This window comes from Bidens hawaiensis, unplaced genomic scaffold (assembly GCF_021521415.1).
Source record: "Bidens hawaiensis isolate Kalapana, Puna unplaced genomic scaffold, B.hawaiensis_p1.1 tig00013016_1, whole genome shotgun sequence".
Lineage (NCBI taxonomy): Eukaryota > Viridiplantae > Streptophyta > Magnoliopsida > Asterales > Asteraceae > Bidens > Bidens hawaiensis.
In genome coordinates, this window is record NW_027492095.1 from 32366 (window position 1) to 173417 (window position 141052).

General features: G+C 37.0%; 15 protein-coding genes, 3 non-coding genes and 4 pseudogenes across 25 annotated transcripts; 10 read left to right on the forward strand and 12 right to left on the reverse strand.

The window, feature by feature from the left end:
- Positions 1 to 9462: 9462 nt before the first annotated feature.
- Positions 9463 to 12892, forward strand: LOC143543037 (protein LONGIFOLIA 2-like). The gene is made up of 3 exons (XM_077035471.1): positions 9463 to 10231; positions 10551 to 11957; positions 12048 to 12892. The coding sequence occupies exons 1-3, from the start codon at positions 10099 to 10101 to the stop codon at positions 12797 to 12799; spliced, it is 2292 nt and encodes a 763-aa protein (XP_076891586.1). The 5' UTR covers positions 9463 to 10098; the 3' UTR covers positions 12800 to 12892.
- Positions 12893 to 12955: 63 nt separating this feature from the next.
- LOC143543040 (uncharacterized) lies at positions 12956 to 14500 on the reverse strand. Its single transcript, XM_077035473.1, has 3 exons — positions 13775 to 14500; positions 13277 to 13690; positions 12956 to 13181 (listed from the first exon to the last, which is right to left on the reverse strand). Exons 1-3 carry the CDS (start codon positions 14332 to 14334, stop codon positions 13166 to 13168), a joined length of 990 nt encoding a protein of 329 aa, XP_076891588.1. The 5' UTR covers positions 14335 to 14500; the 3' UTR covers positions 12956 to 13165.
- Positions 14501 to 15710: 1210 nt separating this feature from the next.
- Positions 15711 to 15782, forward strand: TRNAT-CGU (transfer RNA threonine (anticodon CGU)). Its single transcript has one exon. It is a non-coding gene; the product is annotated as a tRNA-Thr (tRNA).
- Positions 15783 to 17619: 1837 nt separating this feature from the next.
- On the forward strand, positions 17620 to 19478 carry LOC143543038 (transmembrane emp24 domain-containing protein p24delta9-like). The gene is made up of 4 exons (XM_077035472.1): positions 17620 to 17829; positions 18890 to 19099; positions 19176 to 19252; positions 19334 to 19478. The coding sequence occupies exons 1-4, from the start codon at positions 17620 to 17622 to the stop codon at positions 19476 to 19478; spliced, it is 642 nt and encodes a 213-aa protein (XP_076891587.1).
- An 861-nt stretch (positions 19479 to 20339) lies between these two features.
- On the reverse strand, positions 20340 to 23544 carry LOC143543041 (uncharacterized). 2 transcript variants are annotated; one of them, XM_077035474.1, is made up of 4 exons: positions 23166 to 23544; positions 22423 to 23078; positions 21386 to 22367; positions 20340 to 21100 (listed from the first exon to the last, which is right to left on the reverse strand). In XM_077035474.1, exons 3-4 carry the CDS (start codon positions 21997 to 21999, stop codon positions 20899 to 20901), a joined length of 816 nt encoding a protein of 271 aa, XP_076891589.1. In that variant the 5' UTR covers positions 22000 to 22367; positions 22423 to 23078; positions 23166 to 23544; the 3' UTR covers positions 20340 to 20898. The 2 variants fall into 2 exon arrangements, with proteins under 2 accessions (XP_076891589.1, XP_076891590.1); XM_077035475.1 differs by lacking the exons at positions 22423 to 23078; positions 23166 to 23544 and having other exon boundaries at positions 21386 to 22223; positions 22342 to 22396.
- Positions 23545 to 23711: 167 nt separating this feature from the next.
- On the forward strand, positions 23712 to 25587 carry LOC143543008 (protein CHLORORESPIRATORY REDUCTION 7, chloroplastic-like). The gene is made up of 3 exons (XM_077035445.1): positions 23712 to 23781; positions 24982 to 25124; positions 25213 to 25587. The coding sequence occupies exons 1-3, from the start codon at positions 23736 to 23738 to the stop codon at positions 25480 to 25482; spliced, it is 459 nt and encodes a 152-aa protein (XP_076891560.1). The 5' UTR covers positions 23712 to 23735; the 3' UTR covers positions 25483 to 25587.
- Positions 25588 to 26045: 458 nt separating this feature from the next.
- On the reverse strand, positions 26046 to 27331 carry LOC143543009 (uncharacterized). The gene is made up of 2 exons (XM_077035446.1): positions 26963 to 27331; positions 26046 to 26232 (listed from the first exon to the last, which is right to left on the reverse strand). The coding sequence occupies exons 1-2, from the start codon at positions 27106 to 27108 to the stop codon at positions 26067 to 26069; spliced, it is 312 nt and encodes a 103-aa protein (XP_076891561.1). The 5' UTR covers positions 27109 to 27331; the 3' UTR covers positions 26046 to 26066.
- Positions 27332 to 28947: 1616 nt separating this feature from the next.
- Positions 28948 to 29020, reverse strand: TRNAA-UGC (transfer RNA alanine (anticodon UGC)). Its single transcript has one exon. It is a non-coding gene; the product is annotated as a tRNA-Ala (tRNA).
- Positions 29021 to 36658: 7638 nt separating this feature from the next.
- LOC143543010 (uncharacterized) lies at positions 36659 to 39537 on the forward strand. Of its 2 annotated transcripts, XM_077035448.1 has the most exons (6): positions 36659 to 37071; positions 37151 to 37532; positions 37608 to 37655; positions 37742 to 37944; positions 38025 to 38132; positions 39032 to 39537. In XM_077035448.1, the coding sequence occupies exons 3-6, from the start codon at positions 37635 to 37637 to the stop codon at positions 39252 to 39254; spliced, it is 555 nt and encodes a 184-aa protein (XP_076891563.1). In that variant the 5' UTR covers positions 36659 to 37071; positions 37151 to 37532; positions 37608 to 37634; the 3' UTR covers positions 39255 to 39537. The 2 variants fall into 2 exon arrangements, with proteins under 2 accessions (XP_076891563.1, XP_076891562.1); XM_077035447.1 differs by having other exon boundaries at positions 37151 to 37655.
- Positions 39538 to 47536: 7999 nt separating this feature from the next.
- Positions 47537 to 52689, reverse strand: LOC143543042 (heterogeneous nuclear ribonucleoprotein Q-like). Of its 2 annotated transcripts, XM_077035476.1 has the most exons (16): positions 52247 to 52686; positions 51946 to 52011; positions 51767 to 51838; positions 51588 to 51660; positions 51464 to 51501; positions 51277 to 51387; positions 51082 to 51201; positions 50929 to 51009; positions 50760 to 50828; positions 50617 to 50694; positions 50380 to 50514; positions 50190 to 50297; positions 50023 to 50091; positions 49859 to 49921; positions 48809 to 48966; positions 47537 to 48057 (listed from the first exon to the last, which is right to left on the reverse strand). In XM_077035476.1, the coding sequence occupies exons 3-16, from the start codon at positions 51767 to 51769 to the stop codon at positions 47631 to 47633; spliced, it is 1533 nt and encodes a 510-aa protein (XP_076891591.1). In that variant the 5' UTR covers positions 51770 to 51838; positions 51946 to 52011; positions 52247 to 52686; the 3' UTR covers positions 47537 to 47630. The 2 variants fall into 2 exon arrangements, with proteins under 2 accessions (XP_076891591.1, XP_076891592.1); XM_077035477.1 differs by lacking the exon at positions 48809 to 48966 and having other exon boundaries at positions 47771 to 48057; positions 52247 to 52689.
- A 3609-nt stretch (positions 52690 to 56298) lies between these two features.
- On the forward strand, positions 56299 to 58345 carry LOC143543011 (H/ACA ribonucleoprotein complex subunit 4 pseudogene; annotated as a pseudogene).
- A 2185-nt stretch (positions 58346 to 60530) lies between these two features.
- Positions 60531 to 62516, forward strand: LOC143543013 (UDP-glucose 6-dehydrogenase 3-like). Its single transcript, XM_077035449.1, has one exon. The coding sequence runs from the start codon at positions 60780 to 60782 to the stop codon at positions 62277 to 62279; it is 1500 nt and encodes a 499-aa protein (XP_076891564.1). The 5' UTR covers positions 60531 to 60779; the 3' UTR covers positions 62280 to 62516.
- A 10576-nt stretch (positions 62517 to 73092) lies between these two features.
- Positions 73093 to 77659, forward strand: LOC143543043 (putative galacturonosyltransferase 13). The gene is made up of 6 exons (XM_077035478.1): positions 73093 to 73598; positions 75018 to 75073; positions 75156 to 75311; positions 75424 to 76017; positions 76110 to 76412; positions 76840 to 77659. Exons 1-6 carry the CDS (start codon positions 73388 to 73390, stop codon positions 77119 to 77121), a joined length of 1602 nt encoding a protein of 533 aa, XP_076891593.1. The 5' UTR covers positions 73093 to 73387; the 3' UTR covers positions 77122 to 77659.
- Positions 77660 to 78515: 856 nt separating this feature from the next.
- Positions 78516 to 78660, reverse strand: LOC143543072 (U4 spliceosomal RNA; annotated as a pseudogene).
- Positions 78661 to 79379: 719 nt separating this feature from the next.
- Positions 79380 to 79536, reverse strand: LOC143543073 (U4 spliceosomal RNA). Its single transcript, XR_013137013.1, has one exon. It is a non-coding gene; the product is annotated as a U4 spliceosomal RNA (small nuclear RNA).
- Positions 79537 to 79615: 79 nt separating this feature from the next.
- Positions 79616 to 82222, reverse strand: LOC143543067 (uncharacterized). Its single transcript, XM_077035491.1, has 6 exons — positions 82192 to 82222; positions 81861 to 82034; positions 80594 to 80667; positions 80437 to 80516; positions 79922 to 80073; positions 79616 to 79845 (listed from the first exon to the last, which is right to left on the reverse strand). Exons 1-6 carry the CDS (start codon positions 82220 to 82222, stop codon positions 79775 to 79777), a joined length of 582 nt encoding a protein of 193 aa, XP_076891606.1. The 3' UTR covers positions 79616 to 79774.
- Positions 82223 to 83716: 1494 nt separating this feature from the next.
- On the forward strand, positions 83717 to 85491 carry LOC143543046 (pentatricopeptide repeat-containing protein At3g29290-like; annotated as a pseudogene). Its single transcript, XR_013137002.1, has 2 exons — positions 83717 to 85182; positions 85285 to 85491. The product of XR_013137002.1 is annotated as a pentatricopeptide repeat-containing protein At3g29290-like (transcript).
- A 159-nt stretch (positions 85492 to 85650) lies between these two features.
- On the reverse strand, positions 85651 to 90208 carry LOC143543044 (chaperone protein ClpB3, chloroplastic-like). Its single transcript, XM_077035479.1, has 10 exons — positions 89852 to 90208; positions 88806 to 89024; positions 88490 to 88727; positions 88217 to 88412; positions 88069 to 88123; positions 87839 to 87989; positions 87449 to 87757; positions 87080 to 87345; positions 86078 to 87004; positions 85651 to 85979 (listed from the first exon to the last, which is right to left on the reverse strand). The coding sequence occupies exons 1-10, from the start codon at positions 90110 to 90112 to the stop codon at positions 85653 to 85655; spliced, it is 2949 nt and encodes a 982-aa protein (XP_076891594.1). The 5' UTR covers positions 90113 to 90208; the 3' UTR covers positions 85651 to 85652.
- A 1929-nt stretch (positions 90209 to 92137) lies between these two features.
- Positions 92138 to 93073, reverse strand: LOC143543014 (uncharacterized). The gene has a single exon (XM_077035450.1). The coding sequence runs from the start codon at positions 93070 to 93072 to the stop codon at positions 92359 to 92361; it is 714 nt and encodes a 237-aa protein (XP_076891565.1). The 5' UTR covers position 93073; the 3' UTR covers positions 92138 to 92358.
- A 3417-nt stretch (positions 93074 to 96490) lies between these two features.
- On the reverse strand, positions 96491 to 100242 carry LOC143543047 (uncharacterized). 3 transcript variants are annotated; one of them, XM_077035481.1, is made up of 3 exons: positions 100056 to 100242; positions 98370 to 98592; positions 96491 to 98282 (listed from the first exon to the last, which is right to left on the reverse strand). In XM_077035481.1, the coding sequence occupies exons 1-3, from the start codon at positions 100058 to 100060 to the stop codon at positions 96762 to 96764; spliced, it is 1749 nt and encodes a 582-aa protein (XP_076891596.1). In that variant the 5' UTR covers positions 100061 to 100242; the 3' UTR covers positions 96491 to 96761. The 3 variants fall into 3 exon arrangements, with proteins under 3 accessions (XP_076891596.1, XP_076891595.1, XP_076891597.1); XM_077035482.1 differs by having other exon boundaries at positions 96492 to 98282; positions 98370 to 98587; XM_077035480.1 differs by lacking the exon at positions 100056 to 100242 and having other exon boundaries at positions 98370 to 99044.
- A 33355-nt stretch (positions 100243 to 133597) lies between these two features.
- On the reverse strand, positions 133598 to 135433 carry LOC143543015 (pentatricopeptide repeat-containing protein At3g29230-like). Its single transcript, XM_077035451.1, has one exon. The coding sequence runs from the start codon at positions 135431 to 135433 to the stop codon at positions 133643 to 133645; it is 1791 nt and encodes a 596-aa protein (XP_076891566.1). The 3' UTR covers positions 133598 to 133642.
- A 1285-nt stretch (positions 135434 to 136718) lies between these two features.
- Positions 136719 to 140008, forward strand: LOC143543048 (chorismate mutase 1, chloroplastic-like; annotated as a pseudogene). Its single transcript, XR_013137004.1, has 6 exons — positions 136719 to 136948; positions 138650 to 138868; positions 138950 to 139036; positions 139122 to 139265; positions 139361 to 139453; positions 139534 to 140008. The product of XR_013137004.1 is annotated as a chorismate mutase 1, chloroplastic-like (transcript).
- Positions 140009 to 141052: the final 1044 nt, after the last annotated feature.

Below are 141052 nucleotides of genomic sequence, written 5' to 3' on the forward strand. Positions count from 1 at the left end.
CTCTTGTCGCCGTCCCGCCCTTACGCCTTGTTTCCCTCTTTCAACTCTTTGCTTGTCCTTTGGTTCTTCCCGCCTAAGGATGTCTGCAGCTCCACGCGCCAGACTCCTTACATGGAAGCCTGCGTGAAGACATCTTGTTCCTGCGATGCGTGAAGAGAACTCTTCTCGCAGCGCGCTAAGAATGCATGTTCTTCCCGCAATGCGCTAAGAATGTATGTTCTTCCCGCGAGGCGCTTAGAATTCCAGGTTCTTCACGCAGCGCGCTAAGGATTTGTGATTCTTCCCGCAGCACGCTAAGGTTTGTTGTGCCAGCCTTCGCGCTCGCGCACTCAGCCTTCTCGCGCTTGACCCTTTAGTCTAGTCTTCTGTTTATTCTAGCCGTTTGCTTTTGTAATGTCTTTTCTTCTGAGCTGTTGACCTAACCTATCTAATGTCTGAATAGTTACTTTCGGCGCAGCATGCGTACCAACCCCATTGGTTGGTAGAAAAAGTGACTGACATTATCTTTTGAGATCTGCTTTTGCCATGCTTGACCAGTACCTTTATCTGAACCGCCCATGCCTTTTTTACTGTTCCCTGACAGCTTTATCTTGCCCCCTGCAGCTGCCATATCTTTTGATATCTTTTGTTATCTTTTGTTTTGTCTTGTTCTGTTTGTCTTGGAATCTTTTCCCCTTTTTCTGGATTTATGTCTCCTAGGGTTTCTCTATAAATAATAGTATTATTTTTTCCTAACACTACACACACAAAACACTTACTCTCTCCTGACCTCCTCCTTGCTCTCTCTGCCGCCTCCCTCTCTGCCTCCGTTTTCTCCTCTCCTCTGCCCTGTTTTCCGGTAATATATTATATATAATAACTTATTAATTATGCTAACTTGTAATCAAGACTTAAAACCGATCGTTAAAACAATAATCTTATTTATAGGTTAACTTGTGCTTGTTTAAAGTTGGTTCTTGCTTTATCTTACACCGCATCGTTTATCAAGTGAGTAATCTCGTACCTAATCCCTTTTTGCTTTTAATGTTTTGGGATGTTCATGTGTTCATACAAACTTAGAGTCTTAAACTTGTTTATGAACTTTAGTCGCGCAGTATCCCATGTGTTGAGGACGTAGACTTGGCTGTTTATTTGTATGTGTGGATCATTAACCGTCTTGTCGGTCTATTCCGCAGTTTTCATGGTACCATTAGATGAACACGGGAGAACTATCGTTTATGATTTTCTCTTTTGTTACACTTGCACAGTTAGTCTTGTTTGTGAGCTCAATTGTGAGCACTGGCAGTCTTGTCTCTTAGAGTTGGTCCCGATCAGATTACACCCTTGTTGAAAACCAGACATACACATGTTGCGCGCAGATTTATTGTTATCTATGTATTGTATTAAACTTGATTTCTCACCAACACGCAAGTGTTTGACGTTTATTTTAACACATGTTCAGGTTTGCAGTAGCTGTTTTGGAGCTTGTGGACACATAGGAAGTTTTCTTTATTTTGGACCTAGATTAAAATGTATCAAGACAAGTTTTTGCTGTTCGAATATTATGATTTATAATATATTGATTTATGATGATTTATGTTATCTTGTGTTTACTCTGCGCGTGCGCGAATGAATGTATTTATTAAATATTGACACCCAATAGTGTCACGAGTAATGAAACAATATGTGGCGCCCCGATGTATAATCCGCCTTTGGTCGGGGTGTTACAGATTGGTATCAGAGCTCGTTGACTTTAGGATATGTGGTTAGACGTAACGGCCTAGAATACCTAAGAGTCCCTTCTCGCGCATGAGAGAAATCTCATGTTTGCACGCTTATTGTTAATTACTCGTTATTTATGAATATGCTCGCACTTACGCAGTATATGATTTTATGTTTTATTTCGCGATATTTCGATTTTTGCTGAATTTCGATTTTTATTGATTTTTCTTGCCTATTCGTTTGTTGGAATTTGAAGATCCGAAAAGTCATGGTGATACATGAATAGTTGATTTTCAATTTCCATTTACGATTATGTTCTGAGGTTGGAGACTTGAAAAGTCATGGTGATACATGAATTGTCAACCTCCAATACTCATTTTCTTGTATGTTTTATATTGAGGATTGAAAAGTCATGGTGATACATGAATCGTCAATCTCCAATACTCGTTTGCTCGTACATTTTAAATTGGGAATTCGGAAAGTCATGGTGATACATGAATTGTCGATTCTTGATTCGAATTTGTTACCTTTATTAAGTCTGCATTTAGGATCATTTATTTTACTTTAACTCTTGACTGTAACTGACTCCGTGAAACCAAGCTTTATAAGATTATACTTTGCGCTAAGACATTAACCAAAATTAAAACTTTTATAGAATGCCTCCGCTATCTCGCCGATTTCAGAGAAGAGAAGCCTCGCGCATGCGTAGACAGCAACGTTCCCAGGAAATGGCCGCCGCGATAGCCCAAGCCTTGAGCCAAAACAACACCTCGAGTTATAACATTAAGTCCTTTAACGCGGGTAACCCTCCAAAGTTCACAGGTCTGGAAGGAGCCACCGTGATGCTCCAGTGGCTTGAGAAAATAGAAAACACTTTCCTTCACACCCAATGCCCCTCAGACAGACGAACCCTATATGCTTCCAGTGTCCTGGAATCCAGAGCGCTTACGTGGTGGAATGGAGTAGCTCATGCGCGTGGCGCAGAAGCTGCTTCCAGCATGCTCTGGGAGGAATTTAAGGAAATTCTTACGCGAGAATTCTGCCCTCCCAACGAAGTTAAGCGCCTGGAGGAGGAATTTTGGAATCTTAAGCAATACAGCGGTGAAGCGCGCGAGTACGCGACGCGCTTCCATGAACTAAGCCTGCTTGTCCCTCACCTTGTTACCCCTTCCCGCCGAGCCATAGAGAAATTCCTTGGGGGTCTCCCCATGGAAATTCAAGATTCTGTGTGGGCCAGAAACCCAGTTACCCTCTCTGACGCCATCGAATTGGCCGCTGTGCTCAGCGACAACCATGTCAGAGCAGGAACCCTGTTCCTGCGGGGAACAGAAAAGACCAAACTCACCAAGACTGTCCCTGAACCAACAGAAACCAAACCTGAACCCTCAAACCGTAACAACCTCAAGCGCAGGCGCAAGGCCTATGCGCTTACCAACCCGCCCATTGTCCAGCAACCCGCATACCAACCCCCAGTTTACGCGCCTAACCCTCTGTCAGCTTACCCAACTCCCCCTGTAGTTCACAACTATGCCCTAACCAATCCAGCACTCCCTGCCCCGCCAACTAAGAAACCTTACACAGGAAACCATCCCTTTTGCCCAACCTGTAGATTTCACCACCCAACCCAAACCCCGTGTCGACTTTGTAACCGATGTGGCCGTACTGGTCACACTGCTGAGAACTGTAGAGTCCTTCCCGCCAATCCAATTGCGCCAACACCACCAGTCTACCCGCAGAACCCACAATCAATCTACCAAAACCCACGACCCAGATCGTGCTTTAACTGCGGTGATCCCAGTCATTTCCGGAACGCGTGCCCGAGACTACAAGTGCAAATCACACAAGCGAATCCGGTGAACCAGATTTCAAACCAAGTGACGCGTGGACGAGCTTTTAACATAACCGCGCACCAAGCGCAAGCGAATAATGACGTAGTTAATGGTACATTTTTGCTTAACGGATTTTATGCCTCTATACTTTTTGATACTGGCGCCGATCGAAGTTTTATCTCTCGCGCCTTCGAGCAGAAGCTTGCGCGACCGCGCAACGATTTAAAAGAAGATTTTTCAGTTGAATTGGCTAACGGTGAAACTGTTTTAATTAACTCGGTGATTAAAGATTGCACGCTTAACCTTAACGAAAACGATTTTCTGATTGACCTCATCCCCATGCCTCTTGGAAGCTTTGATGTTATTATTGGTATGGACTGGCTCTCAAAGAATCGCGCCGAAGTTATTTGCGCCAAGAAGTTGATTCGCATTCCTCGAGAAAATGGTGATCTTCACATTTACGGCGAAAAACCCTCCCGCGGTCTTAAACTTATGTCTTGCGCCGAAGCCCAAAGACTCATGCGGAAGAAGTGTATTGCATTTCTAGCCCATGTGGTTAAACCTGTCGAAGAGAAGAAGCTTCGCGATATCCCTGTTGTGCGTGATTTCCCTGAAGTTTTTCCTGATGATCTTCCTGGTATCCCTCCCGCTCGTGAAGTTGAGTTCCGTATTGATCTTGTCCCTGGTGCTTCCCCGTTGCTAAATCTCCTTACCGTCTTGCACCCGCTGAGATGCAAGAATTGGCAAGCCAACTTCAAGAGTTGACTGCTAAAGGATTCATTCGCCCTAGCTCTTCGCCCTGGGGTGCTCCGGTGTTCGTTAAAAAGAAAGATGGATCGTTTCGCATGTGTATTGATTACCGCGAGTTGAACAAACTCACCATTAAAAACCGGTATCCCTTACCGCGTATTGACGACCTCTTTGATCAACTCCAAGGTGCCTCTTGTTTCTCGAAGATTGATCTCCGCTCTGGCTATCACCAGTTGCGCATCCGCGATGAAGATGTTCCGAAGACTGCTTTTCGAACTCGTTATGGCCATTTTGAATTCTTGGTCATGTCCTTCGGTTTAACCAACGCACCCGCCGTTTTCATGGATCTAATGAATCGGGTGTGTAGGCCTTTCTTGGATAAATTCGTGATTGTGTTTATCGATGATGTTCTGGTGTATTCTAAGACCAAGGCCGAGCATGAGCAACATCTCCGATTGGTATTGCAAAAGCTCCGAACCGAGCAGCTCTATGCTAAGCTTTCCAAGTGTGAATTCTGGTCTGATGAAGTACAGTTTCTTGGTCACGTTGTAAACAAGATGGGTATTCATGTCGACCCATCCAAGATTGAAGCAATCAAGAACTGGATTACGCCATCCTCTCCTTCTGAGATCCGTTCCTTTCTGGGCTTAGCTGGTTACTACCGGCGATTCATTTCGAACTTCTCGAAGATCGCTTTGCCTTTAACAGCTCTAACGCACAAAGGTAAACCGTATATTTGGGGCTCGAAGCAAGAAGAAGCCTTTCTAACGCTCAAGCGTTTGTTGTGTGAAGCTCCTGTTCTTGCGCTACCTGAGGGTAATGATGATTTTGTCGTGTATTGCGATGCATCCAACCAAGGTCTCGGTTGTGTTCTTATGCAACGAGGCAAGGTTATCGCTTACGCATCAAGGCAACTCAAGGTTCATGAAAAGAATTATACAACTCACGACCTCGAACTAGGTGCAGTTGTTTTTGCCTTGAAGATCTGGAGACACTACCTTTATGGTACTAAGTGTATCCTCTACACTGACCATAAAAGCCTTCAGCATATCTTTGATCAAAAGGAACTTAACATGAGGCAACGCCGATGGAACGAACTCATCAGCGATTACGATTGTGAGATCCGGTATCATCCTGGTAAGGCTAATGTGGTAGCCGATGCGCTCAGCCGAAAACCCTGTCAGCTTAACTGTATCTTGCCGCGCACCCAGCTTCACTTCGCGCCGATTCAAAGCAACCTTGAATCGCGTATTCGTGACGCGCAGCGCGCATCCATCAGTAATGGTAACCTTCGCGCCGAGTTAGCGTGTGGCGCGGAAGCGCACTTTGTCCCTAATCTGAGTGGAATTCTCTGTTATCTTAATCGCATCTGGATTCCCTTTGATGAGAATCTTCGCGCAGATATCCTGAGTGAAGCGCACAAATCTCGGTATTCTATTCATCCTGGCGCTGATAAGATGTACAAGGATTTGCGCATTACTTATTGGTGGCCCGGTATGAAAAAGGATATTGCTGTGTTCGTAGCTAGATGTCTGACTTGTTCTAAAGTGAAAGCTGAACACCAACGCCCATCTGGTTTGCTCGAACAACCAGAAATTCCTACGTGGAAATGGGAATGTGTAGCGATGGACTTTATTACCAAGTTACCTTTGACAGCAAGCAAACATGATAGCATTTGGGTAATAGTGGATCGTTTGACTAAGTCTGCTCATTTTCTGCCCATTCGTGAAAACTACCGTGTTGAGCAACTCGCGCAGCTTTATGTCAAGGAAATTGTCTGCCGCCATGGTACTCCTTTGAGCATCATATCCGATCGCGATGGCCGTTTTATATCTCGCTTTTGGAAATCTCTCCAATCTGCGCTAGGAACTCGCTTGGACATGAGTACGGCATATCATCCTCAGACTGACGGTCAGTCTGAGCGAACTATTCAAACTCTTGAGGATATGCTCCGATCTTGTGTTCTTGATTTTGGAGGTAATTGGGATTCACACCTGCCTTTGATCGAGTTCTCTTATAATAACAGCTATCATTCCAGTATTGGTATGGCCCCATTTGAAGCACTTTACGGTCGTAAGTGCCGCTCCCCGATTTGTTGGAGCGAAGTGGGAGAAGCTCAAATCACAGGACCCGAACTTGTTCAAGAGACAACTGATAAAATCGCCAAGATCCGTGATCATCTGCTGACTGCCAGGAGCCGACAGAAGAGTTACGCAGATCGTAGGCGAAAGCCTCTCGAATTTCAAGTTGGTGATCTTGTTCTCCTCAAAGTGTCGCCTTGGAAAGGTGTTGTCCGCTTTGGGAAGAAAGGTAAGCTTGCTCCTCGTTATGTTGGTCCATTCAAGATTCTCGCGCGTGTGGGAAAAGTTGCCTACAGACTTGACCTGCCGCCCGCGCTCAGTAATGTGCATCCAACGTTCCATGTATCCAATCTCAAGAAGTGTTTAGCTGACGAGAACCTTCACATTCCACTTGATGAAGTTCAAGTTGATGAAGCTATGCATTTCGTTGAGAAGCCTGTTGAGATTATGGATCGCGAGGTAAAGCAAACCAAGCGCAGTCGTATCCCTATCGTGAAAGTTCGTTGGGAGTCCAAGCGCGGAGCCGAGTTTACATGGGAAAGGGAAGATCAAATGAAGATCAAGTACCCGCACCTGTTCTCTGCGCAACCTACTTCGAGATAAATTTCGGGACGAAATTTCTTAAAGTAGGGGAGACTGTGACATCTGACCCGATCCGACCCGACCCAGGTACCCGTTTCTCTTATCCGATCTCTTTCTTTTGTGATTTAATATTTATTTATACTTATATTTTATTTTTAATAATAATAATACATATTTCCTTCCCGCCTCTCTCTCTCTTTCTTTCCGCCGTCCCCTCCCTCTTCCTTCTCTCTTTCCGCCTTCTTTTCCCTCTTGTCGCCGTCCCGCCCTTACGCCTTGTTTCCCTCTTTCAACTCTTTGCTTGTCCTTTGGTTCTTCCCGCCTAAGGATGTCTGCAGCTCCACGCGCCAGACTCCTTACATGGAAGCCTGCGTGAAGACATCTTGTTCCTGCGATGCGTGAAGAGAACTCTTCTCGCAGCGCGCTAAGAATGCATGTTCTTCCCGCAATGCGCTAAGAATGTATGTTCTTCCCGCGAGGCGCTTAGAATTCCAGGTTCTTCACGCAGCGCGCTAAGGATTTGTGATTCTTCCCGCAGCACGCTAAGGTTTGTTGTGCCAGCCTTCGCGCTCGCGCACTCAGCCTTCTCGCGCTTGACCCTTTAGTCTAGTCTTCTGTTTATTCTAGCCGTTTGCTTTTGTAATGTCTTTTCTTCTGAGCTGTTGACCTAACCTATCTAATGTCTGAATAGTTACTTTCGGCGCAGCATGCGTACCAACCCCATTGGTTGGTAGAAAAAGTGACTGACATTATCTTTTGAGATCTGCTTTTGCCATGCTTGACCAGTACCTTTATCTGAACCGCCCATGCCTTTTTTACTGTTCCCTGACAGCTTTATCTTGCCCCCTGCAGCTGCCATATCTTTTGATATCTTTTGTTATCTTTTGTTTTGTCTTGTTCTGTTTGTCTTGGAATCTTTTCCCCTTTTTCTGGATTTATGTCTCCTAGGGTTTCTCTATAAATAATAGTATTATTTTTTCCTAACACTACACACACAAAACACTTACTCTCTCCTGACCTCCTCCTTGCTCTCTCTGCCGCCTCCCTCTCTGCCTCCGTTTTCTCCTCTCCTCTGCCCTGTTTTCCGGTAATATATTATATATAATAACTTATTAATTATGCTAACTTGTAATCAAGACTTAAAACCGATCGTTAAAACAATAATCTTATTTATAGGTTAACTTGTGCTTGTTTAAAGTTGGTTCTTGCTTTATCTTACACCGCATCGTTTATCAAGTGAGTAATCTCGTACCTAATCCCTTTTTGCTTTTAATGTTTTGGGATGTTCATGTGTTCATACAAACTTAGAGTCTTAAACTTGTTTATGAACTTTAGTCGCGCAGTATCCCATGTGTTGAGGACGTAGACTTGGCTGTTTATTTGTATGTGTGGATCATTAACCGTCTTGTCGGTCTATTCCGCAGTTTTCATGGTACCATTAGATGAACACGGGAGAACTATCGTTTATGATTTTCTCTTTTGTTACACTTGCACAGTTAGTCTTGTTTGTGAGCTCAATTGTGAGCACTGGCAGTCTTGTCTCTTAGAGTTGGTCCCGATCAGATTACACCCTTGTTGAAAACCAGACATACACATGTTGCGCGCAGATTTATTGTTATCTATGTATTGTATTAAACTTGATTTCTCACCAACACGCAAGTGTTTGACGTTTATTTTAACACATGTTCAGGTTTGCAGTAGCTGTTTTGGAGCTTGTGGACACATAGGAAGTTTTCTTTATTTTGGACCTAGATTAAAATGTATCAAGACAAGTTTTTGCTGTTCGAATATTATGATTTATAATATATTGATTTATGATGATTTATGTTATCTTGTGTTTACTCTGCGCGTGCGCGAATGAATGTATTTATTAAATATTGACACCCAATAGTGTCACGAGTAATGAAACAATATGTGGCGCCCCGATGTATAATCCGCCTTTGGTCGGGGTGTTACAGTCTTCTTTTTCATAAAATCTCTACTTTCCTACGTTTATTTCGACTTTTTTTATCCCCGTATTTTTATTGTTTAATTTCGTGATTTTCCCTTTATTTTGAGGGTACGTTTAGTAAATATAATGCGTCTAGCTAGATGTCTTGTGAGGGGAAAACGTCTACCTAGACGTTGATGTTTTCCCTCATAAAACGTTACATTTGAAAAACTCCACATATCAGCATATTATTGGTCCAACTGCGGGTGGGTCCCATTAACAAGGGAAACTTCTACAGAGTTGTCTTTTCAGGCACGTGTGCCTTCTACATAGTCTTGTTTTTCATGAAAACTCTATAGTCGAACGTTTCCTATGTTTATTTTGACTTGTTTCCCCATATTTTCATCGGTTAAGTTTCTGATTTTCCCTTGATGTAATAGAGGGTACGGTTAGCAAATATAATATAGAGTGAGGTACGTTTAGCACAACCCAGAAACAAAAGGATGCGATACGTTTAACGACACAATAACATAAAAAAAAGGAACTGAAACTAGAGTTACATTACATGTAATAAATACATGATTAAATGAGCAAACATTTAACTTCAAAAGATGAATGCAACCCTTCACAACTTTACTGCATAAAGCACAAGTCTTTGTTGCAGGATAACTTGATGAAGACTCACAAATCGGTGAAGCCATGTTAAATTACCAACTCACCCCGCCAAAGTAACACACAGAGAACAAACAATATGATGAATCCAAGAGGGCAATTTGGTCATTTTGGCAAAAAGATAAGTTTACAAACAGGCTTTAGAACATGAAGTTTCCATACATTTTACTAAACACCTGACAAACACCACATGAAAATAAAGCCAGCCTGCAGTCCCACCCTCATTATTTTGTCCACATGCAAAAGTGGAAGACTAGTGCATATATTGATATATATCTCACACATATTAATATCATATGTGTTATAAATAAATATATATTTTCCCTCTCATTCTCAAAATTTGACACACAATTCAATTCCCACAAAAAATATTCAACATTGTCTCCTTATATTCCATCATATCCTCTTCTGCAACCCTTAACAGTTTTGTCTTCAAGAATCAAAAAAGCTACAATCTTGGAGTGTTTTAATGCACACCAAATATTATAAAACATCTTATGATTGTATATGAGTATAACCCTGTAATCTTTTTATAAGTCTTGATTGATTAAACATGTCAGATAAGGAGGTTGTGCATAAGTTTAGAGGTGACAAACAGAAGCAATCAGGTTGCTTGAATGGTATTTTCCAGATCTTTGACCACCGGTATCGCCGAAATGATCATAACCACAAGAGGCTACCTCCAGGTATGAATGTTTTGGTTTAGTTTGGTCTTGTTTTGCTCATAAATGTTCAAATAAACAGCTTATTGCTAAACACGAGAAAACGTGTTTAGAGAAAACGTATTTTCGGCCCCTGAGACCCAAAGCTTTGTTTTTAGTAGGATCAGTTTTGTGTGTTCAACGGTCGTACATAGTACTTATTCAACCCCTTAGACTCAAAGCTTTGTTTTTAGTAGGATCGGTTTTGTGGGCCTGCTTGTTGTCTGTTTACCTGCCACTTTATTGTAATTGTTTGAATCGATGAATTAACGAGTAAACTCTTTTATTGAAACATAATAAGCAGGTAAAGAGAAAAACAAAATTACTCCAAGAAACTCGGCTTCTTCGTATAGCTCGTCTACCGCCACGTCATCATTAGATTGTAGCAAACGAGTTCAGACAGAAGCATCGTATTCTTCTCAAAGTGCGGTGTCTGAATCGTGTTCGTCTCCATTTTTACACAGAAAACAAACAGATTCGTTTAGGCAGTCACCTGATATCAGAGATGTTGTAAAGGATTTAATGACAAGAGAACCGCGGGCGGTATCGGTTAAAACTGTGGCGAAAGATGAACGGGTAGGGCCCATGATGAAGCATGTTGACTCTCCGAGGCCATTCCCGCACCAAACACATGCTCAATATGAGAGGAAACGGTTCTCGTGTGATGAACGGGAATCACGGTACCGGATGAAATCTGATATGAAGATCAAAGAGCTTCCGAGGTTGTCACTGGACAGTAGGCAAGGGTATTTCGGTAATTCTGCTAGTGACCCGATAAGTAATAAGCAGGCATCGTCGAGTGTTGTGGCTAGATTGATGGGTTTGGAAGCTTTAACACCCTCGATTGATAGAAGTAAAACCTTGAAAACAAACAGTTGTTTAAACGAAGAATTGGTCTCGAACGCAAAGTCATCGAGAAAAGAGGAAGAAATAAAGGGAATCAAAGTCAGTCATGTATTGACAAAAGTACCCCTGGAAACGGCTCCATGGAAGCAAGAAGGCGGTGGTCGAGGCCCACGGAATCCACCTTTCAAGAGTAAAGAAGGTCTGCCAAGAGCCGAACGCGTTTCTCGGGCAATCTATGATGAGATAGAAAAACGGTTGACCGAACACGAGTTTGAAACAGCTGGAGAGGATCTCAGAGCTCTTAAGAAGATAATAGAAGCGATACAAAAGCCAAAAAAGAGGTTAGAGAACAAAGAACATGCATTGAATCAGAGAGTTGACCAATCAGTCAAACATGCAGAAGCTAGACAAGATACGGTTGCTAGGAAGCGATTGAAAGATCCACTCGTAAGAGATAGGCGGGTAAATGGTAACTTTCCGAAGTCTTCTGGAACCATGAGCCCAAAAATGCAGAGATCAAAGAATAGTATAAGTGGGCCAACATACGATTCGAGCGGGCCCAAGAAGCAGCCCGGTAAGCAACGATCTATATTGGGCTCAACGAGCAGACATTCAAAGACAAAATCCATGGATCCACTGCAAGACAGTAGCGAGACAAAATCAAATGATTTAGAAGTAACGGGTACTGGGTGGGCCCAAGAGGTCAATAGCCCGTTTCAACCGAAAGAATGTTTGACTGAACAGAAGTCAACAGTTGACCATGCCAAGCATACTATTGAACAGCCCAGCCCTGTTTCTGTTCTTGATGCAGTCTACACGGAAGAGACACCGTCTCCTATAAAGAAGAAAGTTACTGCTCTTAATGGTACATAATATCGTAAATTCGTAATCTACTAAACTGCATTCGTCATTTCTGATATCATTTATTAACTTTTTCTTCGCGTTACTGTTTCAGATGAGGAAAACTTACGGTTTAAAGAGGAACAAGATCAGTATTCTGAGTTCAGTAAGATGAAACTAGAGAAAATAAAGAGCCTAGTTCATCAAATTAAACTATTGAATACAAACACTGATGATGCTGTTAATCACACAGTAACATCTCCATGTGAGGGTGAAACTGGAGATCAAAGATATGTAGAAGAGATAATATTAGCTTCAGGATGCTTAAGAGATCTGGACTGTACCACCATAATAGCTCAGCTACATCCAACCATCGGTTTCATCAACCCTGAGTTGTTCAACGCTTTGGAGAAAACCAAAGCATGCACCGAGATTACAGATGATGGAAACAACAAAAAGTTTATGCGATCAAGACTAAGAAGAAAGTTGGTATTTGATACTGTGAATGATGTTCTCGGTCATAAATTTGTCATGTACGATCCTTTAGGGCCACATAAAGGGAGGATTTTGAATGCAGACAAGTTACTGAAAGAATTATGGTCAGAAATTGACGGTCTACAATATAAATCAGAAACAAGTGTATCGAATGAAGATGATGAAGTGAGTCAAGTGACACATATCATAAATGCAGATGTGAATAAAAGGTCACAAGAATGGGATGAGTATTGTTCTCATGTTCCATATCTAGTGTTGGATATAGAACGGTTAATTTTTAAAGATTTGATATGTGAAGTTGTGAATGGTCAAATAACCAGTCTGCAGGATTGGCCAAGGAGGCCACATTGCAGGCGATTGTTTCCCGTGTAGAACCCGAATCTTGCTCGGCTTCTGTTTTCTAGCTTAAGTTTTAGTGAAAGCATGTATCTGCAAATCAAAAGTGTGTTTGAAGTTTGAACACATATATATATATATATATTATAATACAAAAGAAACTGCATTATGTATATCTTCTTTGCATCAAACCATTTCCCAAAATACAGATGTTCGAGACATTGAGCGTGCATGCGTATTATTACAATGTTTGACCATTAGTGTATTGTATAAGTATCAACTACCAAGTACCAAACACAAAAAAGAGCTAAAAGGCCATCAAAAGTGAAGAATCTTGACTTTAAAAGAATCATAACCGTCTTAAACTCATTACCGAAACTAAAAACATACCTCTAAAACATGTTAATGGGAGTGATTTCTTGCAATAGACATGCATCCCACAATGACTACATTAACGTTTCTAGTCTTCCTCAATCTTCTCTTTGGTCGTTTTCTCGTCATAATCAGGAATACATTCGACTTATATTTTCGAACGAGTCTTTCTCAATCTTCTCTTTGGTCGTTTTCTCGTCATAATCATCAACCGCAAACCAAGACATGGATTGTGTGTTTCCAATTGTCCTATGTTTATTCCCGGTAGCTGAAGATTTCTTGCGCGTGTTAAACTTTAACCGCACTGCAGGTCTTCCTTCTAAACCAATCTCTTTGCTACCTTCATAAGTATCAAGATCACAGCTTTCAAACTCTTTAACTACTCGACCAAATGTCGACAATGAAGACACGTGTTCGGCCCATAAGCTATGATTCCGGGCCACGTCTTCTTCCACAAATCTAGCAGGAAGAGAAACCAAAGAAACCTTCTTGTTACCATATTCGAAAGCCGATACAAGAAAAGGATTATTCACTTGCTCCTTTCCATTATTACGTCTCGGGTCGATAACAAACGGTAGTTTAAGTTTAAACCCGTAGCAAGCCAAACGTTGTTCTGCTCTCGACAATGACAAGTCAAACTTCGGATCTTGGTCAACTTTAGCCTCTTTTGTTTCAGTTTGTTCTATACTACCTGAAGATAAACTAGTATACGTTTCGGGATAAGGGAAACAAGGCAACCAAGGTGGATTATTATTATCAACCGGAGGCGACTCTGCAGAATGAAAGAAGCTCGGTTTTGCTTCCCGTTCTTTAACTACTGGAAAAGGAACAGTATACGCGAATCCTACTTCTTCTGACTCACCAATATACCTAGTTATCTCTTTAATAATCCCGGACTCTGACAAACAATGATCTAAATCTGAACCACCTATGAACCCTTGTGAGAGTCCCAAATCTTCCAGCCCGTGAACTATATCAAACACGCTGCTCTCGGTTCTACCAGCTAAACTCGCATAAAAGTTTGATAACCTGCCTATATCCTGAATGTATTTGCAGGCTATATCGGATAGTGCTTCAAGCGCAGACTGCTGAAATCCTTGTAATCCTACGGTTTCACATATTTGGGCCACTGCTATCCTTACAAGTGCCTGCGCAAATTCGGTTCCTCTTGAACTATCTCCACCTCCTCCATTATTCATGTTATTAACTTCATATCACTTCATTTCAACATATATAAAAATGAATAATAATGAAATCTAATTCAATCTATTGAATCAAGTAATCAACTAAGGGGTGTGCATGAAACAGAAAAAACTGATCCGAAACCGAAAAAGTCAAACCGAAACAAAAACGACGGTTTGGTTTTATGTTTCGTGAAAACTGAAGGTTCAGTTTTGTCTGTAACTAAAACCAAAAATAATAATTAAAAAAAATAAGAAAACGAACTGAACTGAACTTATAGAATTTTATTTACTTTCGGTATGTAATTTATAATAGATTGACATATAGTTTAATCCAAATATGTTAGCCCAAATGTGTAATAATCAATTAACTGTTAACTAACAAAAAATATTTAAGATCAAATTCAATTTTTTGACAAACTTTTTTTCAGCCCAAAATTTTCAAGCCCAAATGATAAAACCAAAAAAAAAACTGAAACCGAACCGAAACTAAAAACCGCAAAATCCCGTAACCGACGGTTCTAAAAAAACTCAAAATCCGGCATTTTGGTTTTTGGTTAAGTTTTAGCCCAAAACCGAAAAAACCAAAAACAAACGGTTTTCAAAAACTAAAAACGACATTTCGGCTTTTGGCTTGGTTCCAGCCCAAAACCAAAACCGAAAAAACCGAAACCGTACAGTTTTCAAAAACTCAAAAGGTGACGTTACGGTTTTAGCCCAAAACCAAAACCAAAACCAAAAGGTTTCCAAAAACTCAAGAACTGAAATTTTTTAGCCCAAAACTGAACCGAAACCAACGGTTATCAAAAACTCAAAAATTGACACTTCGGTTTTTGAATTTTTGGTTCTGTTTTAGCCCAAAACCGAACCGACCCATGCACATTCCTAGTAAGAAACTAACAAAAGCCCTAATCTGTAAACAGCAAGGCATTAATAATCACTTGATCATCCAAACACTCAAAATGAATTTAATTGTATATGAAGCTCAATTATGATGAACATAACAGATGTAAATAATAATAATAATTAATAATTAATAAGCATTCGATATAACTAACCTAGGGTTGAACTTACTTACCAGCTGTCCACATACGTTAATGACCCCGGATCCGAATCCAAGACCCGAGTTTGATTTCTTTTTATAAGTGAACTCGATAAAGTATAACCGGAGATCTAATATTTAACTGAAAAAACTTCTATACTAACCAAACTTAAAACGAGCATATTTTACCTTTGAAACTTTGTAATTGAGCTTCCGACATTAGAAACAAATATAAAAAATGCATTGGACAGTTAACCGAACTTAATGGAAACGTGTATATGATCGACCGAGTGTTTTGAGACCTTGTGGATAGTTTTATTGAATAAATAAGAAAAGAATAATAAAGCAAGTTGCTTCCGTAGCATAGTGGTAGTGCGTCCGCTTCGTAAGCGAAAGGTCGCGAGTTCGATCCTCGTTGGGAGCTATTATGCTTTTTAATTCAAGAGCTATTATTTTTGTGCTACTATTATATATTTATATTGAACTAAATGACTCCCACATGCATTTCTTGGAAATGTAGAATAAAAAAAGAGGGAACAAACTCCTGAAACCCAGTCACCAACACTTTTTTATTACTTTAGTTTTTTAGTTTATGTTTATGGCATTTGTATTCTATTTTTTACAAATCACCGCCGATCAAATGTTCTGTTTGATCAATAGAAAACATTATTATAAAGAGAAAGAGGGATAAAGGTCGACACAAATTGACTAGGGATGTGAAAATTATGCATTCTTTGCTAGATATATGCCTCTCCGAGAACATGATCAATAAAATGAATTTTTGAAGACGTAAAATTAAGATTAAAGACTTTTAAGATGAATGTAGAGTTTTTGTTTAAAATTATGTTTTAAGAATTCTTCTTTACCTTATTTTCGGTGCTAAATAATACATTATTTTTATTATTATTAATTATTAAGAGCACTGTTTTATCTATCTATTTATTATTATTATTATTTATTATTATTCTATTTGTTTTTCTCTATTGTTTGCAGGTTTAGTGTTGAACTTCGTATTTCTTTTATTCGGTCTCACACATGTATTTTCGGAGTCGGGGTCTCTCTGCAAACAACTTCTATTTTCTTTGGGATAGATGTATGATTTGCTTACATCTCACCCTTCATTGACCTGATAATAATGCTATTAGTGGGATTTTTACTGGATACGGTTGTGCTATGAGATAGCTTCCTTTAATCCTTATCAACCGTGGGACTTGAACCCAAAGCATCCCCCTCCCAAACCCGGGTGTTTAAAGACTTTGTCTTTGTCAATCGACCACCATCCCGTTAGTTGTTTTCTTTAATAATATTAACGTGATCAAACTTAATATTTCGATACATTCTTCTGATTTACTTATAAAATAACCATTATCCAAAGTAAAACTATTATTTCCTGTATGTATACTTGAAGAAACACGAATCCACCCCTCAAGGTCTAACACGTTAGTCCGAGGGTAATGGGTAAAGTATTCTACACGATGGGTTATAAAACCTCCTTGACGCAGACAAGTGTAACCTGCAAAACAGAACACCGTGAGCTCGTTACGAGGAATGGGGGGATTCTCTCGTAACCACCATCCGGCGTGAGAATCAGTACTTGATAGTATGAGAGAGTATAATTTGATAGTGATAGTAGGAGAAAGTATATCATTTACCATTTGGAGGTTCATTGGTATTTATAGCTGAAGGAGAGAGAGTGAGTCCAACCGCCTTGTCAGGTTTCCACCAATAATATTCCCCACTCGTGTGGTCGTGGTGGTTGGTGGAAGTTGGTGGACATCATGGCATTTTGACAGGAACGTGGTTGTACTGTTTGTACCGTCCTTTATGTGTTTTCTAATCCCCATTGGTTTGGTGTTTATCCCTATGTGGGTTACCATCCTTTTGTCCCATGCTGGTGGGGCCTTTGCATTACCATTCCCGAGGTGTCAGGAAAAGTTATATTTGGCTACACTCTTCGCGCCATGCACTACGCCCGGGGTTAGTGACTTCCTGGCGCCTAGTGTTCCACCCAGCGTATGCATTTATTGTTATACTTTGTCGAATGGTGGGTTTCATACCCTACCTCTACAATACTAAACAATGATGTAGAAAATGAGAAAAATATGATCACACGTGTTTGGTGACAAAAGAAGAAGTTAGTATAAAGGATGATGAAATTTGTGGCTGAGATTTGATTATTTGATGAATAGTTGATTCCCTGAGAGAAGAAAAACTTGGTTTTTAATATATATATATATAATATCCCCCAAAAGAAACAAACGATGTGGAGATCTCTATATATAATTCAATATATGTTTGTGACATTAGGGTTAATTAGTATTGTGAACGTGAATGGAATGAGATTCGACATCAAAACCGGAGCGACAAAATGCATAATGGATGATCTTAAAGCGATTTCGTTATCTGTGGGGTCGTACAACATCATCAGTAATGACTTGCCTCTGCCTGAATCCCATCGCATCACTCTCAGGGTGCGTACATATATCATCGTCACTAATATATATCTTATATATAAGTCTTAGGGTGCATGTAGATGCATGATTACCATTAGGTCATTTCACTCAGTTTTGGATTTGCGTTTATTATTGTACACGGTGTTTTAAAAACCGGTTCAAACCGGCCGGTTGAACCGGTTAAACCGGATTTCGTGCAGCAGGGCTGTATTTTGAGCCCGGTATTTTTGACCGGTTTGCTAGAACATCGTACCGGCGGTTTTTTTGACCTATTGCCCTTATTACTCCAAGAGATTCAAAACGGCTTTAGATTAGTAGATTAGACAATTCCTACTGCTGTGCTAAAGGCTAGAGAGGCAAGAAGAACATCTTACTCAACAAGAGTATCGGAAGAGATGCGCCTTCGGGACTTCCCTTTTAGCGTGGGAGTAGAGAAGGAAAAGGCGAAGCTGAGTCATATAATAAGTTAAGGGGAACTATAAGACGATTGAATTCATTTCAGTTTAGTCGATATGAAAGCTAGCAGAGCTAATATCGCATTTGAAAGTGACCGGCAAACCGGTTTTAAGTATGAGAAATTTTTTATATTTGCGGCCCATATTTTTCCAAAATTATTTTTAACCCGACAAATCGACAATTAACATTCAAACATGTAAACTTTAGGACTATTTTTTTAAAATTGAGTGTTTTTGTATTATTAATCTAATATAAATTAACTTTTGAATTATTTTTTGTTATGGAATCATTTACTTTGGGTTACTTTTGGAGTTGAAGTTGAATTTATAGAAAATTATAAGGTAAACTATTTAACCGGTTGAACCTAACGGTATAACCCAGTTCAACCGGGTGTACCGTTTTTTAGCTCAATCCGGCACAAGTAAAATACCGGTTTTTAAAACATTGATTGTACACGATTGATTAAGAATTAGAATACAGATGACTAGCATGATTAACGCTAGATAGTTATGTTAATTAGGGGCCTGTTATACGACCCATATGACCACTTTATCTATAATATGAGACATAGTCTCCACTCGGTTGCATATTAACTTGTTTTATATGATGTGTGCTTATATAGATAACATCGCCACTCGGGAACAACTGTCACTTTGCAGATCAAAAAGAATCTGGTACTTTTGCATTCACTGCACATGAGGATGGAGATTACATGGCATGTTTCTGGGTTGCTAAACACGATCCACCTACAACGTTGGCTGTCGACTTTGAATGGAGATCTGGTCTTGCAGCAAAAGATTGGTCTCAAGTAGCTAAAAGAGGCCAACTTGAGGTGAGTTTCAATTATTATTATTGTTATATATGTTACTTTTATATACTCTTATGGAACTTGTAATTTGTTTGGACAGATGATGGAACTTGACTTGAACAAACTGTTTGATACCATTTCCAATATCCACTTTGAAATGTATTATCTTCGCGAGAGGTAAGCATTATAAAGTCGATCAATCGGTGCATTTCGTCGCATCAACCGTTATACTTGGTTAACTAATATGGAATGTTGCAGGGAGGAATCAATGCAAATTCTAATTAGAGCAACCAATGCAAAGATGGCCACGTTTAGCTTCTTCTCGCTCATCGTTTGCTTAGCAGTGGTCTCTATGCAACTCTGGCATTTGAAGAGATTCTTCGAGAAGAAGAAGCTTATCTAGTTTTGTCGTTCCCTGATCGAGTTGATTACATTCAGATTTGCATTGGAACGAGTTGATTACATTCAGATTTGCTTTCTTTTTAACTTTATTATATCAATTCATATGTAACAACACGTCTACATTCATATCTTTTGTTTATTTAACTTTATATATGCGTTTATGTGTAACGTCTCTAAACGAATGTGAAAATGATCACATTATCTAAAAGTTAAGACAAATTCAATATATGTTTATGCAATTATACGTATATAAAACACGTACTAGGTTGTAAATTATTATTTTGACCTCTATGATTCTATCCATTTAAAACTTTCAGCTCGGCTGACTCGCGTGTTTGAATGGTTGTTAATTTATAGGTTCAAGAAATGGTTTTTCTAGAAATTACAGATTAATTATAGTTAACATATAAATCTTTAAAGTTATTTACACGAGCTAAATTATTAAAAAAACAATTTTTCTAAATCGAGAATTACTTCTTATAATTGGAGTGACGTATTATATAAAAAAGTTTAGAATTTGCAAATCCCTAAATAATTCCTTGCATATAATATTAGACCATTTAAATAAAAACATATTATTGATTTATTGTAGTCAACAAAATATTAGCTATCATAAAGTTTAATGTGCTTGTGCAACAAGTATATACTTGCTAAAGCTAACTTTGATTTCCTAAAGAGCTCACTTACATCACTAAATTAAGAATCCAAATAATTAAAAACTAGTACTTAGACCCGTCGTGTTGCGGGGGGTGGAGTAAAGTTAGAAAAAAGATATTGTTGCTGCTCATATTTCAATATCTCGGAATCATAGTACACTAAAGCGTCTAATTTTCAAAGCTGAGATCGAACAGGTAAAACCTAGCTCCAAAAACAAATTGAAACTAAGAATGAATTTCAAATACGAATGCTGACCGGTTAACAAATGAAAGCTGCAATCAAAAAAATCTGGCTTGTTACCCTGCCATTTGCAGTCGGACCCGTTAATCCAAAAAAAAACGCCACCTTGAATCGTGAATCTTACCCATGGCTCATATCACCACTATGGTTGCAACATAGAAATGTAAATCGAAAACACTACAAGTACAACTCACATAAATCTTTTTATCTTTTTATCTATATAAGTTCATGAATAATGCTTACATAACATCTATACGTTCGTTCGTATAACAAATCCAATCCATGAACCAATCTTTGTATCCACTTACTATCAGAATGTATATTGTTTGAATGGGTATGTATACATATGCCCACGTATGATTCCACCTCGTTTTCTTAGTACCGTTAAAAGAGCTATAGATAAACACCAGGACCAATTAATAGAATGAGCCATATCTGTACCTTAGCTTCTCACTGCACTAGCGGCCTGCAATCGGACCACTATCACTCTCCTCACTAATGGTGTAGTCATCATTGTTGAAGCATCAACAGCACATTGGAAAACATGAGAAGCAATGGAACCATTGGTTGCCACCAGCTTTAGGGACCGTGGAGGCAGCTTTAGGTGTAGTTTGTGCTGCCTCTGCTGGCGGTGTTGATGGTGCCGCCTCTGCTGGCGGTGCTGATGGTGCAGCCTCAGGTTTTTCAGCCTCCACCTTTGTTCGACTTGGACTGCCTTCTGCAAGACTGAAAGTACCAAACATGATTCATTATCTCATTGCATTAATATTACAGGGGTGGTATCCGATACAAATAAAATTAGCATACTAAACATACAAATAACTATAGTGATTACAGTTTTGAACCAAGTAATTATGTTATAAAAAATAAGATAGTGTAATAATAATTACTCTAGTTCAAATACACTACACTTCTCACGATAAAAGTCATTTGTATTTGATCCAAACCCAATATTATAATTTTTTAATTAATCAAAGTTGTAAATTTGTAATTAAGTAAAAGTTAGCTTACACAGGGAATGCAAATGAACTAGTGCTTTGGCAACTCGCATCAGAAAGACGAGAATTTTTCGCAGAGTTAGCAGAACCAATCGGCGACACGTTTTGGGTTTCGGTAACTTCTTCTTTCTCTCCCGATTCGTTCTCTGCTGACGTGTCGATCACTGTTGGTGGGGTAGGTGACATGCAGGACTTATTACCATCCGGTGTTGAACATGAATGATCATCAATCCAGTTAAATTCTCCTGATTTACTTATAAAATAACCATTATCCAAAGTGAAACTATAAATTCCTGTATGTATACTAAACAATGATTCACCGGACGATAGACTCCAGTCTGAATTACTTCTATGTTTTAAACCAAACAACGGTGATGGAGACCGATTAACATCATATCCCGCAGGCTGCCACATCACTTGAACCGGTGGAGATTGTTTTGGAGATCCATTTAATGTATTAAAATCATAAGTTTGAGGCAACGTAATCATCATGCTTGGTGATTCGTCAAGTTCAAGATTCGCGGCATCGTTTTCACGAATATCTACTTCAAAATGATTTGAACTTGACGATGAAGAAGAAGAGTCCTCGTCTATAATACTACTACCACCCCCGTTATTATGTTCCATTTCGTTCTGTTCAACCAATCGTTGCAATGTGAATATCAAACCGCAATTAAAGTGCACCAGTAAACAGTGATACAAGTCCAAGTATGACCTAAAACCGTAATCTAGGAAACTTTAGGGTTTCAAAATCAACAAATCACAGCAATAATTTACAGTTCTTAACATCGCAATTCTAACAAACCGTTATCGTAAACGCCATAAGTCGCTGCTAAAATCATTGACCTCTACTAATTTTTTTTTCTGTTCAATGAATCGTTGCCAAATGCGAATAAGCAACCACAATTTGTGTGCACCAATAAACAGTAATACAACCAGTTGCAGTATGACCTAAAACCGTGATCTCACAGCTTCAATATGCATCCGAATCGTCTCTCGGAAGCCTTAGGGTTTCAAAATCAACAATCGCACCGAAAACTAACAAACTACGTTTCCGCGCCAATAATTTACAGTTCTTAGCATCACAATGACGCAATTCTAACAAACCATTGTCGTAAACGCCATAAGCCTCTGCTAAAACCGTTGAATCCTACTAATTCTGTTCCACTCAACCGATCGTCACGAAATGTGTACACCAATTAACAGTGATCCAACCACCTCCAGTATGACCTAAAACCACAATCTCACAGCTTCAATATGCACCCGAGGCGTGTCTCGGAAGCCTTAGGGTTTCAAATTCGACGAATCACACCAAAAACAAACAAATAGTTGTCGTAAACGCCACAATTCGCTCAATTCGCTGCTAAAACTGTCGAATTCAGCTAAATTAACGCTTCGTTCGGTATGACCTAAAACTGCAATTTCACGGCTTCAATACGCACCCGAACCATGCCTCGGAAGCCTTAGGGTTTCAAAATCAACGAATCGCACCAAAGTTAAACAAATTGTTATCGTAAACGCCACAATTCGCTCAATTCGCTGCTAAAACCATCAGATTCAACCAAACTATTACGCTTAATCCACGAGACTCACCGGTACGACCTAAAACCATGATCTGAACACGAAACTGAAATCCAAACTATCGGAAACGTGTCTCGGAGCCTTAGGGTTTCAAAATCAACAAATCGCACCATAAACAAATCAACCTAGGGTTTCACGGCAATAATTAACAGTTAATAACATCTCAATTACGCGCCAATTCGATTGTTCAAATTAGAAGAAACTGAACTTACGTTATAAATCAAATCGTACGGATTCCGATCACCGGCGGGCCGAATGTCTGCCGGAATTTGACAATTAAACCTCGAGCCGTTGAATGAGGATAACGAATTTGAAGGAAACAGAGGATTAGGGTTAGGGTTTGATCGGTTGGTTTGATAATTGATTGATTGAATAATTATTAATAACTGAAGGTTAAGCGTGGTTATAGGTGTAACGCTTTATATATAGACGCGGGAACATTATTATTATTATTATTATTATTATTATTATTATTATTATTATTATTATTATTATTATTATTATTATGATTATGATTATGATGATGATGATGATGATGATGATGATGATGATGATGATGATGATGATGATGATGATGATGATGATGATTATTATTATTATTATTATTATTATTATTATTTGACGGGTAAGTTTGGGGTGGGTATGGGAGTATGGTGAAAGATGAGGGGGTGAAATCAAAAATATAGGAAGCAATGAAAAATGATGTGTATATATATATCTATTATTATATATATATAATATTAATAATGGTTGTTCACCATTCAAAGGGATTTTGCTTATCCATGGAAACAAAACAGCTTTTGAGACATGGGGCTCCATTTATTAAAGGTGAGTTTTAATAATGTAATCTTTACAACAAAAGCTTTGTTTTAGTTTTATAAAGGCACATGTATCAATCGGTGGTGTTTTGATAGTTGAGTGTTATGTGTCTTATGTTCTTAAGTCAGGAACATTTCTATTTTGACGGGTAGAGGTAAGGTTGTCTATATTTTATCATTCTCTGATTGTCCCGTGAAACGATTAATTGGATGATTAACTTTCATATAAAACAATTAACTTGGATTATTAGTGGATTAGATTATTTAACTTATTAGTTGATTACCGTGTGTGTCAATGCCGGGTTTGAAGAAGGGCAGGGTGGTTGACAATCCTCGGCCTGGTCACCCGGTAGGTCCGAGTTTTTTTTTTAATATGTATATATTTTTATGATTTTTAGAGAGAATTGAATACCTTAGGGCTTAGACTTAACTTATTTAGGTCGCATACCATAATGGTATTTCCCTTACATATATTATTATTATTATTATAATTATTATTAGCTTTTATATAGCTGTTAAACTGTGATCTTATTATTAATATTATTATAATTAGTAGTAGTTTGTATATAACTGTTAAACTTTGATTTCCTTTATTTTGCTTCATACACATGTACTTAGAGCCGAGGGTCTCTCTGGAAGCCACCTCTTCATTCCTTTGGATGGAGGTACGGTGTGCCTACATCCCACCCTCCCCAGACCCTACTTATAGCTTTGCTGTCGGTGGGATTTTACTGGGCATGATTGATTGATTTGATTGATATATATATATATTTTTATGAAAAAATTGTATTTTTTATGTTTAAACTCAATTACTCAACTCATTTGAGCTTGTTTTGATAAAAAAAAATAAAAAAATTATACAACCTAAATCATATCAAAGTAAGCTCATTTAAAATTAATTAGTTTGTTGAATTATGATCAATCTGAATTCAAATTAGTTTGTTGTTTTCAGTTTGGATTATGGGTTTGTGTTTTTTAGTTGATTACTTTAGAGCTTAACTGAACCTAATATATTAAAAAAATAATAATAAGCTTTCACTTAACCCTTGAAGTCCATCTACACAATGCAAGTTACATTTTACATAATCCTGTTGGTTAGCAAGGTATTCATGAATTTCTGTCAATTTATCAGTAACAGGTTCTCATTGTAATTAAAAATAAAAAGTTTGGCTATGGAACCTTTAACTAATTGGTAGCACTTCATTTTCAGAAAACAATACATCAAAAAACCACAATCAAACACCATCATATGTCCACCAGAAGTCAAGTTTTACAACTCAATGTTTAAGTTATTCAAGTTACTCATGCCCCAAGTTTACCATTGTGGAAAGACAACACAGGAATGCAACAAAGGCAAGGTTTTACACTTAAAATACAAAACTATGCACACGGTGCGCGGAAAAGGATAAGTTATTTACGAAATTTTATAGCATGTAAACAGATTTATGCAAGGAGAAGAAGATCAAACATGGAAACAGACACTTATGTACTAATGGAGCCCGGTAAAGCCGAAGAATTTGTGAATGAGGAAGAACTAAGAGATAGATTGAAGGGATGGCTCGAAAACTGGCCAGCCGGATCACTGCCTCCTGACCTTGCAAGATATGAGTCCATTGATGATGCTGTTTCGTTTCTTGTTAAGTCGGTTTGTGAACTCGAGATCGATGGAGATGTTGGCTCGGTTCAGTGGTATGAAATTAGTTTGGAATGAAAGTTATATCGATTTCCACTTCGGTTATGTTAATTTGTTATCGTCGGTGCGTGTAAGTGTGACCAGCAGGCGAATATTCGAACACAATGAGATTATAATGACCAAGATTTTAAGTATCATAAGCTTTACATCATCAAATGGTAAAAGATTCAATCAAACAAAACAAAATTCTAACTGGGCCCGTCTTGGATGGGGAGGCAGGGAGGTCGACTGCCTTAGGCCCGGAAATTTTAAAAATAAATTATATATATCTATATCAATAAAAAACCGTATTAGTTTCAATCAAAAGTTTTGTTTAAACAATACCCAATAAATCAGACCCAAAATCCAAATCATATACAATACTCATTACTCATTACTTAAGGCCCGAATTTATTCTCGTCTTCGGCCCAAAGTTTTTTTAGCGATTCTCGAAGACGGCCCTAATTCTAACTTTTTAATAATATGTAATAAAACCCATATAAGCAAATCAAGATTTCAACTTCATAAGCTTTTACATAATCTGAAAATGGTAAAAGATTCAATCAAACTCAATAACATTCTAAATTTTTAAAAACATATAATCAAACCCATATGAGCAATATTCAAGTTTTAAGAGCACCCAGATCTTGAAACCTGGAACCTTGCCCCTTATGTTCTTGCTTTGGAGCAGCCGATGGCGGTAACCGAGCCGATGACTTCATGGACTTACTTTTAGCAAGAAGTCCTTTGGAAACAGGGGACATGATTTGATCAGTTGGGCTTTTATACCTACACAAAAAAAAGTTAAAAATTTAAACTTTATTACCAAGAACTATTTATATTATCAAATCAAGAATAAACCACAAAAAGGTTAAGAATTCAAACTTGATTACCTGAAAAGATTTAATTTATCAAATCAAGAATTACCCAAAAAAGATTGTAAATTCAAACTCTATTACCAAGAAACATTTATATTTTCAAATCAAGAATTACCCACAAAAAGGTTAAAAATTCAAACTTTATTACCAAGAAGGCAAGAACTATTTAACTTATCAAATTAAGAATAACCCACAAAAAAGTTAAAAATTCAAATTTTATTACCAAGAAAGATTAAAATTATCAAATCAAGAATTAGTGAATTACCCACAAAAAAGGTTAAAAAATTTAAACTTTATTACCAAGAAAGATTTTATTTATCAAAACAAGAATTACCCAGAAAAAGGTTAAAAATTCAAACTTTATTACCAAGAAAGACTTAAATTATCAAATCAAGAATTACTTACAAGAAACTTAAAAATTCAAACTTCATTACCAAGGAAGATTTCTATATACAAACAAGGTTTAAAGTTTGTTACTTAACAGAGTCCAACAGGTTATGCATAGTAATAATATGACTCCAAGTTCTATCAATTGAGTTTTGCAATTAAAAAAGGCTTGCAACACAGCTTGTTGCTCTTTTATATTATATTTTATTAAGTGAAATATTTATAAAAAAAATTACCCACAAACATTGACTTACATTTCTGGATACTTGAATGCTTTCGGGACCGTAAGACGATTAGGGGTGCCAATTTTAGCCGAACCACTAGCCGGAGTCGAAGAATTCATCGTAAGAGGTTGAGGTGGTGTTGGTGGTGAGGGTGTTGATGGAGATCTTTGATCCATGAGTTTGTATAAGATTGTATGTGAGATTGAATATGGCAAAATGTGGGTTTTAAGGTTGAAGTTAGTGGGAATAAAATGCTTGGTTTTGATTTATTTGGAGGGGTTTTTTGTTGGTGTGTGTGTGGCAAAAGATAAAATAGGGGCATAAAAGTATTAATATATTTAAATGACCGTTGGTGGAATATTGTAGTGGGTAACGGTTCAATTTGGTGTGTTTTGACTATTGTTTGTTTGACTAACAAAGTCTTAAGTATGATCATAATTAGTTTACTTATTATTATCAAACTCCTTAACCATTATTCTAGTTTTACTTTTTTTTAACGACCAACAATGCCTCATGAAATGTAACACTAACATTTATTAAAATGGAAAAAGCTAACGGAAAGCTGGATATTACATCGGGACAACAAAAATGTACAAAAGCTTATCAATGAGATATGATATGATAAGACCCTGCCATACAAGAATAAGAAGTGGCGGAGCCAGAAAATTTATCCAATAGGTTTGGGATTTTTTTCGTGCTCAGTTTTTTACCGTGTCAAAGTTTTCGGGCCTGGATGGGTGAGTCGGTGGCTCGGCCAAATAAATAAAACATAATCACTATCATAACAAAAGTAAATCATCATTGTTTTCAGCCCGAACTAGCGAAGGAGGCGTAGTCCGGTTGATAGAAACAAAAATGGTCGATCGTTGTTTTTGGCTTTTTTTTTATTTAAATTTTATTTAGGTTTTATGTTTAGTGTTAATTGGTTGATTCTATTAAAATTTTGTCTGTTTTTTTTAATATATATATATATATATCATATATGGATTATTATTTTTTTCGAAACGTATATATGAGTTATTATTGACTCATTTATCATGTTTGTTACTAATTATTATAGTTTTTTTTTTACTTTTTATATTTTATAGAAAAATATTCATTACTAAAACATTTTTAACTCATTTTTTTCATAATCAATGGGTTCGGATATTTTCTTTTAAATGATACAGTGTTCACTCGTCGAAAAAGAATGAGCTCGCTCGTAAAATCATACCTATAAGTGATATATAAAACCGAAAAATGATCGGATTCTGCCAAGCATATGTGGCTCCGCCACTGCAAAAAGGGTAGCATAACACATAAGGAACTCAAAAACAAGATGACGGAAGGTAACACCATTTAAACTAGCAAATGTCTTGAGCTTGATCTTAGTTTTATCCACCAAAATGGTTGGGATATAATCTCTTATATGATCTTTGAAGTAAAGCAATTCTCCTTGTTGTACACCGCGTGTTTGTTAGCTTTTTATATGAACTATAAACGTAGTGTAAAAGATAGTCCCACTATGTTAACATTTTAGATTCATTTAGATTCATCTAAACCATTAGAGTATCCAAAAAGCGGAAACTCGTACATATACTCAAACCTTACGACGACATCCGTCCCTGAAGCTCATCCACAAGCATCTTCATTTAAGATGTTACTGATAAATTATGTATGGTGTTTGATTCATCCTTAAGATACCATTTGGATTTAATGTTAAATTCAAGGAACTTATATTTCAATCACTTTAATAACAAACACCAAGCCAAAAACCTTTTGATACACTTGGATTAATTGACTTTGATTTTTCTTAATAAAAGTTGTAATTTTCTATAGCTTAACTTATTTATTTTCAGATATAGACATGTGGGAATATAAATAATGATTAATGTCAGCCTTTTTAAACGTGTAATCTATGTTTGATTTCATTGTTTGACTTTGACTATGTACGTAGTCAAACTATAAGAACACTTTTACTATGTAATATGTATGGACTTGAAAGTAAACATTTTTAAAATAAAAATACAAGTAAATGGAGATGCGGGGGATCGAACCCCGTACCTCTCGCATGCAAAGCGAGCGCTCTACCATTTGAGCTACATCCCCAGCTTGATTACACTTTAACAAGCTAAAATATTAATAGTTATAGATACATTCATGTAGTATTTTTTTGAGTTATGCTGAAATTATTACCTACACCAATGATTTTTCATACTGTCAATAATAACTCACCGAATCAAATTATTCATTTGGATAGTTTGATCAAAGGCATTATCAGTAACGAGAAATAGTGGTGTCAATCGTATCGGGTTGATGGATTGATGGGTTATTGGGTTTTGGGTTGACGTGTTGAGATCTTTAAACCCTAGCCCAATCCATATATATATTTGTGTCGGGTCGTGTTTGGTTTGCGCATCGGGTCGCGTTCGGTTTGTGTATCGGGTCAACCCATTTTATGTTCGTTTACTAATATGAGTAATATCTAGGGACTAATATGAGTAATATCTAGGGACGTAGTAACAATTTAAACAACTAATTATTTTTATTTATATAAAACATTTTAGTAATTTATGATATATTTAATTGTATTTGTGTATTTATCTTTCATTTTCAACTACCAAACTTGGTTTACCTATTTAGCTCAAGACATAAACAACAGAATGATAATAGTTAGAGAATAGACATTTAGTTTTAATAAAATAAAAATGTTAGAGAATAAAAATTCTTAAACGGGTTAACTGGGTCAACCTGCATTTTACCGGGTCGGGTTGACTGGTTTTAAAGCGAGTTTGGTTTGGGTTGACCTGTTTAAGAAACGGGGCGTGTCAATCGACCCAAAACTTATATTTTTTGGTGTCGGGTTCGGGTCAGAAATTGTCACCCCTAACTATAAGGTTTTGGTTAATTTAGCATGACATTTGGAGTGATGATGGACGACTAAGCGACCTGTTATCGAGCATCTTACCATCTTCGATAAATACAACACGTGGAAGATGAAGCTAAACAACAACAACAACAACAACAACAATAATAATAATAATAATAATAATGCATGGACACCCTTTATCAAAAAAGATGACACTTTGATGGCAAAAATAGCTGAGCCAAAGCTCAAAGCTGAACAAAATAACCATGTGAATATTTCATACCACACACCATGCTCACGTGTAACAACACACTAATGCACTTCCATTTTCAAGTTATTACTTTCATGCTACAAAATTCATTGTTGAGTCCACAACCGGTTGGCTCAAAACACCACCAGATTAATTGTTGTATTTACAAAGCTAGGGGTTTTTAGTTATTTTTCTCTTAGTTTGAGTCTGACAAGAAATTGTATAGGCTAAAGTTTATAGGGTTATAAATAGGAGTTAGTTGTAATCCAGTTAAAACTAATAATAATTCAGTTTTCGGATTCGATTTCATAAAATCTTGTTTTAAGTTAAAACAAAATAACAAATAATAGCAATTTAGCGATTTGTCATTTAAAGAAATCTCATTTAGCCCCAATTCAATTACAGTTTTAGAGAAATCTCATTTAGCCTAACATCATGATAAAAAGTTATCAGGTTTAAATAGCCGTAACCAAAAAACAAACCGAACCCAAATCCAACATTCTTATTCGGTTTCACAAAAAAAAATGATTTAATTCGTGTCAAATAGGGGTGTAAACGAGCCGAGCCTTAGCCCGTTTAGGCTCGATCTTAGCTTTTCAAGCTAGAGCTTGGCTAAGGCTCGACTCATTTATTATTTATTAATGTACTAATATATATACCTAACTTTTCATAATTTTATATAGTAACATTATACATATTTGTTACTTATTTTATCATAAATATTGATATAAGTACACGCTTAACATATTAAATAAAAGTTAGATACATGATATTCTTATTTAGGCTTACGAGCCACAAGCGAAGCTAAGACTCGTTTATTAAACCAACTTATAAGCACGGGCTCATTTAAACTCGACCAGATTCAAGTTTTAATGAGTAGATCTCGAGTAGTTCACAAGCAGCTTGACTCATTTACACCCTAGTTTCGAACCAAACCAAACAAAACAAAATCGAAACCAATTGAATTTAACATTTAACATAATATAAAATAATATAAAGTTTTAAGTTTTCACTGTAAGTCTGTATCAAACTATTTGTGTCCCAAACATTTCTTATGATCCATCTTCCACAATTCAAGATTTTAAGACATCCAACACACTAACATTAATATCAACCGTTGGATCTCTCTCAATATCCACATCAATGGCTACAAGCAGCACGTGTACAGCATAAACAACAAACAACCGACATGTCTTTCCACCTAGCCTCAGCCTTGGAACCAAACCAAACTCAGAATAATAAATTTGTTACATGTTAAATGTTTAACAGCTTTTTATGAATTACATTGTATTGTACACTCAGTCACAGTGTGTATAAACAGGTGCATTCATCTTGTCCTGTTTGCATTTGCAAACAACTGTTGATCTTTGTCGGGGTATGGTACTAAGAACCCTAATTTATTGTGTTTTGGGCTTATTTTATTATATGGGCTAATACATTTGTTTTTGGGCTGAGGGGGTTTTGTGGAGGTAACCCTAACTGGGCTAGGCCCATTAGGGTACCATGATGGTGGCCATGAGGCTCCCTATATAAGGAGGTCTCCACCTCCTTATCAAGGGTTGGCAAATAGCTCAATAAGAGCCACCACCATATTTTTATGTCTGTGAACAAGAGATCCTCTGGATTTCTTAGCGGTCACCTCCACACCCCCAAAAGTCACAGCAGATCACAGCAGCGGTCGGAGAAGAAGCAAGCAAGTCGTGGTTCGTTCATCTCGAAGTCCGTGGAAACATCGTCATGGGTCAGGTCAGATTCATTTCACGTTTCTACATTTTGGCGCCATCCGTGGGACGGCAAGGAACCACACTTCGCTTCTCGTTTCGGCCCTCCGATCTGTCCATCAGCATCTCAGATCTACGGATCTGTTCATCAGATCTACGGATCTGTTCATCAAGATCTACAGATCTGTTCATCAAGATCTCAGATATACGGATCAATATTCCAGATCTGTTCATCAATATTCCAGATCTGTTCATCAATATCCTAGATCTGTTCATCAATATTCCAGATCTGTTCATCAATATCCTAGATCTGTTCATCAATATTCCAGATCTGTTCATCGATATCTCAGATCTACGATTTCTTCTCTCAGATATGTTCTTCCGTAGATCTAAAAAATATTTCCAGATCTGGAAATACTATCAGATCTGTTGGAAGAAATACACAGGAAGAAATACTATCGGATCTGAACAATGATCTGGAAATACACAGGAAGAAATACCCGATATTTTGGGGAAAACCCTCATATCTGCACTGAATCAGATCTGGGTTCGCTCACGCATCAAGCATGCTCAAACATTTGCATGCTCACGCATCAAGCATGCTCAAGCATCAAGCATGCTCAAACATTTGCATGCTCACGCATCGATGCTCACGCATCAAGCATGCTCAAGCATCAAGCATGCTCAAACATTTGCATGCTCACGCATCGATGCTCACGCATCAAGCATGCTCAAACATTTGCATGCTCACGCATCGATGCTCAAGCATCAAGCATGCTCTCGCATCGATGCTCAAACATCAAGCATGCTCAAACATTTGCATGCTCACGCATCGATGCTCAAGCATCAAGCATGCTCTCGCATCGATGCTCAAACATCAAGCATGCTCATGGCGCATAGCACATGCTCAAGCATGCTCAAGCATCAAGCATGCTCAAACATCAAGTGTGCTCACGCATCGATGCTCAAGCATCAAGCATGCTCTCGCATCGATGCTCAAACATCAAGCATGCTCAAACATGCGCGCAGGCACCGAGCGCGCGAAAGGTCAACCCACAGGATACAGACCGAGGCTTAAAATCAAGATGTCATGAAGACAGCCAAAACCTATGCTCATGGCGCATAGCACATGCTCAAGCATGCTCAAGCATCAAGCATGCTCAAACATTTGCATGCTCACGCATCGATGCTCATGCATCAAGCATGCTCAAGCATCAAGCATCCTCACGCATCGATGCTCAAGCATCAAGCATGCTCAAACATCAAGCATGCTCAAACATCAAGCATGCTCACGCATCACGCATGCTCACACATCATAGATGCTCACGCATTCAAAATCTCTAGATCATGCGCGCTACCGCTGATCAACTTCGGATTCCGCATGCGCGCTCCCGGCGATCACTCTTCGCCACAGCGGTTTGCATTCGCGCCACCGCATACATTTTTTTTGCATACATGTTTCACACTTCCTTTTATTAATTTGAGCAATATGACAACATTATATTGACATCAAACTAAAAATAAAACGAAGTAAAACATACATGCGCGAGCTTCAAGCTCAAACGCGTTGACGAGTCTTAACTCTAAAACGTCAGGGCCTTAGCCCAAATATATGAGCCTTAGCTCAAACTTAAAAGTTTGGAATACTCAGACCCACAGGCCTCGCGCCAAGGGTGGAATACTCATAAACCCACATGCCTCGCGCCAAGGGTGGAATACTCAGACCCACAGGCCTCGCGCCAAGGGTGGAATACTCATAAACCCACAGGCCTCGCGCCAAGGGTGGAATACTCATAAACCCATATGGCTACGCGCCATACTAAAAGGTTCGGCCACGAGTCGCGCAAGCACCTATGACATCATTATTATTATCTGGCTGTTTGTGCCTCCATTATTATTTTGAAGACAAGCCGGGATAGTCATCCGGCGCAGAAGAGGCCCTTGTCGGCCGGTCATTATCATCATATTAAAGCTCGTAAGTCACCATGCGCGCAGGCTCTCATTATTCTACAAGCTCGTAAGTCGCCTCACGCGCCAGCTTTATTATTCTTAGCTCGTAAGTCGCCTCACGCGCCAGCTTTATTATTCTTAGCTCGTAAGTCGCCTCACGCGCCAGCTTTATTATTTTACAGCTCGTAAGTCGCCGCGCGCCAAGCTTTATTATTCTTAGCTCGTAAGTCGCCTCACGCGCCAGCTTTATTATTTTACAGCTCGTAAGTCGCCGCGCGCGCCAAGCTTTATTATTCTTAGCTCGTAAGTCGCCTCACGCGCCAGCTTTATTATTTTACAGCTCGTAAGTCGCCACGCGCGCCAAGTTTTATTATTCTTAGCTCATAAGTCGCCGCGCGCACCAAGCTTTATTATTCTTAGCTCGTAAGTCGCCTCACGCGCCAGCTTTATTATTTTATAGCTCGTAAGTCGCCGCGCGCGCCAAGCTTTATTATTCCTAGCTCGTAAGTCGCCTCACGCGCCAGCTTTATTATTTTACAGCTCGTAAGTCGCCTTGCGCGCCAGCTTCATTATTCTACAAGCTCGTAAGTCGCCTCGCGCGCCAGCTTCTTTATTATTACAGCTCGTAAGTCGCCATGCGCGCAGGCTCTCATTATTCTACAAGCTCGTCAGTCGCCTCACGCGCCAGCTTTATTATTTTACAGCTCGTAAGTCGCCACGCGCGCCAAGCTTTATTATTCTTAGCTCGTAAGTCGCCTCACGCGCCAGCTTTATTATTCTCAGCTCGTAAGTCGCCTCGCGCGCAGGCTTTTATTATTCTCAGCTCGTAACTCGCTTCGCGCGCAGGCTTTTGTTATTATAGCTCATAAGTCGCCTCGCGCGCAAGCTTTATTATCAGGCCCCGCGCCACTATTATTATGATGCGTGCTATATCTTATTCATACTAGTGCACCATCATCATCATAAGGATCACAACATGTCATCATCATGGAGAAAACCTCCCAAAACTCAAAGACAAGGCCGAAGAAAAGGGAAGAAACCGCCTCACGATCTAACACACTTTATAAAGTCCAGTGCTCCACCTAAACGCTTGCACGCCTAGGAGCAACACTGGACTTGGGGGGCTCGGTATGGTACTAAGAACCCTGATTTATTGTGTTTTGGGCTTATTTTATTATATGGGCTAATACATTTGTTTTTGGGCTGAGGGGGTTTTGTGGAGGTAACCCTAACTGGGCTAGGCCCATTAGGGTACCATGATGGTGGCCATGAGGCTCCCTATATAAGGAGGTCTCCACCTCCTTATCAAGGGTTGGCAAATAGCTCAATAAGAGCCACCACCATATTTTTGTGTCTGTGAACAAGAGATCCTCTGGATTTCTTAGCGGTCACCTCCACACCCCCAAAAGTCACAGCAGATCACAGCAGCGGTCGGAGCAGAAGCAAGCAAGTCGTGGTTCGTTCATCTCGAAGTCCGTGGAAACATCGTCATGGGTCAGGTCAGATTCATTTCACGTTTCTACAATCTTGATCTTCATAAGTAAGAAACTCATATTAATGTTGTTATTATTATTATTATTATTATTATTAACAAAAGGTTCTACACATCATTTTCATGCCAATAGTTTCAAGATTTTGTGTTATTGATGCAAAAGTTTTAATTTTTACTTGGTTTCTTGATTTCCATAAGTAAGAAATTTATATTATTATTATTATTATTATTATTATTATTATTATTATTTACAACAAACCCATCAAAAAGTTGCAATCTTTTAAACACCCTTTTAATTATTTTGTAAATTGTAGCTTCAACACACCATTTTCATGCAAATGTGTTCAAGAATGTGTGTTCTTGGTGCAAAAGTTTTAATTTTTACTTGGTTTTTGATCTCCATAAGTAATTAAGAAATTTATATTATTTTAACAAATCCACCTAAAAGTTGCAATCTTTTAAACACCCTTTTAATTAATTGTAAATTGCAGCTTCAGGTAAGCTTTAACACACCATTTTCATGCAAATGTTTTCAAGATTTTGTGTTATTGATGCAAAAGTTTTAATTTTTACTTGGTTTATTGACCACCATAAGTAAGAAATTTATATTATTTTAATAAACCCACCTAAAAGTTGAAATCTTTTAAACATCCTTTTAATTATTTCTTGAATTGTAGCTTCAACACACCATTTTCGTGCAAATGTTTTCAAGAATGTTTGTTCTTGATGCAAAAGTTTTAATTTTTACTTGGTTTGTTGAACTCCATAAGTAAGAAATTTATATTATTTTAATAACACCTAAAATTGCAATCTTTTAAACACCCTTTTAATTATTTTGTAAATTGTAGCTTAAGTTTAGCTCTAACACACCATTTTCATGCAAATGTTTTGTTTTCAAGAATGTATGTTCTTGATGCAGAAAGTTTTAGTTTTTACTAGGTTTGAGTTGCCCCAAATTGACAATTTGTGTTCTTTAGTTTCAATTTCTTAATTTTTAATTAGGATTTTCTTGATCATAATGTTTGTGTATGAACCAAAGGGCACTTGGTTCAATGGTATCCGGTGGGGTAATAGTAATAGGTGCTATCTTCAAAATCTTTTAAAGGTCGAAGGTTCAAATCCCGCATTAGGCGAGCTAGGTGGATTTAGGAGTTGAATATTAGCTTTTCATAAAAGAAAAAAAAATATTTTGTGTTTTGACTTTTTAATTGTTAATTACTTAATTGAGGTTTTCTTGATCCTAATGTTTGTGTTTGAACTTGTTAATTGATAGTTAGAATTTTACTTAATTATAAATGTGTGTGTTTGAACTTGTTAATTGATAGTTAGGGTTTTTCTTGATCATAATATTTGTGTTTGAACTTGTAACTTGTTAGTTGATAAATTGATCATAATGTTTGTGTTTGATATTAAGTTTTTTTTTTAATGTGTTGTGTTTGAAGTTTGAACTTCTTAACTAATTAGGGATGGCTCAAAATGGATTTGGAAACAATGGCATACGTGTTCGTGATCCATCTCAAATGTTCGTGTTTGGTGACACGAATTGGGGTTGCCGGTTTTCAAAACGAGTGAAGGATTCTCAAGAATCTGATGGTTTGTTGACCAAGAACAAAAGTCAACAAGTTGGGATCTCTAGTAAACACTTCATAGTCAACCAATCTAATAATAATAAGTCCTGACAATAACAATTTGCCCAATAAAGATGATGCCATGCTTGCAAGAACAGTGAATACGCGCAATTTTATTTCGTTTGCGGTTGCAGAAGCTTCTAGCAGTGACGAAAACCAGCCTTATTTCGGCTCAAGTCCGACCAGCCAAAGTCAAAGTCAAAGACCAACTGTAAACACCGTCGACCAGTTTCGGATCACTCGAAAAATGGTAACTCAGTATACCATATACATAATTACATACAGAACCATTCGAATTATTAACGCGACGTTTACGTGAATATTTGCAGGGTCATTTCAAGAAACCATCTCAAAGTTCCAAATGCGTGAATAATCAGCTTCCGAAACAAGTTACAGTCAAGAAAGAAGATGGTCAACGATGGTCAACAGATCCAGCAAACATATGGTTTGGTTCACATGTGCAACCAAATGAACCGATTATTACTGTTACCGAATCTTGTGAGCTTCCCAGTACCTCATACGCATCGAATAGAAGAGTTCGAAAACGTTCCGGTTCCAATACTCGTTCTTTAAATTCAAAGAAAAGAACTACCCGGATTACAAAACGTTCCGATACACGTTCTTTAAGTTCAAAGAAAAGAAAGCTTTCAGCTTTCGGACATCGTCCGTGGCAGAAGTGACTGAAGGATCATCAAAGCTGCATAATATCAGGTGTATAATGTTTCATATTTTATAAATAAAGTAGTTAAAATGATTCATAAATCTTGAATATTCATGTGTTTGCAGCACTGCTGAAGTTGAGTGGGCCGTTCCATGGCTCGGGTGCCTGAAAAGGTATGATTTTAAAATTTTACCGGCTTATATGAAATTATGAATTATATAATCGCGTATTGTACTAAACTGTGTATATCTAACCACAGTTGAAAGAACTGGCTGCAGTAACAACCGACCCGTGTTCGATAATTCACCTTAAAAGAAGACTTAGTTTAACAACACATCTTATGCAAATGTTATTTCAACCTCTACCAGCTAATGTTGTTGCAGAAGATGCTATTACACATTGTGATGTTGTGGCATATTATGGTTGTAAATTAGCACTAGGTGGCGCGTGTGGTTTATACGCGTAAGTAGTGTTATAATCATTTTATCTTGTAATTTTGTTCATGCTAGTTAATTTTTTTTTTCTTTTGAGTTTCTTTACAGTTCAGCAGGGAAAAATATGGCGTCTAAAAGCAGAAGTGATCAGGATCTTATTAAAGTTATTGAAGGATTCATGGAAAGATCAAAGAGGCTGGAAGATAATTTTTTAAGGTAAAAAATGAACCTTTAGCGCGCATGCGCGCACACACGTGTACAGTGTCGTCTCCGAGAATCATTAAAGTTTTTTGGGCTGAAGGCGAAAAAAATTTGGGCCTTAAGTAAAAAGGGCTTTTTTTGCTAGGTTTAAATAATTAAAATTTTTAAATAGTTAAATGGGCTTACTTGGTTATGATTTGGGTTGTGTAAAATTTTTTTTATATAAAAATAGACTTAAATGAGTTGAGTAATTGAGTTTAAACATTAAAAATACATAATTTTTTTCATAAAATTATATATAAATTTGAAATAAAAAATCGGGCCTAGTGGGGTGACTGGGTCGGGGACCGCCTACCACCCTGCCCTCCTATCAAATTCGGTCATGCACGTATATAATGAGTTGATTGTGGAACCACGCATTTTACATGTAACAAAATAATTTAAAACTCATTTGTACATAATCATGTTTGGAACTTTTTCATGTGTTTTAAGTCGTCGTTTTAATAAAAAAAATTAAAATAAAAAATTTAGAAAGAAAGTTGAAAAAACAGTTTAAAAAAATTATTTATTTTATATTTTTTACAAAAATGAGCAGGTTGTTATAAGTTCGGCCCGCTTTTTTTTGTCGTAAGGGAGGGATTGACCTTTCTAACACATATTCAGTTGTACCGGCATGGCCTTATTTTTTATTTTTTACAAAAATGAAAATTTTTTATTAGAACACCTAAATGTGTTTATATGCAAAAACTTGAAAAAATTAAAAAAAAAAGTTTAGAAATGAACTTTTTACATGTGAAAATGAGTTTTTTATGATTTTTTTTTACACGTAAAACACATTATTCCTCGGTCCCCCACTTTTTTTTCCCTCTAGATAATGTATATACATTCATTGTAATATTAAAATTTTGATGAAGGTTGGAGAAAAAAAGGTCATTCATACTTGATGTAATAATGGGTTTACAACGTTTGGAAAGATCTTCGTTCCTCAACCGTTATGCTAAGTACCATACTCGAAAGCCAACCGTTAGAGGTTGCACACCATCATCGGCTATGCCAAAACTATATCCTCAACGAGACGTTAAAGCGATTTCAATGCCAATGGCGGTACCAGAAGCGCAAGACTGTCTTTTTCTATGATATCTAGGGGGGATATGGTCTTATCTAACTTTTATGTACTTTTCATGCCAGTTTTAATGTTTGTAACTAAATCAGGTGTGACAAAAGTAGATAATGGTTTTTGTACATATTAACCAATTTTGGCAGATGTTATCAAGAAATGTGGTTCTAAAAAGATTCTTGATATTGGGAATCTTGTGTTTTGTCATCTCAAGTCACATGATTTGGTTTTGGTTTTGGTGTAATGATGTAAACATGTGAAGTAACAAGATTGGAGAAAGTGTTGATGCAATTCCTTGTCAACTCAATGTTCATCTATATTTTCTTGTTAAGAAAATTAACGTGTTGTTTTCGTTTATGTTTGTTCGTGAATAGGAGAAACAAACCGTTACCGAATCTAAACAAATATAGATGAACATTAATAAAATAATGTTTTTGAAAGATATTTTGAAAAACTCTAAAATTAAAAACTAAAAATATATAAAATGGTTCATTATAATGTAATTTGTTAAATAATGTTTTCATCATTTGTTAAACTAGAGATTAAGATGTTAAAAGAGCCTTAATGATAAAATCAATTGTACATTTGTCTTTTATGTGCAACATATTACCTAAGGACTATTACAAGATATAACCGAACTTATGTTGTTTTTTGTGTGCACAAAACTTTTTATGAGACTTCTATAAGAACATAATTACATAAACATATTGTACTGTTTTTTTGACAAATTGTCTTATAATTAAGTCATTATAAAAACACTAAAGTTAATTCAAGTTTAAACCATGGTTTTTCCTACACGTATGTTCAAAAAATATACGAGTGAGATATGTGTGACACGCTGAAAATAAACCGTGTCTAAACTGAACCGAATCGATTCGGATCAGTTCGACTTGTTCTACGTTGAAACCAGTTTTGATCATGCAAAACACAAACCGGTTCAGTTTGGGGGAAAAACTACTTTTGTACACCTCTACATGTGTCCATGCTAGTTAGGGTTGTAAGCGAACCGGACGTCCGGTCATCCGTTCGGCAAGAAGTTTGATTAATAAATGAACCGGACATGGACAAAAAAATTTCGTTTGGTAAGCTTAATGGACGAACACGGACAAAGACCAGGTCCGTTCAATAGTGTCCGTGAACGTCCGGTAACGTTCGTCCGATTACGTCCGGTAACGTCTGTATGGATAAGTTTGTGCATGTTCGTTCATCGTGACAGTATTAATGTTCGTTGTCCATTACTGTTCATATATTTGTTTGTCCATTAATGTCCATTAGTGTCCATTAATGTTCTATGTTTGTTTGTCCATTAGAGTTAATTAATGTCCGTTTGTCCATTAATGTTCATTAGTGTTTGTTTGTCCATTAGTGTCCGTTAACGTTCGTTTACAATATTAACGGACGGATGCGGACAAACTCAATTTCTTAATGGACATACACGGACATGAATTTTCGTTCGGTAGGGTGTTCGTGAACCGTCCTTCTGTCCATGAAAAGCTTAACGGACGGACACGGACAATGTGTCGTCCGTGTCGTTCCGGTTCGTGTACACCCCAACTAATGCTAGTTCATTTAATTAAATGCAAATTTTGTTCATGTTAGTAGGTTTATTAAAGGCCCACTTTTGTCTAGGGCCATGAAGTCTCATTTTGAAGCCTGATTCTGGTCTCATACTCTCATTAAGTAGTTAAGTTAAAACAGGCCCTGATTGTCAAGTTTTAATCCAAAAACAGTATAAGAATGAAGAAATACAACCGAATCAAACAATTAAAAATCAGATCATTAATGCAACGATCTGACCGACAAATGAGCACACCAAGAATAATAGGAATTACTTATGTGATGAAACTCTAAAACAGATGAAGATTTAGACTTTGTTGTGTCACTCTTACATCTCTTCTTCTTTTCCTTTTATACCTCATATCTCAAACGTTTAGATTGTCAGGCTCAAATTCTGAAATTGTATGGGAAACGCGTTTAGGCCCGTCGAACCTTAACGAGCCCTCGTGTATTTTTATGCTTTACCTATTTAGGTTTTCTAAATATTAATTTCATAGTGAATCGAACCAAGCTTTAACTCGTTTGAGGCAGGGGTGTTAAATGGGTGGTGTTTGTGGGTTAGCAAATCCAACCATACACCAACCAAAAAGTTGACACGAACACGAGCCTGAAAATCGTGCAAGAGTGAACCCGAGCACGACCCGCTCATTCAGGTTGACCCGAACACGACCCATTTTTTATTTTTTTATTGTTTTCACATATTATTATTACTTTACGGTTGCATTTACATTTTTACAACAAAAAAAAGTACAGATTTATACAAAACACTTGTCAATTATAAGACATCCAACCAATTTAACTTATCACATAATAAAACTGAGCTTATAAAATAAAATAAAAAAACAAATAGGTTAAACACGTCAATCTGCAAACCCTCAGGGTTGTCCCGAACCCGAACCATATACTTAAACAGATTCAATGGTTCATTTTAGGTTCGTGTCGGGTTTCTGGGTCGTTTCAGAGTTTCACAGCCCTAGTTTTAGATGCTACACGAGTTCGAGCCGATTTCTTGAAAATATATAAAAATAAAATAAAAACGTATATAATTTAATTGATAACTAATAAACGAGAAATAACTTATGACTCGCAAGCAGAGCTCAAGCTCTTGTAAGTTAAAACAAGTTGAGCCGGAGCTTCTACCTACTCGATCAATCAACCATACAAAACTACACATCCTCAATATAAGTTAATATTAATCCGAGATTCAAAATCTAAAGCTCAATACCAAAACTGAAATTAAAAATTATATAACAATAATAATAATAATAATAATAATAATAATAATAAAAACCACTTGGGCTAGCTCAAGTAGCCAGCCAAATGATGGGTAAGAGCTTGATGCCGGTTGGCCTCTCAAGTTCGAATCTTGATGGCGACACGAGTTTTCTATTAGAGTGTGGCGGACGACTCCTGTCAAGTGGCAGGGGGCTCGAAATTTTCTCGTGGAACGCCTAGCCAAACTCAGATGCCAAGCGTGGGCCTGGTTAAGACAACATATTATTGGCCCAAGTGGAGCAGTTGGGGCTCTCTCCGAGAGCTGTGGCTGATTAATCAAACCACTATGAAAGTCACCGTTCAAAAATAATAATAATAACAACAATTATTGCTGTACATGGGATGAAGATGATCCATAAAATTAAACTAGTTTTTGTAAGATCGATACTTGCTTTCTTAGAAGAAGAATGTAATCCGCAGTTTCCTTAAACAATTTATCGGTTGATGACGTGGCAGCGCCGTCAATTTCCTGAGGTGGTACGAGGTTCTTGAGGGCCTCAAGCTTGTCGGAGACAGAACATGTTTTTGTAAATGCTGGTTTTCTTTTCCTAGGACGAGGTTTGGAAGTAGATGTTGTGTGTTTTGTCACCGGAATATTCTTTAGTTTTCTTGGTGTTGATCCCATAACCGGAATTTGAAAGGTGGTGGGATTCGTTGTCGAGTAATGAAAGTTTTGGGGTTTAAGTAATTGGGATTGTTTTGTTTTGCCCATGGTGTTACGCGCTATTTACGAAAATGCCATTCTCGTTTCTTGAAATGAGTTTTTTGGTTAAGTTCGGTTCGCATCTACAAGTACTATATTGGCGTTGGCTTTTGTTGGCCATTAAAAAAAAGCTATAATGGCGTTGGTCTTTATGGGGATCATTTCATGTTGCTGTCTAGGAGAATTTTGTTGGTATGATTTTATTTTACTCGTGTTGTTCTCTAAATCAATTACTGGATTTTTCATCATCTTCGATTTCAGTTTTGTACGAACTGATTGGATTGGAAACTCGCTTCATTGGCTATCCAATTCGATCCTCTCTGCTTCCGCAAGTCGACAAGGTAAGTTTTGCTTTATTTACTCATTGATTGCTCTAACCAAATCGGTCCTTGATTTCGACAAACAGTGTTTGTTTGTACGTATACGAGTATCAAACGCCCTAATTAGTGTGTTTGTAAGTCACTTTCTCTAAATACTACGGGGGAGGGGTTCATTGAATTGTGGTTGTTACTTGTACTTGTACTTGTTCTTTTCAGGACCACATTTTGTCTTTTTCAAGTAGATGCAGCTCCTCTCATTATTGTCTGGTTATTTTCAGTGTTTTACCCCTATAATCTCGTAATTGAATATTTTAATCGTGTTCGAATGATTCGAAGGCTTGTTTATAGATAGGAGAGTTGGGTTTTATAAGAAACAAAACTATAGCATATTTGCTCAATAATTGACACTAACAATTTGAACAATGATATTTTATAAGATGGTCATGGCACTCATATCCTCCAAAGCCTGTTCACCTGTAAACAGCACATGCCAATGGGGTCCACCTGGTTCCTATTTTACCAAAATACCCCTTGTTATTTTTTATCATACTCATGCTTTTTTGTGTTTAATAATTACATGTAACATGTTGGATGGGTGTTGACACCCAAAATTCTTTAATGGGTAACTTTAAGAATAGAAAAGAAATTCATTATTGTATTTATGGTATTAAGGATAAGTAGTATATATAAGTTTAGTATATTTATGGCATAGACATGTAAACGAACACGAACAAGATATGTTATTGTTTGTTTATCTAATTTTAAATGAACACAAACACAAAACGGACACTTTATCGAACAGATATTTTGTGTTCATATTCGTTTGTTTAAAAAATAACAAGTTCGTGTTCGTATTTAAAATCTAAATAAACAGTTAACGAACATAAATGAACATAATTGAATAAAGATAAAGAAACATAAGTGAGCATATATGAACCTATTTAAACAAACACAAACAAACATAACTAAACACACTTAAATGAACACAAATAAACATAAACGAACTTATACGAACGTTCACCAACATAAATGAAAGAACAAAAATATGTGTTCATGCTCGTTCGTTCGTTCGTTTAAATAAGCGAACACAAATTGTTTGTTCATGTTCGTTCGTTTATTAAATAAACGAACATAACGAACTTCCCGCCAAACGGTTCACCAAACGTTCAGTTCGTGTACAGGCCTAAAGGTTGTGAGTTCATGAAGTCTTGCACAGTGGCGTAGCCACACTTTGAGGTGGGGGGTCCTCCGTCCCTGTGAAATTTTTTTTACTAGTATATATGTGTTAAAATCCCAACCGACCCCTGTATAAATTTGACCCCGACCCCTGTGTGATTTCGAGGATGACACAATGACCCTGTTGGGATTTCGAGAACAACCTTATGAAATTTGAGACTGACCCCGATAATTTTTATTTGACATATTTACAAGTTTAATTATATAAATGTATATAAATAATATACCAACTAAATTTGAGTTTAGTAGGAAATAATTAAAATACAAGTTTAAGCTCAAATGCTCAATTAATCTATGTTCAATTTATAAGCACAAGTCTCAAACTCCCAACTTAATCTACATTTAAGCTAATTGAAAAAAAGGAGTATGATGACGGAAGTAATAGATAATGTAAATTTAATGGATTAAGTGTTTTGATCTAAAAAAATGTTTCAGCTATACATTATTTTGCCCACTTACTTCATTTGCAGGTGTATTGTTTATTCGTTAATTGAAGTTACCTCTCATATCATTATTACTCATTGCAACCGTATGCGTTGAAATTTGCTTTTTGGCGATGGAGTACGTGAAGTCCAATTTGCGTAATCATATGGATGATGAGAGTTTAAACGATGATTTTATTTATTTCATTAAAAAAACAACCTGCTTATAAATGTCAAACTAGATGATGTTTTGGTTATATTTAAGAAAATGAAAGCCCGCGTATAACAAAGCTAGATATATTGTTCAATAATTATGCATTTATAATAAAGTTTCTCGTACTTTTCTTTTGTTATATAATTCTTTGTTTGATTATCATTTTTTCTATATATATGACCAACGCAATTCGGCCTGACCCGATGGTTGAACCGGACCAAAAAAAATTTTATATAGCGATGGTTAATTATGTACAAATAAAAAAAAATTCCGACCCCAGTGAGAAAATTTTCTGGATCCGCCACTGGTCTTGCATGAAACAATATGTTCCAACTTGAGCTACAAGTTTTTTTTAATTATGGGTTTTCTCTAGGGTGAATGGTCTGAGTCATCATATTTTATAATTTGGACCGAAGGGTAATCAATTTGCTCCTCCCTAGTTCAAGCATTACGAAATTATTTAATTTGTATCTTTTTTTTTAAAAAAGAAGAAGAAGAAGAAGAAGTTACAAGTGTCATAAGGTGTGGATTAAAATAACTTTGATATAAAATAAAAGGTTACATAGGAAATTAAGAGGGGTCATGTGATATGTGGATAGTGCGCAAAGCGGCGCATGCACATGCACATGCACATGCAAACATGTATAGGATTAATGTTGTTTGTGACAAGCAGACAGACAGACAGACAGACAGACAGACAGCATATGACTTGTACCACATGTTCTTCGCATTCCCAGCAGCTTCTGCTCTGGTGGCAAGGCAATTACTCCTCATTTTCCAGTACAACCTTCCAATGCACCTTGTACAATCCTACATTGGATACATATAATGATACTCATGTTGAGTAAACTAATTAGTAAAAATAGCCATAAAATTTGTTAAATTACCATTTAACTAGAGATTGACACGTGTTCTATTGACGCGTGAAACAAAACTACCCAAATGAGCCCAAATTGGTTGAGGTGGTGTTCGGCATGCACAAAACTACACAACCGTGTTCCACATAGCATATCAACAACCATCATTCTCACTCGAGTAGTACAATCGAAAAAAGCAAACCGAATTAGGAAGCTCACTTGGTGGCAACACTGGTGTTACTGAGCTTATCGAGTAACCAAATGGGGAACCCGAATAGTACCCCCGAGTACCCTTAGTATATGCTTTATATTGAATCGGATGTTATTAATGTACATGATATAACTAGTTAATAGTAGACATAACACACATTAACACCATCTATACCTTTTACTCATGTATTACTTTATGTGAAATGATAGTAAATAAATCATCTATACTATATATAATACATAACTCATGGGCAAAATAAGACAGATTTTAAGTAACCTACAACTTAATTAATAAATGATACAACTTATATTGAAATTGAAGATGGAAACATACTAAACTTCAATTCTTTAAACATAGTTACAATATTGTCCCCTCAACTTTAATTAAATTTTATAAATTTAAGTAATAGTTACAACATTAGCCCTTTAAATTTTAAACATATATTATTTTTAATTTTACATTTAACCCAACTTCCACCCACGACTTTTAAACGGTCATAATTTTTTCATACGCTAATATTTTTTTAAAAACACGACACCATAAAAACGAGAATTTTATTCTCTTTAGTTTGAGTATGATATCGTCTTAGTTTTTGTTTAGTAAAAAAATTAACATTTACATAGCGGTGCTTGCGATCTGGTTTTGCTGGTTTTTAAATAAATAATTAGTAGCGGTTTTTGATCACGTAAACCGAAACGGAACCTTTAAAAATTGAAATCAAACCATTATCAACAGTCTGTGTTTCAGCTGCATCGCACGAACACCCGTCTATTATCAAATAAGTATAATAGTATATTATTAATGGATACACATTTGTTATTTTTGGGTACTCTTCATTTGATTATTTGAATAATGAAAGTTGGTACACAACCAAACATATATGATAATTATAGGTGTAGAGTTATTATTACTAATTACTAATAATACATATATGATAATTATAGGTGTAGAGTTACTATTACTAATTACTAATAATACACACAACAAATGAATACTTTCCCTTTTATTTTCTCTGAATTTTGAGTGCATGCAAATAAAGTTGTACGGCCACATGGCAGCTAAGGCACGTGATTAGATTCGAAGAATTTAATAAACTTTGATGACAACAACGTTTGTTTTATCTTGTTGTATCCGGTACATTTTAAAGCACATTTTGAGTCATTTTATATTTTAATTCTTTATTCTTAGAATGTATATTATTAAAAAAATACTAATCACATCAATAAATCTAACAAAATATAATATTTTAACATTACTTGGTATATGTTTTACAAATCCTGAATTCGTCACTGCTTAATGATCTAGTACACACATAAGTGTGTTGACTTAAAGGTCAAAATAAGTCAACCACTATCGATTAGAGAGAACATTATGGAGACTAAGGAGTCAACGTAAGATGAATTCGTTAACTTCCTCCTAAGCCTAATATTACATATTGAGTACTCAAGCTAAAACTCGGCTACAAGTTTTCTTATAGTTAATAAAATAATTAAAAGAATTCCACTAATGTACATTAAACAAACATCTCTTAACAGTTAACATAAATTGCATCAACTTAAACCAACCCTTGTTTCGGTAGAGAAACGATAAAAAGAATTTGCTCATAGTCGGTACGTGTTCTCATACGGGCTAGGCACACTTTCTGGAACAATGGGTTCACCGGTGAATGGATCAAACTTGTAAGGTTGACCAGTAAATGGGTCAAATCTCATTTGGGGACGAGCAGCGGGACCGTCACTAGATGGTGCTGGTATTCGGTCCACGTCTTGTGCAGGCTTTGGATAAGATATTATTGAAGACGAGTGTAGGAATTGGTGTGACGGATTGGGGCTCATTTCCTCCATGCTACCATAAGCTGCTGGAATATTTGAATTTGTTAAATACCGGTTGTAATTAACTGTAGAAGAAGACCCCGGTAACTCGTGCAGGTGAAACGAATTTCTTTCTTCTGCTCTTGAAACGCCTGTGTGACTTGGTAAACGGTAATCTGAATATAATGAAGAATAACGAGATGCATAACTGTCCGACCTGCATTACACACATATAAATAAACAAGGAGTGAAAAAACAAATAAAAGTGTTTGACCAAACGGGTCAGCCTGCATTTGGCTCGTATTTTCCTTAAAAAAACCTGTTTTGACACAAACCCATTTGACCTAATACCGAACCCAGCTCGCCGACAAGTAAATGCTACGATTAATTGCCTAGACTCTTTGTTAGTTTTACGCACTACAAACCTTTTAGGCCCAAGAATGAAAATTATCATATTTCGTTTTTATGGGAGCTAACTTAAGTATGTGTAGAAGTATACATTGATTATGCTTGATTGACTATTGAGTGAGGGTTTATAAAGCATTATTGGCAATTTGACCCGTCTTTTCTTATAACCTGTTTTTGACCCAAACCCATTTTAACATGATGCCCAGCCTAGCTCGACTGCATTTGAATGCTACAATTAGTAGACTAGACTCTGGTTGGTTTTATGCATAAGTATGAAAATGATAATATTATATTTATTGTTTGCTTATATAAGTATGGGTATGTGCATAAGTTTATTATGCTTATTTGATTATTGACTTAAGGTTTATAAAGCATTATTGGGATCTGGGAGAGACAATTGCACTCGAAACAGACTTAGTTTTGTGTTTACTTTTTTGCTAATAAATCGTGTTAGATACTTGGATCCTATTAATAGTACATAGCTTTTACTGATCAAAATGTCCATTAAAAATACGCGATGAACTATATAAACCAAATTGCTTGGTGTACAAGAAACAAACCTAGGCACACTCGAGTCAACATGCAAGGCAAGAGAATCAAGGGCTGAAAGATGGGTCCTATTGTGGAAGCCCGTGCTCACTGGATCCCTAACGTTAGTGTCCCTTAATCTTGACAAACTTGGAGGTAGTTGGTTCAATTCAAGTTTGTCCCGCTGGTACTGTATGCAAAATAAAAATTATTGATAGATTAAATTTGCAAAAGCTAAACTAGCTTTCGATTGATGTATAACCGTATTAACTGTTTTAGTAAAAAATTGGGAAGGTAGAACGATACTCGTGTTGCTTGTTTTTATTTTGCGGATTAGGAAAGCTATTATTACATGAGAACAAACCATATCAATATGAGAGCTTTAGTGTTTTTTAAACATTGAATTAACCAAAGAGTTTTACTTGACAATCACGTGTCTGGTACCTATTTTGTTGTTTTTGCACCTTGCAGAAGGGCAATTAGATTAAAAAATTATTGATAGATAAAAATTGAAAAAACTAAACTAGCCGCCCCTTTGATGTTTTCTTCTGTTTTTCTGCATCTTGCAGAAACTGAACTGAGGGTTAGCTTTGTATTGACGTATAATTGTTTTAGTAAAAAATTGGGAAGGTAGAATGATACTCATGTTTCTTGTTTTTATTTTGTTTATTGGGGTAGATATTATTACAAGAGAATAAACCATCTCAATATGAGAGCTTTAGTGTTTTTTAAACATTGAATTAATCAAGAGTTTTACTTGACAATCACGTCCCTGGTACTTATTTTGTTATTTTTGCACCTTGCAGAAGGGCAATTATATTAAATGATTTGTATCGGTTGTTTTGGGTTTTTTTAGATACATGCTGTTCTAAAAAAATATTGTACTTTATGTACTATCTACAGGTAAAAATGGGAATTTAATGGTCTAATATCATTTTAATAGAATTGAGTAATTATGAATGTTTCACGTATTTTGAAAGGACATATACGATCTATGAACCTTTTGAAGTTTTAAGAGCACATGCATGAAATTCTGCCTAAAACGAATAACTAACCTGTAACCATGAAAACATAACACATACCTTAGAAATTAGTGATGTGAGATATGCTCTCTTGTCATACTCATCGGCTCCGGATAACATGAACTGTAGAGAAATGTATAGCTTAATCAAGTTACAAAAATTTTAAAATAATATTTATTTTATATAATATAGAGATTCAAATATTCAATGGAGATGTAGTTAACCTGATCAAGAACTAATATGGCTGCAGATTCAGGTAATTCTGCAAGACTAGTTAAGGATTCAACTTCAATCTGCCAAAGAATTAACAAAAAAATATCAAAAACTTAACAGGTCAACTTCTTGATGTGTATGTGTGTGTGAGTGTGTTATTTAAAAAGTGAAAACATACATCGTATCGAGTGGCAATACCGAGCCGTAAAATCCGAAGTAGCCGCTCTCTGACAGCAACCGGTAGCTGTAGAACAGCAGCTTCATGAGGATCAGCACCTATCGGTTCCTAATAATAAGAACAACACATATATCAAATTAAGTGAGAATGAAAACCTAAAAACGTTAATATCAATCAAATAATTATAAACCTTTTGATGTGTGACTTCGTGGTGGCCATTGAAGGAATTCAATACCGAATTGTGAATCTGAGGTTGGAACTTAGTGACTTGGGGATCTTCATAAGCCCTTTTCCTTTTCTTATCCATAGGCCTTGCAACTTCAACCTATTATTATCATGTAGATGAGTTTGGATGATGAACAGATTTATTTGTTTCTCTTTTATAAATAACTAACTAAAAACCTACAATAACTAACACTAACAGTACCTGTAGTTTAAATGATGGACCGCCTTTTGGCCCTGAGACAACCTTTTCATTTAGCCCCCCTATGGCACTATCAAGGTGCTACATATAGAAGCAAAGTTAGAAATTATAATTAACTGAGTGCTAAAGTAAATTTTGTCACTTACTGATCGTTCAGCAAAATGAACAAATCCAACAAAAGAAGTGCCTTTGTTATGTACCACCACTTTTTCTATCTGAAAGACAACATGCAAAATTGCAAACAATCCAAACTTACAATTAATGTAACTAAAAGTTAGATATAAATACATAAACTGCAGTATATGTATCTCTGACCGTTCCAAAGGGGCCAAAGAGTAACTTCAAGTAGTTTTCATCAGTATTGGAGGGTAAGTTACTGACAAATGCTATTTTTATCTGGAAATACAAATATGAAGTATAAATATATGTACAACAAACAATGCATAACAAAATGAAACAAATTAACACCTTAGCAAGTTCATCTGAATCAACTCCAGCATCCTCCTCAGCCCATTTAACAGAAGGATGCATTGAATCACCGAGAGCAAAACCTGGTTTGGAACCAAGCCTAAATGCACGTGAAGCGGCCTGTGATATCACATTAGTCTAAACTGAACTTTCACCGGTCAACAAGATGATGAGATAAGTATACAGATAACTTACAGCATGAGATGAAAACTTCACAAAAGCAAAACCACGGTTCTTGACCTTTTTGTTAGCAGCAGCCTCATTTGGGGGCTGTGAAAGATCAATGGAAACAACATCTGGGAAAACCTATACTACCAAAACCGTTAGTTACATGAAATTATGACCAACAAAAACAAATATAACCAAGAAAATATGTATTTACCTGCCGAATAACTTTATTAAAATCATCAGCACTACACCCTACACACAAAAAATTACTAAGATTAAGGAAAGTGAAATATTTTAAGCATGAAAATTAACAGTAGTACGAACAGATTAAAACAAACCCTTGTTAAGGTTTCCAATAAATAGTGTGTCCTGTGCAGCAGATGGAAGAACACCTATCCTTTTTCCTTCTAGCTGAAACATAGAGAGTAAAAAAGATCAACTTTATACCTTTAAACATTCATTTCAGTTGTCCTTTATAAAGAGTATTAACTGTAAGTGTTAGGAGATTATTATTTACCATAGATCCATTCAACTCCTTCAGAGCTTTGTCAGCAGCATCTTTTGTTGCAAAATGTATAAAGCCAAACCCCTGTGTATATATTATGCAAAGAAACAGGTAAGTTAGAAACAAATATTAGAATATTAGAAATAGCTAATCATCAAAGCTTATGCAGTAAAGGTGTACAAACAGACCACCTTTAGGTTTCCTGTTTGATCCTTTATCAATCGAATGTCTGTAACTTCTCCACAGGCTGAGAACACCTAAAGAAACAGGAATCAAAGTTACGGTAGTTCAAATACAGCACTGTTGAAACATCAAACGTAACTCTATAGCATATAATGAAAAACATAAACAAAAACGCACATACAACTCGGTAACCTTAAATGCATAAACAAATACTGAGAATAATATAAAGTTCCAAAGCCCAAAGAAAAAAAATAAGAATTTTAACAGAACGCAAATTAACAAGATGATGAGTATGAAGAGATGGCTAACCTTGCGAACCTTGTCTTCAGTAAGAGAACGGGCCAAACCACCAACAAAAACTTCCAGACCTTTGCTTCCATGCTCTAGTAGATAAAAGATCAAAATTCATTAAAAATGAGACCGTAAAGCCAGTTAAATTAAAATAATTAAGAAAAACTTTTTTGACTGTTTGTGTTAGCACCTCGCGAAAACAAAAAGCAACAAATGATTTGGTTTGATAATAAGGCCTAATTCGAGAAAGGCAATCGCTCCAAGTTACAGTACGACACTTTCAGATTATAAACAAAGACAACCAAAAAATGAACTAGAAACCTAATCTAATACTGCTACAATCGGTTATTGGCCTTAACTGTTCCCACTACTACCGGCATCGCATCAGTTTGTATCCTTATATTAACACAGCCTAACAAATACAAGATGATGTATTATAAGCATAGTTATCAAATGCAGTAGGCGCATAGGCCTCGCCAGGGCCCAGCCTCAAGGCGCAAAGAAAAGCGAGGGCCTGAGAATTTAAAAAACAAAACACGCTTATATAAGAAATTTAAAAATATATTATGTTACTTATGTATAAGTAAAATAATACTATTATTCAAATAATATAAAATAAATTTTATTATATAACCTTCAATACTACCAAAAGTTCTAAAAATAGTCAAGACTCAAAAGTAATTCCAAAACTTGAATAACAAAATATTCAATGTAATTCCATTGACATCTCCTAGATCTAACTTCCAGCTGCGCTCATCGGCTTTTATCTTCTCATGCTCCTGTCACCTTCTTGGTTCCACACGGTCCCAATCTTCGGCTTTAATAATTTGCTCGTATGGCAATGCCGCAGCCCTGATTCCAGGCTTTGGTGTGTTTGTTGGAATCAGTTTAATTCTTCAACCACAATTCTTATTCTTTCGAATTGTAAAATTGCATTGAAGATTAAACTTGTTTTCCTTCTCTGCCGAGACAAACTAGGCGTAAGAATCTAGGGCTTTTAGTTAATAAGTATGATTAATTATAAGCTTTTGAATAATAATAATAATAATAATAACAATAATAATAATAACAACAACAACAATAATAATAATAATTCTTTTAGTGTGATGATGAATATAAGTCATAATGTGATCTGTATGATTTCACAATAAAAACCTAGAATTAATAATCTGTACTAATTTCAGCTTACTTGCAGCTCCTAAATTCAAACTGTAGTCAATAAGGTGAAACCAAGCAAGTAGGTACTGGAGAAATAGAGAGTAAAACTTACGATTATTATTATTATTAGTTGAATTGTGATCCACTGAATGACTCATCTGCAATTAATAATAATAACATAATTAGTCAATTAACTCTATTTCTAGGGTTTCAAATTACACAATGAAGCAATAGAATTATAATTATAATTCTCCAATTGATTGATTGATTTATTTATTACCTGCAAACGTAATTCAAATCCACTCACAGACGACTGTAAGATTGAGCTTCAAAAGACGTACGTTTAGGGTTGTTGACTTTTTGATTCAACGTCTTTTATCCTTTCCTGTTATGCACGGTGAGCTTAAACTTTTATTAATAGACGAGTTCGAGCTCGAGCTCCCAAGCCCGAATTTCACTTAATACGAGCTTGTGTCGACTCGTGAGCCTAAACGAGTTTATTGTTTATATAATTCTTGTTTTATTATTTCATATGTTTATATAATAATCAATTAATACATTCACTAGATAATTTCTGAATCTCGACCCAAACTAGTTAGGCCCAACCGAGTTCTGTATTTTGGAGGTTGAATTCGATTTACAAATCGGTCTAATAGCATGATATAGTTATTCGAGTTTGGTTTATCTACTATGGTTATTAGATAAAGTTGTTTCTGTTATATGTTTTTTGAGTTAGATTTTTTGACGTGCTATTGTACTGCTCTGATATTGATTACCAATTATGTTCTTGAACGTCGTCGACACATCTTATGTAAAATTACCATAACATCGAATTCTATTAGAAGAATATTTTGTACTGGCTTATAAAATTATTTCAGATCAACCTTTTATTTTGCAAATTAAACTCATAACTTTTCATGATTTCCATGTTACAAACTTTCAGCAACATGTTCCCATTTCGGAGGACCTTAGGAAGCCAAGAATCATGTCAGCTTAACGGTTTGAAGCTCTTTGTGGTACTTGAAGATCATGAGTTTCGATGGACCCGTATAAATGACATCCACTCTAACTCATTATCCAAAGCACACAACATTATGTGGTTGTAAAACTTGTTTTTTTAGAACATTGATTTAATAAGATCTTTTATCTCAGGTTTTTCAATTGCTTGTTAATAAGTTGTTAGGCGCCGTTCAAAAAAAATAAGTTATTAGGTTAGGTCCCAACTTTAATACTTGCCTATTCGATGATGAGAAAATTTGAGTATTGAAAAACAATAATCTATAAATTTTTTTTATTTTTTATTTTTTAAGGAAACTAATAACTACAGTAGATCAAACTTAAGCAACTTTGAAAACAAAAGGTTCAATTTACCTTTATGATATAATCTATTGTGTAAATTTGTATCACGTCTAATAGCATCTACATTAGTTTCGTCACCCTATCCTTATTATTTAATAGAAAAAACACTTAATTCTAAAATTTATATCTTTTAAACACTGTCACTTTTCATTTCCGATATTTATATCTATTTAACTAACTAATACTTTATTTATTTTTATACCAACCATGGTCGTAACATTATTTAAAAAAAAAAAGTTTGATAACATGGTGCAAGTTATCCCAAAAACACATTTAAGTGGTAAACCATTTTCGAACACACGTACATAAAGGTGATCAAATTGAAAAATTTATAGAGACCATGACTTTTTAATTTTTATAACAAACTACTTTGAATGTATCACATGAAAGTATACATTACATGTAACAACAAGGAATCAATAGTCAATACATAGTATAAAAGAAGACACCCAAAAAGCCACAAGAACATGTAGGCATAAATTTTAGGAACATGGAACATGGAACATGAATTTTAGGACCATCATAAAGGCATAAAGCTACGGTGGTATCTTCTAGCTTTACCGTACACAAAAGTGAAATTCCACTATATGGTTATCATAGGAAAGACAAGGACCTACACTTCACACCATATGCATATGTCGAATATACTATGTTTTGCAAACACAGTAAGTGGTTTTCTCAACCACATAAGAGCTCCAACTACATTGGTTAAAGATTTTAAAGTTGTCAAATACGAATCAGTTTTCAAGTGCTAATTGTGTTGCTGTTATGTGAAGTTGATTTACCCCTCATGTGTTGGTTTCAAGAAGATTAAGTTTAAAATGAGATGTAGGTGTCGCTTATTATCTTTTTATAATATTTCATTTGTTTTTTTTCTTTTAATTTTTTTATTTTAGAGTATCACCAATAGATAGATTATTAGATGGTGTTTTTATGTGATTATATGACACTTGGCCCATCAAAATATCACCTCTCTCGTCTCTTCTCACACATCTCTCCTCAATCTCTACTCAGAAACACATTCTTAGATATTATTTCACAAGAATCTTGCGGTTCTTACCTCATCTTCTCTCTTTCATATAATCATCTCTCTTCCACATCATTTTCCCTCTCTTCTAATAACACATAAGAATCTCCTATTGGAGATGGTCTTATAACTTTATAAGATTATTTTTTGGTTTTCGTTCCAGTATCGTAACAAATCTAATTGATATCAATCGAATTCACGTCGACTAGCCATAACAACGTCAACATTTACCCATTTTTGTTTATATACACGCGCACGCACGTGTATATACATTTTATGTTTAAAACATTTTTTTTGGCTTTCGTGCCGGTACTGACACGAACCTAATCGATACCGGGCAAATTCCTGCTCTAGATGTTTACATTTTTTCTATATGTAGCGTTGAAAAACGTACAAAATTAATCTATACCAACCAAATTCACGTCAAAGTAAGATAGTTTAGTTTAAAATATAAACCCTAAAATAAAATAATATTTTTTTTAAAATAAACACACATAAATTCACACACATTGTTAACAACTTAACATCCCTCAAAACCCTAAACCCCTTAAAACTCTTATCTTCCAAAACCCTAGCCACCACACTTCACTCCGACAACCACTTCCACCACCGCCGCCATGTCAGACGCCGACATCCACCGCTCCGACAAGAAGAAAAAGAAGTCCAAGTCAAAAGACACCGATTACACCACCATTGAATCACCATCCGCCGACGCCGATTACCTAATCAAACCACAATCCTTCACACCGGCAATTAACACCTCCGACTGGCCAATCCTCTTAAAAAACTACGACCGATTAAACGTCCGTACCGGCCACTACACGCCACTCCCGTCCGGCTACTCACCACTCAAACGTCCGTTAACCGAATACATCAGGTACGGCGTAATCAACCTAGACAAACCTGCAAACCCTAGCTCACACGAAGTAGTCGCGTGGATCAAACGCATCCTACGTGTCGAGAAGACTGGCCACAGCGGCACATTAGATCCAAAAGTCACCGGTAACTTAATCGTATGTATAGATCGTGCCACTAGGTTAGTCAAATCGCAACAAGGCGCTGGTAAGGAGTATGTATGTGTAGCTAGGTTACATTCTTCCGTACCAGATGTTGCGAAAGTAGCTAGGGCTTTGGAAACGTTAACCGGTGCCGTGTTTCAACGGCCTCCGTTGATTTCAGCCGTTAAACGGCAGCTTAGGATTAGAACTATTTATGAAAGTAAGTTGTTAGAGTATGATGCCGATAAGCATTTGGTTGTGTTTTGGATATCGTGTGAGGCCGGGACGTATGTTCGGACTTTGTGTGTTCATTTAGGGTTGATTTTGGGAGTCGGTGGACATATGCAGGAATTGAGACGAGTGCGGTCGGGGATAATGGGGGAAAAGGATAATATGGTAACGATGCATGATGTTATGGACGCGCAATGGATGTTTGATAATTATCGGGACGAGGCGTATTTGAGACGCGTGGTTATGCCGTTGGAGGTGTTGTTGACGAGTTATAAGAGGTTGGTGGTGAAGGATTCGGCGGTGAATGCGATATGCTACGGTGCGAAGTTGATGATCCCGGGGTTGTTGAGGTTTGAGAATGGGATTGAGAATGGGGAGGAGGTGGTTTTGATGACGACGAAAGGGGAGGCGATTGCGTTGGGGATTGCGGAGATGACGACGGCGGTGATGGCGACGTGTGATCATGGGGTTGTGGCGAAGATTAAGAGGGTGGTGATGGATAGGGATATGTATCCGAGAAAATGGGGGTTGGGACCGACGGCTTCGATGAAGAAGAAACTGATTTCGGAAGGGAAGTTGAGTAAGCATGGGAAGCCGAATGAGAAGACGCCGGCTGAGTGGGTGAGGAATGTTGTTCTCCCGACAGGGGGGGATTCGATGGTGGCAGGGCTTGCTGCTACGGCTGAACCGGTTGAGGCGGTGGAAGTTACAGTTGACAGTGAGAAGAAGAAGAAAAAGAAGGTTAAGGATGGTGAAGATATTGATGAAGGGCGGAAACGTAAGTTGGAAGATGATGCTGCGGGTGTTGACGAAACACCGGTTTTGAAGAAGAAGAAGAAGAAGGTTGAAGAAGAGGAGAAGGTAGAAGGCGAGACTACGGAAAAAAAGAAGAAAAAGAAGAAAGATGGTGACGTGGAGGAGGTAGCGGAGGTAGTTGTTGCAGCCGAGAATGGTGACGGAGATAAGTCGGAAAAGAAGAAGAAGAAAAAGAAGGATAAAGATGGTGTTGCAGAAGAAGAGAGTAAGAGTGAGAAGAAGAAAAAAGATAAGAAAAAGAAGAAAGATGCAGGGGAGGAAGAGTAGAGAGGTGAATTTAGGTGTTTATTTATTGTTTTTGAGTGATTACTATGTGTTTTTGACATGGTTTTTAAGGATTTTGGTGCCTTGTTACAAGTTTAATTGTCTTATAACTTTTGATATCTATGTAGTTTCTTGATGCATTTGGTGCCCTGTTTGTTGGCTATAATAGTTTAGGGAGGAAGAGTAGAGTTGGACTTGTCCTCCAAGAACCCCATCATGAACAGAGAGGAACCCGATGAGGGAAGTGGTAGTCGGGACGGATGGGAACTCCTAATCTGACTTGATTTTTTGAGATCTCTAAGCGGGATTTTCAGTCATCTATTCTTTATCTTTCCCAAGCAAGCCCTTGACTATCACAACAAGCAACCGATCCGTTTCTGTCCAGGGCAAGTAAAACAAGGCCTTGACGGATGGGAACTCCTACTCTGACTTGATTTTTGCCATCTCTAAGCGGGATTTTCAATTATCTATCCCTTTATCTTTCTCCATAGCGAGTGAAGAGAGAGTTAACTCATGTAGATCTCTAAGCGGGATTTTTGGACTTTGAGTCATCTATCCTTCAATGTTTTGAAATTAGCACCCAAAAAACTCTTCTAACCTATACACTCTTGTTCTGTTTATATAACAAGACCACTTCTGATGAGGCAATCCGTGAACCAATACACTCTTGTTCTGTTTATATAACAAGTCCTCAGCCTTTAAACCCATCAACTCTCCAGTTAGAAGACCAGTTACATGTTAGAAACACAAGAAGCAGAAAACCATTAAACATCCAACCAACCTATAAAACATTGTTATAACGACGCTTTACATCGATAAGAGTATTTAAGTGATTTAGCTATGTAGAAGATTTATGAGCCGACTGATTGGGTCCAATTTTTATATAATGGCCCTGAATATTTAACTCCACTTCCACCATTGAACAATAATTTGGATGGGCCGGACTCAATACATTTAACTTTTTTCTTTTCGAAAAATTACACTATAGAACGAAAAAGATGAGTGGGCCGCGACCCACCTTGGCCCACACTAAGATTCGCCAGTGATTGGTAAGTCGGTAAAAGAACAAGAACCAAGTGTTAAAATGTCAAATTTGTGACTCAGTCTAAATATGTTTAAATAAATATCAAAAGAATATTAATGAAATATATATAGCTTTAAATTGTATGTTTTTTAATAGATAAAAAAAGATAGATTGAAATAGTTTAACCAACGATGGATGTAGAGATTTTTCTTGTCGGAATTATAAACAACTATATGTGGTTATATGAATACGTAGAGTGCGAGGTTAAAACAGTTTTTACATGTCCGTTCGTTTATTAAATAAAGGTACATCCCGGCTCGAACGGTTTACTAAACGTTCAGTTCGTTTACGTCGGACTCAAATGTCATTTATTAAAAACCCAAGGGACAAATTCAGTACTTGAAAAAAACTATATAAACAACTCCCGCTTTATATGCTCCATACTACATATAACTAATTAACTAACTGATCTCAATTTCACACACACTCTGAATGTGGATCTAACAGGTATAATATTTACGATTCATAATTATACGATTTTGATTTGATTTGATTTGTTAGGGTTCTTCATTAGATGTTAGTGATTTATACGTTAAATGTATATTTATATATAATCAGATCTATTGATATTAGGTGAATTAGGTTTTTATTGATGATTGTTATGTTATTGTGTATTACTAAGGTGAATTAGGTTTTTAGGCTGTAGGTTATGAAATGTGAATTGAAAGTGTTGATTTTAGATCTGTGTTTTTTAATTGAGGTGAATACATGATCTGGGGTTTATATCGTGTTTTAATTAGGATTTTTTGAATAAAAGATAGATGAAATGACTAGTTTTTGTGGTTGTGTATGATACATTTGGAGCAAATCTGAATTTTAGAAGTCGTTTTGACTTACGAGAGTCAAAGACCTCTAGCTCTTCTTTTAAAGCTCGAGATCGGCTTGTTTATTATTTATTACTTAATTAATTTATATTGATATATGTTTTGTTAATTACTTTTATGTATTTTGAGAAGAACCTTAAACGAGCCTAAGCTCAGCTTGAGCTCGTGTGTGTAGTACCATAATTGAGCAAAAGCTTGGCTGTGTAGTGTGAAATTAATATATAGAAGTCTAAAATAGGTAAAAATCTTAAAAATACACAAGGCTCGAGGTCGGGCTCGATGGCTAAACGAGGTTCATTTGAGACTCGGGCTAGGCTCGAGCTCGAAAAATCTGGGCTCGTTTCAAGCTTTTGATCGATCCGATCTCACGTAGCTCATGAGCAGCTTGGCTGGTTAGCACCCCTACTTTTATCGGACTGCTAGAGTTTGTTACATATAACCTGGAATTCTCCTCTGCTTATTAATATGCCGTATACAGCTTTCGTATCGGTTAGTTGTGTTCTTTAGAAGATTTATGTGTTCTTTAGAAGATGCATCTTGGATTGGTTTCTAGGATATATGTTAACTGTGATGATTATTTTGGATGCAAATCTGGATGGATATGTTCGCATTTTGTCCCTCTTTTATTCAGAAAAGCAATTCTCTGTCTTTTTTATTAGTGGCTTATAAAGTTTCTTGAGGTTAGAAGTCATTTAATGGTGCGACAGTAATAATATTATCATGTCTTATTCTAAACTTGAAACTTGAAAGTTACCTTTCCTTTACTAGCAAAATGTAAACTTTGAGCTATATGGATAATGGATCATATATGCTTACTCGGAAATGTGTCCTACAGGAATACGAGAAGATGGTGAAGATCTGCTGCATTGGAGCTGGATATGTTGGTGGGCCCACCATGGCTGTGATAGCACTCAAGTGCCCTGCTGTCGAAGTAGTAGTGGTTGATATTTCTGTACCTCGCATCACAGCCTGGAACAGTGAGCACCTCCCTATTTATGAACCGGGCCTTGATGATGTTGTAAAGCAGTGCAGAGGCAAAAACCTCTTTTTCAGCACCGATGTAGAGAAACATGTACGCGAGGCTGACATAGTATTCGTTTCAGTCAACACCCCAACAAAGACGCGCGGTCTTGGTGCTGGTAAAGCTGCTGATCTCACATACTGGGAAAGTGCTGCTCGTATGATCGCTGACGTGTCAAAATCAGACAAGATTGTAGTTGAGAAATCAACTGTTCCAGTCAAAACTGCTGAAGCTATCGAAAAGATTCTGACACATAATAGCAAAGGAATCAAGTTTCAGATTCTTTCAAACCCAGAGTTTCTTGCTGAGGGTACCGCAATTCAAGATCTTTTCAAACCCGACCGAGTCCTCATTGGTGGCAGGGAAACATCAGGTGGACAGAAAGCAATCAAAACATTGAAAGACGTGTATGCTCAATGGGTCCCTGAAGAAAACATAATTACAACAAACTTATGGTCTGCAGAGTTATCAAAACTTGCTGCAAACGCCTTCTTGGCACAAAGAATCTCTTCAGTTAACGCCATGTCAGCTCTCTGTGAAGCCACAGGTGCAAATGTTACACAAGTTGCATATGCAGTTGGAAAAGATAAACGAATCGGTGCAAGGTTTTTAAACGCGAGTGTCGGTTTCGGTGGTTCTTGTTTCCAAAAAGACATTTTGAGCCTGGTTTACATCTGTGAGTGCAACGGTCTCCCAGAAGTGGCTGAATACTGGAAACAAGTCATAAAGATTAACGATTACCAAAAGACCCGTTTTGTAAACCGGGTCGTGGCATCCATGTTCAACACAGTGTCAAACAAGAAGATTGCTATTCTTGGTTTCGCCTTCAAGAAGGACACGGGTGACACACGTGAAACACCAGCCATTGATGTGTGCAAGGGTTTGTTAGGTGACCAGGCTGTTTTGAGCATCTATGATCCACAAGTAACCGAGGATCAAATTCAAAGAGATCTTTCCATGAAGAAATTTGACTGGGACCATCCTCTGCACCTGCAGCCGATGAGTCCAACCACGGTTAAACAAGTTGGTGTTGTTTGGAGTGCTTATGAAGCCACTAAAGATGCTCATGCTGTGTGTATTTTAACCGAGTGGGACGAGTTTAAAACACTGGATTATCAGAGGATTTATGATAACATGCAGAAACCTGCTTTTGTGTTTGACGGTAGGAATGTTGTTGATGGTGAGAAACTAAGAGAAATCGGTTTTATTGTTTACTCGATCGGTAAGCCATTGGATGCTTGGATCAAGGACATGCCTGCTTTGGCTTAAAGGAGGTGGTTCAAATTCTTTCATTATTTTCGGCTGGTTAGTTCTTTATTCTTGATTTTGTTTATGTAGTGAAAAAACAGTTATGTGGGTTTACATTCTTTCTTTGTTGTACTTAATGATATTGTCACATTTTTTTCCACTTCATCGAACCTTAATAGTTTTGTTTACGACTTGTGGAAGTAGTTTGGTTTATAGAATTCGTCGAGACTGAAATATGGTATTCAATGGATAACATATATGTCGTTTGTAAGGAGCTCGAGGCTTTGTTTTGGTTGCCCAAGTGAAGATTTTCAGGACATTCATTCCTAAATTGCTCTTATTCAAACACGCTTAAGTATAGAATTATGCTCACAACCAAAACTAGCATTAGAGAATTTGAACCGCATTTTACTTTCGACTAGCATTCAATACTTTTGATTAGCGAACTTTTTTTAAAACACTCGATGAATGTTTAATTTTTGAAAGCATATTAACTGTTGCTACCAATATCCACCCCGACTGGCTAGGGTATTAAAATAGCACAGGGAGGACGGTTCTTGCTGAAAAGCATTGGATCATACAAAGAGGATTTCATTAGTCTCGTCGTAGATAGAACATGAGGGTTTTTCGTTGTGACCAACATTTGACGTAAGAATAAAGTATGCTCTGTGACTGCCGACGTTGAACATGGATGCCACGACCCGGTTGGGAATACTCATTCATATAGAACTAGAAGTACAAGGATGTAATTTTTGTGACGATTGACCCCAAGATCTAAGAACGGAACTTTTAAACGACTTAATTTTTCTATTTAAAACGGGCTAACGACTTGACTTCTATTTCGATGTAAACACCACTCTTTAACAAATAAGGAATGAATTTAAAACCATCACATGGTGTTATACATTAATACACAAGGACTACAACTATTAATAATGTTATACTAAAAGGACTATATACAAAAGGCATATTGGTTTTAATTAATCCAACTATCGTTTAGTCGTTGTTTCCAACTAATGATTTGGTTGCGAACGACCCGTCTTTTAACGTATTTTCTCCCAACGGTCCGCACTAACCGAATCTTAACGTCGTTAGTTACAGATAACCGAAAAAACGTTTTTAGCCGGAAAAGTTACATTTTTTGCCTGAAAACACCAGATGAACACTGCCATCACCACCAATTGATTGGGCTTTTACTAGAAAATGGTTCATAAATGTCTGATCCAAAGTTACAAAGTTGTTTGGACGAAAATGTTGATTTTCCATCCAAAAACGTTTTTTAACTAGCTGCAAAAAATTCTATTAGTCGCCGACCGTTAGAAAAATACATTAAAAGACGAAACCGTGAGCAACCAATTCATTACTTAAACTAGTGGGCCCACCCGCAGCGATGCGGCGTGGTTGGGTTCTGGCAATATATGTTTGCATAGATAATGATTTTATACATGTCTAGTTGGCATACATTTGAGTTGCACATGCTAGTATGGGCTACATGATACCTACGAAATTTTGAAACCCATGTTGCCCTATATCATTTACGTGGGTATTTTCGGGTTTACATGCACAAAAAAAATGCAACCTTGTGATGTTAGATCTCTTCTGTCTTGTTCTTCGCAAAAAAAGCTTATGTACTCCTGTTCTTCACTGCATCTTTTGCTTCTTGTCTCCTAGATGTGTCGTTAGATAGGTGAGGTACATTAAAAATTAAGAACTGGAAGTTGATTGGCGCCTAGGGACAAAAGCAAACAGATTATATGACATAAAGGGTGTATCGGTCAAACTTCACTTTTAGGAAAGTTAGACCAAATTGCGGTTCATATCAGATTTGGCCAAAATGCATAGTTGTCCAACAACATGGTTAAAAATTAAGTTGCAACTGGTATCATGGGTTGTATGTTAAGTAATCTTTTTGTTATCAATGTACAACTACTTTATGGAACTGCATTTTGACCAAACTGCGCTTCATATTAGATTTGACCATAATGTCCTTGATAGCAGTTTGACCTACGCCTTGTAGCAGTTTTGTTTTTAAAGAAAGTTAAGTACCTGTTATTTCTTGCATTGGCTCTTGGATTTCGGGTCTGGTGTAGGTGGTGGAGACCCGATGATGTTGACGCGAATCACTATATGATAAAACCAACAGCATACAACATAAACAACGTGTGAAAACTGTCACAAACCAGAAAATGAGAAAAATCATTAACGAAAAACACAGCCCAACAATGACAAAACAACCTATGAGCTAATCAAATGAAGAAAAATTATCAAGTATCTATCAAAAAGTAATTTGAATGACACACTAAATGTCACGAAAACACCACACCGCTGACACAAACTGTATGCACTTAATCGTTAATTCTAGGTGGATATTAATTTGAGGTCAAATCACTAATTATCATTTTCTATTTGATTAAATTAGAACGAAATGAGAAGAAAATCTCATTGAATTAATAGTTATGTTGATTCATTCATTTAATTGGTTGTTGCTTTCTTCCATTTAGTGTTCTTATTTTATTAGTGTTTCCGTTTAAGCTATACACTTTGTTATACAAACAAATACTAATATTATTGAACAAACAGCAAGCGATAAAAAAATTTATGTCAAACAGAATCATCAACCATACACAACAATATAGTAGCAAACATGACATAAACCCACCAAACAACAACATAACAAATGAATCAACTAAAGCACAAAATAGTGACCCGCCAACCGCTGACTAACACACATGATATCCCACAAATAAATACAATACTCGTAACCTTTAACCAAAACGGAGCAGACATAAATCAATTATCAAGCCAAAACATTGAAGGAAAAAGGTAACTACAACGGAACATTCATTAACATTAAATTGAAACTAATTTCATAACTCCACCAAACAAAGTAGAGTAGAAAATAACATCAAGATTTAAAACCAATTGCATTTTATTGATCCTAAAATTGCAGACTCATTTACTTTCACGAACTTTTTCTAGTCTTACTGACCCAAACCCATAATGACCCAATATCATAATGACCTAAAGTCTTTCTGACCTGCAACTAAATTTAGAATAAAAAAATGGCAACGACTAACATAAACTCGAAACCTGAAGCCTTTCTGACCCAAATCAATAGTATTCACAATTATATTGCTAACACACATACATATAAGAGCAACTATATAAAAAATCCATAAGACGATGAGTTTCCTATTAGCTATCACTAATCAAAGAATCAAACTACTATAGTCATAAATGACACCAAGTCAATAGTAAACATCACGTAACTAAAATCACTTCATACCTTGTCTTCGGTAGTATGCCCAATTGAAGCATTTTAGTTCCATAAGACTCCTTCCACATGTGCAACAACATGCTAAATGAACTCCAAATGCCAAAGATAGCAAATTAGTAATATTCTGTGAAATGAAAGTGTAATTGAACAAAAGCCAGCAGCAGACTAAAGTGGTTTGTGACATGTATTGTACAACTCATCTAGTTCCCACTTTGATTGATAATATCAACATCAACAAAAGACATCAGACTAAAGTGGTCTTAAAATTTTTGTTACTGAAACCCTAACCAAAGCAATTGCCACACACCACCCCTACAGTTATGAAATCACCAGCAACCAACGTCTGCTATAACACCGCCCACACCACCTTACGAAAGCCAGCAACGGACGCTAGGTGGAGACAGACGGTAAGAGGCCACCGGACCACTACAACCGCTGTAAAGCATCACCGAACCACCACTGCTACCTAGGCTTTCCAAGTAGAGCCCGGCAACAGTAGGTTGGCCGCGTACACCCGGCGAAAAATACCACCGCCGCCTAGGGTTTCTAAATAGAACCTGGCAGCAGTAGGTTAACCACCAGAACACCACCTATGATATTGTAAGTATATAAATTATACTTATACAAAACCATTAGCCATCAAAAAATCCCCAATTTTCCCAAAACCTCTCATCTCCGCCGCCGCCGTCAAATTCCAAAATTGACCTGCCGGAAAACATGCAACCAGCATTTACATCCTTTTCCGATCCATACACCCCCCAATTCTACCACCCTCAAAACCCTAACCCTAACGCGTATCCTCTTCATCAGCCACACCAATATCCACCTGCCGTTGACCCATACTTCCAATCATATTCAATTAGCCACCCCGGTGGGCCCTACACTTACGCCGCCGAGCATAATTGGCCGCCGGATGAGTCTGCTCAGCAATATGGAAACAATCTGTACGATATTGTAAGTAAGCTCTTATTATTATTATTATTATTATTATTATTATTATTATTATTAGTGTTTGTTTCAGTTTCCAAGATGTGATTTTTAGTTTAATAATTGCATACTTGTTGTTACAGTTTACAATATAGAGATCTTTATGCATAAATAATACAACATCTATGATACATTGGTTATAGAAATAGCTAGGCACTAGTCGGACGATACGATTAATTGGATTGGAATTTATATTTAATTTTCCAAATATTTATACTAAGTTTTAGGTATAAAATTTCATTCTTGACCAAATGGCGATTAATCAGCAACTACTCAGTGGTGTAACGACTAGCGATTAATCAGTGCTTAGTCAGGGTTTCTACAACCGTGAATAGAGGTATGCATGAAACCAAAAAAAATAACAATCCGAAAAAAAAATTACAACAAAAAAAAAATAAAAAATACCAAACGGAATAACTTAATCGAAACAGAAACCGGCGATCTGGTTTTATGTTTATGTAAAAACCGAACTTTTCGTTTGGTTTCAGTTTTGTGTGTAACTAAAATTTAAAAAAATTGAATTTATACGTTTTCATTTTTTATTTTGAATTTCAAGTAATCTATAATAATTTAATATGTAGTTTAGCCTACATATTTTAGTTCAAATGTATAAAAGATCAATTGATTATTACCTAAAAAAATATATAAGCCCACGTTCATTATTATTGGATAATTTTTTTCGGCCCAAAATTTTCAAGTGGAAATGGCAAAACCGAAAAAGCTGTAGCTGAAGTAACCGAAAACAGATGGTTTTCGAAACTCAAAAACCCAAAACTGACCCATGATCAGTGATCAACTAATGCCATTAATTTTTGCAGGGTGGAACAATACATCAAGATGTTTCACAGCATCTATTACCAGTAATCCCTACTCAAAACCACGTGGACCAATCAAATTCCAACCGTCAAGCCTCGTGGGCCCTGGAAAAAGATCCCAAAGAAACCAAAAATCGTTCAGTCAGTCCGCCTGGTGCGAGATATGTAAAATCGAGTTGAAGGACATTCTTGATAAACATAAATTAGGCAAGAAACACATAAAAAATATGGAGAAGTAAAACCCTGCAGCTTCTGTTTCTACTTTCAATCCGATCATAGGACCGTCTGAAAACCCGAAAAAGGGCAATCTTAAAATAAAAAAGAAGGCGGAGACTTCGCAAGATCTGGAGACGAAGAGAAGGAAGGTTGTTGCAGGCGGAGCCAATGAGAATGCTGTGAGACTTTGTGGAATTTGCAATAGTGATGCAGTTTTTAGATTTCATCTTGCTGGCCAAAAGCATGCTTCTATGTGGAAAAAATTACAGGAAGCTGGGGGTGTTTAATGATAAGTTTTTACCATATATATATGTGATTTTTTTTCTTGCCATTTGTATCACATTAGATGCTTAATTGTTAAAAACTAATAATCTATGTCATCAAGATGTGATTTTAACTACTGTTTTACTGATTGATAACTGCATTTGTAAATGTTATATCTTGTTAATTTATGGGGTGCAAACGAGCTGAGCCCAAGCTCAACTAGGCTATAGCACGGCTTGTTTTGACTTACGAGAGCTCGAGCTCTAGTTTAGCTTGATTCGGGCTCTTTTTTTAAAGCTCGAGTTCGGCTCGTGAGTTGATTTTTCAAGCTCAGGCTCGACTTGTGCTTGGCTCGTTTGTTATTCATTAATTAATTTATATACGTTTTTGATTATTTTTATATATTTTGAGAAAAACCTTAAACGGGCCTTAGCTCAGCCCTGGCTTGTGTAGTACCTTAAACGTGCCAAAGCTCGGCTCGAGCTCAGGCGTGTAGTGTAAAATTAATGCGTAGAAGTGCAAAGGAGGTGAAACTTAAAAAAATACACAAGGCTCGATACAACTTGACGAAATGAGTTTACAGTACAAGGTTTGGGCTTGAGCTCGGTTACTAAACGAGCTTTATTTGAGGCTCTGGCTCGGTTGGAGCACGAAAAAGATCGACTTGTTTCTAGCTCTTTATTGATCAAAGCTTGAGTAGCTTGTGAGCGGCTCGTCTTGTTTGCACCTTATATGGATAAGATAGATGATACCTTCGAACAAAGAAACAAGAATGACAAAACAAAATTCTAATGGTATGCACTAAAATGTCCCTTTGAAAGGGCCATTGGACTTTTGACATGTTTTAAGGTTGAATTTTATGACTTAATAGTATCATGCAAGAATAGAATCAAACTATTCTAACCATGTGCACCTTACTTTGTTTAGACTTGGACTTTTGTGCTTTTGGATAATCTTTGTCCCATATGTATTGCACACGCATAATTATTATGTTATTCGTCGTTTCGAAATGATAAAAAGGGACGTGATAACCAGACTCTAGCTGCTTCTTGCAGATAGCAACCCTTCTGAGTTTATACGAGTTGAATAGAGACCATGTGCACGACAACAGTACAGAAATGCCAGACCTGCAGTTTGACCAGTTTATACGCCTCGTATAGGCATATACGAGCCATATATACCTTGACACTTCATAGAATACAAGATACATATAGTTCAATGCTAAAAGGCTATATGTCGTGTATACACCCTTATATGCCTCTTATTGGGCCTATATCACTAGTATAGGTCTATACGACTCAAATACATTTATATGACTCGTGTATATAATGATTAACCATGTATGACAAAAAAACACCTATGTGATGTATAGCCTTGTTCGAGTCGTATAAATAACCCATCAACGGGAACCTAAAAAGTAACACCCTGTGCAAGCCAACCATGTTAAAACCCATGATTAAATTATCATCAAAACAAATTAAAAATTAAATAATTTTAAGACATTAAATTCAAAGATAAAAATCCAAAACATCAAAAGTCTTAAAAGGCTCAAAATTTGATCTCATGTTCTCCGGGTACAAAATGACTGTAACCTCTCATTTCATGCTTGGTACTTGGATGATGGGACTATTATCGGTGGTGCCAACGAAGTCGCTAAAGCTCTAGACATTATCAGCTCGGAAGGGCCATCATTGGGGCTGCAACTTAATATTAAGAAAACCGAGGTTTTTTGGCCAGCGTGTAATGGGGTGAAAGTTAAAGATGGGCTCTTCCCTAGTGGGATTGGTAGACCAGAGAGAGGGGTAAAGCTCCTTGGAGGGGCTGTTAGTCGAGATCCCTACTTTATTAAGGAGTTGGCGAGGCGGAGAGCATCTCGTGCGGTTGATCTTATGAAACTCTTACATTGCCTTAGGGATCCCCAGAGCGAACTCCTCATGCTTAGGTCTTGCATGGGGGTTGCTAAGTTGCTTTTTGGGTTACGAACATGCCACCCCCATATGATGGATGATGCGGTATCCTGTTTTGATAAGGGGCTTCGAGAAGCCATCGAAGACATAGTTGTATGTGGAGGCCCGTTCTTTGGTGATCTTCAGTGGCGACTTGCATCTTTACCGATGAGCTTAGGGGGTTTAGGCCTTCTTTCGGCTCATGATGTTGGGGTTTACGCTTTTGTAGCGTCGAGGGCTCAATCTTGGAAGCTACAGAATCACATCTTAAGGAATAGCGGAGTTGTCGACCTGGACTCAAACTACGTGCAGGCCCTGGAACGCCTAAATGGCACTCTTCCAGACTTTGACATTGGCGGTTTCTCTAATATAGACACCGCCCCACCAAAGCCTCAAAAAACTTTGGCGAATGCCCTTTTTGGCAAAATCGCTCAGAGCCTGGGAGAAGTTTTTGGATTGTCCTCCCGACAGAAGGCGGTTATTGAATGCTTACAAGGTCCTCATGCCCAAGATTTTCTGACCGTTATCCCGATTGATGGCTTGGGCCAAAGCATGTCTGCGGTCGAGTATAGGGTCATTCTTAAGTACCGTTTGGTGGTCCCAATGTACCCAGAAGATGAAACATGTCCGATCTGCCGTAAGGCTTGCCTGGATAAATTCGGAGAGCATGCGGTTCATTGCAAGGAGATGCCTCGGTTCAAATACCGACATGATTGGGTGCGTGACGTTCTTTGGGACATCTTAAGGCGAGCTGGGATATCAGCTAAAAAGGAAGCCCCCGTAAACTTCCTTACAGACCCCACGGAAGGGAGATCCACTCTACGACCGGCAGATTTGCTCGTCTTTGGTTGGGCCGGGGGAAAACACGCTTGTGTTGACCTCACAGGGGTATCTCCCTTAGCTGGTTTGAGGGATAATGGGTTTGTAGCTGGGCAAGCAATGAAAAGGTCTGAAACGAAGAAGGTGGAGAAACATGCTAAAGCCTGCGAAGAGAACCAACATGTTTTTGTCCCTTTGGCTTTTGATACCTTTGGCTCCTTGGCACCGGAAGCTATCCGTTTTCTAACCAGGGTCCAACGGGTTATGCATAGCAATATGTCGACTCCAAAGGGGCAGGGGTATGTCTTTAGTAGGTTAGGGTTTGCAATTCAGAAAGGGGTGGCGGCGCAATTTGTTGCCCGCCTACCTGCTATGTTGATATAATATCTATGTTTCTATATAATGAAAAAAGTTTTAAAGATTAAAAAAATAGTTTTTTAGATTGTGAAAGGATATATGACACTTAAAATCAATTTAAAGTATTAATTGGTTTGATCTTTGATATAAGGTATAAGATGTGCACTCCATGAATCATTAATTAGTCTTTTAAAATGTTATATTATATAATTTGTAACGTCATGTGGCATGGGCGCATGGTGGTTGGTTTTATAGCGTAAGTTATTCTAGAATGTATTACTTTTTCATTATTAATTAATGGGTTTAAATAGTTTTAATATCACTTGTAGCTAATTTTCATCATAGCTATATACATGTATAAGTTTTCCATATTAATAAACATGTTTATGTTTTATATTTAAGTTTGATGATAGACAATCCATGTCTAAAAATTCATGTCCTATGAGAAAAATTTCTAAACCCATCACTGATTTAAAAATGCAATTTAAATTCATAATATCATTTTAAACCACTACTAGTTATCCACGAGTATGGCTCAAGTCATCAACACTACAAATTTTGTCACCAATAATGCTAGAAATAGCACAACTTTAACACATAGTCATCCAAACATCATATATGCTTTTTATATACCAGCCCGGATTATTCAACATTCGACGAGTCATATGAGAATCCTACTCCTAACATGAGTTCTTGATCCTTCTGATTCGGTACTGTTTTTATAACCACACGCCAAAAGTTAAAACATTATTGTTTTCAAATTGTATTCATATACAAACACAAAGTTTGTTGTTTTTATTTATATGCAAAATTTATTTTTATGATGTAAATCGGATGAAAATAAAACATATATTTGTTGTTTAATGTTCACGACTGTATTAATTAAATTTTATTAAAACTTTTCCAAATGAGAATCCAAATTGGTCATACAATGAATGAATATTTTTAATAGGAAAATGTGTAAAACACTATTTAATGATAATAATAATAATAATAACAGGAAATCTCATTATCCCAAATATGTAGCATCAGCAAAAGAGTATACTTGTTTTTAATTTTAATCTTAATACGTTAAAATTCATTTTTAATGTCATCTCTATAAATGTCGTGACATGCAAGTCATTTTTTTTAATTCAGAAGACATAAAAAATATAGATGTGTATTACATGTATATGTTAAGCAAAAAAATAAAAACCAAAAAAACAAAAAAAACAAAACAAAAACGCCTAGAAAAATCTGAATTATTGATTACTTAAAATTAAATGTTAAGGTAACACAGTGAACCTTTCATAATAAATTGAAAGCCTGTTGTGATTAAAAAAGGATAAATATTTGATGTCATGTTCACTTTATTAATTTAGTTTAATTTGTTTTTTGAAAAGTAAATAATTTATATATATGTTTATAAAAAGAGTATATCATAAATTAACGTTTTTAAAAGATTATAACAAGTGTGTTAACAACCAGACCAAACTATCCAATTCGGTCAGGAATAGAGCACAGAATCAATCCAATTAAGCCTCTTAACCGTTTTCCATTTGAGCTACTTGGTCTGGTAATTTTTCCTTTTCTTCTAAGATCTCAATCTAAGAATTACTATCTGTTTATTTTTAACTGGGTAAAAAATTTTGAAACGCCCAACAACTTAGCTATTAGTCTGTTTATGGTTAATTAGACCAAAATATTTGAGGTAAAAAATTTCATCTAAGGTCCAATTTTTATGAGCATTGAAATCTTCGAGACAACCCTGTTGATCTATATAACTTTACAATGCTATTTGTTTATTAAACTTGGTTCAACCCGTCCGGTCGTTATACCAATTAAACGACTAATCCAACAATTAGACCAGTCAAACCGAACTTGAAAATCAAATAACATCATAAACAAATAACCAGTAAGACGATCGGTTCACCGTCCGCTCCCGTTACATAAACATAACGGTATATGATTAAAAGTTTAAAACATCTTAACAAACAACAAGGTACATAATAATAATAATAATAATAAAAATAATAATAATAATAATAAAAATAATAGTAATAATAATAATAATAATAATAATAATAATAATAATAATAATAATAATAATAATATTCTCAATCTCCTTTATATGATATGAACACGGTCTTGACTAATAAACGATATTTGATTCAGACGCCATTAATATCCTTCGATCCGACCGTTTGAATCCCAATTAATCATTTCCTCCATCTAATTCTCTTCAACCCCAGATCAAACCCATCTTCAAAAACCCTAATTTCGCGTCAATTGAGCCCTAATTTCGAAAAAAAATCGATTTTTTAATCAATTGATACCGATTCAAGCAATTGGGATCTGGGTATGATGCAAAAGTGGATAAAGATCGATAATTTTGCGGTGGAAATTGGATTTAGGGTTAGGGTTTTATTATTACGAATATTGGGGAATTAGGGGATTATTATATTCATTATGCAGCTACACTTCTCACCTAGCATGAGAAGCTTAACGATATCGAGCAGTAATGGGTTTATTGATTTGATGAAGATCAAAGTTGCAGCTCGTCATATTTCTTACAGGACTCTGTTTCATACGATTCTTGTTCTTGCTTTCTTGTTGCCGTTTGTCTTTATTCTTACGGCTTTGGTTACATTGGAAGGTGTTAATAAGTGCTCATCTATAGGTACTCTTCTTGATCTGTATTAAATTTGGGTTCTTGATCTTGCAATTATTTGGTTGTTGGTTTCTTGATTTTGTTAATTTGTGGTTCGGGTTTGGGTTTTTGATCTTGTTTTTGTTGATGGTTTGATTAATGTGAAATTGGGATTTGGGTTCTTGATCTTGGAGTTATTTGGTGGTTGGTTCATTGGTTCTTGATTTTGTTAGTTTGTGGTTTGGGTTCGGGTTCGGGTTTATGATCTTGGAATGATTTGGTGGTTGTTTCTTGATTTTGTTAATTTGTGGTTCGGGTTCGGGTTCTTGATCTTGTTTTTTGTTGATGGTATGATTAATGTGAAATTGGGATTTGGGTTTTTGATCTTGGAATGATTTGGTGGTTGGTTCTTGATTTTGTTAAATTGTGGTTCGCGTTCGGGTTTTTGATCTTGTTTTTGTTGATGATATGATTAATGTGAAATTGGGATTTGGGCTCTTGATCTTGGAATTGTTTGGTGGTTGGTTCTTGATTTTGTTAGTTTGCGGTTCGGGTTCGGGTTTATGATCTTGGAATGATTTGGTGGTTGGTTTCTTGATTTTGTTAATTTGTGGTTCGGGTTCGAATTCAGGTTCGGGTTTTTGATCTTGTTTTTGTTGATGGTATGATTAATGTGAAATTGGGATTTGGGTTCTTGATCTTGGAGTTATTTGGTTGTTGTTTCTTGATTTTGTTAATTTGTGGTTCGGGTTCGAGTTTTTGATCTTGTTTTTGTTGATGGTATGTTTAATGTGAAATTGGGATTTGGGTTCTTGATCTTGGAATTATTTGTTTGTTAGTTGGTTCTTGATTTTGATAGTTTTTGGTTCAGGTTCGGGTTCGGGTTCGGGTTCGAGATCTTGATTTGGGTTGTTGATGATATTAAAGTTCTGGCAACAAGACTGTTTCTTGACTTGATGAATATTGTTAACAAGCAATCTAATTTGTTTCTTGATATTAAAGATTGAGTAGTTAGAATCTCGAATCTTGTAACGTTATTGCTTTTGATGAACTGATTTGTTTTTTTGAGGATTTTGGTTAATCCCCTAGTGTTTTTTTGAATTAATTATTTTATTTTTTTGTAATTGATTTGATTCTGAATGTTGCAAAGTGTTTTAGATCCATGTTTACCCTCACAAGTCTCCATTGTAGACTCTTGTTTTTGTTTAAAGTTAACGTGTACCGTTGCATCTACGGTTTCGCTTTTCTCTCTTTCACATGTTTCTGTTGGTTATTGTTTACCCTTTTGGTTAACGAGTGTTAACTCTTTGCACCTACTACCATGCTTTATATGTTTGTAATTCATTTTTGTTAAGCTTTTTTGTTTTGAACTATACCGTATTATAAGCTATAAATGTTTATGTTGCATGTGGCAGACAGTTCTCATTAATTAACACTTATATGCTGCAGATTGTTTAGGTAGACGTTTGGGTCCAAAGCTTCTTGGAAGGGGTGATGATTCAGTGGTAAATTAAATAAAAAGTTTTTCACTTTTTTACTTTTTACATTTATTTCAATAAACTTAACGCTTGTCCTTCGGTGTAACAGCGACTTGTCAAAGACTTCTACCACATCCTTAATCAAGTCAAAACCGAACAGATTCCAGCGGACTTAAAAATCCCGGATAACTTCACACAACTCGTCTCGGAAATCAATGCCAACACATACACTGCTAAAGATTTTGCTATCGTATTGAAAGGCATGGTATGAATATGAACAATGAAATCGATAATTATATATTTATTTTGCTATTGTATACATGCTTATGAACCGAACAGGTGCCTAGATTAATGTTTTTTGCCAATGAAATTGACAGATGGAAAGATCCGAGAGGGAGATGAGAGAATCTAAACTTCAAGAACTTATGAACAAACATTTCGCAGCAAGTTCGGTTCCAAAAGGCATTCATTGTCTTTCGTTAAGGTTGACTGATGAATACTCATCTAATGCTCATGCAAGGAGACAGTTACCGTCACCAGAATTACTTCCGCTTTTATCCGATAATTCGTATTACCATTTTATCCTTTCGACTGACAATATTCTGGCGGCGTCAGTTGTAGTCACGTCTGCAGTCAAGTCTTCTCTAACACCTGAGAAAATAGTCTTTCATGTGATAACGGATAAAAAGACTTACGCAGGCATGCACTCATGGTTTGCTTTAAATCCCGTCTCTCCTGCTATTGTTGAAGTCAAAGGTGTTCATCAGTTTGACTGGTTGACCCGAGACAATGTTCCGGTTCTTGAAGCTATGGAAAACCATAACGAGATTCGGAATTATTATCATGGAAATCATGTGTCCGGGGCTAATCTTGGTGATAATACTTCTCCGAGAATGTTTGCCTCTAAATTGCAGGCTAGAAGCCCTAAATACATATCATTGCTTAATCATCTTCGCATATATCTCCCAGAGGTAACGTAAATACACGACTACATGTCCTTTTTGGTCATTTCACATTGCTGATATTTTAACTAACCTTTTAACACTTTTATTTTATCATGTAGCTTTTTCCGAATCTTGATAAAGTTGTTTTCTTGGATGATGATATGGTGATTCAACGCGATTTATCTCCACTATGGGAAATTGACCTTAATGGGAAAGTCAACGGAGCGGTTGAAACGTGTAAAGGGGAAGATTTATGGGTCATGTCTAAACGGTTCAGAAATTACTTCAACTTTTCTCACCCACTGGTGGCTAAAAGTTTGGACCCTAACGAGTGTGCGTGGGCTTATGGGATGAATGTTTTTGACTTGCACACGTGGCGGAAAACGAACATTAGAGAAACATATCATGCATGGTTCAAAGAGGTAAACAAGCACATAGAATAACCACACACATCTTTACACTCATAAGAGATCCTTTATTTAAGAACCAGTAATATGTTGAGAATTGCAAGAACCGCCTAAAGCATTGTACATGCAGACTTCAATATTTTTAAGATTTATTTTAATAGAATATAAAATTGATAAGTCTTTTATCTAAATGCATATATTCATGTGTTCACAGTTTTATATATTAAAAAAATGAGAGAGATAAAATCGAAGAAAGAGCGGGGATAGATAAATAAACATTTATCTTTTAGTTTTATTTTATGTTTTTGTTCAAGCAAAATGTGCGGTTCTCAACTTACTATTGGTTTTGAAAAGAAAGCGCCTCTATAAACGTGGGCGTGTATATACATATTCATGTTTTTTTTTGTTATTTATAATGTGAATGTGTGATTTATTGTTGTAGAACCTGAGGTCGAATTTGACATTATGGAAACTTGGAACCCTACCACCGGCTTTGATTGCGTTTCGAGGCCATGTTCAACCGATTGAACCATCATGGCACATGTTAGGGTTAGGATACCAGAAGAATACAAGCATCGAGAGTGTAAAAAAGGCGGCAGTAATACATTACAACGGTCAATCAAAACCGTGGTTACAAATAGGGTACGAGCATCTTCGCCCTTTTTGGTCAAAATACGTCAACTACTCAAACGAATTTGTCAAGAACTGCCACATCTTGGAGTAGTAGTCGTTTAGGCGTATGCAAGTGCATAAACAAAAGGATGCGACGATGATATAAAGATCAAATTTTGTTCAAGAACTCAGCTATAGACTTCAGCCAGAATTTGCTGATTAGTTGAAGCTCAACCGGTGTAAGAAGATTCATTATTTTGGTATGTAACATAACAGTTTCTTTATTTGGACAATTTTACAGTTTTGCCCGTTGTGGGGCGAGTATATTTTTTTAGCCAATAGGAATCATGTGCAGGATGACGAGTGCCCCACCTGTCGCTTGTAACGAGCCCGAATGCAACAAGAAGAAAGGGGCAATACCTTAAAGGTTCAAACTTTATAGCCTAATTAGGTTGAAAAAATATGATTCTTTCAGTTTTGAACTTGATAAGTCATTGAAGGTCATTATTTTGTTTGTTTGTTTGTTTATAAAGTTTTACATAACTGTGTCAACCTTTAGTTAATAGGTGGTTGGAATTGCTTTGTTGGAGGGATTTGTAATCATGAGGAAATATTTTATAATGTGCAGTAAATTCTTTTTGATCCAAGATTTTTTTATCTGCCTGATACTCTTTGTTATGAGTTACCATATTCTTTTAATTTAATTAAGCGCCAGCGAGACGCCGGAAATATAATAAAACTTTAATCGATTAGTTTAGGTTCGACAAGTTATATCAACAAATAGCTAAAAATAATCACATTTGTCAAATCTGTGGTTTTAGTCACATAGTTTCAAATTTGTGATTTTCATTCATGTGGTTTCATTTCACTTGCAGTTAAAGCCAAATTTACTAATCTGGTCGTTAAACCTATTAGCGTGCTCTTCACGTGAGGAGTTGGTTGATTTGTCTTTTTTTTTCCCAATACACTCTAGTCTCACGTGAGGGTTGCGAATTAGGATTGGGGTATATATTGGGGAAAAAATGACAAAACTGCCCCTCAAGTGAGGCGCACGCTGATGGATTTAACAACCAGACTTGACGAAGTTAATGAATTCGGATTTAACTGCAAGTGAAAAATGACACATGGACGAAAATCGTAAATTTAAAATTGTTGGATTAAAACCACATAAACAAAAACTGCAGTTTACTTTTTTGTTTATTTTATATGTATTTGTGAATTTTACATGGTTTGCATCTAAGTTTTCTTTGTTGTTGATTTCAACTTGTTTTAAGGTTGATTATTAATGAATGGTTCAACTTACATAGACATCATAAACTATCACAAAAACTACTTGTAAATAAAGAATTTGAAGACTAAAATAGCTTTTCTTATACATTAAAATAGGTAATTTATAATGGATTTATTTTTTGTTAAAAAACACTATTTGAAACTGATAAATCAAAACATCAAAAACAAGTTTCCTAAAAAATAGAAAAAAACTATAACTATAAATCATAGGACTTTACCCTCGAGAGAGAGTCCTTCCAAAATTCTCGATGGCCCCGGGATACCCAAGGCCAAGAAGGGGGTTTGGAAATGGTTTTCACCAGCAATTGACGCGCCTCTGTTATTACCTCATTAGCTGCGTCATTGCCCCAAGCGCAAAGATACTTTCATCAAGCGCCTCCTTTTATGCATCCAGACCTGGCCTCCTTTTGTATCCTCCCACCGATGTGGGATCGATCAATCACCATTTTAACCTTCTTTCTTATTATTCTATTTTTATTTCACTACTGCTTTTATCTATACACAAGTTTTAAGAAAAACTTGGGATGTGAAACAGACCAGTTTTACATAATTTTTGAAGATTTTTATATTAAGAATTCAAGATGGATATTCATCCATGGCCTAAAGGTTGCTTAATTGCTCTTTTAATAAATTTAAATTAGCCAATCGTAGACTCGTAGTGTAAAGGAACATACATAAATGAACAAATATAAACAAATGTAAATGAACAAACATATAGAACGCAAGAGAAGGAACGGAATATGTGTTCATGTTTGTTCGTTTATTTTATGGACGAACATAAACGAAATTCAAGATGAACATTTTGTTCGTTTACGGGCCGGCCTATGTCTCACGTTCAAATCCAACTTCCACGGGTTATCTGTAATGATATTGGTGGGTCCCGCGAGTTTAGACAGTATTATTAGTTCTTCATTTTGTTTTATTCAAGCCCTTATCTCATCAGTTGTTGGTATCAAAGTGTAGACATCACTATTATATCTATATAAGCATTCATATGCCTTTAAATAACAGTTTGTTTAAATAAAGAATTTTAGGAGTAATAGTTTTTTTTCATACATTAAATATTTAAATTAAAAACATAACTTTATATTAAAAATTGTAGGTGAGTCCTTTCAAATAATCTCAATGGCCCGGGAAACCGGAGGCCAAAGAGGGGATTTGGAAATAGTTTTCAACCAGCAATTGACGTCCCTCGATTATTACCTCATTAGCTGCGTCATTGCCCAAGCGCAAGGTACCCACCGATGTGGGATCAATCAACATTTCAAACTGCTTTTTAGTACTACTTTTTGTATGCCAGTTAGTTAAATTTAGTTCATCATCAGTAATTCGTTATCATGCGTTTCTGCAATTATAAACAAGATTACACTTGGTGGCCGAGTAACTAAGGCGGTTGATGATAATTATGAAACAGTCAACTAAAGTCATCAAGAAGCAGAAAATCACGTCAAAATGATTAAAGCTGCAACCAAATGTTAACTTTGCTCTGTGGGTCCCAATTCTGCTTTGAAGTCCAAGCCGGTAATACTCATCTTCCCAATATTAACTGCAAATTTAAGGCGTCGATTAGCAACCGAAAAGCGCAAATTCAAGTGTGTAAAACTATTCAAACAAATGCTTACCAACAGCATCCATACCAGTTAATTTAGGCATGAACCGCCTAACATGCTCTTCAGCTGCTTCATCCGCTTTAAGCGTTTCACACTCGAAAGATATCACAATCTTGTTCTTCTTGTGCTTTTGGTCTACCAAATTAACAACATCCTTCTCCCATCTATGTATAAATGGACCATATAAGTAGAATCATTCAGTACCACATGATATCAAAAGCCTTAGATATTTGACTGGAAATATTAGGGGTGCAAACGAGCCCGAGCCTTGTGTATATTTAAGTTTCACGGTTTCACCTCCTTTGGGCTTCTATGTAATAATTTGACACTACACAGTCGAGCTTTGGCTCATTTAAGATTTTCTCAAAATATATGAAAAGTATTTAAAAACGTGTATAAATTAAATAAATTAATTAATAAACAATAAACGAGCTGAGCCCGAGTTTGAAAAAATGATTCATGAGCCAGAGCTTGAAACTAGCCGAGCTTGGACTCAGCTTGTTTACACCCCTGGAAAGATTTATTACCCATGAGCATGATCAACATTACATAACCGGGCAGCATCATGACCTCGTCTTTCAACCACTACATCTTGTTCTTTCTTGCTCTGCAACAAGTAAGAACAACTATTAGAGCGAAACATCAAAACATGCTAAGAAAAGGAAGAAACATCAGAAGACTCACATTGAAGTCGATTATGGTTAATTTAACCAACCGGTAGTCCTCGCCACGGCTGCATTCCCTTTCACATGCTATCTCTGTTTTCATGACGTAACACATTTATAACCAAAAAGTAGGGTTGTGTATGAAACCGTAAAACCAGAAAAAAACAAACCGAAATAACCAAATTGAAACAAAAACAGACGGTTTAGTTTCATGTTTTCGAGAAAAAACATGCCGAACTAATGGATTTTTGTGTTTTATTTTAAACTTTACAGAAATTATAATACTTAAATATATATAGTTTAACCCGAATATTTTATTAAAAATGTATAATCATCAACAAAATTTAGGCCAAAATTCATAACTTTTGGCCAACTTATCTTTTCGACCAAAATTTTTCAAGCCCGAATGGCAAAACTGAAAAATACTGAAACCGAACCAAACCCAAACCATCATCATCATCATCATCATCATCATCATCGTACTCAGTATATCCCACCAATAGCAAAGCTATGGTAGGGTCTGAGGAGGGTAAGATGTAGGCAGCCTTACCTCTACCCCATAGGGATAGAGAGGCTGCTTCCGGTGAGACCCCCGGCTCGATAGTAGTTTTGCATCAAGCCTTGGACATAAGGCACATAGCACTCAATCATCGGGACACCGGCTGATCGGTGCATGTACCCTTATCTTTCAGCTATCAACGCCACTACATGATGCCTGATTAACCGTCCGTCACTTTTAACGTTATTTTCACGAGATTAGTAAAATAACGTCAAAATTAGTGCAATTTCACTTTTGCCCACCCGAGGGTTCACACATATATACATCATATGTGCGCACCGCAAGCAGGGCTAAAACCGAACGTTTTCAAAATCTCAAAAACAATCGGTTTTTCCCAAACTGAACTGTTTTTAAAAACTCAAAAACCAACTTTTTGGTTGTTTTTTTCCCAAAACCGAAAATACCGAACCCAAACCAAAAACTGAAACCAAACGGTTTTTAAAAAACTCAAAAACCAACATTTCGGTTTGTTCCCCGTAACTGGAACCGAACCCTAAAACCGAAAATGAACAGTTTTCAAAAACTCAAAAACCAACATTTCGATTTTCGGCTAGATTTTCCCAAAACTCAAAAAAAAAAAAACCCCGAAACCAAACGGTTTTTAAATAATCGAAAACCGACATTTCTGTTTTTGTTTCGGTTTATTCCCAAAACCGACCCGACCCAAGCCATACAAATGAAATGGAAATAAACCTCTAATCAAGATAAACATAAGCAAAAAAAATACCAGTTCCATGAATGCCATAACAAACAGAGTGAGGAAGCTGAACAAAATGACCCGAAATCGACCCGTCGGGTAACAAAGCAATTGATGCCATTCCTTCCATCTTATTCTTCAACTCCTCATCCTCCACGTCACCCACTGTTACAATTTCACCTTCAATTACACCCTGTACATCATCTTCAACGTTACCAGTAAACAATTACAATCAAAGATTCTTGAATTCATATAAAGGTTGTAACTTTATTAATAAAGCTTAACCTAATCGACTAACTGAAGCTTAACCTAATCGACTAACTGAGCAATACGCAGATAAGAATTGATGATTTGAGCTTACCAATTTGTTCAAGATCGTCTTTTTCTTCCATTTGATCGTTGCTTGATAATTTGTGATTGAGAATAAAAAGGGGTTTATGGGAACTGGGCGACTTCTAACAAAGAAAAGGGGTTTTAGCTCACCTAAGCGGATTGAACCGAACCGGACCAGAACTTGTTCTATTTCGTCTGCCATTGAGTTTGTTCATGTTCATTCGTTCATATTGTAAACGGATGCTTAATGGACAAACAAACACACAAATACTAATTGATGAACATTAACGGAAAACACATACATAAACGACTCTAATGAACAAACCAACATAAACGATTACATACTAATTTAAATTAAAAAAAATATAAATCCATACAAATTCGCCCACAAATTCATAATTACACCGCATCACTTAATATAGTAATTGGACGGACGTTAACAAACGTTCACGAACATGACATCTGTTCATGTTATCCGTTAAGCTTGTTGAACGAAATTTTTTGTTCATGTTTGGTTTGTTTATTAAACGGACGAACATAAATGAACTTCCCACCGAATGGACTATTGGGCGTCTGGTTCACTCACAGCCCAAGGCGCAAGTGTAAGCGGGCCAAGTTGCTCAAGCCTGAGATCAGGCTTGAGATTGGCTTGTAAAAACTCGAATCAAGTTAAGCCCATATAAGCTTGAGCTTAAGCTTAAGCTTAAACCTAAAAATAAAATTGTTTAATAAATCAACCCAGGCAATCAAAACGATCCTATTGTTTATATGGTTTTTAATTCATATATTTATTTAAAAATAATGTTCTTTATAAAGCCATAACAAAACTAACTAAATATAATTAAATAAACACATAAGGATAATTATAAATAATTAAAATATGTTTCTTTAACTACAAAAATCAAGCTCGAGAGAAAAACTACTCATAAGTTGTGCTCTAGCTTTGAAAATTTGAAAATAGAACTCAAAACTAGCCAAACTTGAGTGCTCTGTAAGTTAAACGAGCTTGACTCAAGCTTATCCGAGCTCGGTGTTGATTTCAATCATGGTTTTATGATTAAGTGCCTGGATTAATCTTTGAACCATGAATAATTTTCAGATAAACTATTTGCGTGTTACACACAATATGATTTATCAGATAAGTCAGAGAATCTTACACATGGAATTATACTAATATTATACTAGTTTCCGTCAATATAAAACTAGTTTATGCTAATATAAAACTAGCTTCCTAATATTATACTAGTTTCCGTCAATATCTGAATAATAAACTAGCGGCCCACCGATACCAGAACGTGTGATAAATGCTGGTTGGATCTAAAAACAATTGGATTGATAATTAAAAATGACGTGACAACGATTTTAGAATGAAAGGTCTTAAGAAAAACGCTCCCAAGTGTAATTATCGATTTCCATTGGTTAAACGGACATTTTGGTCATTTCATTTATTGTATAAATAAATGGATGATAAATGGTACATTGTGCATAATAAATGGTACATTGCTTGGATAATGTATAGTTCCATTTTTGTCTTTCTGACAAAGAGTAGTTCAAATTGTTCCCAAAGCTAATTCCAACAAGTTTGAAACTTGAAGCTCAACTCTGGATTTATGGCTGCATCTTTAACTACTTCTGTTATATTTCACATACCAGCACTTGGATTATCCGAATACTACAATACCCACTTGCCCAATTCAAGATTCTCTCAAATTTTTCGTTCAGACATTACGTCGAACACTTGGTGTGCAAACCCAAAACCTTTAAATTATATTCACAAATCAGTACTCAATGCTTCAATCGCATACGCATCGGATGTTAAAGAACATGAACAGGATAATGATGATGTTGTTTATGAGAGCAGGCTGCAGTTTTTAGAGGAAAGAGATGAAAAGAATCTATCTTGGCGCCTGTTGAAGCTTAGTCGGTCGGATAAGGTTCGAAGCGCACTCGAGCTCTACGCTTCGATGGATTTAATGGGGTTGAGACCTGAGTCGCACGCGTTTAACGCTTTGTTGTCGTGTTTGTTGAGGAATGAAGAGTTTGATGATGCGTTGCGTGTGTTTGATTCGATGAAGTTGAGTGATCGTATAAGCGGGCATAGTTATAATTTAATCTTACAAGGGGTTGCAAAAGCTAGAGGCTTTGATGCTGCGTTTGAATTGTTCGAAGAGCTTGTTAAGGATGAAGTCCACACGAAGAATCTTGATCAAGTTTTGTTTAATATGATGTTGACGTTGTGCCGGGATAATAAAGATTGGGTGAAAACGGAGTTCGTTTGGAGAACAATGAATAATATTAACTGTGCCGGGAATGCAGTAACATATCGGTTATTGGTTACAACGTTTCTTGCGTGTAGTCGGTACGGATTGGCGATTCAGGCATATCTTGAAATGGTTCAAAACCGGGTGGAACCGGATACACGTACTATGGAAGCGGTGATAATCGCGTTTGCGAAAGAAGGACGATGGGATTTTGCATTGAGTGTGTTTCGGGGTATGATGAAACGAAAAGAGAATCCGAATATTATCGTATTCAATGCATTGATTCACTCGCTGGGGAATAACGGTCAAGTAAACCTTGCGTTTAAGGTCTTCGATTGCATGAAATCTTTAGGACATGTTCCGACATCATACACATGGAATGCACTGCTTGTTGCATTGTGCAGAGCGGAGCGGTATGGTGACGCGCTTCGGCTTTTTGAAAAGGTTCAACACAAGAGCCCGTCTGCACTCGGGTTGCATTTGTATAACACTGCACTAACGGCTTGTAAGCGGGTCGGTGCTTGGAGACGAGCTTTGCAGATATTATGGGAGATGGAGGATTTAGGGTTGTCGGTTCCGGTTACGTCTTATTGTCGGGTGATCGGAGCTTGTGAAGTTGGAAACGAGCCGAAGGTCGCGTTGCAAGTGTACCAACACATGGTTCATCAAAAGAAAAGTCCAGATACTTTGACTCTGTTGTCACTGATTAGATCTTGCATTTGGGTTCTCTTTATGATGAAGTTCATGAGATTTTGAAAGTAAGTTACTTTTTACTTTACTTTTAATATACAGTTGGTACAAATCGAAATCGTTGCAATTTCGTGTTCAGTTTTTTTAATATGGTTTAAACCGATGTGCAGCTAGTTCCACTAAATGCGCATCTTTACAATGCTGCGGTTCAAGGTTTTTGTCTTAGAGAAAAGACCGAGTCGGCTACCAAGTTGTACCAGGAGATGCGTGAGCTTGGGCTTTCGTCCGATCATAAAACGCGAGCAATGATGCTGCAATTCTTACCTAGAAGCTAAGTCATGACATTGTAATCTGTATCTGTATAAATTATAATTATAATTTTACAATATAATATAGATTTGATTCTCAAAAGTGGGAAAAAAACTCATAGCACAAGCATTTATTATGCATACAAGATGTTCATGTACATGCTGTATTGCTATTTGCTAATGGTAAAAACATTATAATTGTATGCATCATCTACATTTCGGTTCATAATCTAGACAGTTTGCGAAAAGGCTTCCTTTCCCTCGGGTGCGTCACCAGGTTGCGAGTCAACTCGCTTGAAGACTAGCTTTTGTTGAGGGAGTTGACCGTTTGAAAAGGCCGTGACTTCGGTGTCAACCGATATGGTGTCCTCGTCTTTAAAGTCTCCTCTCAAAATACCCTTCGCAAGCTCGTTTTCAACATACTGTTGGATCACCCGTTTCACGGGTCTGGCACCATAGTTTGGATCATACCCGAGACTCCCGAGAAGCTCAACTGCAGCTTCGCTTACTTCAATCTTTAGCTTCCGGTCTGCTATCCTCTTTTGTACCCGCTCCAACTAATGATCACAAAAAACAAAATAATTCAGTAACTGCTTGTTAAAATGTTAAACTATTAAATCAAACACTTTTAAGGGCTAAATGCTGTGCAGCGTACCTGTAGTCGTACGATTCTGTTGATTTGTGAGCGGTCGAGGGGTTGGAATACTATATACTCATCGACCCGGTTCATGAACTCGGGTCGGAAGATTGACCTGGCTGCATCCATGACTCTTCGTTTTATGGTCTCGTAAGCTTGTTCTTTTGGCGCAGAGTCGTCATCCGTGTCTAGGATGTACTGTGAGCCCACGTTTGACGTCATGATGATGACGGTGTTAGTGAAACTGACCGTACGACCTTGTGAGTCGGTCACCCTACCATCATCCAAAATCTGGAGGAACACATTGAACACATCAGCATGAGCCTTTTCAATTTCATCAAACAAGATAACTGCATAAGGCCTCCTGCGTACGGTCTCGGTCAACTGTCCACCTTCCTCATACCCAACATATCCAGGTGGCGCCCCTATTAACCTAGAAACTGCATGCTTCTCCATGTATTCACTCATGTCTATCCTCACAAGAGCCTCCTCAGTGTTGAACAAGTAAGAAGCAAGTGCTTTTGCCAGCTCGGTTTTCCCCACTCCCGTAGGTCCCATGAACATGAAACTTGCTATTGGACGGTGAGGATCAGATAATCCGGCACGGGACCGTTGGATTGCTTCGGCTACTGCTGTCACTGCAGGATCCTGACCCACAACCCGTTTGTGCAACTCGTCTTCCAAATATAAGAGTTTCTCTCTCTCGGATTGTTTCAGTTTTGAAAGTGGAATTCCCGTCCATTTGCTCACGATCTCTGCAATGTCATCACCCGTAACCTCTTCACGAAGCATCGACTTACCCGAACTCATATACTCAACTAACTCTTTTTCAGCAGTTTCAAGCTGGCGTAACAGTGAGTTCAAACTCCCATATTTCAGCTCAGCTGCACGGTTTAGATCATACTCACGCTCTGCTTGCTGTATCTCTAGATTAACCCGATCAATCTGCAAATAATGACCGTTTAGTTTATGTTATCATGAACAGATAAAGACTATAAAATTAATCAGATGTTGACTCACTTCTTCTTTAATAGATTGCATATCAGTCATGACACTCTTTTCATGTTCCCACTGTTCAGTTAACTCAGCTTGCCTTTCCTTCAAGAGTGCCAGCTCAGCCTCGAGACGATTCAACCTGTCCTTTGAAGCTTTATCTGTATCACTAGTGAGTGATAGCCTCTCCATTTCCAGTTTCAAAACAGCACGATTGATCTCATCAAGTGCGGTTGGTTTTGAAGTAATCTCCATTTTCAGTTTAGCTGCAGCTTCATCTACCAGATCAATGGCTGCAATTCACAACAAACACATGCACACTTTAGTATTTGATCGTATTTGATCATGCAAATATGAGGTAACTAAAATATCAATGGCTGCGATTAACTATAGTACCTTTATCTGGTAAAAATCGTCCACTGATGTAACGATCTGAGAGAATTGCAGCCTCAACAAGTGCACTATCTGAAATGCGTACTCCATGATGCAGTTCATATCTTTCACGCAGTCCACGAAGTATGGAAACCGTATCTTCAACTGTCGGTTGGTCAACATAAACTTGTTGAAAACGTCTTTCCAATGCAGGATCTTTTTCAATATATTTACGATACTCGTCCAATGTTGTTGCACCAATGCATCTCAACTCCCCACGACCAAGCATTGGTTTCAACAGATTCCCAGCATCCATTGCACCATTTGTAGCCCCTACAAACGCAAATGAACTTTAGAATCAGATCATGTTTAGTATATTTTATAAAACAAAAGATCATCTGGAGTTTAATATACCGGCTCCAACAACAGTATGAATCTCATCAATGAAAAGTATAATCTGGCCATCTGATTCAGTAACCTCCTTCAAGACTGCCTTAAGTCGATCTTCAAACTCTCCACGATATTTTGCACCAGCAATAAGCGCACCCATGTCAAGAGATAACAACTAATATGCGAATAACAGGTCAGTTAATGTAGACAACATTGATGAGACTGTTATAAGTTCACAGTATAGTATTACACACCTTTCTATTCATTAATGCTTGAGGCACATCACCTTGCACTATCCTCTGAGCAAGCCTGTCAAATGCAGTAGAGTAAATTAAGTCTTCAAGCCTTCAAATTACTTGGCTTTTTGTGGTTTTACAAAAAGACATTATCTTAATAACTTACCCTTCGGAAATCGCAGTCTTTCCAACACCTGGTTCACCAATGAGCACAGGGTTGTTCTTGGTTCTTCTTGAGAGAATCTGGATGCATCTTCGTATTTCATCATCTCTTCCAATTACCGGGTCAAGCTTCCCTTCTCTAGCCATGGCAGTCAAATCTTTACCATACTTCTCTAATGATTCATACTTCCCTTCAGGGTCTGAAGTTCAAAAACATATTAGGATCACTTGGATTAACAAGAAGAGCATATGATCTAACATAATGAACTGTATTTACCCTGGTCAATTACTGTTTGCTTTCCTCTGATGGATTCTATTGCATTCTTTAATGTTTTCAATGAAATTTGAAACTCCTTGAACAATTGTTTCCCAAATCGGTTATCTTGCACAAAACCAAGCACCAGATGCTCAACAGAAACAAATGAGTCACCGTACTCTTTCTTGTAATCCCTAGCTCTCTGCATCAGGCCTTCCAAATCCCTCCCTAACATTGAGCCTGCTGACTCACTAATAACCTGCCATATAAAGTAACCAAGGTTAGAACATGCAACAGCTTAAGTGTCATATAATTATTAATACAGAATATCTATCACCTTTGGTTGGCGCTGAATGAACTTATCAGTGGCTTCTAGAAGGCGTGTATTATCCACACCAGCCTTGGAGAATATCCTGCGAGCTAGCCCGTTCTTCTGTTCCAGCAGAGCTTTCATCAAATGCTCAGTTTCAACAATCTGATGCTTGTTCTCCTTTGCAACTTCAGGAGAAGACACAATTGCTTGCCATGCCATCTCTGTGAATTCTTGTTGAGTAATCTGTAAATACAATTGTCCCATTGTCAATAAGTATATCATGGAAAATATCAACAACCTATCTAGCTATTCTGTAAAAAAAACATTATATCTAGCGCTGTAAACAAACTGAACCGAATCGAACAATGCCTTCTTCAGGTTCGTCCTTTAAGCTTTTATCAGACAAGCAAGTGGTTCACAAAAACCTAACCGAACGAAATATTTTTGTTCGCGTTCATTCGTTAACAAAATGAACACTTCACGAACACGATCAAATTTTATCCAAATTGGCTAACCGAGAATAGTCAATGTCAACGGTTCGGTCCAGCTATCAAATTTGTGCTGGTGTTTTTTTAACATTCATATCCATATGTTAAATACATATAAATTAATCACATAACACTCATATATAAATTTTTATTTTATAGTTAATAATTTTACTTAAATCTATATGATAAAATCAGAGAAGTCACTGAAAAATATAAAAAACCTTATAATGAATAAACATAAACAAAGAAACATTAACGAACATAAACTAACACAATTGCATGTACACGGCCCCTATTCGTGCTCGTTCTTTTGGTATATCAAACGTAATTCCCTGTTCATGTTCCTTCATTCATTAAAAGAAACGCACTTCCCATCAAACAATTCACCGAATGTTTAGTTCATTTCCAGCCCTAATTATAGTCTTAAGGAAATCAAATTCAGTATCTATAATTCATTCAACTATTAATTAGTCCCTAACTCAATTAGTCCCTATTCTAAACTCCACAGAACCTTCATCATCCAATCAATCCAGTTAACAACTAACAGTAAAATAGTATAATAATAACAATACTATATATTACCCTGCCATTAGACGAAGCATCACACCGAACAACAAACGACGATCGATACCTCTTGCCGCCAAATATACCACCAGTACCAGCTCGCAACAAAGCCTCATTACACCTACTACTACTAGTCTTCAATTTCAACGAGCGTAGAGCAATTCGTCTAGGTTTAGCAAACGAATTGACGGAGACTGACGGCTGAGCAAACGACGCCGTTCTATCGGTGCAGATTGACGACGGCGGCAGGTGGAGTCCAACGCCGGAAAATGACGCCATAGTTTCCGGAAGAAAGGAGTGTGAATCTGGATATTAATAATATTAAAGTGTATAGAAGAGATTGAGTGAGAATATGGTAAAGTTAGGGTTTCTGGCGAATTCTAAATAATAATAATAATAATAATAATATAATGAATTAGTTTTGAGTGAAACAAACAGTTATATATATATGAAGACGATGAAGGAAGAGGATGATGGTTCAAGAGAGTGCGAGGTGAGTCTAGTGTCATAATATAATCCACAAATAAATAAATAAATAAAAATATTTATTTTATGTGTGATATGATGATAAAATTGATTTTTTTAGTATAGGATAAGTTTTGTTATAATGGATGATTTTGAAGATGATGGTTTAGAAAGAAACCGGTTAAAAAGATAGTCAAAGTGGTTAAGGCGAGATATCAAAGAGCGTTCTTAACTCGTCTCTTAAATATTTGTGAGAATATTTTATAAATTATAGAATAGGGTAGAGAGTGGCTGTGGGTGGAGGAGAATTAAAAATTAGTGGGTTTTTTTTTTAAATTTGGGGAAAGTTTGTCTGTCTCCCCGATAATTTTGTAGTTGTTGAAATTGGTTGTTAGTATAGAATAGAAAAATGGTAACGATAAATGTATAAAAAATATAATTTAATTGAACGTAAAGATAAAACAATATGTTTTAATGTAATTATTTAGATGAGAATGATGGATGGGCTAAGAATGCTCTAAAGACTTCAATTAAAAAAAAGGAGGTTGGGTTTAAGTCTCACGTTATATAAAACAAAATTAGAAGGTTTTCTTAGCTATAATGAATTTTTTTCTGAGAGAAAAATAGAAATAATCGAGTAAGTGTATGATCTAAATGATTTTCTTAAAAAAAAAAAAAAAAAAAAAGTTAAAAAGATAGTCCAACATAATCTAGTTACGAAAGAAAGATATAATTCGCTTGTCCGATTTCCCAAATCCCAATAGCCAATAGGTGGTTAGGTACCATCTAATGTTTAAATATTTTATAACAAAAATGTGAATTAGCATGTGCATAATATAGCTAATCCCAAGGCATCATCTAGATAGTTACGGTTGTATTAGACGTATCTTATTTTATTGTTTTTATTGAATGAATTTTTCATATACTAAAATTTTTATAACCAATTATTCATTTTTACTTAGCGTTTTGTGACGGGACCATTAAATCAAACAGAAAAACATATATGAAAATGTTAAATCATGATTGCGTTGTGAGTCGACACGAAGTCAACTTGTATCAGGTTATGACATCGGAGCTAAACAAAAGAAATAAACCCGTCAATGCCACATTACAACAAATCATCACATGTTGAACAAAAAAACCCGGCACATTACTGTTACAAACCAACACAAATTCGGTTAGTATCAACAGTATCGACACAAATTCGTAAACATAAGCAAGCCTAAAAAATATTTTAAAGGCGCGTTATCAATCATCGAGACACGAATATAAAACAAAGCGACAATGGGAGATTTGTAGATCATAAAAAAAGTTTCGGTCACTGTAAAGACGAATTATAAAAAAAATACGAAAGCAAAGTTTAAGAAAAACGTTTAACTAAATATGTAAAACTGATACTTGTACAAGAATATTTAAATATACAGTTTGTATAAATAATATAATTAGTTGAAAAAAAAAGTATAATAAATGAAATAAATCCTTCATTTTTATTTATAGGCTAGTAATTTAATGATGTAGTAAATATAATATTAAAATATTAAATAGTAAATTGAATATTGTAATTGTGAGGAGCAGTAAATCCTCCTTTTAGTATATATAATAATTACTTACAGAGATACTTTCAACATATAAGAGGATGATACATTTAACCTCACCTAACACGTCTTTTACTTTATCATTCTATTGGTTTTTTACACATTTTTTTGTTGGGATGTGTAAAAAACCAAACCAAAACCAAACCAACAACGCCCTCGAGCTTCCAGAGACACCCTTGGCTCAATAGAGACGTATAGATTTAATCGGGTTTATTAATTCTTTTTTACAACACTTACTACCATCACATAACAATAAACCCAGTTAACCACAACAAAAACAATATATAAAACCAATTTGTTTAACTATAATTAATTATTTACACAAATTCATTTTTATTTAACAGAATTAAACATTATAGCCTCTACCAAAGGCACACATATACACAGAAAGCAGCTAACATCAACAAAACCATTTGTACCAACTGTAATCACACAAACCGAACCGAACCAAACCAACCAACTTAACTAACCGACGATCTCCCTCACCAACCAATCCAAACTAGGATACGAAAAATACAAAACCAGAAACGAAGGAACCGCAACCACAACAGTAAGCAAAACATACAAAGCCAGTATTATTGCACTTGCAGGAACTGCATATAACACAATCATCAAAAGGATCAACACCAACGGGAACTTAGCGGTCATTTCAACCAAAAAAACCACCACCCTCTTAACAAAACCAACACGACTGTTCCCTGCAACGGGCCCAGATGATCGGCCCGTTTGACCATCACTCAAAGTCAACATTGTCGAATCATCATTCGCTTTAATCTGTTCACTTGTCATTCTTTCAACCATCCAAAGAAGAAAGTAATTTTTTCTTGGAAACTTTAGGGTTCCTTTTATTACAACACGGGGCGATAAAAGATTGCACCAGGGGCAAGATATTAGAAGAGGTAACCGAACGGGTAACGGTTGGATCTTGCCTATGGCCCACGGAAGAGATAAGATGCAGTTTTTACAGAGTGAATGACCACACCATAAAACATAAGGTACGTTTTCGACTATGTTGAAGTATTCGCAGCATATCGGGCACTCTAATCCCTCTTCTTTACTAATAACAACAGAAGCTTCATCATCTGATGATTCTTGAACACTTTGTGTTAGCGGTTTGAAGCGGTTTCTAAATCTTAGCCCACCGGTTCCAGCTAGACATTTGGATGCAAAATTCCACATATGTGTATATGCTAATCTTACAAATAAATTCCAGCTACTTAATCCTTGAAATATGTTCAAGTAATCAAGTATCTTCTCCAATTGTCTGAAACTCTGAATCAAAAAACATAACTATGAGCTCAGAGGTTCAATAAAGTAGCTTTCAGATTCAAAACTGATGTAAATCATGAAAGCCACTAGGGGTGCAAACGAGCCGAGCCGCTTGCAAGCCACACTCAAGCCGCAAATAAAACTCAATTAGTTATCGAGGTTGAGCCTAGTGTATTTTTTAAGTTCTACGTCTTTTGACTTTTATGTACTACACGAGCTCGAGCCAAGCTTGAGCCCGTCTAAGGCTTTTCCCAAAATATATAAAAATAATTTAAACCGTATATAAATTAATTAATAAATAATAAACAAGTCGAGCCTGAAGTTGAAAAAAAAGACTCACAAGCCGAGTTCGAGCTTTAGATTAAAGAGTTCGAACGTAAGTCAAAATGAGCCGAGCTCAGACTCGGATGTAGATCATAAAAACCACTAGGTGTGAAAACGATCCGGGCCGCAAGCGCGCTACTAGAGTACAGATCAATAAAATGTTGGAAACAAGCTGAACTTTTCCGAACCCGAGCCTCAAATTAAGTTTTACCTCTTTTGACTTCTATGTCTTAATTTCACACCGCAAAGCCGAGCTTTGGCTCGTTTATTGTACTACATGAGCTCGAGCCGTGCTTAAGCTCGTTTAAGGTTTTTCCTAAAATATATAAAACATAAGCCTTTTTCAAATTCAGGCTCGACTTGTATATTATTTATTAACTAATTTATTCACGGTTTTAAATATTTTTATATATTTGGGGAATGAATAATTAAAACCGTATATAAAAAAATTAATAAATAATAAACGAGTCTAACCCAAGCTCGAGCCTTGTGTACTTTTAAGTTTTACCTGTTTTGACTTCTATGTTTTATCTTCACAGGTCACACCGCAAATAGCTTAAGGTTTTTCCCAAAATATATAAAAATGTACATAAAAATGTTTTGACTTCTATGTTTTATCTTCACAGGTCACACCGCAAATAGCTTAAGGTTTTTCCCAAAATATATAAAAATGTACATAAAAATAAAATTAATAAATAATTAACGAGACAAGCCTGTGCTGAGCGTGAACTTGAAAACAACTCACAAGCTAAGTTCGAGCTTTAAAGAAATAGCTCTAAGCGCGCCAAGCTCAAGCTCAAGCTCGCGCTCTCGTAAGTCAAAATATGCAACCAAATCCATATCAATTTTGCATATAGTTAGGTCATCTTAATAGTTGATTCTAATATCTGAACAGTAATTGTTTAAAATATATTTCTAAATAATAATCTGATATGTATTAAGTTATAAACAACAACCTCAACAATCAACAGTATTACATCGAAGCATAAACCCTAAATAACAAAATTCATACAAGGCGATGGTATTAAACTGTAAAAATTGATTGATACGGAAATTAAAGGCAAAAGTAAGTATATTATATTATATTATATTATGTTTAGTTTCTTACGGATTGAATATAATGAAGATGCGAGTGATTTGCCGTCTTCTCTGTCTGCTGCAAATCTGGATAATGAACAAGAGGCCTACATGTTTTGGGATATGTTAACCGAGCTGAGCAATGACTGAATCGTTAATCGAGAACCTTTTACCTCGGAATCTCGTTTTATAGAAATGATATTTTTAAACCACGCGTAGTGGTTGTGTAACATGTGGTTTCCCAGTCATCAATGACTCGTTTTGTAAAAATTGGTGTTTTGGTAATATCGTAAAATGCCTCATAACCCGTTTTCAATCATTACACAATTTTTATTTTTTTATTTTGATATATATATATATATATATATGAATATAAATTAAAAATTGAAAAAATTGATTGGTCCAAAGCGAAGAGGAAAACAAGTTTTTTGGCAATGTTTTGGAGGTCAGAACGAGACCAGTACGCCTGGTTTTATAAAACTCAAATGACGGGTTAAAATGATAAAGCCTTATATGGCATCTTGTATTGTTAGGCCGAAAGCGTTTTTGATATATCATTCTATTATTTTTTATTACTAAAATATATGGTACATTTGTTGGTAATTTTAGTGTTGTTAGATTAACGTGTCAATTGAATAAATAACGTTAGAGATTAAACGAGTTAGGTGACGAAGGAGTGTGAGCTCGTATAACACTAATGTTATTTGGGCTTTATTATTGGGTTTTATACTTTGGTTTAAGTAATTATTATACTTGAGTTTAAGTGTAATGTTAAGTGGGCTCATATGATAACTGGTTTTGGGATTATATTAATCGACGCTTTCATTCCTTGGAGGTGGCTCTCTCTATCGATCGTATATTCACATAAGAATATTTAACGTCATGTAACGCTATGCCAAAGGCTATTTGATATATCTTTTGTATTACTAAAATATATAGCAATATTTGAATATATGTTTAAATCTTTGATGTTTGAAAGAAAAAAACTATTAGAATCTTTGGAAGGAGGTGCTTTAACCGGCCAGTTATTTGACTTTTATTTCTTATTTTAAACGTTTTACATGAATAACAAAGAATTTAGAAAATAGTAGTTACTTAATAGTTTATACACATACCATTACCATTCACACATTATGTATACACTATTGAATCATACGACCGTATGATCTATTCGATCTATATGTGACATTAGTGCCCATATAACCTTATACGACTCGTATCATGTGTGAAAAATCCTTCTCATATGAATTTGATAACAACCCGTAGGTTCTTAAACGCACCTTATATTATACATGGTTAATACAGTCCTCTTTAGATCACTCATATATTCCGGCTAGAGACTGCCTTCACATGGTAAGCGGCTTCCGTCTTCGTCATAAACTCCGGCATTGAGTCTGGCTTACTACATATATCTGCAGCTGAATACAGAAGAGTCACAACAGCTAAAGCCAATGGTCTGAGAGGTTCTAATAGGTTTATCCACCATTTATTATATTATTTTATACAAAAATAATACAACCGATTCTATGGTGTAGTGGTTAGCACTCTGGACTTTGAATCCAGCGACCTATGTTCGACTCCCTGTAGGAGCTTTCTATTTTTTGTTTCAAAAACCAGTTTAAATTTGATATATAATAAAACACACATAAATAAAATAAAATCTATCTATATATAAAAAAACTATATTACATATCCACATAGAATATTCACTTGGTTTAAAGTTTTAAATATCTCATTGAGGGTTTAGCGAATCATTCTTGTTGTGGCGAGCATTGTAAAACGCCGAACCATTAATTTGTCTTGTGTAATCAATCTATGATTTTTCAGAGATGCACAAGTTTATCAATGTCCCGAAGAAAAAGGCGAAGGGTGATTCACTCTATTATTATTACAATTCTTTGGTGTTTGTGGAAGCCTCGCAATGACTTGGTCTTTAATCACAAGCCTACTTCACTTGTGAAGATAGTCGAAGATGTTAAAGTCGTTGGCTTTCTTTGGTTTAAAAACCGCTCGAGGAGTACAACTATTAGTTGGGAATTTAAATTTGTTAAAAACAAGTTTATCAATCAAAGACTACCAAAATCACAAAACAAAATGATGTTCATCTCACCAAAATAATCCAACTTTGTTGAAGGCAACTTTCATCACTTGTACATGATTTAATGACTACTATATAACTATGTACAATAACACAAGGTTTAAACTCTTTTTAAGTTATAACACTTCAAAGCAAGAGACTGATGATTACCACCATTTTGACACCGTTGTCGAGGCAGCCGTCTCGTCCTCTTTCCCCACCCGCTAAGACTTTTCTCCTCCAACGTCACCACCTCCCGACAATCACTTTCCTCAACCGGAGGCGGCCGCGGGGGGCTGAGCGCCACCGTCTGTCGCCTGCCCCTGCCACCTTTCCTCTTCGACTGCCAAGAAACACCAATACCGTTAAACGCCTCTTCAAATGTTTGAAGATCTTCAGTCACTTCTCGCCTTGATAAAGTAACAATTCCCGGTAACACGTCCCTTTGAAAATCTTTCCTCTGTCTACCTCTCTTTCCCACTCCCTTTTTGGTCACCGGTTTTCTCAATAAACCGTCTCCGTCTTCTTCGTTCTCTGTCACCATCACCGGCTTATAGCAGTGGTTATCCACCTCGGTTTCTTCCAGCTTTAATGTCATGTACTCAAACTCATCCATACCTTCAGGTATACTATCTTTAATATTAATACAATCATCAGATTCAATCACCTCTGCAAACCACATCAGCAAAGTACCAGCTGGCGGTGGATCAGACGATGAAATGGACACAATAGCCTCGGCTGCAGATTTAACAAGCTCCTGATCATCAGCATCTGTTTCAGGTTCAAGTGCTGCAGGAGTCTCTAAGTCAATCTCCGTTGAAGCAATATTAACAACGGTTTCTGGAACATTTGGTGTTGCAGAAATATCTTCTTCCTCATCAAAAGACATATTCAAATCAATCACATGTCTCAATTCTGAAACATGGTTATTTTTATCATTTTCAGTATTCTTGCCTTGATGGACGGCTGAATCTTGAACCGGGACCGGGACCCCGAGAATTTTTGTAATTCCATGGGAATTATCAGTTTGAAGCTTCTCAGATTTCTTGAAAAACTGCTGAGAATGTTGCTGCAACGAATCTAAGTTCATCTGATAAGGTGCTGTTTCTTTACCTTTGGTTTGTGTAAGCCAATGAGGCAACTGTGTTTCAAGATTCTTGATTCCGTTAGAAACTGCATGTGATGAAGTATTTTGATCCCATGAACAACGGCTACTTTCGCTGATTTCAACACCAAATAACGTTTTTCTCTTTAATAAATGCTCGTTAGCTTTATTCGGCGCAGCTTGTGAGTACCAAAACTGTGAATTTGTGGATAAATTTTGCCTATCACTGTTTTTAGTTATAAAAGATGCTGCAGAAGATGCCTCTTCCGTCTGAATCGGTTCGTTAAGATCAGCCAAATTAAAAGCTCTTTTTGTGCTTATATTATTAACATTTTTCACTGGCTGATTTTCTTCGTTATCATCTTCCACATCAGCAGGTAGTTCTAAATCAATCACTCTTCTCTGGGAACAAGCTTGATTTAAAAAATGACCCGAATTCGGTGCTTTTGCTGGTATTGTAAAACTGTAACAGTCTTTCATTCTGATTTCATTCATCAAGTCTCTCTGTCTTTTATAAACGCGATGAAGTTCTTGAAGCTAAAACATTAAAAAAAATATTTTTATGCAAATGAAACTCAATTATTTATACATAAAAGAAGACACAACTTGGAAAACAAAATGAACCTGATGCCTGAATATCGACTCCTGCTTCAAAATAGTTTGCCTCATTTGTTCTTTCGGATATCCCGGGTATCCGTCCATGGTTTGGCTCATCAAAAACGAGTTGTAACCCTGGTTTCGGTTATCATGATACGGGTCCCACATAACATTGAACAAGCCGTTGTTTAGATCCATCATGGAACTGTGAAAATATGTTTTAGCTTGTACCTTGGCTGCCATTCCTGCACTATAATCAAGTAACATAACAACTGTCATCATTTACAGTGATGAACAATATGCTTCCAGTTTTGCAAGTATGCACAAACTCAAAATTTGAATCAATTTCAAGATGTTGAATATGTGAAGCACAGATATGAATGATCCAACAAACTAGTGAAAACAAAATATCATCATATAAATCTCACCAAACAATTATATTAGTAAGGGTGTAAACGAGCCGAGCCCAAGCTTGACTCGATTTGACTTATGAGAGTTCGAGCTCAGCTCGTGAGTTGGGCTTGTTTATTATTTATTATTAAATTTTTATACATTCTTAATTATTATATATTTTAAGAATCATCTTAACAAGCCTACGTTCGGCTCGAGCTCATGCGCAATACCTTAAGCAAGCCAAAGTTCGGCTCGATACCGGCTACGAAGTGTGAGATTAATACATAGAAGTCCAAAAGAGTTACAACTTAAAATACACTAGGCTCGTTAAGGCTAAACAAGCTTTATTTGAGGCTCGGGCTCTGCTCAGGCTCGATAAGGATCGGCTCGTTTCGAGCTTTTTATCACCATGATTTCGAGTAGCTCACGAGAGACTCGCCTCATTTGCACAATGCAATTAGGGGTGTAATTGTGTAAACGAGCCGATCCGGAGGTTGACTTGTTTTGACTTACGAAGCTCGAGCTCGGCTTGTGAGTTGTTTTTTCAAGCTCGGGCTCGGGTCGTTTATTATTTATTAATTAAGTTATATACGTTTTTAATTAAATTATATATTTTGGGAAACACCTTAAAACGAGCTGACCCAAGGTTGACTTGTTTTGACTTTCGAGAGCTCGAGCTCGGCTTGTGAGTTGTTTTTTCAAGTTCGGACTCGGGCCGTTTATTATTTATTAATAAATCTATATACATTTTTAATTAAATTATATATTTTAGGAAACACCTAAAAACGAGCGTAAGCTCGGCTCGAGCTCGTGTCAAACAAGTCAAAGCTCTGCTTGAGCTCAGGTTGTGCAATTTGAAACTAATACATAGAATTCTAAAAGAAGTAAAACTTAAAAATACACAAAGCATGACAAGCCTAATCGTGCTTCCCATACAAGGCTCGACCTCAACTCGATAACTAAATTAGCTTTATTTGAAGCTCATGCTCGATAAAGCTCTACTCGTCTGGAGCTTTTTATCGATCATGGAACTGTGAAAATATGTTTTAGCTTTCTCGAGTAGTTCGCGAGTACGCTTGTATACATGAGGATGCAATCTCTCTCTATCAAATATAGATAATAATAAAGTAACTTTTGATGTTTCACACTTAATCCACCAAACAATTTTCACATAAAAGGAAACCAAATCAAATCAAACACAATAATAATAATAATAATAATAATAATAATAAATTGAATTATGAATCTAACAAGCAATTAATTAAAACTAACAACAAAATCTAACCTAATTTAAGTGATAACAATCAAAGACGAATCTACCTCATTCCGTTGAAATTAAGCTCCGTAATTTTGTGAATAGAGTTTTAAAATAATAATAATAATAATAATAATAATAATAAATCTGCGATCCGCTGGGCCACTGTTCTGATCAAACAGATACGAGAAAGAGAGTGATTTGAGATAAGATATAGATAGATAGATATAGATATATAGATATAGAGAGAGAAAGAGAGTAATAGTAATATAGTTTCTCTCTCTAGAAATGAGAGAGAATTAGAATTGGAAATGGAATGAAGTGAGAGAGAGAAGAGGGTTGTTGTTTTGTTTGTCAAGATGTGGTCTCTGAAACACATAAATTTCATTGCTTATTTGCCCACCAAATCTCAATATATAATTCTCAACTATATTTATTTATATTTATATATATAGAGAGAGAGAGAGAGAGAGAGAGAGAGAGAGAGAGCTATACATACATTCACTCATATATACTCACATATATGTGTTTGTATATCACTCCATATTTCTAGATTCTCTCTTTCTTTCCGCCTTATGTCCCTTTTGGCCTTTTGCCTTTACATAATTTCTTATTATTATTATTATTATTATTATTATTATTAGAAAAATTGGTTTTTATAGGTCTAAATTATCGTCTTTGGTCACTGTCGGTCCTAACTAACAAATTGATTGCTGACGGTCCCAACTTTTAACGTATTTGTTTCTAACAATCCGCGACTAACAGAATTCTAACGTCATTAGTTTCAGGTCGCCGGAAAAAACGTTTGTGGCCGGAAAACACACATTTTTTCCCGAAAACTCAACAATTTTGTCTCAAACATCATGGTAACTTTGTATCGTACTTTTAGGAACATTTTTCTAGTAAAAGCCCCAATTATTGAGGTCGTCAGAACCCTAGAACCATCGTTGGAATCAGTTGATTGTGCTTAAGTGATGGTGGTGGTGGTGGTGTTCAGGTGGTGTTTTCCAGCAAAAAAAATGGTTTTCCCGGAAAAAACGTTTTCTGGCGACCTGAAACTGACGGCGTTAAGATTATGTTAGCCGCGGACCGTTAGGAACAAATACGTTAAAAGTTGGGACCATCAGTGACCAATTCGTTAGTTGGGACCGGCAATGACCAAAAGGCAATAGTTTGGACCAATAAAAACCAATTTTCGTTATTATTGTTATTACTTAGCTGAGAGGTGGGTTTTCTCGTAATCAAAAGACGAATGTATTCTAATGTATAGTGGCAAAGTGTAAGCTTAATCAAAGAAGTGGTTGAAGTCACAGAAGGATATTTTAGGTGTGTCTGAACTCAATACATATGAAAAAAATTTAGACCAAATTGCAAAAATTTGCACTACTAAGCGAAGAAATTAAATGACCAGAGACACTCTGGGTCCTTCATAACCTTCGCCTCTGCTAATGTAATAACTTAGTTAGTGGCTTATTTGGAGGATTCGTTGTCCGTGCAAAAGAAAAAACCATAGATTTTTGTTTTGGCTTAGTGGTAGCGAGATTACTTCTCTTAAAAGAGGTCGTTGGTTGATGCATCGGTGGTGGTTTTACCTGATTGATGGGATTTTCACCTAAAGGGTTTTTAAGTTGAACTTGAAGCGTTAAATAAATAGGGACAGTTGAAATCCATCACACGTAGGTTTGGAAAAAAATTGTTGAATAAAATATTATCATTACATAGTTAGACATATTAGTGATAATATTAAATAATTGATTGATAGTTAGTAATTAGTATGCAAGATCCAATGCTATTGTCTGATGTCTATACAATATTTATGTCTAAGAAATCATTTAGGTAATTATTGACCAAATTTAATGGGATGCTAATAATTTCCGGCCTTTATTTTCAAAGTTGAACAACTATTTATATACATACTCTACTTATTAAAAAGTAATAAACTTAATAAAAGATTTTCTATGAGATAATTAGTCGGTCACTAAAGAGTCTTTGGAGTTTGGTCTGTTAACACAAGGTGTTTAACAAATTTGTTTTCACATAATTGATGAGTTCAAGTCTTGTGATTGATAAAAAAATATATATATACACTAGTAAGAGTGTTCGCAGCGTTGCGGCGGGACACGACTGTGATTCGGTCAATAGCGGATCGTTCTGTTACCGACATTTTCTATATCAAAATTTGTTTCGGTATTATTTTCGATACCAAAAATTGAAATTTTATACAACAATATTAGCCAGAAAGAAAATAATTTAAGCAGCAATATACGTATTTAATTATTTTTGTTTGTCTGTGTTTCATTATGGTATCAAATTTTGTATTTTAATCAAACATTTGTTTTAAGAACATTTTAAGAGCTTGTAGTCCAATTTAAAAGTGAATAAATAATTGAAAGTCTTTAACTATAAGAATCAAGATCAATGTAAAAATAAACTTTTGTAAGCCTACAAAATAAGCTTTTGAAAGTCTTACCAGGACCCATTAATAACTGACATGTAACCATAGGGACCAAGAAAAACGCACAATTTTAACTGAACTAAATACTGTGGCTTAATTAGTTGAGCACAAATGAGTTGTATTATTTAATATTTGATGGTTTAAGGGAGTATTTGTTGTCATTGAACATGGTTTTTCACAACACAATTACAATAACATTCACCATTATATGGCTATTAGTTTGGTTTAATACATCTTCTAATCTATATATGACAACATTTACCAATAAGTCAAAAGTCAACCAACAGCGTGCATACCAGGCTATGTCCACCTCCAGTTAATCCACCACACCAGCAAGGTTGCCGCCAGTCAGTAACATATTAAGGAGAGAATTAACCACTGCACCGCCGCCACTACCGTCACCTCTCGTTCTTGCGTTATGGATAGCATTAACCATGAATCCTAATAAGCTACCACGAGTAGACGCATTTCCATGTTCTACAGCTTGAACAAAACAAAAGATCATGGTTCCTATTCAATCATATTTCCTCCTAAACTGGTTTATAACCCGAACTGGCTTGGGCCAAGTTGGTCTTCACCCGTTGCTAACTAAACTGCTCCGTGTATAAACTGAATTGGTTTCAATTCATTAACTAATGTGTACACCTCTATGCGAAACACTAACCAACCTTTTTAAAGAGCTATATATAACATTTTGGTGCTACTTGTTATACGATTCGGCGAATAATTCTTAAAGAGAGTTAGCATCTTAATCAATAAATACTTCACTTCTTGGTATATCTAAAAATGGGTTTATAATTGGATAAGTGGTATATACAAACATGAATAATAAAAGGTTTGGTTTCAGTTTGTCGTGGAAATATGTTATAAATAACAAACAGTTATACAAAAAAAAGGCTCTACAAGATATAACATGAATTATATGTCATCCTTATCATAGTAATTGATCTAAATAGTTGGTTCAAATATGCATTTATTAAAATTTTGGTTCAAATATATTTATTAGTAACCCAAAATGAGCCAAGCCAAACCAGCTTCTTATGCAAATAATGTTGAGTTTAGAAAGTCAAACCTGATTGTTATGGGCATCGCAATAAAAAACTTATGACAATCCATGATTGATGATTCAACTCTTTATCTGTACGAACCGAACCGAACCAAAACTGGAAAAAAACAAAAAAAAAAACTGAAATGCAATAAAAAATGAAACCGAATTACCGAAACAAAAAACTGGAAAAACTAAAACCAAACTGTAACCAAGAATCATTAAAATAAAAAAAAACCGAACCAAAAAACTAAACAAAACTAAAAAGAAACTAAAAACCGGAACCAATCCGAACGGTTTCTAAAATTTAAAACAGATATTTCGCAAATTATTTTGTTTGAGCCCAAACTGAGCCTAGCCAAACCAACTTGTTATGCAAATAATGTTGACTTTAAAAAGTCAAACCTGATGGTTATGGGCATCGCAATAAAAAACTTATGGCAATCCATGATTCATCTCTCTGTCTGTACGAACCGAACCGAACCGAACCAAAACTGAAAAAAAAAATAACTGAAATGCAATAAAAAAATGAAACTGAATTACCAAAACAAAAAAATGGAAAAACTAAAACCAAACTGTAACCAAGAATCATTAAATTAAAAAAAAACGAACCAAAAACTAAACAAAACCAAAAAGAAACTAAAAACCGGAACCAAACCGAACGGTTTCTAAAAGTTAAACAGATAGTTCGCAAATTATTTTGTTTGAGCCCAAACTGAGCCAAGCCAAACCAGCTTGTAATGCAAATAATGTTGACTTTAGAAAGTAAAACCTGATTGTTATGGCCATCGCAATAAAAAACTTATGACAATCCATGATTTATCTCTCTATCTGTACGAACCGAACCGAACCAAAACTGAAAAAAAAATAATAACTGAAATGCAATAAAAAATGAAACCAAATTACCGAAACAAAAAACTGGAAAAACTAAAACAAACTGTAACCAAAAATCATTAAATAAAAAAATAACGAACCAAAAACTAAACAAAATAAAGAAACTAAAAACCGGAACCAAACCGAACGGTTTCTAAAAGTTAAACAGATAGTTCGCAAATTATTTTGTTTGAGCGCAAACTGAGCCAAGCCAAACCAGCTTGTTATTCAAATAATATTGACTTTAGAAAGTCAAACCTGATTGTTATGGGCATCGCAACAAAAAAACTTATGACAACCTGGCCCGGACTTTACTTTAATATATATAACACAATACATATGGCTGAGAAAAGAACAAGTACGAACAGGTAAGCCTGTAAACAAACTGAGTGTTCAGTGAACCATTTGGCGGGAAGTATGTTCATCTAATAAACAAACGAACATGAACACAACCTTTTGTTCATTTAGTTAAACATACAAACATGAATACGTCTTGTTCGTTCATTTTGCGTTCGCTTATGTCCGTTCGTTTTGCATTTATTAAAATGTTGGTTCAAATATATTTATTACTAACATTAATTTAGAATCAATTTGAATTTCGTGTTTGAAAAACCTTTATTTGGACTATTGGATGTAATGATCATGGTATTTTATACTTTAACTTGGGAATACGTTTACTTTTTGTAAGTGTTCATTCATGTTCATAAACCGTTGAATGTTAACAAACGAACACGAACCGTTCGTTTTCTTACCAAAAGGAACATAAACAATAAAGCATGTTCGTTTAAGCGGTCGTTTGTTCAGTTAAAGTTAGACGTAAGAACACGAGTGGATGTGCTAAAAAAACTAACCTTGTTTTCTCAGTGTCCCAGCTCTTCATTGTTAATGCTTTTAGCACATGTTAGAGCTGCATCATGCGTTCCATAGGTGATAAATCCATAATCTTTTCTTCGGGTTGCAGGAAAATTATGTGCAAGTTCAATTTTTTCCACTTTCCTGTATTTCTTGAGTAGATCCCGCACTCGAACCACATCCCAAGAAGCAGGCAAGCCCGTCCACAAAAACAGCTTCACCTGGTCAAAACAAGGTCAACATCTTCAATGTATAAAATATGGCATCCTCAAGTGAAACAGAAGAAACAATATCATGACAGCCAAAACAACAAACGGAAAGCAGTGTACACAAACAAGCATGCCATGTGAAGAAACGTGGATCGACTCACTGGTAGACGATCTACTTTCCTCGGGTATGATTATGCTATCTCACCGATGGTTTCTCTTGGATCTGGGTTCTTCCACCTACAAAATGAACAGCACCGTCAACTTACCCCTCAGAAAGGGACAGAGGGGTCCTCTTTGGGGTAACCCTCCGGTGTGAGAATAAGTATTTGTGGAGAAGATAATAATATCCCGATAAGGAAATCTGGAGAGTATTGCTTAATAGCTGAATACTCTGTGTGATTGTGTTACTGGATGTAACTGTCTGTGATTGAAGGTAATTGAATATGATTGAATGTGATATGATGATGTTACTGGCTGTAACTGTGAATGATTCAGTCTCCCTCCTTGTGGAGTTGATGCTGTATTTATAGTGCTAGGGTTTCCACTGATTGGGCTCAGCCTTGTTGGCCTCCTCCAATTGCTCTGCGCCACGTGTCCTCTGGGACACCTGGTGCTTTCTCATTGGTTATAATCACGTGGTAGCACATGGGTTATGCTGAGTTGTCCACCTTTCATTTGGCAGCTGTCAACATCAGCATATTCTTATTCCTTTAAAAGATACCTTCTGGAAGGTTGTCTGACGTGCACAATCAAGGTTGCCCTAATCCTGATTTGGATAAGGACGAGGTTGATTATGTGCATGTGTGATATGCGCCAATCCTGAGGATGCGCGAGGTCTTCTCTTTATTCTCACGCGCAGATGTTTCATGCACAGATGTGATATGCACGAGCATGTGATATGCGCCGCGCGCTGATGCGCCGCGCGCATATGTGATATGCGTGAGCATATGTGTGCCTGGGCATATGATGCCTGAGCATGTGTGGTGCCTGGGCATATGATGCCTGAGCATGTGTGGTGCCTGGGCATATGATGCCTGAGCATGTGATGCATGAGCATATGTGATATGCGCCATGCGCATAGGTTTTGGCTTTGTGACTTCTTAATGTCTTGATCTCAAGCCTCTTGTCTATATCTTGTGGGTTGACCCGCCTTGCTCGGTGTTGAGGCGGGTACATACCTCTTCAAGCCCCCCCAGTCTAATGTGTGTCTTGTCTCGCGCGAGCGAGGCAAGATAGATATTAGACTTAACAGTTTGTTTTTTTAATAGGGGTTTGTCTTTTTCTTCTTATTAGTCACCGTTGCGCGAAATTCTATCCTCTTGGTTGCAAACGAATCGTCCCTGGACGTGGTTGGTTGTTGCTGACGTGGGCCAGTGATGGAGACGTGTCAGGCTTTTCGTGTGCTCGAGGTGCTACAGTTGCCTTTCGTGTCCCCTCACATGCTGTCAGGGACACGTGTCGCGCTCGCGTTGGTCCGTTCCTGCGAGTGGTGGCGCGTGAACTCTGGCAGCAGCCGTATAGTTTCCTTTCATGTCCCCTCACACAGTGTCAGGGACACGTGTCGCGCTCGCATTGGCTTAGACCTGCGAGTGGGGGCGCGTGAAGTCCGTTCAGCACCAAAATTTCTCTCTCCTGGGCCTATAAAAGCCAGCCCTTAGAGTTTTTTTATCCTTCATCTTCTTGTTTATTCTTCTGAGTTTTTCTTTCTTTGTCTTCTGATTATCTTTGCTCTGCTTCCCAAATATCTGTTATTCAGAAGCAATCTTTGTTCGTTGTCACAGTTGTATGTCTGATAGTTCAGACAATACAATCTCCCCCATCCATTGCCGTAGAAAATCGTTAGTAATGTCTACATTGAAGAAGACCGGCAAGGGGAAGAAGGCTGCTGAGGGCTCATCGGAGGAGGTAGGGAGGACCAAGGCGGTGAAGAGGTGGAATGAAATCCCCTGCAAATTGAGGCAGGCTGATCTTGACAGCCTTATCGCCTCTCAGGGTTTTCCCACCCTGTTTGGCTGCATGTTGCCTGTGGCCGGGCAAACGGCGGCAGACCCGCCTACCGGCTATATATCCCTATATAGCCATTTTTTCACCCACTGCAACCTTCGTCTCCCGATGACAAGGTTTGTGGGTGCACTGCTTCAGTTCTATGGGATTCATATATCCCAAGTCCATCCGTTTGGACTTGTGCGCATGACTCACTTTGAGTTCATGTGCAAATCCCAGCGCGAGGAGCCCACCCCTCGGCGCTTTCAGTTTTTTTACAAGCCCAAGATCCAAGACTCTTGGTTCTATTTTATTCCTCGCAGTCAGAAGGTGAAGTGCTCCACTGTTTCATTCAAGAGCCTTCATGACTGGTCTGAGAGGTTTTTCTATATAAGGGCTGGTGTGATCCCCATCCGCATGACTATGCGCGCGACTTATTCTGCGCCTGCGGATGTGGGTGTTCTCAAGAACCCAACTGGCGCCTGGGTTAATAAGTTGACCGCTGAACCATCCCCCGCCAAGAACATTTGTGAGGAGGCTCTGGTGGGGGTTGGTATGAGCAGGAGGTGGGCGGACAGCGCGCTTGAGCCCGTTATCCAAGTCGACGGGTTGTGTAAGTTTATCTCATTGCTTTACTTCTGCGCGAATATAATTGTTTTTACTGATATCATTTGACTTGTTTTGTGCAGTCACCAAGGAGTACATCCACGCCGCATATGATGAGCATATGGAGGGTGGCTCCGTCGCGCTCGGCGCTGGGGAGGTTGGTTTCCCGGATCGCTTTGATGACATGTTCATCCCTGTTGATCTGGGATTTGTCTTCGACAGCGATGCGCCTGGTAAGCCTTTGTACTTATGCATTTTCCTTTATAATACCAAATTTTGCTAACACTTCTGTTGCATGTATTGTAGATGCGCTCGAAAACTACGAGCTGGAGCTCGCGGAAGAGGAGGAGGAGGAGGCGCCCCAACTAAAGCGTAAAGCTAAGGGGAAAACTGGCGCAGGGGCCAGTAAGAAACAGAAAAAAGATGTTGCCCCTGTTGTTCAGGATCCTCCTACCCGGGCGGGGGGATTTAGGAAAACCCAGGAGTTTACCACCAAGGTTTCCTTGTCTTCCCTGCCTCAAAAAGTGGGCAGACCTCCTGTCCACCTGAGGCATGGTGCCACTACCTCCTCCCTTCGCGCGGCGGAAAAGGGAAGCGGTGTTGCGCCTTCGACAGGTATACTTTGCTTATCCTTTGCTTCTTTTATGGTTCTATGAGCGCGATTCTGATTGAATTACTAATGAATCTTTGCTCACTCAAATGTTTGTAGAGCCGGCGACAGCGCAAGAAGATGCCGAGGCTGCGCCGGAGGTTGCTTCGAAGTCCCCCGTTTTACCCTCAAAGAAGGGTAGAATGGACTTCATGGCGATGTTTGCTGCGCGAACGGAGTTGCGCCAAGGTACGTATTGCGCTCTTATTTTCTGACTCTTTTAGATCAAGTCCTGAACCATTTCTTGTTGTTGATTTTTCATAGAAGCCGTAGCTGGTGCACAAGCTTCTGGCGGCATTCCTGGCGCCGTTGCCAGCGCCGTTGGCTCTGCTCCTGCTCCTGCAAGCGATGAATCTCCCCTCATCGGGATTACTAAGGAGCAGGAGGCCGCTTTGCGCGCCGACCTGGCGGCGTCGAGACCTCCCTCACCTCCTCCTGCGCACAGCCCTCCCTGCGAGACCGATTTTGATTCTAGGTCGCAGGAGAAGAGGCCTATTTCAGAGGAGGGTGAGGAGTTTGAAGTTGAAGACTCCGCAGGCGCCCGCGCCAGCCCTGCAGCGCCACGAGGTTTCGCGGCGGAGCCCTCTCGTAGGGCTGGCGATGACTTTTCTGCTTCATCCCCGCAGGTATAGGTTATTTTTTGTTCCGCTGCGCGGACTTCCATCTTAGTGTTTTGATAACTTAGATAATTACTTTGCTTTTGCAGGAAGCCGATCACATTTACCGCCCGAGATGGAATATAACTGAAGACAGCACCTTTCAGTCCATGGGTGTGTGTGCGGAATTCTGGGCTCATGCTGTGCCTCCAACTGAAAGGAGGTTCCAGGAGGACCGCGCTCGCGACGACCTGCTCAACGACCATATGTTTGCTGGGTCGGCCTTCTTTGCTGCCTCCCAAGAGCTTCGCTCTGATTACGTAAAAGTACGTGATGCTCTTGCGGAAGCCAAGCAAGAGGCTAAGGTGTCTGCTTGGCATCTTTCTGATGCTCGCGAGAGAGCTGAGAAGCTCCAAGCCGAGCTCAGTGAGAACAGAGCCAGTGCCAACAGCGCCTTCGTGAAGCGCGGTCATGAGCTTCAGGCTGCGCGGGAGAAGCTGCAGGCGGCGGAGGCGGACGCGGCCAAGTACTCGCGCCGAGCGCGCGAGTTGGAGCTTGAGGCGGAGGCGCGTGACCAAGCTCTTGTCCAGTCTATAACTGAAAAATCATCACTGGAGAGTGAGGTTGCGCGCCTGAAGAGGGAGCTGGCGGCCGCGCAGGCCGATAAAGATGAGGCCTTGGCGACGGCAGCGTCTAGCCAGGAAGCACTTGATGCTGCGCGGGCGGAAAAAGAAGAATCCTTGGCGGCGGCAGCGTCCGACAAAGAGGAGCTGAAAAAGACTAAGGAAACTGTTGAGTTATTAAACTCTCAGGTTCCTGCCCTCGAGACGTCTGTTGCTGGCCTCGCGCAGGATCGCCAATGGCTGATCTCACAGGGCATGACTCGTTGCGCTTACGCGATGAAATACTCAGGCGAGTTTCAGGCCCTGGTGATGGATTGCAACGCTGCCGCGCGCTTGGTGGGCCGAGCTGAAGGGTTCACGGATGGTTATGAATATGGCATGTTGAAGAAGAACCCATCCGAGTACCCTTATCAGAGCGACGCTGCCTGCGCGGAGATGGCCACGATGGGGGAGAAGTATATGAATACTCCTATTCCCATCCTTGCGCAGGTATTTTAACCTTAATGAGATTACCTTGACTTATTTGCTAAGTCTTTTTGTACTCATATTTTTGCTTATGATTTGCAGATATCCGCGCTTGCTGACCAGCCCGATCTCGCCGCGCTAAAGAAATTACTTGACGAGTGCGAAGGGGCTGGTGGCGGCGATGATGGCGCGGGGAATGCTGGCGTTGCTAGCGGCTCTGGCGTGGCCAAAGGATCCGCTCCTGACACTGTTGTGCTAGAAGACTCCATTCAAGATGAACAACTTGACTATGGTCAGTTTGGAGAAGACGAGGAGCAGGCTGCGCCAGATGCTGAGGGCGATGATGAGGATTATGAAGAGGCTGACGTCGACGTGGAGACTTGAGAAGCCCTTCATGTTTTTTATTTTTATTTGTAATTTGTATCTTATCTTGTAAACTTGTAAATTTCAATGGAATGAAATTTTGTTCTTCCCTTCTTCGCATCTTGCGCATTCCCCATTCATCTCTTTATATTGAATGTTTGCTTGTTGAATATAAGATATGCTTGCACGTTGGAATAAGAACAAGGTTGTAAGGAATTTTATTATACTTAACCCTTGTCATATTATAAGTGATTTTGCCATATCTTGATATTGTTGACACGTGTCTTGGCGTTTTCATTATTCCTGTTTTGCGCGACGTTATCGCGCATGGAATTATGAGTTTTTTAGCCTTTACGTATCAATATGTGTTGCTCAGATATCCATTACAATTGCATGCGCGACCTCGACCTGAAACCTTAACAACTATGTTTTGGCATTTGCTTTGCCTTAGTTGTGTTTAGGTATTTTTATGGTCAGGGTGCGCAGTATGTAGGATGGATGTTGTGAGTGATTTGAGCTAAGGCTCACATTATTGGGCTAAGGCCCTGACGTTTTAGAGTTAAGACTCGTTAACGCGTTTGAGCTTGAAGCTCGCGCATGTATGTTTTACTTCGTTTTATTTCATTTTGATGTCAATACAATGTTGTCATATTGCTCAAAATTAATAAAGGGAAGTGTGAAACATGTATGCAAAAGGTAATAGAATTGGGCTAAGGCCCTGACGTTTTAGAGTTAAGACTCGTTAACGCGTTTGAGCTTGAAGCTCGCGCATGTATGTTTTACTTCGTTTTATTTCATTTTGATGTCAATACAATGTTGTCATATTGCTCAAAACTAATAAAGGGAAGTGTGAAACATGTATGCAAAAGGTAACAGAATCCACATTAAGAGAAGATAGCGCGTATCATTATTTATAATGGTTTAAAAAGCCTTGATTACAAACTTGACATTTTTACATGAAACATTTTCTAAGCTGTGCCGCGTTCCATGCGCGCGGGATCTTCTTTCCATTCAAATCTTTTAAAGCGTATGCGCCTTTTCCCAATTCTTCCGAGACTTGATAAGGTCCCTCCCAATTTGGGGACATTTTTCCCGGGGGTATCGCGCGGCTAGCTTCATTGTTTCGAAGGACAAAATCATTTTTCTTGAAGTGGCATTCTTTCACGCGCTGGTTGTAATATTTTTCCAGCTTTTTCTTGTACTTGGCTTCACTGATGATAGCCGCCTCTCTGCGCCCTTCAAGTAAGTTGAGATCCAACCGTCTTTCGCGCTCGTTATCAATCTTGCTCATCATGAGCACTCTATGGGATGGGCATCCAATTTCTGCTGGAATCATTGCCTCTGTTCCATAGGTTAGGCTGAACGGGGATTCGCCATTGCTGGTTTTGCTTAATGTCCTGTGTGCCCACAGGACATTAGGTAGCTCTTCGACCCAAGAATGGGATTCTCCCTCCAACCTTTTCTTCAGCCCATTTAACAAGCTTTGGTTCGCGCGTTCCACTTGTCCATTCCCCTGAGGGTGATAAACTGAAGTGAAAATTTGGTTGATGCGCAATTCCTTGAGCCAGCTGGATATCTTCTTGTCAGTGAATTGCTTGCCATTATCGCTCACAATTTCCATGGGCAAGCCAAAACGGCATATGATGTTGCTCCAGATAAACTGCTTCATCGCTTCGGCTGTTATTTTTGCTAGTGGCTTGGCTTCAACCCATTTTGTGAAATAGTCTACTGCCACTACCAAAAATTTTACTCGCCCAGGCGCTTGCGGTAGGGGACCCACAATGTCGATTGCCCATTTGTGGAAAGGCCATGCGGAGGTCATCGGAATCAAGTTGTTCTTTGGCCGCATGGTGTTTGGCGCATAGCTCTGACATGCTTTGCATTTTTTGATCTCTTTTAGAGCGTCCAAGTACATGCCAGGCCAATAGTAACCTGCGCTCATTGCCTTGGCAACCACCATGCGCGGGCCAGCATGTATTCCACAGATTCCTTCATGTATCTCTCTGATCACATAGCTTGCTTCCTCAGCATCTAGGCATTTCATGAGCGGCCCAAGATAGGAGCGTCGATATAATGTACCATCAAGCAGTTCATAGTTCTGCGCCTTGTGTCTTATCTTCCTCGCTTGCGCGCGATCATCTGGTACCTTTCCCTCCTTCAAGAATTCCATTATTGGAGTTATCCATGATGAAGGGGTTGTATGAGTTACCAGGACAGACTTCGCTACCACCGACGGGTTGCTCATTACTTCTACTCTGACATCTTTGCCAAAGTGATCGAAGCTGGTTGATGCCATCTTGCTCAGCGCGTCAGCAGATTTGTTTTCACTGCGCGGAATATGAATGATTCTGAAGCAGTTAAATTGCTCGATGAGCTTTTTCGCCTGCTCTAGATACAGAGGCATGGTGTTCTCCTTGGCATCATAAAGGCCATTGACCTGTGCTGCTACCAAGTATGAATCAACATGTGCCTCTAGCTTTTTCACTCCGAATTTGTGCGCGATGCGGAGGCCAGCCAGCAAGGCTTCATACTCAGCTTCATTGTTGGTGCTCTTGAAGTCCAACCTGATGGCGTAAGTATATTCATGATTCTCTGGATCCACCAGCTTGAGGCCTGCGCCAGACCCTTCGTTGTTTGAAGCTCCGTCAGTGAACAAACTCCAAACATTTTCTTCGTCATTGGCTCGCGGAGGGTCTACCTCGCGCTGAGCCTCTTCAATTTTTCCTTCGGGGACCTCGGCAATGAAATCAGCCAAGACTTGTCCCTTTATTGCTGGACGGGGCTTATAGGAGATCGTGTGCTCTCCTAATTCCAGCGCCCACTTTGTCAGCCTTCTGAGAGCGCGGGACGGCGCAAGACTTGCTGGATGTTGTAACCAGTCAGAACTTCAATGGGATGACCATTGAAATATCTATGAAGCTTGCGCGACGCGTGTGTTAGTGACAAAACTAACTTTTCCATGATGGAGTAGCGCGTCTCAGGATCTGTCAGCACCCGACTCACATAGTATATTGGTGTTTGGATTCCCTTGCGATCCACCAATAATACTGCGCCGATGGCGCGCTCTCCTGCTGATAGGTACAATGTCAAAGTTTCACCAGGAAGTGGAGCTGTGAGCGCGGGCAAATTTATCAAACTTTCTTTTATCTCACTGAAAGCCTGCTCGGCCTCAGGAGTCCATTTGAATTGGCTTTTCTTTAAGCAATTCCTCAATGTGTTGACAAATGGGGTAGATTTGCTTGCATGGTTCGCTAGGAACCTGTTGATTGAAACCAATCTACCATTCAGCTTCTGGACTTCCTTCATGGTGGATGGCGAAGGCATGTCAAGGATGGCCTCCACCTTCTCAGGGTTCACCTTAAAACCATCCTTGGTGACCATTACACCCAAAAATTTTCCTTCTTGCACGCCGAAAGTGCATTTGCTCGGATTGAGCTTCATGTTAACTTCCTTTAGGCGCCCAAGGGTTTCCTCGATGTCCTTGAGCATCTGTTTTTCCTCCCTGCTTTTGATCACCAAATCATCCACATAGACTTCTAGGTTTCTTCCAATTTGCTCGTTGAAAACGGCATCCATAAGTCTTTGGTAGGTGGCGCCCGCATTCTTCAAACCAAAGGGCATTTTTGTGTAGCAAAAAACACCCTTGTCGGTTCTAAATGCGGTCTTGTCCTCGTCTTGTGGTGCCATTTGAATCTGGTGATAGCCCTTGTAGGCATCCAGGAAACATTTGAGCTTGAATGGCGCCACGGAGTCCACCTTTGCGTCGATGTTTGGGAGAGGGTAACAATCTTTTGGGCACGCTTTGTTGAGGTCCTTGAAGTCAATGCACATCCTCCACGACCCGTTACTTTTCTTTACCATCACAGGATTGGCTACCCATGTCTGGTATCGTATCGGGCGGATGATGTTTGCGCGCAATAGATCCTCAACCTGCTCATTCATGGCCCTCGCTTTCTCATCCCCCATGACTCTCTTCTTTTGAGCAATTGGCTCTACAGACTTGAACGTGTTGAGAGAATGTTGTGCCAGGTCTCGCGGAACCCCAGTCATATCAGAGTGTTGCCACGCGAAGACTGACATATATGCTGTGAGCAACCTTTTCATTCTCAACCTTGTGTCGTCTGATATCGTTGCGCCAATTGTGATTTTCTACTCCGGGAAATTTGGGTTTAGAATCCATTCCTCTGGCGCGTTGTCTGCCATTGGAAGTTTCATTCTCCCCTCCCGCTGAGTACTTGTCACTGCGCACAAATGATCTCGGTATACAAAAGTTACACCTGTTGGTGTTGGGAACCCCAATGCGCCGTGCGCTGGCGACGGTATGGCGTTGAATTGGGCAATCGTTTCCCTACCCAAGATCATATTGTGGGAAGAAGTGGTGGGCAAGACCAGGAAGTTAACAACTTCGGCTCGCTTGTGTTTCTCATCCCCCATGGTTAGTTCAAATTGTATTTGACCTAGGGGATGAATGATTTCATTTGAAACACCCGAGATCGGGGCATTCACAATTTCAAGCCTTGCCTGGTCTGCCGGATCCAGTTTCCTGAAACATTGCTCATACATGATGTCTGATTCGCTGCCAGTGTCAACCAGGACTTTTGACACTTCGTAATGAGCAATGTGTGTAGTGATGACAAGAGGACTGCTGATGGAAGGGCCTCCCCTGATTCTTGGGAAGATGACTTGTTGCTCGCGCCAATCTCCTTGGATTTGCGCGCTTCTCTTTCTTGATAGTTGCCCTTGCCTTCCTCCCTCGGCTACACAAATTCTTTTGTACTTTTTGCTGGCTGAGGCTCCTGGTTGTTCGTTTTCTGGTCTTGAGTCTTTCACCAGGTGAGCCAGCTTGCCTGATTTCACATCCTTTTCGATTGCATCCTTCAAGTGGTGGCATGCATCAGTGTTGTGCCCTGTGGATTTGTGAAATTCACAGTACTTGCCACTGTCTGATGGTCCCTTGTAGTGTAGTGGCTTGGGGCTTTTGAATTGGACATTCTCAGTGCTTAACACCTGTGAAGGCGTTTTAGTGAGGGGAGTCCATATTCTTGGCAGAGGTCTGCTGGGATCTCTGCCGCCTTCCCTCTTGTCACCCTCCCCGCGATTACGAACATCTTTTTGGGGCTGGGGTGAGCTTGGTTGCGCCTGTTTTTCTGCGGAAGAAAAACTGGTTGGTTGCAACCTGGACCATACAGAGTTCTGTTTGCCCCTTTTTTCTTTGCTGCGCGGCGACTCAGCTTGATGCGCTCTTTCTCTTGCCCTATCTTGGGCAATTTGTTTTTCATTTCTCGCGAAAACTCGCGATGCTTCCATTAACTTGGCCCACGTGGTGGGCATGCCATCTCTGCTCACAAGAGCTCGGCGGAGTTGATCACTGCGCGCGCCTTGTATAAAGGCCACGCGCAATAGTTGCTCAGTGATACCTCCGATTGCCAGAGACTCCTGATTGAAACGAGTGATGTAGTCCTCAATCCTTTCATCATTCCTGCGCACGCAGTGCATGATGTCATCAGGGTCGCGCGTGTGTCTGCGCTGCTGTACGAAGTGGGCTTGGAACTTTTCCAACAGTTCCTCGAACCCATCGATTTGCCCAGTCGGCAAGCTTTCAAACCAGACACGCGCCGCGCCCGTGAGGCAGCGAGCAAACATGTGACACCATGTTGGCATCGTCCAGCTTTCTAGGTTTCCTGTGTTGTAAAAACCTTGCAAGAAATCGTCTGGATCTGTAGTGCCGTCATATTTGCCCAAACCACTTGGCATCTTGGTTTTGTGCTGGATGGGAGCCTTCGCGATGCGCTCAGTGAACTTTGAATGTTTCACCAAGATGGCTGGTCTGTACGGTGTGGTTACGTCCACTTGCCCTCTAACTGGTGGGCTGTACGGTATGTGCAGATCCAGATCGGCTCTGGCTCCAGGCGCCATGTTCACAGGCGCGCGGAGCTGTGAGCCTCCTGCATGAGTATCTCGCGTCTTCCTCATGCTGTGCACTTCTTCATCACTGAACTCAGTGTGTGCAGTGTGAACAGAATGTCCTTCTTCCGGCGCGCGCGGCCTTTTTGTTCCATGAACAGTTTGCTTATCAAACGCTTGCCTTTGTGTTAAGTCGGCTAGCTTTTTCTGTTTGACCATCTCATTGTACTTGTCCATTAGACGCCGCTGCTCGTTTATGAGCCATTCGTTAGGATCATTTGTTTCATCTTCTGGACCCATTGGTCCTTTTTGTTTCGCGCCGGCAAGATTTTGTAACGTAAGATCGTCTGGAGGAGTTTCAGTCTGGCCATGAGAAGTTGTGATGAAAGGACGTTTACTGGTGGCGCGCGTAGAATCACGCTGCGCCCTCAGAAACTGTTGTCCCTCATTAACATCCTCACGTTCAATATCCTCCAGAGCTTGATCAACGTTACGAACGCCAGAAACCATGGTGAAAATTGGTTTTTTATATAGATCTGAGTAGATCTTGTTGCCGTTGTAACAGTGGATGGCGCCAATGAAGAAGCGTGGATCGACTCACTGGTAGACGATCTACTTTCCTCGGGTATGATTATGCTATGGATCTGTGTTCTTCCACCTACAAAATGAACAGCACCGTCAACTTACCCCTCAGAAAGGGACAGAGGGGTCCTCTTTGGGGTAACCCTCCGGTGTGAGAATAAGTATTTGTGGAGAAGATAATAATATCCCGATAAGGAAATCTGGAGAGTATTGCTTAATAGCTGAATACTCTGTGTGATTGTGTTACTGGATGTAACTGTCTGTGATTGAAGGTAATTGAATATGATTGAATGTGATATGATGATGTTACTGGCTGTAACTGTGAATGATTAAGTCTCCCTCCTTGTGGAGTTGATGCTGTATTTATAGTGCTAGGGTTTCCACTGATTGGGCTCAGCCTTGTTGGCCTCCTCCAATTGCTCTGCGCCACGTGTCCTCTGGGACACCTGGTGCTTTCTCATTGGTTATAATCACGTGCTAGCACATGGGTTATGCTGAGTTGTCCACCTTTCATTTGGCAGCTGTCAACATCAGCATATTCTTATTCCTTAAAAAGATACCTTCTGGAAGGTTGTCTGACGTGCACAATCAAGGTTGCCCTAATCCTGATTTGGATAAGGACGAGGTTGATTATGTGCATGTGTGATATGCGCCAATCCTGAGGATGCGCGAGGTCTTCTCTTTATTCTCACGCGCAGATGTTTCATGCACAGATGTGATATGCACGAGCATGTGATATGCGCCGCGCGCTGATGCGCCGCGCGCATATGTGATATGCGTGAGCATATGTGTGCCTGGGCATATGATGCCTGAGCATGTGTGGTGCCTGGGCATATGATGCCTGAGCATGTGATGCATGAGCATATGTGATATGCGCCATGCGCATAGGTTTTGGCTTTGTGACTTCTTAATGTCTTGATCTCAAGCCTCTTGTCTATATCTTGTGGGTTGACCCGCCTTGCTCGGTGTTGAGGCGGGTACATACCTCTTCACCATGTAAGACAAGTTTAAAGTCGAGATGAACCCCACAATATACCTAGCCAATTATCTCATCTCCAGGGTCAATGTAAGAATCTGCAAAAGAAACTCTAACGGGCTGATCGAGACCAAACGTTGCATCTCTCTTTTGCAGAAGCTTAAATGCATCTAAAAAAAAGAACTCCAAAAACGCAAAACCTCGATTCGGTTTTATTGTCTTCAACCAAAGTCAAATCCTTTTGCCAGTTTAATACATGTTTAAAATGACTAATTTGACCCGAACCCAACCCCATCAGTTCGTTTTGCCATACATAGATGAAAACAGTAAATTAAGTCACAATTGAAGGAACATTAAAGTTCGCCTGAGGTTTATCTGTAACTGACCGATTGAATGGATTTAATATTACGGCGTCTCACAGGGGATTTGAAGGGTAATGTAATATAGATATTTAGAAGTAGGATTAAAGAGTGTCCGAGTTCGTCTGGTCTCAAAAATCAACTAACTGATAAACAATAAAGCAAACATTAACTATTTTTCTTTGGTGTGACCGGATTTTGTTTTACATATGTTAGAGCAATGGAAATGGGTGGGGTGAAACCTTCCCTCCAGAGATGTTCAACGAAACCGGTTCCTGGAACCGAACCGGTGGACCCGAATCGGTTCCTACCCGTTTTTTGTAGGAACCGGACCCTATCTGATTCAACCCGATGATCCGTGACCGGTTCTTGCATTTCTGAGTGGGGGCGGGTAGGAACCGGAACCGGTTCTGGAACCGAACCATCCGGAACCGGTTCCTAACCGGTTCTAGCCGTTGGATCGAATATAGCCGTTGGAAATCGTTTTTTGGCCGTTTTTTGACCGTTGGGGTCAAAAATAGCCGTTTTTTTGGCTCCCCCAAGCACCCCACTACTAGTATAAATAGGTATTTGGTGTCATGGGTTCATCACAACACTCAAAACGCAAACCCGAACGCAAAAAAATACAAAAAAACGCTATTACAACGTTTTGAGTTCTCTAATCTCTTGTTTTCTCTTCTTCTATATTCATATTTGTTGTTATGGCTGCCTCACAATCATCGGTTGGTCAAGGTTCCAACGCCGAACCAAGTTTCGTTCGTATTGTACCTCATAATCGTAATCAAGAGATTTGGTGCAATTGGGATTTGGTTGAATTGAGTGACCATTCATTGAAGGCTCGGTGCAAGTTTTGTGGGATTTATTTAAACCCACTTTCGAATTCAAATTTGAAGAAACACATCGAAAAACCGTATTGCAAGGCGTTGAAAAAGAACGTCGATTCGCAACAAACGCAAATGGATAGTGAAGGCGGAATATTTACATGCCAAATTGATCGAGTTCAAGATCGTATGGCGAAGTTTGTGATTCAAGAAGCTTTGCCGTTTAGCCACTTCGACAACCCTCGCTTAACCGCCATGATTCGAGATACGCTTCAACCACAATACACTCACGTAAGTCGTCATACTCTTAAACGTTATTGTTTAAAATTGTGGAAGAAGGCCAAAGAGGTACTAATTGCATATTTTGAAAATATAAATACGGGAATAAACTTAACTAGTGATGTTTGGTCGGCTCCACATGGTCTACCCGAATCTTATCTTTGTGTCACCGCTCATTGGGTAGACCCGTCATCGTGGGAAATGATGAAACGCACCATTGCTTTCGAACTCTTTGAGTATCCACATACGGGAGATAATTTGTTTGAAATTTTAGATTATGTTATAAAAACTTATAAACTATAAAATAAAATATTTTCAATGGCATTTGATAACGCGTCGAATAATACATCGGCGGTTGATAAATTAAAATTAAAATATACGCCGATTTGCAATGGTGTATTTTTTCACTCAAGATGTGTTGCACATATCATTAATTTAATCGTGCAAGACGGGCTTTGCTTCGGATGAGGTTACATCGGTTATAAACGATTTTAGACTAATGATACATGAAGTTTTTAAGAAAAGTAAAAAAAGACAAATGGAATATATAAAATTTTGTAAAGATACGGGAAGAAAAGCTTTGGGAGCTAATTGGGATGTACCTCATCGATGGAATTCCACTTGCATAATGTTTCAAAGTGCTTTGAAACAAAGAGAAACTTTACAAATGTTTCATTCTAGTCTTGCCGAGAATGATTTGGCAATCCCCTTTTCAAATGAGAAATGGGAAATTATCAATGACTTATCGACTTTTCTTGAAGTTTTTAAAACATCAACTACGAAACTATCGGGAACGTATTATCCGACAAGTCCCTTGGTTCTTTCGGAGTTATTTTTAATCGTTAACAATCTTAAAGAATTTGAAAATAAAAGTCCAATGTTTTCAAACATCATATTACCAATGAAGTTTAAATTAAAAAAATACTTTCTTGAATTGCCACCGGTTTTTACTTGCGCCGCCGCTTTAAACCCAATGTTAAATGTTACGGGGTTTGAATGTGTGATAGACGAAATTTTTTCAGCCTTAGATATGCATGAAGTTGACCCAAACTTTTCAACAGAGGCAAAAAATGATTTTAACTTGAATTTTAAATTTATGTATGACTTTTATTTAAATAAATATGGGTCAAACATACACATGCCTATGCCGGGGGGGTCTTCATCAAGTTCAAGTGCTACTAGAGTACGAGATCCCATGATTAGCCTTATGAACACCGTTCGCAACGTAACGGCTAAAAAACAAAGGGGTAACACCCCTTCAAGCGAACTAGGAAGGTATAGTGCAAATAATTACTCTACCGGTTTATCCGAAGAGGAATATGGCACTTTTGATGTTTTGGCTTGGTGGAAGGTAAAGGAAACCGAATTTCCGATTCTTGCCACCATGGCCCGTGATTTACTAACCGTCCAAGCTTCTACGGTAGCTTCGGAATCCGCTTTTTCTCTTAGTGGCAGGGTAATATCGGTGAGAAGAACAAGACTAAATTCGGAGTCGGTGGAGATGTGCATTTGCTTAAAGGATCACTTGGACTCAATCGATCGTATTCAACACGTAACCACTCTCGAAGATGAAACACCACTTGATGTTCGAGTGCACGACGAACAAGAAGGCATTTCTACAAGTAATTCCGAGGAAGAAGTCGCCGCTCAATAATTACGTCGAACAAGAAGGCTTTTCTAGAAATAATATGTCACAACTTTATATTTATAAGTTTAATGTTTTGTTAGTTTGTTTTTGAAGATTTTAAAACATGTAACCTTTTTTTTTTGAACTTCTTAAAATAAATAAAATGAATTTTATGTTAATTGTTTTGTTTATTTTTCATGCTATACAAATACGAATCGTAGTTTAGAATCCAAATCGCAAACGAAAAACGAAAAAAAAAAACTAAATGCACTTGTATTGCAAATCCAATGAACAAGTTTACTTTGTACAATGGTTACATATTTAACTGATGATGTTCCAACTGATGAAACTCTGCAACTGATGTGTCACTGATTCATATTTTGCATCAGTGACAACAAACTCTGCAACTGATGAATGTTCCCACTGATGAGTATTCCTCATCAGTGGCAACCTTCAGTAGTTGTCATCAGTGGCAGCTTTCCCACTGATTCAACTGATGACTGTTCCCACTGATGAGTATTCCTCATCAGTGGCAGCTTTCCCACTGATGAGTATTCCTCATCAGTGGCAGTCTTCAGTAGTTGTGATCAGTGGCAACCTTTAGTAGTTGTCATCAGTGGCAACCTTCAGTAGTTATCATCAGTGGCAACCTTCAGTAGTTGTCAACTTGTCATCAGTGGCAACCTTCAGTAGTTGTCTTCAGTGGCAAACATCTTCAGTAGTTGTCTTTTCTTCATCAGTTAATTGTTTATTTTTATGTTAATTGTTTTTTTTTTATTTTTCATGTTATACAAATACGAATCGTAGTTTAGAATCCAAATCGCAAACGAAAAACGAAAAAAAAAAAAATTTACACTGTAACCGGTTGGAACCGGTTACGGTACAGGAACCGGGTTAGGAACCGGTAAGAACCGGTTATATAGGTTAGGGGTCCGAGAGTGGGAGAACCGGTTCGGTTCCCTAACCGGTTCGAACCTGGAACCGGTTTAAAAGGGGGTTTTGAATATAGGAACCGATTAGGAACCGGTTCCGGCTCCTAGTCCCAAACCGTTTTGAACATGCCTACTTCCCTCTATGCGTCACATCAGCTTTCACATACCCATTTCACATCCACATTTTTCACTGAAAATACCCTGTGTGAAACAAGGTATGTGAAACCTCAATTATTTTATTATTATTTTTTTAATCTTTTGTTTTTTATAACTAATAAAAATTTAATTGATTAATAAAAATTACAATACATTCAAAGACTAATAAACATAAATAAAACATTACACTAAAAGTTACAATCTTGTGTTAAAATAGTCGTTTCGTAGTGCTTCGTGCGCAGCCGCTCAGTCACGGTTTAAACGTTCACGTCGGGTTTCGTGTCGTATTGACGAACCCGCCTCGTCTTGTTGTTGTTGCCACCACTCATAACACCCCGTTGCGAAAGCACAAAACATAAAAGCGTTTTTTTCTTCGCTAGAAGACGAAGAGGAAGAAGATGGTGATGACATTTTTAAAAAAATAATATGGAATTTTTATAGATTATAGAGAGGAAAAGAGTAGTTTTGTGTGTTTGTTTTTATAAAATGAGAAGGTATTTATAGATAAAAAAGGAAATGGAAAAAGTTGTTTTTTTTTATTTAATAGCCAACGGCTATTTTTTAAAAATATTACTGTTTAATGGGGCCCACAATGATCTCTTCACCAACGTTAAAGAAGTGGCGGTGGAATGGCCACGCCCCCTTCACAGAGGAAGGGGGTGGTGTTTCACGCCCTCACGGCGCCAAATGGAGTCTCACGGTGCACCCGTGAGACCCATTTCCATTGCTCTTAGGGTGATCGAGGTGTAAGAGCAGTTTCGGGAAGTAGAAGCCAAAGACTTTGGTGAAAAAAACAATGGATTGATTTGAGTTTATTGATTCAAATTCTTCGAGGACATAACTGTCAATGAATCAGATTCAATCAGGTATGAGTGAGGTGACTCTTTTTGATTGGTTGTTCGCTTTGGATCAATCTCGTTGCTCGGCGAGTGCTCCGATCACCCTTAGCTAATAATAAAATAACCAAAAATACAACAAATGACATTCTAATTTAACCAATAGTATTCCAAGTTCAACATAAATATGGGCTTATATGATTATCCTAAATACAAATACAAGGACGAAGGACTCCAGCTCATACTATTTAAATAAGTTTTAAATATGCTTTTTAAAGATAGTTATAGTGACATCAAAATATTAAATTATTATATATCTGATTTAATTAAAAACAATTGGATATTATATGATCTTGACTCATAAGCTTTTTTTATTTTATTAATTGTTAGGATTAGGATATGGACTTTATGAAATTTCGTTGTGTTTTCATATAAGTATTTCAACTTTTTTCTTGTATAAAGTTGTATGGTTTAAGCTTCTAGATTATTACATTATTATTATTAATAATAATAAAAAATGTAACATTCGTCATTTTCGATCTTTTTTGTATTTGTATTTGTATCAAAACCCGACCCGATTTATAAACCAAATCTTTCACTAATATAAAATGTTGGATTTTTATGTTTTATAATCATCTCTTACCTTTTGGATTTGTTACTAGATTGTATTATTTAAACCTTTTTTTAAAAAAAAAACACATGCAAGTATTGATATAAAACAAGGAAAACAAGTTTGACTCCTTCCCTATATAAACAACCCCATCATCTTCATTATTCTTTGCTCATTCATCTTCTTTCTCTCCCAAATAAAGTTCATATCTCTAACCTCTAAGGTTCTTAATAATCAAGCAATAACCTTATTTAATTCTTGTTTGTTACTTATTAATTCATATCTTGTGGCACAACATATATATAATATGCACCCCTTGTTTCCTTCGGCTTTCATCTTCTTCGGGAGGTGATATACTACAAGGCAAGGCTACATGGAGAACTCTTTGTAGTTCTTGTTTATACTATTTTCCTTTAATGCTTTCCTAGTCTTGTTCATATTGTAAGTAGTTTAGCTTTTAATTTGTGTTTAAAGAGTTTCATGGTATTGGTTATGAAGTCACTAGTCTCGGTTTTATCCCGAGATTAGACCCGAATCAAGACCGAACCAAGACCAAACTCTTGTTTACTAGTCTTGTTTATACTATTTCCCTTTAATGCTTTTGTTTATATTGTAAGTATCTTAGTTTTAATTCATGTTTAAAGAGTTCCATGGTGTTGGGTATGAAGTCACTAGTCTCGGTTTCGTCCCGAGATTAGACCCGAATCAAGACCGAACCAAGACCGAACTCTTGTTTACTAGCTTTTGTTTTAAATAGTTTTGTTTACTAGTTTTGTTTAAAATAGTTAAATAAACATGTTTATGAAAGATTTGAACCTTGTAACTTCTAAAACCATTTTGATAGTTCTATGGTATTTGGGTATGTGGCAACCATCATCGGTATCATTCCGAGTCAAGGACCGAACCAAAACCAAACTAAACCGAGTTCACTTGCCTAAGACACACAAGTGTGTTTTTGGCCATCGAAACTCATCTTTTCTTCAATAATGTATTTTAAACTAATTTTAAGTATTTTATTAACTTACTTGGTGTGTCGGTATCCAACTTAATCTTATAACAAGCTTGGACCGGTGATACCAAATACACACTTAACAGACGTCAAGGTTCTTCATAATAGAACTATATACTTGGTTAAGTCTTTCGATTTTATTTAGTTATCTCAAAACATTTTGGAAAGTTAACTTTGAGTTTAGTTAATTATCTAGACCCAAGTTAACAAATCCGAACACTCGATTAAAACCTTGTTTTGGTGTTCATATACCCAAAGGGTCTTGCATTAGTGCATTATAACCCACATAAGCTACTTAACATAGGTTGAGTAATAATTATGAATGAATACCAAGACCCGGTTTCGAGTAAACTTACTTTTTAGAACATGTCTTTAATTTCCCAAGTATTTACATTTTTAAACCATAAACTTCATTTATTTACTTTACTTGTCATATTTTATTTTAAACCCTTCCAAGACTACCCACTAACTTAAGACCCGTTTAATCTAGGTCTTGCTCGTTAAACCCGATCTCCGATTATTCACGAATCAATCTTTCAAGATACTTAGTTAACGTGAGTACATTTCATCCCCCGTTTTCACTTTTATCTTTTGGGGGTAACATGCAAACTTATTCAAACAAAAATGATTTATATTATACTCGTTTCTCAAACCACAAACTTTAAGGTATATGATGCTAGAATACTTGCTCTATTGTGTGTTATATGTCTCATATGCTTTACGTGCGCGAGTGTTTATTTTTATGTTGTTGAGCCTCATTAAGTATGATCATACGCTCCCCTAACTACTTAGCCTTGTGCTAGCAGAATAGGGCCTCATTATCCAAGTATGTCGGTATTCTTACCGATTAGAAAGGATCCTCATTTACATATGTTTTATATACCATGATTGATGCTTTTATTTATAGTCTCATATACGTTTGTGGATTTCACTCATATTATATATACTCAAAACTATGAAATTGCTCACCAACATACGTGTTGACAAATGTTATTTTATGCATGTTACAGGTTTGATTATTACTTGAGTTGGAGTTTGAAGACGTAATTCTATTTTGATACCGCTAGGTTATTAGAAGAATGAACAATATCTATTTCTTATGCTTTGATGTTATTTGTATGAACAATATGTGTTACTTTGGTGATTGAATGAAATTAATGAGTTGATTAAATTTTGTCACTTTTATAGTGTCTTGTGTATTTGTCCAATCACGTTGCACCCTGGTCGAGGTGTGACAAAAAAGGTTATGAATTACATTATTATTATTAATAATAATAAAAAAAGGTTATGAAAAAATCTATCTAAAAGAATTAGCTACCCAAATGGTCCCGTGGTAATTTGATATGGTGTTAATGATTTTTGTTTTTAAGATTTTAGAAACTATTTTTATAACACGTGATTGATAATATTGCACTGTATTATGACTTTTGCTTTAAGTTTTTATAAAACAACTAGTTACAATACACACGGGGGGGGGGGGGGGGGGGCTACGCTCTATGACCATGACACACCACACCGGTGGTCCATGAAAAAGGAGTGTCACACACTTACACAATTACCCCAACCGATCACCATCGATTACTATTGCTAAGATTGCAAATAGGGGTGTGCAAAAAAAGAAACCGAAAATTCCAAGCATTAATAACAACTAACGGTTTGGTATTTTGTTTTTATAAAAACCAAACTTGCGTTTTGGTTTTGGTTTTGGTTTTGGTTTTGCATGTAATAAAAACAAACCGAATTCTAGTTTTTTATTATTTTTTGTTGTTATTCTAAATAACTTATAAGAATTTAATAATCATGCAACTTATATATTTTTTGGCCACATGTATAATAGTTATTAGTTAATCAAATATTTTTATACCTAAATTCAACATTTTCGGCCAATCTTTTTTCAGCCTAAAATTTTCAAGCTCAAATGATAAAAACCGAAAAAACTATCACCAAAACGGAAACATAACGTCTTCTAAAATCCAAAAAACCAAAGTTAGCCCAAAACCATACCGAATCGAACCGAATCAAACTACGCATACCCCTTATGAGATATCTTATTAACTTGATATATCTCCTCTTTGTGTAAGATTTATTTCAAGTGTTACAAAATTTTAATAGTTAATTTATATAATTTAAACATTAATAAAGTATAAATAGTTTTTCATCCGAAAGAAAAAAGAATTGCTAAAAGTTTTCCACAGCCATCAAGAGTTACGGAAATGTAGGCAAGTGGCGTCACAATCAATTCTTTGTAGGGATGGCAACGGGGCGGTTTCGGGGCGGGGAATGCCAATCCCATACCCGCCCCGGTTTATAAAACTCATTACCAAAACCGTCTAAAAACCCGCGGGGACTAAACGGGGAATCCCCATCGGGGATTCGGGGAAAACCGCGGGTATTCGGGGAACCCGTCTAGCATAAATGGTTTTTAAACGGGCTAAATTCCCCGTGGGGATCCCCATTTAACCGTCGGGTTCACCGTTTAAAACCCGATTGTAAGAAAATGATACAAAATTACAATACAATATTAATACACAAAAAGTTCAATATCCAAACACATTACACATACAAAAGACATTATTAATACATAAAAATGTTTATTTCTCCCATCACAACGGAAATTAACTTCATGATTGATCCTTCTTACACGTCCATACCGCACCCATTCAACCATTCAAACACTTGTCACGCCGGATTGCTATGATAATCAAACATTAACATATTAATTGGAAACTATATAAGAATCAATGTTAAACCATATTAAAATGTAAACGATAAACCATATATATATGTATTACCTCAATACCATCGTCACAATCATATTCAATAGTTTGGCAATATGCCTCGGATTCTTCTGAACAAGTTGCTATATTCATATCACAAAAGTCAAAAGTTTATATAGTAGCTAAGTTAAAAATAAAAAATAAAATGTTTGTTTACCTTTGATTTCATTCAACAACCAACTTTGGGCGCACATTAACGCTTCCAATGTTTTTGGATGAAGACGGCTACGATGTGGACTTACCAATCTACCACTTGTACTAAAAGCGGACTCGGAAGCAACGGTAGATATTGGAATCGCCAATATATCTCGAGCAATCTTTTGCAACCTTGGGTACTTGACACCATTTGTTTTCCACCAAGCTAAAAGGTCAATCTCAGTTTCTTTTATCCAAACTTTCTCTTGTAGATACAAATCAAGCTCCGTTGTGACACCTAATATATAAATAAAGTTAATACAATTAATGAATAAAGTTAAATTAATGTAAATAATAAGTCATACCCGAATATAAAAATTATATTTAATAAATAATATATTATATATAAATATAAAAATTATATTTAATTAAACGGGTTTTAAACGGGTATACGGGGCGGGTATACGGGGCGGGTACAGGCTATACCATACCCGCCCCGAACCCGATTAACTTAAACGGGGAAAACCCGAACCCGGACCCGTCCCCGATTAAGTGTCCCCGAACCCGCCCCGTTCTGGGCGGGTTTCGGTTTTCCCCATCGGGTTTGGGTTTTTTTGCCATCCCTAATTCTTTGTAACCCACCCACGTCACAAATGGGTTCCATCATTGTTATTGCTTTTAAATTATTATTCTTTTATTAAATTGTATACCTTTCAAAAACGATCAATGTACGACCGTTTAATAAATGAACATATATGGACAAAAAATTTTGTTATAATAAGATTAATAATGAATGAACATTAATAGAGGGTGTGTTCGTGAACGTTTAGTTATATTCGTTCGATTTTGTTCGTTTATGTATGTCTAATTATATTCGTTTGTTATAACTTTACCATTACTGTTTTTATCTATTTATTTTTTTAGTAAGATTGTTTTGATATAATTATGTTCATGATCATTGTGATAAGCTTTTATTTTTTTATTTCTTTTTTTTATATTATGTATATATTTACGGATTTTTTTGGTGATTATATGTTGATTTATATTTATTATTACTCCTCAAATTACATCTGTTTGTTTATGTTCATTTGTGTTACTTAGTGTTCGGTTACGTTCGTTTGTGTCTGTTAATATTCATTATATCATTTATAATGTTAATGAACGGACACGCACGGACATGAACAAACTGAATTCCTTAACAAAGGAACACGAATAGAAATTTCGTTTAGAAAAGTGTTATTGCGTGGTATATTTCTAAAGTTTCTTGATACAAAGAGGGGGGGGGGGGTGCACCACTACGTTTCGAACATACCTGGTTTTACCGACCGAGTGTATCATGATCTATTCGAGTGTCGTTGCTCTTGTGGGTATTTTTTTTTTTTTGAGTTTTAGTGTCGGCGCTGTAATTAACCTAACTGACACCGACCAAATTCGTGTTACTTTGATATTAAGTTGTACATGTGTTGATACTGTTTTTTATGTTTACATATTTACCTTTTGATTTAGTGTTGATACTATAACAAATTTAACCAATACCAAACGAATTCACGTCACTATGCATCTACGGAGACGGAACATTGATTGTTTTCTTACCTACTTTAAGTAAATAAGGGAGAAAAGGATAAAAAGATGTATTATAATTTATTGAATTATATAAGATGGATTTTGGTCATCGTTAAAAAATCATATATACTTCACATTAAAAATTGTGTTTATTATTTTTATTTATTTACTTTTTTTTTACATTAATTGATAGGCAGTTTGAACACCTAATCAGTTAACAATTATGATTTATAAATATGTTCACTCCGACAACAACAAAAAAAACTACTAATCAAAAAGAAACTTGACTGACTGACCATATATTTTTTATTCACACGTTTTTTTAACGCTTGATATATAATTATATATGTATTAACAAAAGTTGGGGATTTTGTTGTGGTAAAGATCAACAAGTGAGGTCAAGAGATTAACTTGGTTCATGCATTCTAGCCTTCCGACTTAATGTATTGGGTTTAAGACACGACATTAATAAATATATAAGTTGTGTTCAGGTTCATCGTTTCACCTATATAATCTATCAACCTAACATGATTAACACTCTTTTATCAAAGTTACAAATTAAAACCCTTAGTTAAAGACTGTTTAAAGACAATCCACACCACTTGATTCTTTTACAACGTTTTTTTTCCCCATTTTTGTGTCTACTGATTATTTGACTATGCTTAGAAATATAAAGTTATAAAAATAATACCTCTATTGTTAACTTTTAACAAAATATTATTTAGTGTTTTAAAACTATCTATAATCCTATTATACTATTAAAACAAATTAGTTTGCCTTCACATGACCCTTTTCTATTGTACGATTTCCATATCTTCCAAATATAACTACCACTTCTCTATTTTTCTTACCAATTAAATAATTCAAAAATACTAATAATTAAAATACTTAATTAAAATAGTTATGTAACCATGAAAGAGAAACCCGGTTTCCAATTTTGTTTTCTTTCATCTTCAATTCAATACACACATTCTTTCATACCAAACCTTTTAACCTAATCAACCAAAGCCTCCATTCAATCGGCCATTATTGTATATCAATAATATAATGATTTCGTTATGTTCTTCATATAAAATCGAAACCGGATATCGGATTATAAATTGGGCAACTGACGGTATTGGATAATAACGATTGCTTTGATTCGATCCTGGAAACGATTTCAGAAGATCCATGGCAATTGTTACTCAGATCTTCACATCGATGGTTAGTATTTTACATTGTTAGGTTTGTATCTTTACATCGATGGTTAGTATTACATTAACATATTAACCTACGTTATTATTTTACATTCTTAGCTTACTATGTTTAATGTTTAATTGATATGTTTCCTATGGTTAATGGTTAATGTTTAATGTAAATTTTTTTTAACCTATAGTTTAGATTATTAACCTAGGTTGGTATTTTACATTCTTAGGTTATCAGGTTGAATTGTTAATTGTTTATGTAAATTTATATGTTTCCTCTGTTTAATGTGTAATGTTTAATGTTTACTGTTTAATGTTTAATGTTAAAAAATTTAAATTATGATATTTCTTATATTTTGAATGTAATTGTTATGATGACATGTTTCCTAATAAATTATGGTATTTCTTAGTATTTTAAATTGTTTAATGTGTAACTGTTTCCAAATTTGATTAACAGTAATTGCTTTTTATTAAATCATATCATTACTATAAGTTTACAACTTTTTACGGATTTGAATTTGAATTCAAATTCAACTTAGTTTGTTTAATTTTGTAAACATGAATCGTCCATTTTATTTAATTGATTCATATTTGATCATATTGATATGTTTTCTATGTTTATTTCGGGCGATTATGGTATTTGTTAAATATTCAATTTTTAATGTGTAACTGATTCTAAAATCAACTTAATATGTCTAATTTTGTAAACATGAATTATAATATCATTTCATTCGTATGCTATGAGTTATGACTTATTATTGATATTGTGTTATTAATCGACCCCTAATTAGAATCGGCTATTACTTTCAAATTAACTAAATATGAGTTATCAATTACGTTTTTGAAATCCCTAATTCTATTCCATAAATTTACTATAATTACATCTTTCCTTTTAATCTAACAATTCAAATTTTGAAACAGAATATGTTCATCTATAAATACTACAAAACCGAATAAAGAAAATATCACATTTCTCACTTCATTCCTGAACATTCATATTTGTGTCATTCTCAAGGTTTTTTAATTTTCTTTAAATTATAAATATGAGTTATTGAATCTTTAATCTTTGCTTTAATCTTATTTTTACTGACACAACAACATGGAAGCATCAAACATTACCATGTTCAAGGATTTGGATGTTTTCAACAACGACTGTGTACTGAAAGTTCGTATTCTCAGACTATGGCATTTGAAGGACAACAATAAAACCGGAGAGGATTGGTCAATTGAAATGATTTTACAAGATGAGATGGTATTATTCTATAAAAATATATTTGTTTTTAGTAAATTTTTTTCCTCCTCATTTTATATATTTAATAACTAACATTGTTTGTGGTATTAATAGTTTTTTTTCCTCCTTATCGTTGATGTAAAACTCAAGCGCAAGTTGGATGACACCTTCGATGTTCATGATGACATTGGTATGTCTGCAACCAAGACGAAGGTTGACGAACAAGAAATTGTTGACGCTAATGTTGGCCAGGGAGATATCGTTGGAGTGGAAAAGATATAAAAGGGAAGGATTTTGAGTTTTCGTAATAAATTAAACGTTTCGCATGCATTTATGGATTCTTTTTTTTTTCGGTTTTGAGTTTGGATGTTTTTGAGGTTATTTGTCCTTTATTTGACATTGTGAGTTTGGTTTTATTTGTCATGTTTGAACTTGATATGGATATCAATAAATTTGTGTTTTCCTTATGTTATGTCTTTTTTTATCAATTAATTTCATATGGATATCAATGATTTTTTGTTTTCCTTTGTATTCTATATTCTCCTTGGATTATAAGTTTAAACCAACTACTATGTTTATTCTTTATAATGTTGGTTTAAAAATAACATCTTTTTTGTTAAACTTTAAAATAAGGAATCTTTGTCAATGTGATCCTACTAGCATTATTACACACATTGATACTACCAATATGTAATTTGACTAATGATACACCTATTTTGGACATCTACATCTACAACAATCATCATGACAAATCTCTTCACATATATTTGGTATATTAATAATTAATATGATTTATAGTTGTACTCTATTCATAACTTAAATTCATAAACTTATTTTGGTATGCAAGTTTCACTCTTCAACATGCAATTGTAACTTTATAAATTAATGTTTGTATTATAACTTAACATGAATTATAATGTTATTAGCATACATAATCGGCTGTATTTAACTCCATACGATTAAATACTACTTTATACTTTATGATTAAAGCAACTGATAATTATCTAACAACCACACATAACTATTTAGTTATTTATGAAATTTTAATTTTCAAGTTTGTGTTAATTGTAAAACGAAAATTATTTTGTTCTTTATGAAATTATAATTTTCAATTGTTGTTGTTTAACGTTTTATATATTTCCACCTGTATCGTACACGGGTCAATAACCTAGTTAGAGTATATATTAAAATAGATAAAACGATCATGAGTTTCTTTGTTATATATATAACCTTTTATGGTAATTTGATTCCTTGATTGGCACTCCCTTAATCTATAATTTATGATATTCAAAAAGGATAAAAATATTAATTCATCCAAAAAATAGGAAAACATCAAAGTTCATGTTTAATTATTCTTATTTGCTATCAACTTTCCTTTTTAATTTTTATATACACATATTAATAAAAATATACAGAGATTATTTTTTTTAATTGTTTAAATACCTATAAAGATAGTTGACTGATAATCGAATAACTACAAAAGTTTAATATAAGGATAAGATAATAAAATAACTTATCATCAACCAATACCTAAATATATTGCATAAGCATAAAACAAAACAATAATATAAGTCCAATTTAAGTGATATTGGATCAATCTTTTGAGTTTTGAAGAAGTGAAATATTCATCCTAGGTTTAATGTTTTGCTCTTAAAAGAATAACATGTATTTTTTTTTCACTTTTGCGCGTTGCGCGACAACTTTCAGAAGGTTGATGTGAATTTGGTTGGTAATAGAATTAAACCTAAAAAATTATTTTGTCAAGTTAACATATACAAAATATTAACGTATTTAAAACGACGCTTATCCGGTCTCCAGATTGTGTTGAAACCCACATTTCATGTATATCAAAATATGACAAAAGTTAATTACATAATTAATCTAATCATACCATCTTTTATGTTTTATCTAAAGGCATATTAGTATGATTACAATTTACAAACACAACAAGATTAGATTACATCTGGCCAATAATCAACCTTTTCAATATGAGCACTCAATCCATCAACCATCTGATAAATCTTATCAGACTCAGGATGCTTAGTATTCTTAACAGTAAACTCATGAACACCGTCTTCTAACTCGATCAAACTCGCCCCCGACGGCTTCTCATTACCCGTGTTCTTCATTTTCAACCTCACATCCGCAACACCAGCCCAGTTCCCCGTTGCAGCGTATATATTTGACAACATCGAATAATTACCAGCGTTTTCGGGCTCTAACTTAACCAAATGTTCCAACACTTCTTGAGCAAGCTCAACCGCGTTATAAAGCCTGCACGCCCCTAAAAGCGCCCCCCATATTATAACGTTTGGTTCAACCGGCATGGTTTTAACTAGCCTAAAAGCTTCTTGAAGACGCCCTCCACGCGCTAAAAGATCAATCACGCAACCGTAATGTTCGATCTCCGGTGGGATCCCGTAGTCTCGTTCCATCGTGTAGAAATATTCAATCCCTTTGTCGATGTAACCGCCGTGTGTACACGCGCATAACACGCCAATGAATGTAACTTTATCCGGAACGAATCCTAATTCTTTCATTTTGGTAAAAAGATCGAGCGCTTCGCTTCCGTGCCCGTGCATTGCTAACCCGTGAATCGTCGCATTCCAAGAAACCAAATCTTTCTTTTTCATGGCTTTAAATATAGTTAACGCCTTGTTTAAGCTCCCGCATTTGGCATACATATCAATCAAAGCGTTTTCGACTAGCGTACTACATTGGTATTTATTTCGTTTAATAGATTGATGCACGAGTTTACCTAACCAAAGTAAGCCCGACTCCGCACACGCAGCTAAAATACTAATAATCGCTCCATCATCGGGCCGATACCCCGCTTCCTCCATTTTAAAATACAACTCGATAGCCTCCTTCGCGAGCCCCTTCTGCGCATACCCAGCTATCATAATCGTCCACGACACCAAATTCTTAACCGGCATTTTATCAAACAACATGCGTGCCATATCCATATCCCCCGCTTTACTATAACCCGTAAGCATAGTCGACCACGACACCACGTTCCTCTCCGGCATCCTCTCAAACAACTGAAACGCATCGTCTAACCGCCCCGACTTCGCGTACCCATCCAATATTGTATTCCAACTCACCAAATCTCGTTCAGGCATTTTATCGAACAGTTGGCGCGCGTCACGTAACCTATTCGCTTTCACCAACCCACTGATCATCGTGTTCCACGACACAACATCTCTACACTCCATCACACTAAACACCTCCTTAGCCACCTGAACCCCAACCGAACCACACCGCGAGTACGCGTCAATCAACGAATTCGGCACATAAATATCCAAACAAAACCCTAACTTCAAAACTTGACTGTGTATCATTTTAACCAAATTGAAATCCTTTTCACCATTACAGGCCTTCAACAGAAATGGGTAAGTGAAATTGTCCGGAACAAGACCCGAATTGAGCATATTGAAGAACAGAGTAAAAGCTAGGGTTTTGTGGTTATTAATCACATGGGCTCTAATTAAGGTATTGTGTAAGTGGGTATTGGGGTGTTTGACCTGGTCAAAGACTTTGACGGCGGAGGGAATATTCCGGCAGAGTGAGAAGGCGGTGATGAGTTTAGGGATAATATATGGGTCTTGATGGAGATTGTGTTTGTAAATGAGAGTGTGGAGTTGGGTTAAGTGGTGTGGGTTGGTGCAGTCATGGAGTTTATGTTCGAGGAGACGACGTGTGGAGAACCACGCCGGTGACCGGATTGGGGTGGGAACTTGCATTCTCGGCGGTAATGGTGGAGAAGAAGACCATGTAATAATAATAATAATATTATCCAGATAATTTTCGGAACGACAAACAATCTCACGTGTGATATTATTATTTCAGAGGTATGTTTAAGGTTGACTTCTCGATCTCGGGTTCAAACTCGAGATTGAAGTTCTGATTCTTCCCAGATGTCTTTCGAACTGACCCAAGTTAATATCGAATATGTGTCTTAATTTATTTTTTCATAAAAAAAACTTTTGAGTTTTTACATAATATTTATAAAAGAAGTTTAATTTTTGTTTCTTTATAAGGACACGGTTTTTATAAATTGAATATATAACACTTTACATGTATTAATTCTTGCAAATACAAGGTTAATAACTAGATTAATAACCTTGACATAATCAAATTATAATGTAATGATGGTTGAAAGAATTTGTTTCAGAATCAAATATAAATATTTATTAGCATGAAAATAGTGATAACCAATTTGCAAGTGTTTGTTATTATTTTATTTATTTGTGTTTGTTGATTTCCGATTATGTTTTTGTGCGAGTCATGGTGCGATTGGACTCCCAAGATGGGGCACGATTGGGCTAGCGGCGACGAGTGAAATTTATGTTTTTTCTTTTATTTTTTAATCTGCAATAGGGAGGAATAAAAGATGAAGAAGATGAATAAACCACAATTACCTACTTTTTATTTTATTACTTGGGTTTCTTAAAAGTCATGGCCTTTTTTTCTTTGACCTTTTTTAAAAGTCATGGTTTTTCCAACTTAGTTTATTTATATATTATTTTATTTAAATTAGATAAAAATTATATATATATATATTTTTGTTTTTAGATGCTTTAAAAATTTTACTCTTTATAAATAGAAAATTATTTATATAGTATAATCTTTTATTATAAAATTTATCTTTTAATTAATATTTATATTTTTAATTTTTGGAAAAGAAAATTGATCAAACCACCGTTAGCCTGAACCACCACAGGTTTCGACAGTGACTTCAACGAGTATCCAGTTGCGTCCAGTTGACCCTGTATGACACGATATTATTGGATAAATTCAGAAATCGACTTCATCAACAGCAAACGGTCTAATTAACAATGAAATCAATACCTAATATTAACAGTTAGTCAAGTCACCTATGGGGCACAAGTTTATTTGCCATTTTGTAGACCAACCAAGCAACTAACCCTTGTTTACCTAACCCCAAAGCCCACCAACCCTCCACCATCTTCTTATTAGTCTTCTTCATTGGTCACATTTCACATCTCTATTTCTTTAATCTTATTATATGCCTTTCTTGACACCAAATTAACCACCTTTTTTATTTTTCCAACTAATATGGAGACCAAACTATGGAGATTCCAAGCATCTCCGGCCACCACCGCCGCCTTCCGGCCAAAATCTTGGAGGTTTTCCGGCCAAATTGCCTCTCCATTGTTGAAAGCTTCCAACTTTCCGGCTGTTTCTGGGTCCCAAAAGAAACACATACAATCTGTTCAGGCCTCTGCATCCTTAGGGTACCCTTTTTTTAATTTTCTTGAATCTTTATTATTATTTTAATTTTTTCTTTAGTTATGCAAAGTATGTCATAAAGTTGGTTACTTTCTTTGTTATGGGTTTGTTTCAAGATTTGAACTTTGTGATAATATGATCAATATTGAGCTAGAAGCCTAGATGACAAGTGTCACCAGCTATTATTCTTGAAACTTTATGATTTTAATTATCTTTATTTTAGCATTTTATTTCATCAAGTTCATTAATTTGCTGTACCCTATTTTGGGTTTGTTTCAAGATTTTTGTGATAAAATGATCACTCTTGAGTCAAGACAAGTGTCACAAGTTGTTATTCTTAAAACCTTATGATATTAATTATCTTTAATTGAGCAAATTAAAGATAATGTCATCAAGTTCATTAATTTCTATCTGTTAATATGATCAATCTTGATCCAAGATAAGTGCCATTAGATGTTATTCTTGGAACCGTTTGATTTTAATATCTTTAATTAAGCAAATTATGTCATAAGTTGGTTACTTTAATGTACCATGTTAATATGTTATGTATTTGTTTCAAGATTTGAACTTTGTGATGATATGATCAACCTTGAGCAGGCCCGTCCCGAGAATCGTTAAAATAATTTGGCCGTGCGAGAAAAAGTTTGGGCCTTTAGTAAATTTTTTATTTTTATTGGGGTTAAACAATTATATGTTTAAATGGGCTTATATGTTATGAATTGGGTTGGGTTTAAAAATTAAGGATACATATTTTTTTTAAATATTTATATAAACAAATTAAAAAAACAAAATTCGGGCCTATCGGGGTGATTGGGCCTGGGATGTCGACCACCCAGCCCTCCTTCAAAGACGACATTCTTGAGCCAAGACAAGTATCACTAGTTGTTATTCTTGGAACTTTATGATTTAAATTATCTTTAATTAAGAAAATTATGTCATCAAGTTCATTAATTTCTTGTACCATGTTATGGGTTTGTTTCAAGATTTGAACTTTGTAATATGATCAATCTTGAGTCAAGACAAGGGTCACAAGTTGTTATTCTTGGAACTTTATAATTTAAATTATCTTTAATTAAGCAAATTATGTCATCATGTTCATTAATTTCTTGTACCATGTTATGGGTTTGTTTCAAGATTTGAAGTTTGTGATAATATCTTGGAACTTCATAGTATAATTATTTTTATTTAATTAACATATGTTATTAACTATTAAGTCCCTTAATTTCATTTACCCTTTTTATGGGTTTATTTCAAGATTTGAACTTGTAATAATATGATCAATCTTGAGGTGTCACTTGTTGGTACTTGGTACGCAATATACTTATGTCTTGTTTCTAAAATAGAAATTCTATACTAGCTAGAAAATCCTGCTTTAGGTCAGAGACATAGACATAGACATAGACATAGACATAGACATAGACATAGACATAGACATAGACATAGTAATAGTAATAGTAATAGTAATAGTAATAGTAATAGTAATAGTAATAGTAATAGTAATAGTAATAGTAATAGTAATAGTAATAGTAATAGTAATAGTAATAGTAATAGTAATAGTAATAGTAATAGTAATAGTAATAGTAATAGTAATAGTAATAAGATGATTAGTGGTTTACCTTTCTTGACTTAAGTTCTAGTTTGATGATGATTTTACCTTATGTGGCCATCTATCTGCTTTTAGTTAATCCATTTTTGTATTCTTGTAGAATAAAGAATGCAAGTAGAGTAGATTTGAGCGAGAGTACACTCTTGACGGAATACGAAGCTCTTTAATTCGACAAGAGGATAGCATAATCTTTAGCCTTGTTGAAAGAGCTCAGTATTGCTACGAGGATACGTATTACCCGAAAGCCTTCTTCATGGACGGCTTCCAGGGTTCTTTACTTGAATTCATGGTCAGAGAAACCGAAAAGATTCACGCCAAGGTAACTCCAACGCAATTTTGTGCTCGTTAACATAAAAAAAAGATTATAAAAAAGTAATCTTTTTGTCTGATCTTGAAATAGGTTGGAAGATACAAGAACCCTGATGAACACCCTTTTTTCTCGAATGACTTGCCTGAATCTATGTTACCTCCTTTGCAATACCCGCAGGTTAGTTTAAATCCTGCATATATAACAGAAAATAGCATTTTAAAAATGTTTTTTATTATTATTATTATTTTTTTTTTGCGTATAGGTGTTGCACCCTAGTGCTGATTTGATCAATATCAATAAAAGAATATGGGATATGTACTTTAAAGATCTTCTTCCAAGACTGGTCAAGAAAGGAAACGATGGTAATTGCGGGTCAACTGCAACATGTGACACTATCTGCTTGCAGGTACTGCAATTTACCGGTTCAAGATTTGATCTTTTCAACTTTTTTCATGTTTATCCATGATTTATAACCATAAAGTTGCAATCTTTATCTTGCAGGTTCTGTCTAAACGAATCCATTACGGTAAATTTGTAGCAGAAGCAAAGTTTCAAGCTTCACCAGATGATTATGAAGCCGCCATTAAAGCACAAGTAAAGATTCTTTAATATCTGAACATATTTGATTGGAAATGTTTTCGGTTTCGTATAATCTTTAAATTTCGTTTGTGCAGGATGGTAAAAAGCTGATGGAATTGCTGACATATCCGGCTGTGGAGGAGGCGATACAGAGAAGAGTTGAAACAAAAGCGAGGACTTACGGGCAGGTGGTCTATGTGGGGCCCACGGAAGCTGAACCCGAGCCAGTGTACAAGATTAACCCGAGTTTAGTTGCTGATATTCATGGGGACTGGATTATGCCTTTGACTAAGGAAGTGCAGGTTGCGTATTTGTTAAGAAGACTTGATTAACTGGAGCATACGTTACACGATAAAAGTTTAAGTTATACATACGTGGACCTAGACGTGAAGTGCCTTGCGAGTTAAACGGGGCATTTTGTTTAAGTTATACACGGTTTATTGTTTATGAGATGTTGCAGGGTAACGTCTTCGAAAATGATTGGGGCGATTGTTTATTTTAATTATGTAAATGTAATTTTCGTTTATCTTACTGCACTAGAAGTCACTTGGGACAAGTGGCGGACCCTGGAAATTTTATCACTGGTATTATAACGCTTTTGTTTTCGGATGGTAATCAAAATTTCAATAATGTACACTTTTAGATCAAGATATACATATAATGGTAATCGTATGAATGTCTCGATTTAACTTATCTTAAAATATATAATATAAAACGACTTCAATATTGCACATGTTTTAATAATCCAAACTATTAACTAATGGATGATATTAATCCCCACTAACCATCTCACTAATAACAATCTTTTGTTACCAACAACAATCTCAGTTTAACCAATCACCTACAAATTGAGTATGATATTGCCCGTTAATAAATAAAGGGATGTTATATTCAGACACCAGCTCCGGTTTCCAAGCACTAGTTTGGATAGGGTCTATACAACTCGTATATGCTTATACGAGGTGCATATGTAATTAGGTGTCGGACCTACTTTGTTTCCTATGCCTATTCGAGGTGAATAAGCACTTACGTCTCGTATAAAGCCTCACACATGTATGACTTGTATAAGCCTATACGAGTTGTATAGATGATTCGTATAAGTGCATTTTGTATGAGTGTCTATATGACTTGTATAGGCCTATGCAAAATAAAGGTGGGCAAAAGAACCGGTTAACCGACCCAACCCGAAAATTGAACCGAAATCGGTTCCAAATCGATTAACCGGCCAAAACCCAAACCGAAACCGATCATAACCTAGTCAAGACCGGTTGACTTTTGTTGACCAAAACGAACCGCTTTTAACCCAAACCAGTTTTGAGTTTTAAACCGATTTGTGCACATGCCATATATTTTACCAGTCAACGTCTCGTGACACACTTTATGATCATCTATACGACTCATATAGCTGACTTGTATAAGTGTCTATATAGACGTATATAATTTCCATAATAATATGTGGACCAAAAGTATATATACAACAAGACATAACACATGTTGGTCCTAAACACAACACCATTCAAATTTCAATGTTGCAATGTCTCATTTGTTTTGGAAATTAACCAACAATTTCAAACCAAATTCTCCCCAAAATCTTTTGATGGGTTTTGGGGACAA

Bases quoted from the DNA above. Each gene is read 5' to 3' on its own strand.
- LOC143543037 (XM_077035471.1), top strand. From the start codon at position 10,099: ATGTCAGATAAGGAGGTTGTGCATAAGTTTAGAGGTGACAAACAGAAG. The intron at 10,232-10,550 runs GTATGAATGTTT...CATAATAAGCAG, and splicing joins CCACAAGAGGCTACCTCCAG to GTAAAGAGAAAAACAAAATT. The intron at 11,958-12,047 runs GTACATAATATC...TTACTGTTTCAG, and splicing joins GAAAGTTACTGCTCTTAATG to ATGAGGAAAACTTACGGTTT.
- LOC143543040 (XM_077035473.1), bottom strand. From the start codon at position 14,334: ATGAATAATGGAGGAGGTGGAGATAGTTCAAGAGGAACCGAATTTGCG. The intron at 13,691-13,774 runs GTTTGACTTGTC...TATCGACCCGAG, and splicing joins AAAGTTGACCAAGATCCGAA to ACGTAATAATGGAAAGGAGC.
- LOC143543038 (XM_077035472.1), top strand. From the start codon at position 17,620: ATGTGGAGATCTCTATATATAATTCAATATATGTTTGTGACATTAGGG. The intron at 19,100-19,175 runs GTGAGTTTCAAT...TTGTTTGGACAG, and splicing joins CTAAAAGAGGCCAACTTGAG to ATGATGGAACTTGACTTGAA. The intron at 19,253-19,333 runs GTAAGCATTATA...GGAATGTTGCAG, and splicing joins ATGTATTATCTTCGCGAGAG to GGAGGAATCAATGCAAATTC.
- LOC143543041 (XM_077035474.1), bottom strand. From the start codon at position 21,999: ATGGAACATAATAACGGGGGTGGTAGTAGTATTATAGACGAGGACTCT. The intron at 21,101-21,385 runs GTAAGCTAACTT...TGGTACTTTCAG, and splicing joins AGTTCATTTGCATTCCCTGT to TCTTGCAGAAGGCAGTCCAA.
- LOC143543008 (XM_077035445.1), top strand. From the start codon at position 23,736: ATGGAAACAAAACAGCTTTTGAGACATGGGGCTCCATTTATTAAAG. The intron at 23,782-24,981 runs GTGAGTTTTAAT...CTTCATTTTCAG, and splicing joins TGGGGCTCCATTTATTAAAG to AAAACAATACATCAAAAAAC. The intron at 25,125-25,212 runs GCAAGGTTTTAC...GCATGTAAACAG, and splicing joins AACACAGGAATGCAACAAAG to ATTTATGCAAGGAGAAGAAG.
- LOC143543009 (XM_077035446.1), bottom strand. From the start codon at position 27,108: ATGGATCAAAGATCTCCATCAACACCCTCACCACCAACACCACCTCAA. The intron at 26,233-26,962 runs GTAAGTCAATGT...TTTTTTGTGTAG, and splicing joins GCATTCAAGTATCCAGAAAT to GTATAAAAGCCCAACTGATC.
- LOC143543010 (XM_077035447.1), top strand. From the start codon at position 37,635: ATGGCTCGGGTGCCTGAAAAG. The intron at 37,656-37,741 runs GTATGATTTTAA...ATCTAACCACAG, and splicing joins TGGCTCGGGTGCCTGAAAAG to TTGAAAGAACTGGCTGCAGT. The intron at 38,133-39,031 runs GTAAAAAATGAA...ATTTTGATGAAG, and splicing joins CTGGAAGATAATTTTTTAAG to GTTGGAGAAAAAAAGGTCAT.
- LOC143543042 (XM_077035476.1), bottom strand. The intron at 50,695-50,759 runs GTAAGTGACAAA...TTCTATATGTAG, and splicing joins TTCATTTTGCTGAACGATCA to CACCTTGATAGTGCCATAGG. The intron at 48,967-49,858 runs GTATGTGTTATG...TTTTGCATACAG, and splicing joins TCACATCACTAATTTCTAAG to TACCAGCGGGACAAACTTGA.
- LOC143543013 (XM_077035449.1), top strand. From the start codon at position 60,780: ATGGATAATGGATCATATATGCTTACTCGGAAATGTGTCCTACAGGAA.
- LOC143543043 (XM_077035478.1), top strand. From the start codon at position 73,388: ATGCAGCTACACTTCTCACCTAGCATGAGAAGCTTAACGATATCGAGC. The intron at 75,074-75,155 runs GTAAATTAAATA...TCGGTGTAACAG, and splicing joins GAAGGGGTGATGATTCAGTG to CGACTTGTCAAAGACTTCTA. The intron at 75,312-75,423 runs GTATGAATATGA...TGAAATTGACAG, and splicing joins CTATCGTATTGAAAGGCATG to ATGGAAAGATCCGAGAGGGA.
- LOC143543067 (XM_077035491.1), bottom strand. From the start codon at position 82,222: ATGGAAGAAAAAGACGATCTTGAACAAATTG. The intron at 80,668-81,860 runs GTATTTTTTTTG...TCATGAAAACAG, and splicing joins TTATGGCATTCATGGAACTG to AGATAGCATGTGAAAGGGAA. The intron at 80,517-80,593 runs GTGAGTCTTCTG...TACTTGTTGCAG, and splicing joins TAACCATAATCGACTTCAAT to AGCAAGAAAGAACAAGATGT.
- LOC143543044 (XM_077035479.1), bottom strand. From the start codon at position 90,112: ATGGCGTCATTTTCCGGCGTTGGACTCCACCTGCCGCCGTCGTCAATC. The intron at 87,005-87,079 runs GTGAGTCAACAT...CATTATTTGCAG, and splicing joins TGCAATCTATTAAAGAAGAA to ATTGATCGGGTTAATCTAGA. The intron at 85,980-86,077 runs GTACGCTGCACA...TGTGATCATTAG, and splicing joins ACAGAATCGTACGACTACAG to TTGGAGCGGGTACAAAAGAG.
- LOC143543014 (XM_077035450.1), bottom strand. From the start codon at position 93,072: ATGTGGAATTTTGCATCCAAATGTCTAGCTGGAACCGGTGGGCTAAGA.
- LOC143543047 (XM_077035480.1), bottom strand. From the start codon at position 98,624: ATGATGACAGTTGTTATGTTACTTGATTATAGTGCAGGAATGGCAGCC. The intron at 98,283-98,369 runs GTTCATTTTGTT...TTAATGTTTTAG, and splicing joins AGTCGATATTCAGGCATCAG to CTTCAAGAACTTCATCGCGT.
- LOC143543015 (XM_077035451.1), bottom strand. From the start codon at position 135,433: ATGCAAGTTCCCACCCCAATCCGGTCACCGGCGTGGTTCTCCACACGT.